The sequence below is a fragment of the Diadema antillarum genome, unplaced genomic scaffold (assembly GCF_040938485.1).
Source record: "Diadema antillarum isolate AM-2024a unplaced genomic scaffold, OU_Dant_1.0 seq00000098_RagTag, whole genome shotgun sequence".
In the NCBI taxonomy this organism is placed as follows: Eukaryota; Metazoa; Echinodermata; class Echinoidea; order Diadematoida; family Diadematidae; genus Diadema; species Diadema antillarum.
The window spans coordinates 482,987-610,041 of NW_027271187.1; the positions used below are offsets into that span (position 1 = coordinate 482,987).

Consider the following 127,055-nt stretch of genomic DNA (forward strand, 5'->3'; position numbering starts at 1 on the left):
ACACATCAGTATTTAAACAAGTTAATACATTTTCAGCGCGTACTCTCGCATATCACCGAGTACAATAGCACATTTCATTCCTTTCCAGCATTGTCAAATCAAGATATGTAACTGACTCGAGACCTCAACTCCCAATCTAAACAATTTAGGTAAAAGAAATGGCCTACAAGGAGAGAGAAAGTGAACAAGACATTTCAAAGTATTCATGTGCCTGGAAATATCCGCAGGAGAAATTAGGGGCTTTGCACGACACAATTTTGTAGAGGTGCGTCTCCTGCTGTGATTTGAATAGGTGGTATATAGACCCTACAGTTTTCTGCTTAAATTTGACGGAGAAAGCGCATATGTGTGTATTGGTGTGTTTGTTTGTTTGTGTGTGTGTGTGTGTGTGTGTGTGTGTGTGTGTGTGTGTGTGTGACGCCAATTCATGTCTAATTTGTTTTTAGGTTTTGTTATTTGTGTAATACATAATGTAATCATTAGGCCCTGTCACACCTTTCCGCTCAAGCCTTGCGTGCGACTTGCGAAGAACAATCTTTACTACCCGGAGGTCCCCGCAGATTACCTGCACATGACAGTATATGGCACGTATCTCACCCGTAGTTACCCGGAGTTGCTCACGCAAGTCCTATTCACCCGCAGCAAGTTTAGGTCCTGATACACCTTTCCGGGCAAGCTATAAGCGGGCTTGTTGTTGTGGGGGATTTTCCAGGAAGCAGGACAATTTTTGCAGGCGGACAAGGATTTGGGCAAGTTTCGCATGTGTCTTACCTGCTGGACCCGTGCCACTTACGTTCTACTGCCGTGTGACCTGCGTGTCAGGCGTATAGGTGGCGAGTGAGGGCTGACAACTCGGTGAAGGAATCCCTCTGAAGGAATGGCAGAAGTCACACAGAATGTCATTATCTTGGCCGCATACGGGGACTGCGAAGTACCTGCGTGGGAGTTGCCTGCGAGGTGTTGCCGCTAAGGGCCTCTTACTGGCGTTCTGCGAGGACCTCTGCGGGCAATCCCCGCAACTCACCCGGAAAAGTTTTGGTCATGCTCAAAATTTGGTTGCGGGTAAATCGCACCTCCGGGCAACTATGAGCGAGATACGCGCTGGATGGCGCTGGGTACTGTCAGGTGCGGACCAACTGCTGGGAGGTCCTGGTAGCAAAAGTTTTCCCCGCGAGTCAACCCGCAAGGCTTCCCCAGACACGGTGTGACAAGGCCTTGAGCATGCTCAAAACTCGTTCCGGGTGAGTCCCGGGAGTACACGCAGAACACCAGTAGGAGGACATTAGCGGCAGCACCTCGCAGGCAACTCCCACGCAGGTATTTCGCAGCTGTTACTATAACGCAGGTATTCGCAGTCCCCGTACTCGTAGCTGAAAATGGATCGGTTTCAAAGCTCTCACGCAAGTCACAAGGAATGCACGCAAGTAGCAGGTAAATAACACGCGTCTAGCAGTAAGACGCAAGTACGGAGCTCGCCAACATCCTTGTCCGCCCGCAGAAAAATTCTCCTGCGTGCTGGAAAGTCCCTACTCGCAACAAGCCCGCGTAGCTTACCCGGAAAGGTGTGACAGGGCCTTACCAGGTACGTACCAGTTTGCCTTCAGTTTTTGTTTTGTTTGTTTGTACAATTACCATTGGCGTTTTCTTTCTTTACTTCAAGAAGAAGACAGTCAAATGAAACCCAGTGGTTTCCAATGGCTATCAGCTATTTGACTTCAAATTCTGATATCAAGGTTCCATGTTCAACTGTAACACTTATAAAAGTCGTAAAACACTTGTAATTGGGATTTTGCAAGTTTTCGTGAATCCCTAATGTTCATGGGCACATGGGCACGGCCTCTTATGTGTCCTCTGAAATTCAAACAATCATATACTGAATTTTTTGCATATTTCAAGGCAGTCGTTACCGAGAGACCAGAATACTTACCGCGTCAATCTTCACTTCAAGGCCACAATTAGGCGATCGACTCCTTCGATTTTTGCGAACAGGGGCTTCAAACATGTTTTGTGAGATTGTTCATTTCAAAGACTGAGTGATTTTGAAATCGTAACATTGGGGTTCTTCGTAAAATTGATGAAGAAGACTTAGTACTGATTCACTATGATGAGTAAGGCTAACGTGCATGGTCATCATGGGTATACGTAGCTTAACGAACCGACACCCAAACGGCAAACTCATTACACGCGTCCCTACTTTTTGCAATGATAAAGTGTTCACCTTTCAACATCAGGCCTACCGTTGTGCAGTGAGGTGGTCTCATCAGCAGTTCCAAATGATGCAGCTGTCAGAACTTGAACGTGAATCAAAGAGTAGTGAAAAAAGGAAATATTTCGTACATCGAACTCTTCCTGATAACAAAAACATCCTTATTGAGTAAAATTAGGATAAACTCGTGTACAGCTAAACAGTTCAAGACTGCGTAGGGTTGGTAGTGCTTCAGGTTTTTTTTTTCTAAAATATATTTTTAGTCTTTTTCAAGCCATTTGCTTGTAACATCTGTTTTTGATAGGACGTACTCTTCATGTATTGGTAATTTTAGGAGGGGATCTAACTTAAGTATCATGACTCCTTTCTGAATATTTTAAGCAGAGTAGGGGAGATCGAGCGATGGTAGAAATTTCAGGATTGAAGTAAGCAAGCTTGATAGTTTTCGGTCCCACCCCCCCCCCCCCAAAAAAAAAAAAAAAGAAGAAGAAGAGAGTGATGTATAAAAGTAGTTGGAGTCATCTCATCCTGTCATATAGCACCAGGTCCTATCATAACAGCAAAGCTGCGCGGCAGCCGTTTAAATTATTTTGTTTGCTTCTGTGCTGAATCAAGTTCAGTGTTTTAACACTTAGATGTATCCAGATTAGAAAGTATAATGTGTTTCTAGGCAGCATAAAAAGGAGTAGCGTAATTTCGTTACGACTGATCCCAGGAAGATAAGCGAGATATTCAGATACAATCTGAACGTCCCCTTCGCACACGATTTATTGATGCTCGAACGATATACCCCCTGTTCATTTCACGCAGCGCTGCTTTCATTTTAGCTTGATAGTGTCCAAGGATTTTGGCCTGTCCACGATCGATATGGATAGGCCATTGTGAGGAGTTTGCCCATTACAAGATGTCCATTAGGTCCTTTGTTGCTGTTTTTAGTGAAAATCAATCCGGTATAAATGTAATGTGGGTACACTGGGTGTGCCTTGCGCCATCATGTGCGCTACGCGATTTCTCAAAGGTCCTGTACATGTCTACACCGGATGCTACATGACTGCCGGTCAAATTTAAACATTGATTTTGACCATGCTACCTTATCAAACTCAACCAATCGGTAACTTCTCAGTATACAGTTGTAAATGGTACTTTGAGAAGGCGGGTCTTTACAGGACCATCATTGATTAACTGTCTACATTGAATGTATCAGGAACATTAATTTACTCGGAGAATATAGCTGACATGCTTTAAAGGGCGTTTAAATTAATTCTGAGAAGTTTCCGACACTTCTCTATGCGTCTATATCTGAGTGAAACACTAACTTTCAGACTTCGTGTCCGTCTACTTTAACTATTTGCATTCTTTTTTGTTTCTCTCTTTTTTATTTTCTTGTTAAAGGACTCTCCCAGCGCTATGATATGACGTTGGGAGACCATACGATGCTACCCTTGTTTGGCATACGGAAGCAGGAGATAAAGCAGCCAATCTGAATTATTTATGTTTTTAGATTTGACTTGTATAACAAGTTCTGCTTTGATATATAATATTGTAACGTTCGGATCCGCGGCACTCATTACACCTATAGAATAAAATAGATATTGCATAGGCCTATAAGTCAAGACGCTGTAACGTTTATAGTAAGAAATGGCGCACATGCTCATTCGCTCCCTTTTGTGAAGACACAGAAAGTGAAGAATGGATATTGATAATCTCTTCTTTTTTTTTCGTTGTAAAAGTCAGAGTAGTGATCAGACAGGCCTGAGACGTGCGCAAGGGAGCAGGGTTTTCATCTCCTCTCGAGAAACCACCCTATCAATGCATAATTAATTTCACGGAGCCGTGCTTGTCTTCAGACTGAAGCAGGTGGTGGCGGACCAATACAAGCCCCGATCGATGGGTGTCAATTGGCCGTCCGTGTAATAATCTTTCGCCGCATTTTCCTCTCAAACTGTGCGCAGGACAATCGGTCGCAGACATAATTGCAGGTACTGCGACTGTTCGCATAGGTTATAATCGTGGCTCGAGGGTTTGGACGATCAATTAGAGTGTTTAATGACAAAACGCTATAAGGACTGGTCTATCAACACCCATCGGATCGCCAAACGAAGGTGCAGTTTGGGTATACTGGGACCACTTTTATACTAGCTTCTCGTGCTTAAATTTCTGCTGTAGAAAGAAATGTTTCTTTTTGGTTTCTTTCACGATCATTACTAGATCTTTTTTTTTAATTGGCAAAGGGAATCGCCATCAGCGTATTTCAAAAGAGGTAAATGAAAATGAAATTTATCTGGAGAACTGACGGGGCATTTTATAGGGTAGTTTGGATTTGTTCTTTTGTATAGAAATGAACTTCAACCAATGGATAGTGATATCCATGGTCAGGTAGAATGAATGTAAGTATAAACGTTTCTGTTATTGATACAGATGATATAATTTGCAGAGTGAAGAATGAATATTATAGTAAAAAGGGATTGTGTGTCATTAAAAAAAAAAACAGGTAGTAAAAAACGAGTGCGGTATATGGATTGTGATTCATGTTTGGTGAAAAAAAAACATCAGAGTGTAAGGATTATGAAATTGATGTACAGATGTTGTAGTTCTGTTTTGTACAATTTGTTTCCATTGATGAAGAATAGAATATTAATCAAGACGAGAATATCTGACTAGATTCTGCCGTTTTTATACGTGTGACGGGTTTAATAAGTTTTAACTCTTCTCAGATTATGTCGCTGTTGTTGCCTTTTAGTTCAAATCCGTCTTCTTGATTTAGTGCAAAGTCGCAAGCCAACCCAACGTGTCTCTGACACACAGAACAGTCACGCATGATTGTACTGCATTGTGTTAGTATTCATTTCCACTTAAAGTTCAGAAAAGTATGAAACAAACATAACTAAATTACAATGATTATTTCGTGCCTGTTCAAAACTACTGACACATTACCTTCCGTTTTAGCAACGTCGTTCAAGCTGCTCTATTCTCATTCAATTTGGATGTAAAGCCCGCCATCTTTAGATCATTCATTCATCAAGAAAAAACAAACAAACAAACTGAAAAATGAAGATGTAGTTCCAGGCAGATTATACTGGACTCTTTAATTGACAAATTTGGAATACCAGATTGCTTGGTCACGAATACGCACACACCACTCCGAACCCCATTACAATAATTAATATATGTTTATGTTCTTCACAGCATGTAAGTGTATACTATAGCAAGACCATACTCAAGAGTCAGAATGTTGGTAATGAAAAAGAATTTAGTTGTTCTCATTTCCCTATATTACCTCGTCTTTCCGGGATTTCTTCCATCAATCGTCCTTTATAGACTTTGAAAGACAGATTAGTCTCAGATTACAATGTATACATACGCACACACAAACACACATACACACATAATGATTGATTTAAACGTTTATACAGAAACACACTACAGCGTCAAAAAAAAAACACTTCATGAATCGACTAGCAATTATCCAAAGACCATTCTGAGTATTTCTCTTTCATAAGAGGCTTTAACTGATAAGCGGTGTATTTTCATACCTTCTGTATATTTCTAGAGGACTGATTTTGGGGGAAATATCTTGCATACATTGAAAATAAAAAAAAGTCTGTCAACGTTTTCTACTGCCTCCTATTTCATGATTTACTTCCATGCTTCTATTGATCGTCCATGCTTTGACTTGAAAAGACAAATCAGTCATGTTAATCTCGACCACAATGTATACCTTCTTCGAGGACAAACTCAAGCCAAGGAGCAAAGGATATTCTTATCAAGCAACACAAACAAATGACAAGAATAGTCTTGCAGACAAACACTCGCACCTCAACGAATGAAAATGTTCACACGTCTAAAATGGATAGATATGGAGAAGAGGTGGCAATTTCAGAAAGGCAAACTTATGCATGACATTTTGAATGATGCCCCTGTATAGTGCAGAGTATGTTTACATCTGCCATGAGTGTACATCAATACATTATACAAGAAATGCTCAAAGTAGAGGTTTCATTGTGCCCAAAGTAAAAACTGAAAGTGGCAGAAAGGCATTTTCTTTTGATGGTGCAATACTTTGGAACAGTCTTCTTAGTGAAGTGAGAAATGCTCAAACGAAACAAACATTATCAATTTCTAAAAAGTCGGCAATATCAAGATGCTGTAATGGTGATTAAATATATTTGGTATTTTGGTATATATATATTTTTTTCATAAGCTACCTTGTTTTGGTAAAAATATATTCTTTTGAAGATTATACCGAAACAATGCATTTTTTTTTATCCCGAGCTCCCTTATTTTTTGAGCGTTTGACCTGAAGTGTACACACATGTGATTACTATGGTATGTGGGAGTGCAGACCCACTTTTTGTAGTTGTAGAATGGTATGAGTAAGTTGTCGTGGTGACAGGTTTTGTTTTTATTTTTATTTTATTTTATTTTATTTTATTTTATTTTTTTCTTTTTCATGTAGTACCTACTGAGTTATGTATAAGTGTCATTTATTGTGATTGTTACATTGTTGCATGTATGTGTTTACAGGGCCCCCTGCAAAACAGTACTTGATTACTGATGGGGCCACCCTGTATAAATAAAACGAAATAATAACAACGATAATAATAATGATAATGACATAAATTGAAATATTTGTACAAACAAACGAATGCTATAATACTCATTTTATCTCGGTTACAAGTGACTTTAACTACAACAGCTTTGTATCAATATACCTTTTGTCAATGTATAAGCGAGTGATTCTTGCAAAACATTATATGCACAAAGACCATCAAATGATCTAATACGTAGGTGTCTGCAAGCAATTTACATAACTTTGTACATGATAGCAATGTAGTTGAATGATATTTGTAAAGAATAAGAACACCTCACGATGTATCTGAGTAGTACATTAGAATAGCACGTCGGCTCGCGATGATGCATGTATGTGTTTACAATTTCTGCTACCTATCAAAATCAATTGGTCAAGATCAATTCACTGGTGAACACAATTGAACAACTATTACCTTAAAATTCTCGGGCATTACTCAAAATTGTAGTTCCTGTAGCGCTGGTATAAGCTGAATGCAGATTTTTTTCCCATAGGCTGATAGGGTGCTCATCGTTAAGTTTTCCCAATCGCATGCAAGGACAAAAAGCCGAATAGCAAGCGATGACACACGCTAAGATCTCAGGACCTAATATCGTAACATGGCTAAGAATAAAGTAACATTTCATATCATAACATATCATATAAAGTAACATCAAAGCATAATACTGTAGTTCCATCTAAACAAACGCTTGTCATTGATATGTACATGTTGTTTGATATCAAGTGCTGAAGGTTGCACTTTCATCAGTCATATTTAATAAGGGAGAACATAACACGACTTGAGCGACCACTGCATTTTAAAGTAGAGCTAAGGGATGATTTTCTTATTTTGCGTATAAATGCAGCTATTGCGAGCACCATGCCATTTTAAAATCTTGATGACAGTTTGATATCGAGATGGCTGTGTTTTGGCGAATCAAAAACAGTGATGCATGCTTTAAGTCTTATACAGGAGGCATGGAAAGCTGCGGCTCATACCTGCTTTATTTTACTAAGATAGAAACCCGACAGATATAATAGATTACCGGGATTGCTACTGGGCTTCCTTCATCTTTCCTCGAGTATTTTCTTCTCGATTAAGATGTGCACAAGTCTAATCACATTGTACATTTGATTTGTAACTGCATCAGCTCTCTTCCTTGAAGAAAAAAATTGAATTTTTACTATGTTCGCAAGCGACAAAGATGCTGAATTACAAAGAAAAAATGAGTTGTTTCTCTCTTCTTTTTTTTTCCTATACAGTGTTACCACATCATATTAACTAGATGCATGTCTGTAAGTCGTGCCGATAGTCTTAGCCAAAACTTAGAATATGACACGAATGTCATTGTCAGTTGAATGTCTGCATAAGTGAGCTCCTTTTCTTAACGGGAAATGATTTAAAATTAGCCCAGAAAAAGAACCGGGTTAATAAAATCTAATAGAATTTAGACAAAATGGTACATAGATATGACAATTTCAGTGTGTGCGCGAGTCAAATGAAACTTAGCATCCTGTGCTGAATTGAGAATGCAAAACAGAAGATTAAGTGAGACTTTGACTTGATTTATGAAAGAATTCTTTCGTTTTCTACTCCACAACTGAGTAAACTCACAGGGCATTTTCGCAGAAAGAAACGTCTCTTATTTTTCATGGTTCTCGTCTTGTTTTTGTTAATGTATCACGCAGTATTACGCAGAGGAAGTGAATATGTTTGTCAAGAAAAAGGTAAAGAAATCATACAGTTTCCTTAATGTGTATGCATTTGCATGTGGTGGAAGTAAATAGGGAGTTTTGTGGAGGACACCTCGTGGTCACGTCTATATTGAGTTGGTGGCCATATGTAATGTGTTGCTTATAGTCGTGCATGGTAAGCATCATATAAGATGCTTTGGTTTTGGTCATTCTTGCTTCCAGTGATTGCATGGTTTCGTCTCGATCACCGCTTTCTACCCAAACAATAAGCCATTAATCTTTTTGTTTTGTTTTGTTTTTGACGGTTAAAAATATTTCTTTCTTTCTACAAGGTTTCCGGCTAGTATATGATTCCCAGTTTTAGCTCGGTTGCTGGAGGCTGCTCCAAGTCGGCCGTGCGATATCGTCTCTGCAGCCACTCCGGGGGATCCTGGACCAACTGCGTCATGAGGATCAAGATGAGATTGAAGACATACAGCACGGCACTGGCCACCACCAGCCAGTACGAGTAACCTAGCAACGAGCGGTCGGTATAGAACCCTCCCGTGGACTGGCGGTCTTCCACGCTGAGCGCCTCGTACTGGATTTCGGTCAGGTACAGCGCCGCGTAGACACTCAACGACAATACGCAGGCCAGAACTAAAGAGGGAAATAAATACCAACATCATTATTTTGTTAGAATATGAATGACAATAGTAGACTAGACAGGGACTGGCACAAGGTCATCTCAAGGTGGAAATAGACATCGGAAAATGGCTGTGAACGAGAGTTAAGAAATTGAGTTTTGTAGACTGATAGAGATCTGTACCTGTCACGAGCTACATGTACTAGAATTGGGGAACAAAAGGAGAGGAAAGTATAACATCAATACAGACACCATGCTACAACAAACATACTTATCAAACTTAATGGGATATACAGATGTCGAGGATGTCAAATTATGACCGATATTGACAATGATGTTGTTATTATTGTAATCATCATCATAATTATTCATGATAACTATATAATCACCACATGAGATGATATGTATGAAATACAGCTGTTAATGCCATTATTATGTTTCATGTTTACTGACATAGAAGTGAAGTTGGAAAATTTGCCGGAGGCAAACAATGAGTCAAAGATGGATCTCAGAGATGATCCAAGAGAGTGAGTAAAAGACGGAAAGGGGGAGGGAAAGGGAGAGTGGGAATAGGGTTGAAGAGAAAGTTACAACTTGATTCATTTTCAAAAATGGAGGTTTGACATTTAATTTGAAACTGTGTAGTTTTCGTACAAGGCATTCTTGTCAAATTTGAAAAGTAGTGTTTTATGTATCTAATTTGTTATGCTGCATTTTTTTCTTTATTGTGTGATTCTGTAATTCACCTGATTTTTTATTCTTTGCTGTAAATGCCGTTTAATTTTTACTAATAAATACTGAATTAGAAAAAAATGACTCCTATCATACATTTAACTCCAGTAACAATTTTGTTGAACTTATATTAAAGTATAAAGTCACAGAAAAAGGAAATGATGTAGGAACAACCTTGTGAAACAGTAATTGTTTAAACTACAAAACAGGAAAGACTGTATATCTACGACAGTATGATCATAATTGTATATGCCTAATCTAACTAAAGCAATGGTTGGCGAGCTACACCAACCTTGTTCAAACTCTGTCATACACATTGTACCTCGCCAGACTCCGACTTATTGCCTATATACACAGTATAGGCCCTACACTGAAATGTGAAGGAACGGAGAGAGAGAGAAAACAGACAGACAGACAAACAAACAAACAAACAAACAAACAAACAAACATTCTTACGTCCAATGCCGTTCCATAGATACAGTCCTGGTCTCCCGTGCAACGTTTCTGTCGGCACACGTGTGGTATTCAGATAGCTGAAGAAAGTGGCGACCACGGCAAAAACGACGGCGGGGATCATGAACACGAGCGTGACGACGACCAGGTCTGTGTTAAACACGTCCTCGTACTCGACGAACACTGAAGGAATAGAGACGACAAAGACATTGACTAGAACGAATATAATTCCATCCACCACATTTGATTAACATCGATTCTATTGTAGAACACGTGTATCACCATGCGTAAACCGTGATTGCAGTCGTGGTCAGGAGGTCTACATCAACCCAACCTTGTCGGGAGCACCTATATAGAACGGTTACAGTTCGTTATTCCGAAGGTTCGTTATTCCGAAGGTTAGTTATTCCGGAGGTTCGTTAATCCGAAAATATGATAAGGTTCGTTATTCCGAAGGTTCGTTAATCCGAAAATGAAACAGAGCTCGTTATTCCGAAGGTTCTTTGCGGACCCTATTTCATTGTCGGATTAACGAACTTTCGGAATAACGAACCCTATTTCATTTTCTGATTAACGAACCTTCGGAATAACGAACCATATTTCATTTTCGGATAAACGAGCCTTCGGAATAGCGAACCCTATTTCATTTTCGGATTAACGAACCTCCGGAATAACGAACCATCGGAATAACGCCACAAATGTTCGGATTAACGAACCCTTTTTCATTTTCGGATTAACGAACCTCTACAGGTATAGGGAACTTGTGTGTTTCGGATGAACGAACCTTCGGAATCACGAACAGCACCAATGTAGAACTACCATGTACATGGTTTATGCATGGACCCAAGGAGGTACTAGGCGAGCTCGCCTAGTACCTCCTTGATGGACCTAGGTCCATGGTACGTGGAAAAATCCTGAAAGGGATACTTTGGCTCTGGCTCCTCTTTACGACCGACAAGGGTTTGTGCTTGCAAGCCCTCCCCCTGATCTCCCTCTCTCCCCCACCCCTATTCCCCTCCCCATCTCCCCCTACGCTTTCTCTTTCCCAGAATGATTATGTATAAATATGTCTCCATTTCTGTCGATAACGAGTTTTCTGCCATAATGTCATAAAAGTTCATTACTAAAATAAAGAGTATTCATGACGTTAAAGAGATGGTACAGTATTGGTGGAGATGAGAATTGGGCTTTTAACATTTGCAAGATACCAAGAAAACACTCATGATATAGTACAGAGCATATCATTTTAAGAGGAATTCAGAGTTTATTTGATGAAAATCGGGTTTGGAATGACTGAAACATCCAAAAACAAAGTAAAATAAAGCGATAGTAATGAAATGTGGGTCCCACACTCTAGAATCGCTCTGTTTTGGTTATCTCAGCCAATTCAAAACCAATTTTCATCAAATAATCATTGAATTCTTCATGTAATTACATGCTCTTTCATATTTCACAAGAGGTTTCTCATCACACACACACACACACACAAAAGAAAATGTTAGAAACCTGAAATTAGGTCTCAACCAAAACTATAGTATCCCTTTAACTTCGTAACACGTCAACAGAAAGCCTCTCACAAGGATACGAGCTGGTTCTATCTTCAAGTTACGGCCCAGTCATTGCTTTTTTGAGTACTTCCTCATTTTGTTTCATGAGTAGTGCACATTCACTCATGAACGAATGTGTACTGCCATACGGTTAAAGTTCATGTGATTCCCCGATTTTCCGACGCACAGTTTTTTTTAAATTGCGCTGTAAATATGAAAGTATGTTGATTTCTCTCAATAAGTTTCTCAATCATCGTTGGCCCATTGTGAAATTACAAATTGTTGTGGTCTTCTCATCCAGCGTTGACGACACATGTTTTTCTCCAACTTCACTGATGTGCTCGACAAAATACATTAACTGCTTCATTCACTGGATCTGCAGATTACCGGTGTACAGATTAAACTAAAGACTAGAGTGACTATTAGGATGATCTTGTCTCATGTCACTCGCTGAATCCAGAGATATTATTGTGTATCATCAGGTACAAGATCGTCTGATACGTCACTGGTAGCCTCCATAGCCAGTACGAACCTCGCCTGTTATGGTGAAAATCTTTAATAAGTTCGTCGACCCGCGTTGTGAAAAGGGCGGAAGGCAGTTCAAGAGTAGAAATACAATATGGCGACACGACGGCTATACCCAAATGGCTTGGAACAAGATCATCAAAACAGTCACTTGATTTCAGCTGTGCTGATACCGGTGATACACTTTGGTTATACAAGTACCGCAATACTCTGGTTGTCAGATTTATTATAACTGCAAGGCACAGAATAAATCTGAAAGGAATCAGGATTATGATTTTATAAGAGAGAGGGGGAGGGGAAGAAAGGCAGAGTCAGAAATAACTGTACCATACAGGTACAGAGTAGTCACTCAAAGAGAAATTGTCTCGAGATTCAGGGTCTCCAGAAGAACTATATTTCTCTATTTGATGATGACGACATAATTTTAGATATTTTGAAAATGGCGTTTGCCTGTTTTTGCGTTCAAACTCTTCATAATCTATGCTAGATGATGGAAAGAGATGATGGTATCACACACACACACACACACACACACAACTATCTATAAGCTCGACGATATCCTACGAAATGAAGAATGGATTCCATCAATGCATTCAGAAATATCAATCAGAGAAAACACTGCCCTTCGAATGACCTGCGTGATTACAATGTCAGTCATTCATGATTAACTCTTGTATAGGTAAACCTGGCGTCATTATCATATTGTAAATCCATCCTCATTTATGACTTTGAAAATATCATAAAAGCAAGCTTTACCGTCAAGTTGCATGTACGCGCGAGTATTTGCGGCAAATTATATTCTGATGAATACATGCAACAACTGAAATCGTACTAGATTAGAGCAGATGCTCATGTAAAAGCACGATAATATAAAGTCAAAATTTAGAGTACAATGCACTTATACACCAAATGGCGTCTTGAAGGGATTGAAACAATAGGTGATTACAAGACAAATTACATTGTACATAGAATGGTGTCGATTGAATGTCTGGTCATGTTCAGAAGATAGCATATTGTAACATCCAATTCAGTTACTCGCTAAATAGACACGTCGTCACGAGTGTTTTGTAGCTTGAGTGAAACAACAAAGGTTATCCCTGCTACTGTTGTTGTTGTTGTTATTGTTACTGCTGCTGCTGTTTTTGTTGCTGTTGTTGTTGTTGTTGTTGCTGGTGGTGGTGGTGGTGGTGGTGGTGTTGCTGCTGTTGTTGTTGTTTGAAATCAGACAGGACCCAGACACGAATAGATCAGTCTCTCCGATTCCCGTGCAGTCTCAAAATGTCATTAACGCGGAATGTACTTGCGCGGATAGTGCAACAACGGCTTATCATTATTGCCCTTTCAAGTAAGTTCTGCGCTCTATAGTACTTAATAGAGAGAAACATGCAAACACCCGTCCCTCATCTATGTTAATCATTTCAATGAGTGACGTTTTGCATTAGATCGGAGTCAAACAGTGCATCGGAACAGTGTTTTGTCGACATTCAGAACAGCTGTTGTCTCGGCAAAGCTCATTACTACGAGATCATTTTGTTTCTTAAATAGAAAGTGTAACATACTGACATTGATGACTTTTGCGCCCCTCCAGACTGATAAACACAGCAATCACTATACATCAGTGGTTATGATGTAACACCAGGCGACTTGTTTGCAAACAATCCCAATGGCATGTGAAAATTAGATGGTGGTCCTCAGCGGCACAACACGAACAAGTCTTGTTGTTTATCATTATGATTTGAGCTTGAAAATATACTTCGTAATCGTGGCATTTGCACAGTTAATAACAAGATATAAACAGAATTTTAGCATAGCTCATTGGATGAATATAATATTGATAAATCAGTGATAAATCACGATAAACTTATCAAAATCAGGGGCATCATTAACATTTTGTGTTACTGTTGAAGGGTGATAACGGTAAAAAGAGGATGGGTCCTGATGCCCATCTAACTGCTCCTAGAGTCCGGGGAAGCATCTCCATCATATTAGAAATAGCAAGACATTAAACAGGCCTGGTAACAATTCGAGATGTATTCAAATATGGCACATATTTTGGGAAACTGCAGATTAATTATATATATATATATATATGACTACTTCATTCATTGGCTATATCAACTTTTTTTGCCTTAACACGTATTAGTATATGTAACTTTAAAATTCCACAACTTTCTCATTTGTTTCGATTTTGATGATATTCACTTGTCTGTGTACTCCATGTTATCGAACCAAACTTGAACATGGAGTGACCTCGAGTGTTAGCAATTAAATCTAAGCTGGGTCAACGAGGGAGGGCGCAGCTCACAGTCTATTGACATTATTTCCTCCATCAGTTCCAACAAAGGATCGGATGACGTGATTGGAGGGGTTCTAATCTAATGCCCTGTGATATGATAACTTCAAGAAGTGTCGTCTCTTTGTATAAAGCGAGTTTTAGATCGAACGCAAAGACGACCCTAAGATGTCGAACGACTCGAACGCATAGATGACGCTAATTGGGAAAGAATGGTGCTCCGCCATGCGCGAGGCAGCGGTTCTATTGTCCAAACCGCTAGACTGCGGCGTCTTATCGTTCGCGTCGCAAATCTAGGGCTCGCTATGGTAAATTGTGTTGTTGTTGTTGGTGGTGGTGTTATTATTTTCATTCGATGTCACTGCAGCGACCGCCAGAGAGAAAGCAAACTATACGTATACTGGTCTTTCAACTGGAATCGTTGTTAGGAAAAGGGCTTGATTTAATGACTTTGTTGATACACTTGGCTTCAGTTTCTTTGTGTTCCATACTCTTGTGCCCCTGTGATGCCCTAATCTGACTTCCACTTCCTCGAAGCGATGATGGCCATTGTTCGCTTTCTAAACCGATTACACTGTGTTATTCTTTACTATTGTGATTGGGCGGGTTATTACAGACAGGCTTGGCCAGTGCAGACTGGAGAAGTACTGTACGTTTCGACAACGTAAAATGAACAGTGCCGTAACTTTGAAGCCGAAGAAATAAAAGGGCAAGGAGAGACGATTTCTGAAAGGAAACGGCAGGCGAGGGAGGAGGATAAACTCATTTGCATACTGGCTTCCCTGGTGTCGTTTGTCATCAAAGTATCTTCACTAATCGCTGATCCAACAAGAGAACCCTTTATAGCGGTTCATCAATCCGTAGTCCCCAGCTTTCTTAAAACTTTTTTTTTTCAATGAATCCTTCTGCCATTACCAATTCCTCTCTACGTTGAAGCAAAGCTCCGCACAGGGCTGTTTCCTTTAACTCCATATCAACAAGAGAGCTTGTACGAGGCTGGTCCAACATAACAATTTAAGTTCAAGGTTCAAATAACATTCCTTTCCTGTAGTGTTTGGTTAACACTGACTTCGGCAAATAGCAGGTGCATTGAAGGAGGCGTGCATGGCATGGCATATGGTATGAAATAACAAATACATGCGCAAAATGTATTGAAGCATGCCTTAACAGGAATATCTCATCAGACAAAGTACAGTTGTTGTACTTGTATCATTATGAGATAACCAGCATCATATAAAGTGATTGAACAAGTCAGAGATTGACAAGAAGATTAACGAGTGTGATAATTCGTCTTCCGACCTACTCAGAAACACACACACACACACACACACACACACACACACACACACACACACACACTTGAATTTGGAAGTGTTCTGCGGTTTTTAGGCTGTTTATTCCATTGGTTTAGACCGGAATATAACTGTAGGCCTATATGAGCTTGCCCATATTTTGATTGATTGACTTCAAATAGAGAGTGAATGTGCATTGATTCAAGCAGGTATATTGATATGCATTAAGTAGGAATTAACAGATTATTAAGGACAAAATAATGATATATTTCAATTATGCGCATATAATACACAAACCAACTAAATAATGTAAACAATGTCCATAGGCGTTGGCGTTGACCTTAGCGTTTATATGTCATAGTCTTTGATCCAGACAGATATTTAAAGACACTGAAAGAAGCCATATAAGTAACGTCAGTGCACGATTACAATTATTAGATACAACTACACAAGTAGATTGTTGACATCGATTATGATTAGTCTTTGGAAAGAAAAAAAAAAGAATAATCGTGCATTACATTGTATCCGCAATGCTGCTGGCCAACTCGAGCGTTAACAGCCGAAGAACAACGGGCGCAGTTCCACTCAGTGCATGTGATCAGTGAAAAAACACGGGATTGTGCTTGAAGCGGCCCAAAATCATGCTAAATTGCCATGTATACGTCACATCAGGTCAACCAATTGTGGTGCCTCTTCAGCTGACAAGGTAAAAAAAGAACAAAAAGGTCCTCATATATCTTTTTGCTACAAATTATGGTGCCCGATCGGCTAACAAGCAAAAAAAAAAACAATAAAAATAAAATTGAATTGTGGTGTCCAATTGCATTATGGTTCCCAATCGCTTTGTGGTGCCCATTCGAATTGTGTTGCCCATTGTTCTCCCATATTTTGTGGTGCCTGATAAGCTGACAAGCAAAAAAAAAAGTCTAACTAACAAACCAACCAAAAAGCAGTACCACAGTACAAAAACCGCCTAGAGATTTCTTTTCTGTAGAAATTATGCCAGAACTACGCTAAAAACAGCCAAATTATGCCTGATTGCATAATGCTGGATAGATGCTGAAACGTCTAAAATTATGCCAGAAAGCATAATAACATGCCAACTGTGGCAATGTTGAGTTCCAGACGATGGCGATGTATAGTAAGGTATACCGTCTACATTGAAGTGTACTAGTATACACTTCAGTCTCATCTCATTCCTATCGAATCAACACCAAATCAACCTGTTAATCTCGGGGATCGTGTTTTTCTTTCTCCATATGTTCTCTCTTCAGAAAAGTTCATATTATATAGGCATCATATTGGCACTTCTGAATCTTACTGCATATACTAGAGAGAGAGAGAGATTATACGGAATTAAATACATCGAACAAAGCTGCACAAAATCAGAAAGTTTTACGACTCACTTTCATCAACAAATATTGTGTTGTACTTTACATTTTGACGACTCTGCAACCAATAGAAACGATGGTATACGACCAAAATAGAGTTCAACTGAAAAAGTCGATTATTGCTATTGCAACTGATTGACAAATAATTGTCTTTCATTCACGCAATTTAATACACACCTATTAGTCAGGTTTGTTTGTTTGATTGTTTGTTTGCTTGTTTTTTTCTTCTTTTTTTTTGCTTGTTTGTTTGTGTGTTGGTTGGTTGGTTTTTAGTAATCGTCATGATTAAAATCATGAGCATACATAATCCGGTGGGAATCGAACTTACGACATCATGAATGCTACAGAGAGATCGTCCTATCCACTAGACTACCGAGCTTTGGCCCGATAGCCAGTGATAGTTACCTGGACGTCAGTCAGTTGCAACAAACACAACTCGACGCAGGAATCATCAATTTGAAGAGATTGTTGTTGTTGTTTTTATACTGTACTAAACAGCAGTAATGAATGGTAAAAATAAAAAGATAGAACGCTGCATTGAACCACATGAATCTATGCTGTGAATCAAATACACCATGCTGTGAAAAAAATACACCACGAACATGAAACACACTGAACAACTTGCATGATAACATGTTGTGCATCGCATTTATTCACTATTAAAGTTTTTTATAGTAGTACTGCCAATATCATATAGTAACAAGCTGATATCAAATTGTTCATGAGTGAATCCTCAATGTATAGTACACATTGAATTATCTATACATGCAATATCGCAATACATAACGTAATATACATGTACACAAACAAGGTATTAGTTATTAATGAAATACAATTCTTCAAAGCCATATACGATTTTCTAGTATCAATTGAAAGTTTCCTAACAAACTCTGTCTATACCAACCTCTCCGAAATATAAACTGAATCATAACCCCGGGAATATAACACTGTATGAAGAACAAAGATGAATGATAATTATTAGAGGTACAAGAAGACCCTGTATAGTTCAGGCGTAAGGGAAACCACATCAGATAACAATATCCGCATCATTCTGAGAGTTGCGATTATATCACATACTAACTAAAATATTACCTCATCTCACAAAAATGTTTTCCCTAGTCGTTTTAATTTCAACAACGGCATCAATCCATCGTTTAAAGAAAAAGAGGGACAAAACATTAATGCGCAGTATAGCCCGAGTTTCGCTCTTGTGTTAATGGAGATAATATCACGACAAATCACCTGAATGAAATGGTTTATTACGTCGGATATTGATTAGTTGTTGGTTTTCTCGTTCTGGTGTACAATGTTCACATAGATTATTATCGAGACGGGTCACACAGAGGCCATAAAGAGCCCAAAAGTGTTGAAAATAGTTGCGACAACCACGACAGGAGAAAAAGATTGGACAGAAGAGAAAGATTGGACAGAAAAAAGGAAAGGAAAAAAGATTTACAAAAGATTGTAATTGAGCATTATATGTTATGAACACCGAACCGACAAAATGTGTCATGATGTAATGCAAAGACTTCGTTAGGGCAAGATTAATCTCTCGCTCAGAGAAAAAACGAAAATAAAAAGAAATGGTTAATGATCGGATGTGACCAACTTGTTATTGATAGCTGTAATTTATCAAGCATGTCGTTTCATAATAAAATCAAATGTTATTACATCTTGCCGCTTCACTGCTCTTCGCTTAATCTGTGATGAAGAAATCTTGGGCAAGCTTAATGTGAGTAATCTGGACACAATCAAGGTCCGGTTAAGAGCTGATGCAATGTAGATACATAGAGTTTAACATGAGGGAGACAACCTGTTTTTTGTTTGTTTGTTTGTTTGTTTGTTTGTTTGGGTCTTTGTTTTATTTGTCGGTCATGTCACAATCCTAGTGCACCAAAATGATAAGTTAATCTATATAGACAGCTTAAGTTATGAATATTGTTACTCCTTCCAAGCAAAGACCAAACTATACGATTTTTTAATAGGCTTTAATTCTATACCCATGCAACGCAGGGTTTAATCTTATATATAGACAAGATACGGGCGAGACATACATTTCACTACGTGTTTGGCTAAGTCGTTGCTTATGATGAATAATAATTTATCATATTTACATTGCAGTTTGTAGTACTGAAGAAGCTGTGTATAATTCATGTTCTACATAATAATACCGCGCACGAGCAGAATTTGTTTTTTTTCCTTTTCCGTCATAAACTGAATACGTATAAAATTACTAAAACACAAATAAATAATACTTCCTAAACGATAACAAACTAATCATTGCTAAGTGTGGATAACACTTAATACTTTATAAACAAAAAGGACAATTTACCGGGATTGTCAACTTTCCAAGGCAATGCAGAAAATATCCCCGTTTCCAGTTCTCTGAATACACACACACACACACACACACACACACACACACACACACACACACACACACAATATTGCATTAAGGGGATCCGATGACATTTTCGCACTAGTAGTATTCAACTTTCAACTTATGAAAGTGAAAGTTGAAAGTTGAATATTACTAGTACGAAAATGTCATCAGATCCCCTTAATGCAATATTGTATGTGTGTGTGTGTTTGTGTGTGTTTGTGTGTGAGTATTACAAATACCATCTCATTTTCCCGCCAACACGAAAGTGGTAAGTCTACATCTTCTGCAGACCTTATAGCAACACGCCTTCAAGTCCCAGATAAAGCTGGTCTGCATACAGAGATGCGTGATCGTCTCCTACCCCCATCAGCCCACTAACATTCCCACGTTGTTAACCCTACAACCGCAAAACAAACGACAGACAACATTGTATTATATTATTAACATCTATAAGCGTTGATTTAGAAACTTGACAATGAGGAACCTGTTGGTGTATCGCCACGGCTTTTCGGCAAGTGGTCAAACTTTTGATGCTGATTTCCTATCTCAAAAACTGACTCACTAATGAGAGGTCTCGTATTGACATGGCGTGGAGTTCATTTAACCCTTTGCGTGCCACATTAATTTCCATGGGCATAGATATTTGTGTGACATTTGTGTACATTTGAATCCTCGGCAAAGAAAGGGTTAAAGATTGAAACCGGCAATGCGAATCGTCAAGAGATAATTCTGTCAATACATAATGCCGGACCCGATGTCGTTTCCGACTTTCCCGTTGACGTTCACCGATCGCTTCTTGCGACTGAATATGCGAGGGTTCTCGACGAGTTGCGCCAGCAGGACGATGACGATGTTGGAGCAGAAGATGAGGAAGGTAACGACCACGAGCAGGAAGGAGAAGCCGAAGTGGGCCTCGGAGGTGCTGAAGTTAAAAGGAGGCCCGCGGTCGGACGGGTTGAGGACCTCGAACTGGATTTGGGTGAAGTAGACGACTAGGTAGAGTGTCAGGGCCACAGCGCTGCATAGCACTACAGGAGGGGTGAACAGAATGAGAGAAAGTTATCATATGATTGAAAAAAAAAAAATGTTTTCAATCAATGCCGCAAGAAATGAAAAAACAAAAACAACACATTCTTGTCCCGATACAACTTATAAAACAGCTACACTCTTTATTACAATAAACACAACACGTGCACATTCAATCACGTTATTTGGAAAAGTCATTCCATAACGCTTTATGAAACATAATAGAAATATACATTATGTTCTCCCTCGTCTAGAAACCCCAGACAATGCTAATAGATAACATTATCACAAGCACACAAAATCACTCACATGACTGATAATCCCACCTGGAATCACTTTATATAGGAGCATTTTTTTTTAACTATCTTAAACGTGGGAAGATGTTATTCTGGTAGACAAACATTTCGACGACCAACGACCGATACAGAGCCAAAAGGCCACAAGGAAGCAATACATTAATTTCTGGGATATGTCACTCGGGTGAGCATTAATTGGGCGAGGCTCGGGAGGATCGCTCTCTTTCTTTACCTCCGATGATGTTCCAAATGTAGAGTCCGACCGGGCCGTGAATCGTCTCGATGGGAATCGTCAGCATGTTGACGAGTCCGAAGATGGTGGAGACGAGGGCGAAAATCGCCGCGGGAATGAGGAAGACGATGACGGTGATGACGATCCCGGTGTTATAGACTTCGGCGTGTTCGCTGAGCACTGTTGCAGGAAGAAGGCAGAAGATAACTTTCAAAAACAATATTCTTCTCGTTTGACAATTTTAACTGTTTGTTCTTGTATTTCGGAGCTGTGGAATGGACAAAACGAATGTACAAAGGAATTTTCAATGGTGAATAAAAACAAACAAACGTAGAAGCATTTTGATTGAAATTGATGTGGCTATATAAATATTATTATATGAGGCGTAGACAATTTGCATTAACTTTCATTTACATCAATTCAATTCAATTCAATTCAATTCATGCTTTATTTCATTTTTTCGAAAAGAACATCAGCTTCTGTTAAACGAAAACAATTCATGTTAAATGTACGAAAGTATGCATATCCACGTGACGATATTACAAAATTCTGATACCTTAATAGAAAAAGATTGATTTCGAGATCAGCCCAATGACAGACTACTACTTAGAAAAAAAAAGAAAATATGCATAAATGTGTTCTTTTTGAAGAGCCATCTAAAGGCAGCTTTTGGGTAAGGATAACATTTACATCATTTTTGTAGAACTATATCTCAGGTTTTAAAACGTTATGCAGTACAGGTCATCGTTTGTTATCTGTATTATCTCATCTCACTAAAACTATATCAAAGTCGCCGTTTTCTATAATTGCATAACGATTCAAAGTATAGTATACTTATATCCTCAAAGTGACTGAGGGGATCAACAAGAGTCCAGATTTGTTCGTATCTCAAATCGATACTGATACCTTACTTTAGGTTAATCGTTTTGTACGGAATCATATATCTCGCGCCAAAATTAATACTTCATCCTGCATGATGACATATAGTTTATTCACCTTCATTCAGTTTATTCCAATCTTAATTAATGTCTCCACGTGACAGAGTTTTTTTTTTCTAAGAAACCACACGACGCGATATTAGATTTTGAGACACAGTCTACACACTGCTATATTCCTCGCCATGCACAGCAAAGCTCAAGTCAACCATGCATACAACAGAGTTTGGAGTCTTTTGTGAAATATTTGGGGGCATTCTTATTTGGAGGTCGTTACGAGTCTCTATTGACATATTGTAGACTCCTTTGTGCGCCAGCCGTTCCCATTTGTACTAACGTTCCAGTGGGGACAATAGGCGAAACGTCATGCTCTGCCAAAATCCACGCAGAAGGCATTTTGAAGTGACGCATGCACCCACACAATATTTATATAATACCACTGTGCGATATACTTTGATGTGTGCAACCCTTACATTGTTAGGGCACTCTCATAGCACCGAAGGGCTTTGGACCTCCATTAAAAAGGGGGCACGCCTTTGTTATTTCACACCTTTCCTACAAACATCATACGTTCTATTAGTTTTGAAATCAATAAATTATCCTTCTTGAAGTAACACTTTGGATTTTCATTTTGGACAGCGACGAAACTTCCTTGTTAGTTAAAATAATCGTAACATCTTGTGTTCAAAACTGCGCAACGCCCTCATAAATGTACTTTGCAGATGGTGATTCAAATAAACACAAGATATGAAAATAACTTAAATTGGGATAAGTTTAGTCAGGTTTGTTTAAAGTAGGCAAGCGCTATTCATTAGTTGTCAAATCAACACTTCAAAGTATAGACGTTTATGAGAACGTTTTATCTAGATAGCCGAGATTGGATAGATAGTGTGTGTGTGTGTGTTTGTGTGTTTGTTTGGGTTTTTTTGCAATATGGTGTTATTCCCTTACACTACAGGTGGTAAGAATCCATATTTAGTCATAGTTCTGATTAAAGTATTATATGTAAGATATATATATATATATATATATATATATATATATATATATATATATATTAGTATACAATGTCTTTATAAAAAACAAACAATCCTAGAGGCATAATTAGGTATAGCTTACTTAGTATATCATTCATTATAGGTTTGTCCATGCAGTTTGTTCTAATCCTGCTGGATTGTACAAAATAATAGTGTCATCCAAATAAATAAAAACAAAATGCACGTATGTTCCGACGTCGATCATAAACTGTTTTTGAGTGTTCATAGGACCTAAGTTTTTCGATTTACTCTGTAATGGTTATTAGATAATTCCTCAATACTACATTAGAGCCTACATAGTTATTGTCTTACCTGAGTAGCACTCATAATTCCGTCCCCCTAGCCCGTAGTTGAACCGCTTGCATCCGTAGAAGAGTCCAAAGAACGATACTCCCATGAAGGCACCAGGATCCCTGTTGTCGATGGGATTCGAACCCAGAAACCCTGTGAGTGGTTGCGAGGTGTTGAACACCGTGATGTCCCGCCTTAAGTCGGCCCGGACCCAGCTGGTCGTGCCGAGTGCAATGCCGAGGAGGATCAAACAGGCAAAGCTGCCCAGAGTGACCATAAAGTAGAGCGTCGTCCGTCGCTTAATCACGCCTTCACACATGGTTTAAATTGTATCGACACGGATTCTGGTACGAAATATTTACAATAATAATGTTAATGATACAAGTTCTCTGCGCTGTCCAGTTGTTTCTCCGTTGTTTCCTCTAACACTCCAAACTTTTATCGCTGAATACTAATTCCTGGTCATTGGGAGAATACCGCACCTCACAAGTGAATTCGTGGACTCCAAGAATATGTATTCCAATTCGTACCCATGACTCATACTGAGATATATTACCTGCTTATACTCTAACTTTTGTCTTGCATAGTCCAACAAAATCTCGCCCCGTTTCCTTTTCTTCTGTTTCTCAGCCTGATGGGGCGCCAAGACACATCATAAATGCTTATCCGTTTCTTGTCTTGCCCTGATTCCGAATATTATACTTAGTATTGCCGAAGCTCTGCCGAATTTCTGCCCAACAACACGGAGATAACCGTAAGTTTTATCATCCAGCTGAAGTTGTCGAACCCGAAGGCGTGGGAACCGGGACCGGGACAGTAGCTTTTGTAAGTTATTTTCTCGAGTTGCAAGGTTGTGCGCCATCGCCGAGCCACACTTTAAAAGAATATTCCATATACTAATGGGGGTGGTCATGTCATAGTAAAGTGACGCAGTGGTAAATTAGAAAATAACTTGTTTTGTTTTGTTGTCTTTTCAAACGTAATGGCTATCAAATAATCACGATCAATTATATGAAAAGCTCAAAATGTCTTAATGAGTAATTGAATAAAGTATAAATGTCTGTCAAAACGCATAGATCCTACATGGTCTAGATTTTTTTTATACCACCAGTAATGAGATCGACGACCTGTCGAAGATTCCACAGAATCCTATGTGACGAAGAAAATGGCGGCGTACATGCAGGTAAAATCCCTTTTGACATTCTCTTGGTTTTATAGAATGAACTGCGCATTTTCGTGGCTAATGATATCTACATACTTACAGTACTAGAAATGTCTGCGAGGCTGTGCTATGTATCTGTAAGGAAGATGATCTTTTACACACATTAAAAATGCAATTTCAGAACTTGCTTCTAACGTAGTCCCATATATTCCGATTTGTGTACTGTCCGTACTGTAATTTGAAGCGTGGAAGTATGACCCTATCTAGAGTAGAATTGTTGCTGTTTGCGGCCGTGCATCCGTTAACGGCAGAAACAACATGCTCGGTAATATACTGCTAAATACAGTGACGCACTCTATAGATGCTTTCCACATATTTACTATCACACTACCGATCTACAAAAATCAATCGTGGGCGTTGGGCGATAGTGTGGCCCAAAAGGCAAAGTGCTGAACAGTTGCTGAACAGGCTTTGATGAGAAGCACCATAGAAGAAGTAGAAGTGGGCATTAAATCTCAAAAGTGAAATTTTGTCACCTCGGGCCTATTGAAGTTAATGACAACATCTCGCATCCAAAAGTTTATTTTCTGTAGACTCTCCTTTCTTAACATGCTTAACATCACAGCTAACGAACAAGGAATAAAGGATCTAATAAACTGGATTTTTTTTTCCCCGATGTTCGTGGATTTTGAAATTTAAAAACATGTCCTCAGGATCATGTAACGTTAAAAATGGAACTCTCATGACTTGAGCCGGTGTGGGCCACAAAGCACCATTTTTTTTAATTTTTTTTTATGGAAGTGGATGTTACCATTAAAGAAAAAAAATGTGAACCAACAACACCACCAGAATTCCGATCCCTGTTTGCATGCTGTTGTTGCATGTGCGGCAGCTATTTTAATGTGCTTTCGTAATGGGACTTGGTGTTCATGCAACGTTCAAGAGCCATGCCATGTGAGGGCGTTCAGCATAATCAGAATGCAGAGCACGCGCATATTGCATAGGAATTGTACATCATGCTGTAAGTCGACTTACTGCTGCCATAAATCAGCGAACGTGGTGCAGGTTTTAGTCCTGCTCAATCTGGACCACTGCATTGGTCATTGCCTATTATTGGTCAAATTTTTTGTGATAGGCACAATACAATAGTGAGTATGAATAATCTTGTCTATGTTATATGAAATGGTTGAAACTACTTTGCCAGATTTGTTTACAGTGTGGAAAACCCCTTAAATGGTCACAAACAGGGTATGTTACTCTACAACTTTTTCAGGTATGGCAGGGCTACACACTAACCCATTTTGTCTACTGGTCCGACCTGTCTGTCAGACCAGTAGGTTCCTAATTTTTCCATTTTTTACTGGTCCATTCCTGAAAAAGTTACTGGTTCGACAGTGATTTTTTTATTGGTCAGGGACCATTAGACCAGTGCCATTATGCAGCGTTGGGTATGGTGTTAAAGGATGTCATGAAATGATAATTCTATCGATAGAAATTTAGCTTTTGAATCAAGGCAATATTACACTTTTTATGAGCACGCCATAAAGGTGTCCACATCATGTTTGCAAACAATGCCGAAAAGTTGCTTTCACATGCTGATCTCCAGCAAATGTACCATGGTTAGCTAAAACGCATAACCAGCACAGAAGCCACTCCCTCTCGTATCATCATAATTTGTGTGTGCTGTGCACGTACATACGTGCCCGCTCTACCACAGTAAATCCCAACATCACAAGCGCCGGTGCAGTCGGCATTGTGAATGAGTCGCATGCATTGTGATCACCAGCCAGCCAGCGGAGCGAGCATGCTTTGCATTTATACACTGCATGCAGTAACAATTGACTGTACTGATAGCCCTACATGTCCTTGTCCATAAATTCTTAAATTCTTTAGATTGGAAAAATGAAATAAAGAAGTTTTGTCCATTTTATCACCATTGTGCCTTGCTCCTTATGTCATTTGAAGTTTGATTGACAAAAAATTCTTCTTTTCAGCCTTTAGTTTCCCACTTTGTATTTGTTTGAATATATCAGCCGTGATATTCTGTAGATTTAAATCTGATTTCAGATTTTTTTTTTCTCAAGTCTATGCTCATTTTGCTTTTTCCATACGTCAAAGTCACCTGAAAATTTTGATTTCTGATTTTGTCAACAAACCTCAATGTTATCCCTGATAAATAGAATGCAAGGGAGCAAAAACTTATTTTTGCCATTTCATTCATGTCTCTTGTTGTGTCTTATTGGTCTTGTTATCATTGCTATCTTGAAGGGTATCTGTAAATGCATGACAGAAATGTCAATTTCTGCAATTTTTACTTTTATGCCTTGTAGGACAAAAGTGAATGTGTTCACTGAATGCGTAAAATTTCCCTTTGTATTACCTTACCAGGATGAAAGCCAGTTCAATTACCTTTGATATGGTATAATGATACATTGATTGTTATCAAAATCTTCTGTGAGAATTACTGTAGGAAGGTGAAAGAGTGTATACTTTTTTTTTTGCTGAGTGTATATGTGACCCTCCATAACAAAAGGATCTGAAAGTCGCTGACAGCTGAGCAGAGAAAATAAGTTTGAAGTCGGGTCATCAAAATCTGTCAAAACCATCAAATTTTTTGTTTTTAATATAATTTTGTATTCTGATATTTCAAATATCATCTGCAGAAATTTCAAAGCTAAATGATAAAAAGGCAAGGTAAGAAAGTAAGTATTTTCTGGGCCACTCATGATTTTCTGATTTTCAAGAGAACAGAAACGTGTCCAAAGATTTGGATTTACCGCTGCAGATAGTCTCCGCCCCTCGCAACGAGGGAGTGATTTTATTGGTCAGTGCGTGGCATCCTGGTTACTGATTGGTCGTGCGTAGATCACTGGCGCTAAGCTTGAATGAACATCGCGGAGGTTGCTAAGAGCATACCTTCTAATGTCAAGATGTGAAAACTGTGTTACCTCCCCTTGAGCACGATTGTGTCAGAAGGAAAACTTTGAAGGAGGTTTTGACCGTTTTCTCGAAACGCCGATTTCATAGACAACTTGACATGCTCTCTTAAAATCAGTCATATCTCCGCAACGCGTGCTGTTATGAGTCATGTTATTGTTTTATATCAGCTTAAGAGGAAGCAAATAATGTCATGTCATTTTAAGAAAATCGACCTCCCCTGACTTTCAGATCCTTTTGTTGTAGCGGGTCACATATAGTTTGTATCTTTGGATCACAATACATTTTCTTTATTGCAGTAATTTCCTACAATAGTCAACCTTTCCTAAGTTGACCTGGCACAAGTTTAATTAACATGAGCTACAGAGTTGGATATAAATTTTACCCCGGATGAATAAAAACGTGTTTACAATTGTGTAAGTTGAAATTCATTTTCTCTGAGTCCTTTACAGCTGTAGCTGCAGCATCTAAAGGCAAGGTTGACTACATATTTTAAGTCACTTCAGACAATCATAACAAATTTATAGAAGTACACAGTACATTCTGAAGGTTCAGCAAAAACAACAGCCGATGTCAGGGGATTGCCCAAAGCAAATTCACATTTTAGATCTGAAGGTCTTCCTCACTCGTTGATATCATACCAAAGAATTATATCTGGGATAAAACTGAATAGTTATGCATGTGACAATAACTGCTGCAGGAGTGTTTCAAATTAAGGTTTACAAAAAAAGTGTATTAAAAGCCAAAACATAGTTCTCAGAAGGGCGGGAATTCATCTTTCACCATTTTGGAAATTGCTTGCAATTTACCAAAAAGGTCTACCTTGGAAGAAAATTATGTAGCAACCAGGATCTTGCAAGCTCTGAGATTTTGACTTCCGTCAAACTTTTTGGCTAATATTCAGCAATTTCGTCAATACCCAACTGAAATTGTATTATCACAGCATTATTTGACACATTTTTTATGTGTATGTGTACATTTTGGAGCAGTAATCGACAGTTCTACTGGCATATGAGAACTTTGTATTGGCTTTAGCAGTTGGGGCATATCAAATAGCTATGCAAGATTCAATGAATGGACCAATAGCTGTATCAGCATCAAAATCAATGAAGAATTTAACTTTTGCCCAACCATGATCTCAAATAGATCTGTTTTATATACTGTGCACATGATGCACCAGGCTCCCATAGGCAATAGGTCAAATCCAGTCATGTACTAAATGTGTGAATACCATCATGACTGTGTCAGAAACAATGTGCAGAACCAATACGCGTGTTACTCTGGTGCTGCATATACATTACACTTTTGAAGGCATACCTATTCACGCACTTGTATGGTTGAGTAAAATCCCTCTCTATATTGGAATGGCTGCTACATGAAGTTTTTGATAATACTTGAGTTATTCATTTCAGAAGTGGATATTTAGTGAAGACTTGTGTGTACTATTAAAGTCAGTAGAGGACATGTCAGACAATGAAATTGTCCTCTTTAAAATTGTCCATACATGTATGATTGCAAACTTACTTATGATTTATCGCTAAATCAAATGCACCTTCAGAATTCCATAACATTCCTAGTGTTGGTTTAATATTCATACGTTTATACTGCTCTATTTATGGTTTAGAGTTAACTCTTCGTCAAAGTCACCTTGAAGGCACAGTTGGGGTTTTTCTTTCAATGAGGAATTCAAAGTTTATTTGATGAAAATTGGTTTGAAATGGCTGCAATATAAAAAAAAACAACAAATGAGCAAAACAAAGTAGTCTTCCTAAAAGGTGGGTCCCTCGTTTACTGTATATGCCATATATTTGGTGAGTCTAAATTTTTGGGAATCCGGACTTCCCGATGATATCGAGTGGTTAAATTCGCAATCGTAGAGTATTTATTGAACTCAGAAATGTATACTTGCATATCACATTCATATCAGGATTAGAGTTAATGTTTCTGTGTGTCTTTAAATTTGCGAATAGCACCTGACTTAGGAAATTTGCAAAAATTAACAGAAAAAAGCCCTCTCAAAATATTTGGCTTAGAGTACAGTATTAAGACCTCTTTACTTTTAGATATCTCAACCATTTCAAAACCAAATTTTATCAATTTCATCAATTGAATTCCTCTAAGAATTGTATGCTCTTTCACATTTCCCATTATAAGGTTTCTCATTATATCACAAAAAAAGTTGGAAACTTGAAGCGCCATCTCAACCAAAACTATATCATCCCTCTGTTTAAGTAGGTATTTACAGTACAATGTTCCAAACGCCTTATACAATACATTGTAGTTGGCACAATTGATCGTACCACCATGATGTCACAGAGTGCGCCTTGATAACATGTGTACATGTTTTTGGAAGAAGAAATGATAGCCCGAGTTCTAGGGTTTTCGTGAATATACCCTGGACTTTAAACAGTGATACTCTACTGCTCTCAATATAGGATTGGTTCCTCAAACATTAGAGAGTTCAAGATGGAGACACACTTTGGCATGTGCTGGAATTCAAAATGCAATTGTTCCTAATAAATCATCATAAAATTAGATTGTGGTTTTATGGCAGAACCAAAGGGATTGTAAATTTTACAACAGCCTTTACATGGTAATCAACATAAAAGCTACATTTTAGACAAGGAATTAAAACATGGATATGGTTGCTGATGGTGGTTTCTGTGTAAAGTCACATATTTTGTTATGGTTGTTATTTATGGGGGTTTTGTTCTTATTTTTGTTAAAGCAAGGCGACTTTCACATGGTACCGTACTCAAAACTAATTTTCTACCTCAATATTTGCCATAAAACCAGTGCTCTATTTCACTCAAAGTTGTGGATGTGAAGCAGGCGATCAGAGCTGGGTAGAATATTTTTTTTTATATATTCGCGTGAAATTCATTCTTCAAACAAAGGCTCTGTAGTTTTACGTTGGGACATTATTTTAACACAGTTTGATCAAAGAAGTGCAGTGTTTGTTCTTGGCGGGACCTCAAATTGGTTATGTTGTATGATGCTCTCTACTTTGGCATGATTGATGTACATGTCATAAAGTAACCTCAAATTTGGTTTCTGATTGTGAGTTACAACTGAAGATCCTAAATGACTGTGGGAATAACAGGCTGTTGTATGCATTCGTCATCTTGAAGTGTTTAATTTTGTCACACAGTGTTTCATATCAAACCTTTGCCAAATGCTGAGCAAGTACTGATTAAAGTGGCAATATTGTGTTCAAAATGTAGTAGGTTTTTTTTTTTTTTTTTGGGGGGGGGGATGTTTTTGTTTTTTACTAAGATGGAAAGTAGATGTAAGCTGCTATTTTTATACACATGTAGGACATGTTACCAATCATTTGACATCAAATTTGGAGGGCACAGTGTATAAGACACTGATATGATACCACGAGAATTTTTATTTAGTTTGGATTCATGTTATGTAGCCAAATCCAAGCTAACTGATCCTTTATGTGCTCACGCACTGTCAAACTTGTCAAGCTTTTTCAGCAACATTCAGTAATCCACCAAAACTTGACCTAGTTGTCAATTTTGGCACGCCCACTCAGGTGTAGCAATGTGCCTTAGTCCAACTGGAAGATCATGGTGACACATTAGTTATGTTCAGACGACAAAACCCTAACCTCGAGATTAAGCTCTTGCCCCCTAACTACGACGTGTGTCCACACGACGAATCTTAACCTCGAGGTTACGAAACCTCGAGGTCAAATTCCTGCCCCTTTGAGTGCGTTGATTTTTGTGTCCACACGGTGCTTAACTACGAGTGGGGACCCCCCGCGGCTCGTGGTTAGAGCGCTAACCATAAGATTTCATGTGGCTCTTAACATCGAGGTAACCTCGAGGTTAGCTAACTACGAGTGCATCTTCATGGTCCCTAACTACAAGCTCTAACCTCAAGGTTTCCTAACCTCGAGGGTAAGGCTTGTCGTCTGGACGTAACTATTGATTTGGGATCAAGAGGATTAGATCATCTCAATTTATTGATGATTAGTTTGACAAAAATCTGTGCCAATCAGTGAAGAAGGCACTCTCTTTGGAAGGATGAGGCTGTGGGATTTCAAGAAAAGGAATAAGAGAATGGACTGGCCTTGAGGGGAATATAACATTTATTGCCTGAACTAGCATTGTATTGCTCAAGTTGAAGACGAGGGCAATACAATTCTACTGAGGGCAATTAATGTGGTATCCCCCGAAAGTAGTCAGTCCATATCATTATTATTACCCATTACAGGCATCTTGAGCATTAATATGAATCATTACAATGTAAAGTTTTTACAACTTCCCAGTTCGCGGTATTCCATTCAGCGCCGGCTAGAGCTCTACACCACACTGCACGCTACATCCCTATGCACAGCCTAGGTAGGGCCTATGCGGCGCGCATATTTTTTTTCCAATTTCAATTTCAATTTATTTTCATACTTCTCGTATATCAATAATACATAAAAAATAACAGCACAAGTTCTTTTTTTTACCTTGTCAACAATTATACAAAAAAAAAAGAATTACATACATGATAATAACACAGTCATTATAATGATAACTGGTCGAAATCGAAGTGGGATTGTACAAAGTGAAGTATGATGGGACCTACATGAAAGCAAGCTTGTTTGGCTGTAAGCCCCGGATAATCAGTGTTTGTGAAAGAGAAACGGAGAACGGATAGAAGTTCAGACCAGATGATTTAATGATACCAAATAAGGGAAGCAGGGTATGCCTATATGATTAAGAAATTAAAGAAAAAGAACACTATAATGCAAACCATAATTGTGACCAAGCTATCATTTGTCTCCAAAATATATAGGACATGATTTACATATAAGGCCTACTTAAATATATAACAGCCAACTGACACAGGCGCAGAGATCGTCCTCTATTTTTACATGTTAACGTATGGGAATTTGCCCTTCATTGCGAAACCACTCCGCGAGAAAACTGTCATCAACAGCAAATTTTCTTCACGGGAGCTCTAGTGCCCGGATGCAATTACCTTCGTTTTTAGCATGCATATCCCATAGGCAATTGTCAAAGAGGGGAATATGAGAATTCACCCCTCTTCTCCCTGCTGTTGCATAATACGAGGGGAATACAATGTCGTAGAACCACAGCTTAGATGCCTGATATGGGTAATAATTGGTCTTATTCACATGAGTAACATTCATGAAGCTTGAAATACATGATGTATGTATATTCTACTGACAGAGATTTAAGTCAAAGCAGTGGTGGCATGTACATCTATCAATGTCCAATGAGTGCTAGAGAAGTCAGTTTCACAAAGTTCTCTTACCTATGTAAGTGAGTCTTTCCCTTGCTCCGAATCCGTAATTGAACTGCTTGTAGCCGTAGATTATCCCGAATGTCACCAACCCAGAATATCTGTCGTTGGGCGGGTCTGCGATGGTGTCGGGTGCACCTGTGACATTCCTGATAGCTTGTGCCTCAATCCAGTTTGGGGAGCAGAAGGACGCGATCAGCATACAGCTGATGCATATCGAGAAGCCCAATGTCACTCCGTACAGAACCTTAACGGAGGTCTTCATCTCGGTAGACTCGGTAGGAATGCAAGCTCTCGATTGATGGTCAGGGCTGGTGGCAGCAAATGATTACGTGGCAGAGCTACCGATTTCAGCAGCAGGGATAGGACTTATTGTGGACCATTGGAGGGATGCAGATTTATAGCAAGTTCTAAGAGAAGGGAATGTGGGGGGGGGGGTGGTGGTGCAGTGCAATGAATACGTTGATGATGTCCTCAGATGGCAACTTGTTCGAGAGTCACTCACATGAGATATTCATATCTCGCATTCCATTTTGACCGTGAGCTTCTGGATGACCAATTGTTGATGTGGTCCTGTATCTCTCCTCTCTTATCCTGGTAAATTTAGTTGAGATCTGTGGTTCACTTGTGTCCTGGAGTTTGTGGTTGGTCAGTTGCTACCACAGGTCTGCAACGTGCCCACTAAGAAATGAAGAGATACCATACAAACATTATGTAGTTCATTAACAGTGCTCACCTGAGTGATTAACATCATGGGAATGAGTGTTGATTGAAAAGAGATCAATGTCAGAATAGGATTTGTAACTTGGAACCTCCTCCTGTTGTTATTTTTTTCCCCTCTTTTTTAAATATCCGGATAAATGGAAGCACATGTACTGTAGGCCATGCTGGTGTGGCCTTCATAAAGAGTTGCAGATGAAAGGAGGCTGTAGGAGTTGGATGGTCTGGCCTATTAATCTATGTTATACAAATTGTTTCTGGAACTATGACAACTTGTAATGGCTAGAGGTCTCGTTGTGAGATGTAGTACCTGTACATGTGTATCATACATCCATACAATTTGCTGGTAAGATATATGGTGATGGGTTAATGAGACAGTAAAACAGAATCATCTAGGATTGAAGGTACATGTGATCATGTCTTAATCATGCTGATAGTGTATAATACTGCTGAGTCTCAAAAGGGCATTGATACTGTATTGATTTTCTCTTAATGTGGAAAAAAAATAGAAAGGAAAATGTTCCTATTGGACAAGAAGTCATCTACTCCAGTCACAGCTACCACAAAAAAAAAAGTATTTATATCGGATATGGAAGATATAGTTCTATAAGATATGCAGTATGCCCAGGCATATGAATCTATTGATATCACAATGTGGAATATGATGAACAACAAGATCAAAGTGCCAAACCAATCATGAAGCTGTCGGCAAGGAACCATTGTTCACTATAAACCAAACACCTGAAATATTTGTAATGAAATTGAGGTGTATGATAGCTGTGGCCCACTTGCATGAGAGTTTAGCAAATTTCCAAACAATGTTGTGTAATGAGTTCCCCCATGTACTTTGTAATTTAAAGGAAGACACTTATTTCATGTGAATGTTGTGTGGCAAATATGAGTTGGCTTATGAATAGGCATTACAGTTGATGTATCTGTCTGTATTCATGACTTAATGTCCATGTGAATCTGTCAAATTGAAACTAAAAATGACTCTATATGAGTTGTCACATCCCGATGCCCTGTCATAGACCACAATAATCATTTTCATGAGATATTATTACATGTTCCATCAGTTAAATGCAAATAAGGAAAACAACAACGAAGAATATTCTTGATGCAACACATGAATGGATAAAGTACAAAGAAAAAGGTATCAAACCATTATGGAATTGAATAAGTTATCACACAATTTTTAAAGTAGCATGGTGGCGCTTTGATGACAGAGCACACATACGAAGACAATTAATGCTAAGGTCCCAAGTTTTTCCAACATGGACATGCCATCAATATTCTTCACACATATACCCATTGCATGAATCAAGATGAAATGAAGCGGTGAACCCTGAATAGAATTCCACTCACACGAAAGCCAAGTTGGCAGAGCTGAAGAAACACATGTGATGATACAGACTTTCACAGCCCAAGAGTCGGCAATCAGCTCACATATTATAGGCCTCTCCCGCCCTTGTCATTAGTATACAGGCTTACAGTGAAGAGCAAAAATGACGGCATGCAAACAACTGTTCAATATATTCTGATGGGGATTTTTTTCCCCCTGATAAATTGTTAGGTGTGATACATATACCCTCTGGACTTTAGTCTCACAACTGTTTTAAGGATGTTTGCCAGAAAGACTTTGCCCCCCTTGTTTGATTGTCGTATGTTTAATCAGTCGTGTCAACACGGTGTGGAGGGGGCAGTAAAATATTGCTAGGTCCGCTCGGAGGAGCGAGTCTACATCATATTCCTATACCTGCAGAGCACTGTTGCCCCCCAGCCCATGTCATCTTCCATTTTGTGAGGTTACTCATTTTTCGTGCGAGTACGATTTTGCCTTTAATACAGCGATTACCGTAGTCACTACATCAACTGTTTGTAAGTGTACTGCACTTATACATGAGTTTGGTGGCGTCACTCCTCACGCTGTGCCTTGAATTGTAAGAGGGTCCAGCCTGAATGGAAGCTGTACATTTGGTCTCTCTTCCACTCCACTGCTAAGAGTCACCACTGCACTTTGCTCGAATTAATTTGGTTGAAAAAAGGGGGAAAATTCATCATACATGATTCTGATGTTTGATTGATTCAACATTGCAAGGCATACTGGTATTTACAGTAAATTTTTCGACAGTATCCTGTGTTTTGTGTTTTTTTTTTGATCACCTCAAGTTACTTCTCTTTTCGTTTTTTGTTTTTGTTTTCAAGAGTTCATAGCACAACTTCAGAGTAGCCTTACCGAGTAGACCCATCACCATGGCGACAACGGCGTCGCTGGAGCAATGGACGACGAGAGAGAAGCTTTGTCTGGCTTCGTCCGTCATGCGGAGTGGCGATCAGAACTGGGTTTCCGTCAGCCGAGCCATCAAGCCCCTCATCGATCCCAGCCGTCCGTCTGACTGGTTTTCACAAAAGGTACCCGTCCCTCTCAAAGACCAGGACCTTTTTTCTCTTTCCTTCTTTTTTTTTTTGTTGTTGGAGGGGATGGCATTCCTGTTGGAGAGGGAGGGAGAGAGAGTGTGGGAGTGTGTGTGTTATTACCTCCACCAAGGAAGGAGGTTAAGTGTTACTGTATACGCCGAATATTTCGTGAGGTTTTTATTTTCGCGAATTTTGCAAGTCAGGTGCTATTTGCGAAATTAAAGACACACGAAAATATTGACTCTGATCCCAATGTGGATCTGACGTATGCGTGTACATTATCTCCATTCAGTACAGTACTCCATGATCGCGATTTTAACCACTCGCGAAATCGTCTGTAATTCCTGATTCGCGAAAATTTAGACTCGCAAAATATATGGCGTATACAGTATTACCTCCACCAAGGAAGGAGAAGGTTAAGTGATCATTGACGTCAGTTTGTCTGTTTACAAAATATCTCCAAAACTTGTGAACGGATTTGAATGAAACTTGCAGGAAAAGTCGATAATGACACAAGTAAAAGATGATTACATTTTGGTAGTGATCCGGGAATTTTTATTCATTTTATTTTTTTTTTTTCTTTTGGCGTATAAGATCAACGACCTTGAACGTTCTAGCTGCGCATTCTTGAGGTTTACATATATGTGCACTAAAGTGCATGCGGATCAGCTGATGATGTAAACAAAAAGTTGGCGGGCTTGGCGGGGGTCTGCGCTCTCCGAGTGCTTCTCTTGTTTTTTAATGAGATCACTGATTTGACACTCACAGATCATGAAATTGTAAAGGAAGTCTAACCAGTAAGTCTCCCGCAAGATGGCATTATTTCATTTGATGTTACATTCACTGGAGACTTGGGAAGAGATCTTTTGACCAAGTAAAGAGTGAGTTGCATATGATCACTCTAATGATATTGGTCACATACTAAACAAAGTACCCAAGTCTGTGTAAAACCAGTGTGCAATCAGTTGTGAGCAGTAACCGTTTGTAGGTGTGGCCATGCAAGTAGGCAGAACAGTTGATTGCTGTATTTGTGTGTGTGTGTGTGTGTGTGTGTGTGTTTGACATTAAAAATTGATTCTTTTTTATATAAGGGGAAAAAAAGAGAAAAAAAATCATTTGGATGAACTCCTTTTTGCAACAAACCTTGTAAAGTGGTTTACAAGATGGGTTGTTGTTGTAAGTCTTTGAAATAATGTATAATAGTGTTTTCTCAAGAAATTGGAAACAGTAATGAGTTCATGCACAAAATCATGTATGGAGCTCTGCGTGTAATGGACACCATAATGGTGTCCCCAGTCATTCGACTCGAGTAGCAAATCAGTTGAAACATTTTTGTAACAACTTCATTTGGGCTGTCTGACACCTCCAGCAATCCACCACGTTTGTGGCCTAGCTGCCATGTGCGAGAATAACAGTAAGGGTTGCGGGTTTCCTATATATATATATAATGCACTGGCCAATGCGATTCAAGACCACCATTTTTGCTGGTCGCCAGTCATTCATGTTGTGAGCAAAGGAGGCGAGATGATAGCTGATAGAACCCAGCTCACAATGCAGAAGTTCACTGGCATATTGAAAGCTACATTGTTTATACATTCCTCAATCAAGTTCTACACCGTTGACCGCACAAACTGTTTGAGTAAACTTTGTTTCATGAGCTTTTACTGTAGGTTTGGGTTGTTTTGTCTTTTATATTAAAAAAAAAAACACTCTCCAAATCAAGGACACAGTCTATGTTCATTGTAACCGATACCATAAACAGAAGTCTTTTTGTCCCCGCCGAACGAGTTCGAGCAGGGGACTATGAAACGGGCTCCGTACGTGTGTGTGTGTGTCCGTCTGTCCGTGCGTCCGTGTGTGATCAAAATGTTCAAAATGCTACTCCTTCGCCATTTCTAACCCGATTTTGATTCTGTTTGCTTTATATGATAGCACTACATGGGAGCTTTGAAACTTCTATACAGAATTTCAGTTGTGACCTTTGACCTTGACCTTTGACCTATATTGTACATTTTGCTTCAAAATGCTACTCCTTCGCCATTTCCTACCCGATTTTGATTCCGTTTGCTTTATATGATGGCACTAGGTGAGGGCTTCAAAACTTCTACACAGAATTTTGACCTTTGACTTCTTTGACCTTTGACCTTGATTTTTGACCTATATTGTACATTGCCTACAAAATGCTACTCCTTTGCCATTTCAAACCCGATTTTGATTCCGTTTGCTTTATGTGATGGCACTAGGTGAGGGCTTCAAAACTTCTACACAGAATTTTGACCTTTGACTTCTTTGACCTTTGACCTTGATTTTTGACCTATATTTTACATTTTGCTACAAAATGCTACTCCTTCGCCATTTGTTACCCGATTTCAATTCCGTTTGCTTTCAGTGATGGCACTAAGTGAGGGCTTCAAAATTTCTACACAGAATTTTGACCTTTGACTTCTTTGACCTTTGACCTTGATTTTTGACCTGTATTGTACATTTTGCTACCAAATGCTACTCCTTCGCCATTTCTAACCCGATTTCGATTCCGTTTGCTTTATGTGATGGCACTAGGTGAGGGCTTCAAAACTTCTACACAGAATTTTGACCTTTGACTTCTTTGACCTTTGACCTTGATTTTTTTTACCTATATTGTACATTGGCTACAAAATGCTACTCCTTCGCCATTTCTAACCCGATTTCGATTCCGTTTGCTTTATGTGATGGCACTAGGTGAGGGCTTCAAAACTTCTACATAGAATTTTGACCCTTGACTTCTTTCACCTTTGACCTTGATCTTTTTACCTATATTGTACATTTTGCTACTAAATGCTACTTCCGGCGGGGACATATTTTACGCACCGCGTAATTTCTACTTTTCCTTGTTTCTACTGCAAAGCTTTTTGTTGACAAGTACTTCTTTCTTTCTCTTCAATGAATCAGTCAAATCATCTATTCTAGTCACCTTGTTCCTACCGGTAATTCAACTTCGTTAGGCTCAAGTATTGTTTGTGTTGATATGTCAGATCATCTATTCTAGTCACCTTGCTCCTACCGGTAATTCAACTTCGTTAGGCTCAAGTATTGTTTGTGTTGATATAAATACAAACTGCATATATCCCTCGTCAATGTCAGCAAGGGATGGAGCTGTACAAAACACTGTCAGCTGAAGTCATACAGTGCATGTCTGGGTACTGGGATTGCTGTTGTTGTTTCAGATTGAGATCCGCTTTACAAAGCCACTTTCACTTGGGCTCCCTGTGTGTGTGTTGGGGGGGGGGGGGGGGGGGAGGGGAGGACTAATTGATCAGTAGGGATCATATTTTCCATGGTGTTCAAGATGCATTTTTCCCCCTTTAGAAGATGTCTGCAGGAAGAGTAGTTCTGCATGTATGTGGAACTGTTGGCATTATAGGAAACAAAGGTATCACCACCACAACGTGTGCTTAGAACAGTGCAATTATCTATCCCTTTACAGTTGAAACTCTGGTTCTCACCAGCGTGCAAACAGTCTTGACATCTAGATGTGCCCACTTGGGACTAGGCTGTTTTGTACACCTGCTTATGTGCTTTCGTAATGTCGTCCGTAAAGAGATTTCAGCCATAACTCATACAAATGCCAATGTTGCGATTGTAAGATCCTTCCATGATCACCCAAATTTCATGTGGTTGTACATCTATAGGCAAATGTATAGTCATAGATAATTATTCCGTGGCACAATTTTTTTTTTCAGCCACCTGTAGAGGGCAGCATACCACTTTCCAGTGGTGTCATCACATGAGGATAAAGGATGAGTTTCTACAGGGTTCTCCATTTTAGGCTTCAATGTATGATGGGTGTGATACTTATTCTACTCAAAGTTGTTTGTTATATGTTGTCCATGAGTTTAAAGAGAAAGGGACAGCATTGCACCCAAGAAAAAAAAGAAGGATATTCTTGTTAACTTCTTTACCTCTTGATACAGCTAATATACAGAGAAAATATTATTGAGCAGTTGTGCTAGTAAGCTTTGGACAGGATAAAAACTGCATGATAAAGATTCAAAGTTTGAAGAGTTTTAGATGTGAAATGAATCAACAGTTAACTGCATCCCCTTTCATTGATACTAAGTGTTCTGTGTGAGGTGACAGAATGTCTAGCTATGTAAAACATCTTCTTTTATAATGTGGTGGGGCATTCAATCTGCATAATGTACAAAAGACGGTAACTCCTAAAATGCACAGTCACTTGATTGGTCTTCCAGGCATGCCAGGTGTGGATTTTCCTATAAATTGTTGTTGTTTTATCATCACCTTTGTTTGTTTACCTGTTTTCTTGCCAATTCTGTCTTCTGTGTTGTAGTTTTGTGCCATCCAGTACTCTGCCATGCTCGAAGCTGTTGATACTCCAAAGTAAGTTCGGTTTTCTAGTTGATGCTCTCTCACATTCTATCACCTTTTTTTTCTTGTCCTGTCAAGTCTTCTGTTTTTTTCTAAAGTGATAAAGCTTTTTTTTTTTACATTAACTTGTTTAAATTAGTCAGATCAGTGCTATTTCCTGTGTAATACATGTCGTGTCAAAAGATTTTAATGATTTGTATGTCTTGAATTTCTCTGAACCTACAGTATATTTACAAATATTTGCATTTTTTATTCATCATGATCGATAAGATCGTGGTTAAGAATGTTAGTAGCATGAAAGACGTCTTTGACCATACCTATATGTCCCTGTATTGTTTTTGAGCCCTTTACCTGCCAGTACATTTTCCAAGTTGGTCTAGCAAACATGAACGCATATTTTGTTTGGCATATATATGTGCTGCAAGTCATTCATGGCAATGCCCCCCGCAATGCTCTTGCCAATGCAGGAGAAAGAGAAGTGGGGAGAAGGGGGAGGTGGAGACCCCCGTCGACCTCCTGGTCCGCAAGATGACCCAGGAGCGCATCGAGGAGCTCCAGCAGCAGATCAGCGAGGAGAGGAAGAGATTCAAACAGCTGCAGGAGGAGATCAGGGCCATCCAGTCAGGCCAGATGGATGACCAATTGCCCGCCATCTGGGAAGGCATCCAACAGTAAGACACTGTCATCACGGCCTCTGATACCAGAGCATCACAGTGGAGCACTGATGATGATGATGATGATGGTGATGATGATGGTGATGATGATGGTGATGGTGATGATGGTGATGATGGTGATGATGGTGATGATGGTGATGATGATGATGATGATGATGATGGTGATGATGGTGATGATGATAATGATGATGATGATGATGATGGTGATGATGGTGATGATGGTGATGATGGTGATGATGATGATGGTGGTGGTGGTGGTAATGGTGATGGTGATCATGATGATAGTGGTGGTGATTATGTTGGTAATGGTGCTGATGAAGATGATAATGATACTGATGATGATGTACATGGTGATATGATGATGATGTTGGTGATGGTGAGATGGTAATAATGATGATGTTGGTAATAGTGGTGGTAATGGTTATGGTGATATGATGATGATGTTGGTGATGGTGAGATGGTAATAATGATGATGTTGGTAGTAGTGGTGGTAATGGTTATGGTAATATGATGATGATTATGTTGATGATAGTGGATGCAATGGTAATGATGATGATGATGTTGGTGATAGTGGTGGTAATGGTAATGGTGACGGTGGTGATGGTGATAGTAATGGTTGCAATGATAATGATGATGATGATTATGACAATAATGAAGGAGGTGGCGTTGGCATTAGAAGTGAATTATACCAGAGATGAATGTAAATACAACGAATAGCATCAATTGTAACAATAATCTAAAGTTGAAGAGGATGATTGGTGTACTACCTCATATGCAAGATGATGATCAGTAGCATGATGATAACATAAGCCCAAGACAGTCAATGTATGCATAACTTATGATGTCATGGTCACATTTTCTGGTCTCATTGTGTCTTTGTTTTTTTTGTAATTCCAGGAAGAAAAAAGAGGAACAGGAGGCAGCAGAAGCCAGGAAGCTGGCAGCAGAGACCAAGGCAACAGTAGCAGTTACCGGTGAGATGAGATGACTCTTTCACTGGTAGCAGTCCCATTCCCGTTGCATGCTTTAAAAGTGAAAGTCCACCCCATGCTCAAGTTTGCTATACTTCATGAAGTCAAAATGACAAAATCCTTGAGTGTCCACACTTTGATATTTGGAGAGCAAACCCTGCATCTCTCAGTCTACGTAACTGAACTTTTCTTTTTAAACTGTGAATGTGGGAATTTTGTTATATCCTCAAATAATATGTGGTTCAAATGTGTGCAGCTTTGCTTGTGCCTTATCTGTCTGACAAAGACGCTTCTCTGTAAATGTGTTTTGCATTCTGAAGCAGTTTAGAGGTTTTCAGTCACGTTAAAACTGGCCTCAGAGCTTTTTCATTCATAAAGCCTCGCCCTGTACTTCAGTAGCTTGAGACATCGACCCTGTGCTAAGGATTTTAAAGTGCTTCATGACATGAAACTGTATCCTTGGATGTCTGACTTCTCTCTTTCCTGTAGCCAAGCCCAAACCTGCCTTGCAGTCTCCAAACAAGCGGCGCCCACCAATCAGACCACCTAAAGTCCCTGCCAAGCAACAGGCCACACCCACGGCGACAGAAGCCGAAGAGTCTCTGGCAGAGTCCGAGGCCATCATATCAGTGGAGGTATGTTTTCCTAGCTTGTTTGTGGCAGCTTCACATGAAGCCATTGCCTAGCATAAATGATGATGATTTTGACCTCAAGAATAAGGCTCCTTTTGGTGAATCCACTCTCATAGCCAACCTGACTCGAGGTTTGTGATTCAGTTAAGTAAAGGTAAAGAGAGTTCTTTCATCTGGAAGATGTTCAAGAATCTGTGCAATAATCTCAGCATTGTCAAGCACAAACGACGACAATGTTGACCTTAAGAATATGGCTCCTTTTCTTTGAATCCACTCTCGTCCCGAACTTGACTCGAGTCTGTGATTCAGCAGAACAAATGTAATGAGAGGCTTCTCACAGCTGGAAGACTCGCAAGAATCTGTTCAGCAATCAGTCCTAACTCTGAAATGATTGATGGAAACTCTTTTTTTCTTTTCTTTTTTTGACAGAGCCCCGAGCCTGTTGGCATAGCAACCAACGATGCTGAGGAGGATGTTGGGCTCAAGGAGGGAGAGCAATCCCAGCCTGCTTTGCTGTCTTCGCTGCTCACCAGCCAGGAGGAGAAAGCCAAGGGTGCTGGGAAGGGAGACGTCCAATCAGAAGTAATGACTCATGGACGATGGGCAAAGTCATCTATCATCAGCACTTACTTAATAAGAAATTTCATCGTGATGTTATGTTGCTTTGCAGGAATACAAAATAATCAGATGAGCAGATCAGGGAAATGTGTGTATGTGTTGAGGGGGGGGGGGAAGGGAATCAGACAGACAAAAGAAGTTATGAAAAATAAAAATTTAGAGAGTAAGGCAAATTGGCAACTCGGTGTGATGTACCGTAGGTGTTGAGCAGCTCCCGCTCTCTGTTTGGTTTGTATACAAAATGTCACCAGTTATCTTTCTCCCTCTTTCCCTCTCCCACTTAAGCTAATTCAAGGTGAAGGAAAGTGAACATTCAACACATTTGTGACAAACCTGTCGTTTTAATATTTTGCCAATTATGTGAAACTGTCATCTCACAGTGTCTAGATATGCTGTAGACCTATTGGGAGAACCATGCATTATGGCAGAGGCATATCAGTCGCCATAGCGACATTTCTAGTGTTTAGTATTTTTTGGCAGTATTTAGGACTGATTTCTATCCAAAATGCTGCAGGTTTCATTAAAAATGAATTATATCTTACAACACGTATCTACTCAGGAAAAGTAAAAAATACTGTTTTTCCATCAAAAATACTTTTTTTTTTTCCAGCCGTAAGGGTACTTCAGTGCTATTTACAAGGTTGGCATCCCTTTACTTGTGTATGTGAGTGTGGCAGTATTAGTTTTGTATGCGTATTCTCTGGTATTTTGTCAAATATCTCATCGGTGACAATCTTTTCTGGCCACGTTTTACCAGGAGGCGGTGACGATAGAAGAGTTCACGCACATCTTCACCGACAGCACCAAGGCCACACCCACCAAAGAGTCTGCAGCCAATGAGAAGCACAAAACTGGTGCCGCAGTAGCCACCAAAGTCAAGGGTTAGTCATATGTTAAGTGTAATTGTGTAACTTGTTGACTGGTCTTAAAATCTGAATCTATGCTTGAGGGATCTGGGGATGGTGCTGATTAAAACCTAATTTAGTATTCATCAAAAATTCCCCAATTTCACACTCCACTGACTTATAGAATTGAGGTTCTCTGTGTTTGTTTTTTAAATGGAAATGAACATTTGACAGATAATTTGACACTATTTCTACCAATAAAGGCAAGCATGCATTGAGTGCATAAACTGTTACACTTGCACCGATACACACAAATGATGCAAGAGGTGTGGGAAGCCTATTATCATTAATATTCATAGAACAGTGTTGGAAAAGTGATTTTCTCTAAGGATTTCTGTGATTGGTGCTGAAATACCTTTAGTTAGCTAGAAACACAGCTTACCAGGGAGTTGCTAAGATGGTATATATGAGACATATGGATAGCTGCCTTGATATGTAATCTTGAGACTGTTTTTATCTACCCCCAGCAGATACTGAATTTCCAATTGACAAAGTAGAAGGTTTGAGTCTCTCTCTCTTCACTTCAGCCGCCACATATGTATACCTAAAGGCATCCTTCTGAGGCCCATCTGCGGAGAAACCATGTTTATGTCTATATGTTTGCCCGTTCTCATTTGGGTAGTCCATGCAACAGCCTTGCACAATTTCTAACACATGGGACTAACAAAATGTAGAGGGGGGGGGGGGGGCATTCATGATCTGTACCTAAAACAAACCTTGAAAAAGTATATGAGTTCTGGATGCCATTTATATTGCCAGATATTTTGTTGCTTCAACAAAATTTGATTTGTCTTGGTGTGGTCCAGGTCAAGGCACAACAAAAACAAACCTTAAAGATACAATAATGATAATAATAATAATAATGATAATGATAATGATAATAATAATAATGATAATGATAATGATAATAATAATAATAATAATAATGATAATGATAATAATAATAATGATAATGATAATGATAATAATAATAATAATAATAATAATAATAATAATAATAATAATAATAATAATGATGATAATGATAATGATAATGATAATGATAATAATAATGATAATAATAATGATAATAATAATAATAATAATAATTCGCAACATTTATATAGCGCGTTATCACATGAAATGGCTCTAAGCGCTAAGATATCAGTAGCATTGGGGGGGGGGAGGGGGGGGGGGTTGACATGGAGTGGGAAGGCTGGTCTGGCTCAGATATGTCTGAGAATCCCCGTAACGAATTGTGTACAGCTTTATCACTGATCTCCGTTTAATTACACACATGGTCAAAGAATCTTGACTGGTGTAGACAGTTACCATTTAGCGTACGCTTCGATGCACAGATTCGTAGATTGATGCTATTTGTGGTTTTCGAAAATGTACCCCAGTGGGCAGAGAATGAATCAGGCCACCCGTGAATCCCATGCTACAGGATCTTTATCCCGTTGAGGACGGACTGATTTTGCTACAACACACATTTCCCATAGACACTTGCCCAAATATACTTGGGACTCATCTTCATTCAACGCGTTAATGTACTTTAAATTTTATGGGGAAATTTTTCGTTTATTCTTTTTTTTTTTTGGCTTCCATATTGTTTACAGTGACATTGATCACATGCATTAGCAGAACAATCAAAGACTAAAAAACAAAAGAAGAGAACAGACAAAAGATTATATATCTGCAGTATGAGCTTTTACCTATATTTCAAATACATGATGAATACATAGCAAGTTATCTCACTGGACTCAAAAGGATGTCTTTAGGTATTAAAATACCTCTGTCAACAGCATTGGCATTTATCATGTGAATTTTGTTGGCAATCCTCTGCAACTTCACTCTTGCGTCACCCGTTTGTCTAACTCTACCATTCAAATCAAGAATCCTTAGATATATAATCATCTGCTGTATATCCATTGTGACAAAGTAAATTCATATTTAATCGATAGATGCAGTTATTCTGACTCTGTTTTCCTGCATTTGTTTTAATCCTGGCAATAAACAAAAATATTCACAAAAAAAAACTCACACACTTACAACTGATGTAATATGCTTTTAAAAGCTGACAAAGAGTGTAAAGTAATTGTTTGTATGCAATGCATGTCAAATGCTAAAGATTCAAACTATGCAATTTGTTTGTAGTGTCTCCCCATCCCGTCCTTTCCCTGTCCCTCCAAATCCCACCCACTCCTTTATGAATCTTTAGTGCTATTTTCGTAAATATGTCTTCTGACAATCTCTCCCTCAATCCGGAATTCACAATTCACAGTATTTATTGTTTTCTCGCCTTTACCCCCCCCCCCCCCCCAACACTCTTCCGTACCTCAAAAGCCTGCACTTTGAAGAAGAATTCAAGACTGTTTTTCAGTCTCTGATGTATTCTTTTGTGTTTTTCCCCCTGACATTTTTGTTATATTGTAAAAGTTAAAGTTCCTGCCACTTTTTCAGTATAATTGTATATACCACCCACCTCTATGGATAATAATCTCTCTCAAATGAATGATGATGAATAATGATGATATTAATGACATAAAAGAAAGGCATTTCAACAGCCACATAAGCTGTGTTTAAGTTTTCCCATGACCTGAACAAGTTGGACATCTGTAGTGTTCCTGAAAAGTCCTGGAAATATGCGATAAAGTCCATGAAAATATTGAAAGTGATAGGGCAATTTTGGAATGTAAGTCTGATATCTATGTCTCTGCCATGAAGGATTCAAGGGATTTTTATATAACTTTTAGAAATCAAGATCTTTTATCCTGTGCTTTGAAGTTATTCTGCAATTTTTTAGTTGTACAACCTCTCTTCTTCTTCTTCTTCTTCTTCTTCTTCTTCTTCTTCTTCTTCTTCTTCTTCTTCTTCTTCTTCTTCTTTTTCTTCTTTTTAGAGAAAGAATATGTAGATATATGATGGTAGCATTTATTTTGTCCAAGTACTGTAATCTAGGTTCACAGATAAGGCTTTTCACAACATCTTCAATCCATGAAAAGCACAGACTAATGATGTACATGGTAGTTTGTAGTCGTGGCAACATAACGATAATAAACATTGTCCACACCACCATTGACCATCAGGAGACATAAATGTATAGACCAGCTGGTCATTGGGTTAAGTCATTCTTCACGTGATATTGTGTGTATGTGCCAAGCCGGCGCTTGTGACTTTTGGTAGACATTTGCATGTGGAATACATGAGATCGCATGGAGCAATGCGTCGTGCTGTCTATCCATACATTTTACATACGCCTAAATGTTTTAGTACAGACACGCGCAGAAGTAGCAGGCAATATCGTCCATCTCCCTCACAGCATCACCTGTCGTTTGCAAGGCATTTCTACCGTTTCATGACAAGAGGAAGCAACTCTCTGGAATAAATTTCCTAGTAAATGAAGAAAAGTGTCATTGTTTTATGAGGAAATCTGTAGGGTTGCTTCCTCTTGATATGTCTGTATTACAGAAATTAGGGGTCATGTGACCTCAATTTTTTCACCATCATGTAGAGCATCCTTAAGATACCCTAAATCAAAAAAAAAAGTAAGAGATACTCAAAAATGAAAAGTCAACTTATTGTTGGTTTAGATTAGTCTAATTTCTTTCTTACTTCCTTTGTTCTTCTTTTGAAGGATTCATATTCTTCTTTTATTCAAAACAACTTTTTTTTTTCTCCTGCAGAATAAATCCCCCATCTCTAGAGGCCCATATTCTCACTTTCGTTTTTTCTTGAAATCTTAAACATTTTTAATGAAATGTTTTATTGTGTGTCTATCTTGTGTTCACAGTATACATTTGTATGTCGGAGCTGGTTTGAAAATGCAGTTCCCCCTTCTCGCAGACGCTGCAATAGCCATGCTCCATTGATAGAAGTAGCATCAACTAATCAGTCAGACATATAACCATGTTTGTTGTCCCCCCTCTTCTTCATCATTCTGCACTCCTCCTTGCCCCCCTATTTTCCTCCCCCCCCCCCCCCACCCTCCACGCACCCACAATCACCCCTAACCCAACCTTGTCTTGTCGACTGTTTGCTGCGTGTTCCTCCGCAATTTTCTGAATTGAGCTGGGTCTGAAGCAACGCAGATATCACCCAACATATTTATCTTTGCGCATCCATTAAATGGGAGTGCAGTGACATCACTAGTTTATTTGTGGTTTACCCCGGGAAATTACTGATGCCCCCCTAAATAAAGAGTGAAATTGACGTCTGGAAACCTTGCTGTTTTTGTACCTTCGCCACAAAGTGTTGCCAGAGGCACTATTTTGTATGAAGTTGACAAAACATTCCCACCCACCTTCATGTGTGCATGTCACACACACACACACATACCTAAGCAAAATTCAGATATAGATTTTCCTTTGTGAAAAATCCCAAAAGAATGACCCATCTCTAACCATATTCTGCTGTCCTGCTGACAAGGATGGCCTGGCGAATTCATTTTTGATTACTCTCAAGTGAGTGCTTCATTTTCTGAAAGCATTGCGTGTGTGCAGTTACTGTCAAAATAAAAAAGAAGAAAAAAGAAAAGTCAATCATTTCAGTATGAAGGCGAGTGCCCTGGAACTTTTCCATTCCTCTGGATTTGACTATATGTCTTCAGCAATTGATGGAGTGATATCCTATTCTGTGACGTGAAGTGTGACCCATAGTTCTAAGGCTTCATACGCATCTATACTGTTGTTTATAATGCCTCCTAAAAGGAGAGGTTGTTTGGCGTTCACGCAGTCACCATGCGGCAAGGTGCCTGATTCAATTGGTGTGATGTCTTGTCTGCTTCAGAGCCAGCCGGCCAATAATCTTCTCCAATCCATTCCAAGCAGCGACCAGCTCACTAATCAGTCTTCATTCCATTGCCCACACTCTGTTCTCGCAGAGAGTCCCGCCCTTTCTAAGCTTCTTCTCCCATCCCCTTCGGCAGAAAGTGGAACAGCCCAGGACAAAGATAAAGCAGATGTTGAGTTGGAGGATGCCATTATGGATGATAGGGAGGAGGCAATTGCAGAGGTTTGTGAATTCAGAGGTCTTTCTTATCTTGTACATTACATTTGCATTTATTTATCCTTCTTTTTCTTTTTCTTTTTCCATGTAGAATAACACTGTAAAGTAAAACACAGAAATAATCTGATGATATATTCAGTAATATGAAAATATAAAGCAGACATTTTTCATTTAATTACTATTCTGGAATTGTGTACAAATGCCCACTTAGGAAAAATTTACATTTTATGTCGTAAGAAAAAAAAATGGTTTCATGTATTTTTTGTAACCTATGCAATCAGTGTGATATGCATATGCAGTGTCGGAATGATTTACTGTCAGTTTGTTGATTTTGAATGATGTATCTTGTAGATTTCATATGATCTGCACTTTTACTTTATCAGGCTGGGGAGGGTTGTAATAAATGATAAACACTCAGCTTTTATCAAAAGTGCTGAGTTAGATGTAAGGTTAATTTGTAATTCTTGGTAGCTGTAAAGATTCTGAGAAACAAATTTGGTATATTCCAAAGCTGCTAGATGATGAATTGTTTGTGAATGTATCATTTTTTTTTTCCCAACAAGCATTTGAGTACAACTTTCCCTTTTCACAGCCTTGGATGTGCAATGCTTTTGAAATGCATTTGTCCCTACTTTGATAGTGTGTTCTTGTGCCTCCTAACAGTGTTCCGTGCACTTTAATGTGATTACTTACACTATCGTCTCATTCAGACTATGAGAAACTATGTGTGAGTTTCATTTCCCGGTATTTTGCTTCCCTTCGTTTAGTACAGTCTGACTGCTAACTTCTCAAAAACAGACCAGCGATATTTCCCAGGAAGCTTCCTGCTAGTGCTTGGGAAAGTTCTCACTTCCTGTGAAACTACACGTAGTGTGTGTCACATGGTCACGCATGATTAAAACTACAAGGAGTTTGTCACATGATAAGATCCACTTCTGGTACCACATCTGTGGTCATTGAAATCGATTGTTCTTGTTGTACTTACTGTATGTTTGCACACTTGATACGTGATCACATTTCCTGCGACATACAAGAAGGGCGCGCACTTTTTGCCCGTGCGGGACATGCATGTTAGGGACCGAAACTACGAGTATTTTTTGCATTGCTCATGTAGATTGTTAGTAGTGTGATTGCGTGCTCAAAACTACGGGAAGTGATGGGGAAGTGAATGATGCATAGTTTCTCATAGTCTGACCGGGGCTTATGTTGAAGTTATGTTTGCATGAAAGGAATGAATGATATGCTATTAATGCAGTGTATATAATTGCAGGAAGCACCACAATCTACTTTTGAGCTCTGAGCCAGTGATGCAACCATGATATCTTTTGTAGCATGCCATCCCTTCAAATGTAGTTGATTCTCATTATGTCATATGGAACGATACAAACCCCCCCAAAAATAAAAAATAAAAAAATAAAAAAATGAAAGACTAGTTTGACAATATTCTGCAATGTCCAGTGCAATCTTGGGGAAAATTTAGAGACTTGTTGAATGTTTGTAAGCTGCTGCACTCGCCCAGTGGATGATGCACAAGGGCAGCTCTTAATTAATCTGTGATATGATATGTCCTTATTGCACACATCTCACCGTCGCCCCCAAACGTGGTGTCTTGTTTGAAATTCTGGCGAACTGTAGGCAGAGGAAGGTGTGGAGGAAGGGGTCGTAAAAATGGAAAGTGTTGAAACGGGAGAGACGCCCGAGGGCGAGGCGCAGAGGGCTAGCGGTGACAGGACCGACTCGGAGGTCAGGGGTCAAGCTCAATATTGGCTCTTCTTCTCAGCGCATCTACTAACTACATGTACATGTATCTTACAGTCAGGTCTCATAACACTTGCTTACTAGGACACTCTATTTCATGTTCCTCAGAGATGCCAGCTGCTACTGTTTTTGCAGTATTTTGGATTGGGTTTTTTGTTTGTTTGTTTGTTGTTGTTTTTTTGGGGGGTGGCAAAAATGCTGCAACTTTCAGTGAAAACACTGTTTTTCCCAAATTGTATTACTATGCATGTCTGTTTGCAGAAATGATAAAAATACTTTTTTGGCAAAAAAAAAAAAAAAAGCATTTTCAGCCCTAAGAACACTGCAATGTTGTTTGTAAGGTTGGCATCCCTGTGCTGAAGTTGACTGAAACCACTTGAGTCAAATCAAACAAACAGAAAGGTGTAAGTGGTCCTATCAAATTTGGAATTTTGGTATTATTTATTTTTGTCATACTTGTGTGATGATATGATGTCATGTCATTGCCTCACAAATCTATTATCATGCTTGCAAACCTTCACCAAAATTTCCTCTTCAAATGGATTCGAGAATGAAAATTTGTTTAAAAGAGTTGCTTTGATGGAAGGATCATGACTTTAAAATGGTGTGTTAAAGTCACTTAATTATGAATGAAAATGATATTCATATGTCTGATTAAAGTCAGAATTATCAAATGATGACCACAGCACCCATCTAATTTTGATAGTAGTTATGTGAGTAGTATGAAAAGTCTGTGCCCAAAATCGCTTTTCATATTTCTGGAGAAAGTCTCCAATTCCGCAGCCTTCTTAAATTGTTTGATTGCACTCAATGCAGTCAGAGTCAACTTCTTGTGCATGGATAGGAGTGTCCCATTAATGTCGTTCTACTCAACAGCTTGGCAGACTTGAGGTAGACTCATACTGCTTGCCATGACTAACCTGTCACACATCCCATCCCCACATGCTTACATTTACTCTAATAGTAAGATGACAGGCATTTGGTTACACTTTGACATTCAACTGCACAGAGGCTTGATTCAGATATTGATATTAAATGTGTCATTTACCATTGGGAGCCATGATTTTAAAAATATTCAAGTAATAACATTTGATCCATCTGTGTAGGTCAGTTGTATCACAAAACATCCTACCACATAAAAATTTCGCCATAAAGCCTAAAATATAAGGTGATATCACTATTTATCTCAATAAACCGAAACTGTACACGGTTTAGTCTAGAAACAATTTTATTATAACTATTGTTCACATTTTAAATATTTAACACTACTTAAAATTGATTATACTGATTAACATTTTTACATTGGTTGTTTCTATCACTGACTCACTTTTCTGAACTATTTTGAAGGACTAAAGCCAGGTTTTTGTTTCATCTCCAGTGGTAAATAATGCCTTTTAACAGTGGCGGATCCAGAAGGGGGAGCACCGGAAGCGCGCCCGGTCTTTATTTCTTGTTAAAATAAAAGATAAAAAATGGGGGGCGTGCGCCCCCCTTTAATTTCGTAGAGGCATCTCCCTTTTATGGAATTCCTGGATCTGCCCCTGCTTTAATATGACCCCCCCCCCCCCCCTTAAAAAAAATAAATAAAATGGTTAGACACATTGACAAACCCAGTACCTGATCTGTGTATGGGTCTAAATGAACACAAGTAGCCAGTGAGCCTTTGAGTACGGACATGTTTCTGAAAATAATTTTCAGTGGGTCTTTGGATTCAAATCTGATGTAATGGTTTTCTTTGCCACTTAATGAGAGGCCAGGGTGTTCATAGCAAAGCTGCCTCTCCTGGTTTTTTGCCGATTTATTTCAATAAATATATATGGAAAGCAGGAAATCTGCCACAAATATTTACCAATTCATGCCATTTTGAAAGAATCTCTACAAGAATATTTACAGCTAAGTCTCATCCTCCCAGTCCATCTCAACCAGACATGTGGAATGCTTAAAGTCTGTCCATAATGAAAACAAAATGTATTTATGCACATTTCCATTTCCTAGTATTGGTGATAATAGAAAAAAAAAAAGATGTATCTTTTTGTGTTGATATTTATTATGCATACACATAATGCAAGGTAAACCAGGTAATTTGCTCAGGTGCACTGTGGTAAAGAGTTGCGAACACACATCTAGGTGCTTGTGATGATATATTTTGTCAACGATTCAGTCTCATATACAGGGTAATGTAGAATCAAACGAAACAGTTCATCACATTTTCAAAGTTGTTCTCAAATGGACTACTACTGTTTGTTGTGGTCGTGGTATTCTTGGGAAATGTTTGCAATACCTCTATTCATCCAAACAACAAATGGCACACCTGCAAATATTGGACTTTTTAAGAATGTGTCCATGGTGCTAGTCCAACATGATACTGTTCATATTTGTATGAATGGCGTAGTGATGAGACCTTTCTTAACTTCACTGCAACATTGAATCTTACCAGCCATGCAGAGTAGGCCCTTTCACACACAAGTTATCGGTTTGTTTCAAAGAACCGTAGTTAAAATGATATTTGCATCAATGTGGATTGGGAGCGCTAGCCATTTTTGTGTCCATGCACAAGAATTAGCAGATTTTGCCTGCCACTGAGCAAATTGATTTTTGAAAAACTATCAATTTTGTGTGTGTGTTCGAACTGGACTGATGGGAACTGTATAAAAATCTTACAGTGACAGTCATCACACTTCAGTGATGTAATAGGCTGCAGACTTCTTATCATATTTCATGCTTACCTAGGCTCTAACCCCTTGCTGTGTGTAGTGTCTGCTCTAACGGTAATGCATAGACCATTCAGACCCACAAAGCAGAATGAGGAGTGCTCTTAAATGCCCTTTGCGACTCATTCGCTTTGTTTTCAGACCAAGAGTAGATTTCAGATAGAGCACGTCCAGAGGGGAGGCCAACCTCTGTTTGCAACGGAGAAATATGCCATCGATGCAATACATTAGTGTTGCATGCTAAGCAAGGTCTTCATGCAATACTATAAAATGAGGAATATTCGTGTGCATTTTCATTTTGCTGGAGCCAAGATTCGCAAAATTAAAATGTTTGCAAAATTTCTTGTGTGCAATGCTGTATGCATTGTATGCCAGTAGCAGTTCACAAAAATTTCATGCCGAAAAAAGGCGGTCGGCTCCAATTTGCTAAGATTTCAGGCCACGAATATATCATGCTTTACAGTAGTATAGGTATCACCATAACGTGGGGAGCCAAGCAAGTGTGCACTTTTCTGCAGTGGCTCACAAAGGGCAGGGCATTAGATGACCTTTGACCTTTCACACCAAAGCGAAGCGAAGTGAAAGTGTAATGTTGCATGTTTTCGAACCGCCTCGTGAGGTAGTCGTAGACTCCAACCCCATGGTCGAGCAATTTTTTAATTCAGCCTCAAAATGTCCCACCATGTTCTGTTCACACCAAAGCACCACATTTGAGAGCACATTAAATTCTGCTTGATGTAGCTCAGTCAGAAAGGCAATGCCTTGACAGTATTCTCTCTGTGCAGTGTGTGTGTGTGTGTGTGTGTGTGGCCACTTATATTCCTTATTGTGCTGTATGTCATCACAATTAACACACAACCCACATGGCCAAAAACTATAAAAGTGGAAATTTCTGCGGTGTGGAAATTTTTGCACATTTCACAAAATATGAAACCAACGTGAAAAGAAAAGTTGTTGAATTTTGTTGTTCGTCATATGTAACATTATTTTAAAATCTTTGGTCAGATTGAATTAGGTATAGTTTAGGGGTATAACAGTAATATTATTTGTAGTTTTCTTCACGTTCGCTGGTCTTTGTTGTAGAATGAGTAAATGTGCTGTCGCAACACGGACTAGTTATCATTTACTGTAGTATGTGCTGCCAAAGCCTTTTGATGCCGTGGCATTGGTGAGCTGTGTAAAGTGCTTGCTCAAATGTGAAGATCCACGAAATTCCTCTTACCTGGCCAATCACACAAAAAAATAATTTGCACAAAATTTTCCACTTTTACAGCAATTGGCAGATGTATCGGTGTATACTGATATCTTGTATTCTCCTTCACCACCTTTCCCTGTAGGTTTTTTTTTTCTCAGAGTGCAAACATATATCACCGTGCGAATATATATGAGCTGTTACAATCACCAACAGACTTGTAGGTCATTGAAATTACTTCAGCATCAGATTTCTATAACATGTCATATCACAAGCAGTGTTATTTTGTCTATCAATGTATTGCACTGTATAGTTGCCCTCCTAATGTTGTGCTTGTACACCGTGCCCTCTTCACCCAGCTTTAATCAACAGTATGATCTGTACTTTGATAATGAGTGAAGGTTTTTTTTTTGGTTGATTCTGCTTTCTGTGTAGTGTGTATATCTATAAATCATTTTATCTTCTTATTCATGTAACGGTTACCATATCATGTTTAATCCTGTCTCATAAGGATCTTCTAAATGTTGAGTCAGCTCATTCATATTTTTATATGTGTGTATGTGTATATACCTGGTATGTAATTATAGGTCAAAATGGCAATGACCGTGTAGTTATTCTATTGAAAGAGTCAAATTGTGTGTACATAATACACATATGTTGCCATGAAAGTATGTGTGTTGAGAAATGCGTGTTTCCCATTTTAAAACAGATTGCCTCCAAACTGGAGTCGGAGGTGGAGGCTCGCAAGGGGGAGTCGGGAGGAGGGAAGCTCCTCCGCACGCCCAACGAGCCCGCCGACATCGACCCGGGCTCTCCCAGCGTCCCCGCCAAGTCGGAGAAGAAACGGGGCAGAGGGCGCCCCAGCAATGCGTCACGGAAGAGCATGAGGGCCAAGGCGGTCAAACAGGTTAGGTTTCCTCCGACCCCGAAGGTTTGACATTGGAACGTGGGGACAGATTTTGGGATGGGGAGAGTGCATAGCCCTCAGAATGCCCAAATTTGATGAAATTCATCTGCAGTCAGTTGTAGCATCATTTTCATGAAACATGCATCTCCAGGAAATGCAAATGATGCAAAAGATTCCACGGGTACAGTTTTAGTGAGTGTGATCCTATTTCTCCTCAAAGCCCCACACTATTTTGAATGCTTGGGACCGAAGTATTAACTGTTAACATATTCGATACCTCTCACTGTCAATGAAGCATCATGTATTGTGATTTGAGTGGAACTGTAGTGCAGGAGGGATATTACCTCGTATGTCTCGAAAGATGACAACAGGGAATAGTGTTTCGAATTTCAAATATCAGTAATTGATTGTCTGGTCTCATAAGTGGGCATGGTAATAGAGCATATACAGGAACCTCAATGTTACTGGCTGATTGGAACCACCGAAATTTCATCGTTTTATCAGGTATATTATTATATCAGGAATAAAAACAAGACAGTATGAGATGAATAATCAGGTATCTCACCATGTCCGACCTCTATATAAGGAGGTTCTACTAGATTGGCGGATTTTTACTTTGCTTCAGGAGTGAATATCATAATGGTCTGACAAGACATCAATCAGACATGTGTAATGTTGTTGGGTTTTTTTTTTGTGTGTGTGTGTGTGTGTGCATCAGGATGATGATGAAGACTTGGAAGTCAAGCTCCATGGCGACGACAGTCTGATGAGTCTGGATGACCTCAAGGACGAGACCAGGAGCGATGCGGCCGACTCCGAGGACCACGACAGACCGTCCGAGAGCGACGACACCTCGGTGGCCAACCTGTCGCTCCCGACGTCCATGTTCAGCGATTCCGTTCCAAACAGTCCATCCTCCATGCCCCACAGGTTGGTCAACTGTTGCTTTTTCTTTTCACATTGAGGGATGCTTTGAATTGTATTTTTGTCATCTTTAGATGGGAACAATAGGCACTTTTCGATTTGCACGTTGAGCCAGGCGTCACCGTGGGTCGACGCAATTTTTACGTACTGCGCATGAGTGAGTGTCGACCCTCGGCTCATCACCCAAATATCGAACGCGTTCACCCCGGTTATCACCGTCCACCCAATTCACTCGCGCCGCGCTCAACCCACCTTATCTATGACACTCCTCTGCGATAGACGAAAATCATGCGAAAGAGCAAGATGACTCTCGGGAAATCCGTGCTCAGTTCACCTGTTTTCCTTTTTCTTTCGAGAGAATATTGATATTCTAATTACATGAAAGCTTATGATCTTGATACGTCACAGCAGCAGCGCTGACATACAAACTACAGCCTCTGGTACCTACTTTATTTGCCCGCTTTCACTGTTTCGCACTTTGCAACTGCATACCTTAGTCCCACACATGCATTTACACGTAATGCTGTACGCAGTCACATCTCGGTGCTTGGCCTGGTGCAGTCCATTTACCTTGTAGTCTTACCATGCATCATGTTTTAAAATCCACATAATTCATCCCAGGATACTTATTCGGCATCTAGTCAAAGACAAAATGAATATTACAAGCACAGAAACAAGTCACAAATTCCGCATATATGCACCCAAGGCACAGGTCGCCTCCTGCACACGCCACGAGACGTGACGCCTGAAATCGAAATGTGTTTAATAGCAGCAGGTCAACGTACAGACGTGACGCCTTGACGTAGGCTTGGGCTCGGCGTCACAACCCTCTCGTTCACCCAATCGAAAACTACCTAATAACATCAAGGGTGTATGTCAGTTTCATCCCTGGACCTATCCACACCACTCTTCATTAGCCTACATCATATGCCTAAAGCCTCGTAACAAAGCCTCATAGTGTTGTTTAATTTCCTTGTAGCCACTTCTTTTATAGCCCTGAGTGCAGTGAATTCCTGAGCATATTATGTTTCTTTCTGAATTTCTTTCTGTAAAAGGTTATCAGTCAGGATGCATCAAAATTACATTCGTTGTAGAGTTGATAGACTCATACAAGTGTACATGCCCCATCACATCGAATCTGATCCGGGCCAGTGTGGCCTGGACCGCTTCAAATCGCTTCTAGAGCAATCACATAAAAAGCATTACGGATTCCATTCTGGTTATCATTGCACATGTGTGTTTGGTGTGAACAGCATAAGAACAGCTAGTTTCACTGGTTTTGTGCACCATTGCACTGGAATGGGGTCCATTCCGTGTCCCAGACCGTATTCAATGTGCCAACGCCTTTAAGCTTGTAATCAATGAGGTGCTCACCAACTGATCTGTGTTTTAATTGGGGGTCCCCTCCAAAGTGCAATGACATTCCATGAAACATGCCCTCTTCTGCTGTCATTTTCATTATGTAAACAAGATTATAGTCAGGTGTTTGTTTGTTGTTGTTTTTTTTTCCACTCTGTCACTCACTTTTTTTTCTCTAGCAATTGATACATATTGTGTCATGCCCAGTTCAGTGTGGTATTATATTTACCAGTGCAGCGGAGCCTCATTTTGAAGAGGTTGAATATTATACAAATGATGCACAGGATAGAGTGTTCGCCTCGTGCATGTTTCACAATTGTAAATACCCTCGAGTGTGCTACATCTCCACTAACGCCACAAAATAATCCTGTGCATCATTTGTTTTATAAAATGGGTCGAAAACTAACAGCATTTTTCACGTACCTTTGTAAGATGTCCGAAGATGTTCGTCTCAAACATTTACGCACGTCGCACTCGGAAATCCCGCATATATAAGTACTGTACGTATAAGAGTATACGTGCGCCACACATGTTATGCACACAAGATCAGAAAGGCCGGCCGGCAGCCCGAACTAGAAGTTGTTTACAGGATTGACAGCGCGTATAGTAGCGCGAGACGCACTTGTAACAACTGATTGAGTGTGCACTGCTAGTATAAACATTGTGACGTCAGGCCGTGGATGTTAGTGAGAAATTAATGCAGGCACACGTGACTCATTTCAGCGCTTCCAATTGGCTACATTCTTGAACCCATTTTATAAAGCAAACTCTTTCTCTTTTATATCAAGTGATAGTGCAGATCTCAAGTCTTCATGTTTCTCTGTTTTCTGTGCCCTGATATTGTGAGAAATCTCATATAACAAGGTAATAGTCATGGTTTTCATGTCCTCATCATTACGAAGTTCCCCCGTAATAGACAATGCATTCTTGCTAGCGACATCAGATACCAGGAATGATGAAAATTCGCTTCGTAAATTGTTGCTTTCACAGTGAGGAGGACCATGCCTACCGCCTGTGGAGGAAAGCCATCATGTTAGTGTGGAGAGCCGCCGCCAGCCACAAGTGAGTGGGACTAAAGGTCTTAAAATCTTGGGAAGAGAGGATTGCAACAGTAATTACTTTGTATTGTCATTGTAAACAATGATTTTGGCTGTAAGGTTATCTGTGATACAAGTACAAGCCATTAAGGAATCAAAAGATAACATTTCAACAAAAAACAAAACAAAACAAAAAAATTACCAAAAAAGTTATGAGCTGTAACAGCAATGAAATAAATGATTCAGGGAGACCCCTGAAGATTTCTCCAGAAGAGCTGGTTTCATTATGTTATGGCCATAGTGTTTTTGGGGTGTTTACTAGTATATAAAGGGCACACACACTGAGCTACTTGTTTTCCTGCAGTTTTCAGGTTTATTGCCAACATAATTTTTTGAAGTTGCATTACTCCAAGCTGATATTTACTTTACAAGCCCTTGTACATTCTTTTCATAGTTGTACATATGTTTTACTTAGTTTTGCTTTGACGTTATGAATTGAATTTGACCCATCATGGTTTCTTTCCATTTTCTTCCAACCTTTTTATACCTCCGCCATGAAGTGTCGCCGGAGGCATTATGTTTTCGGGTTGTCCGTCCTTCCGTCCGTTCGTCTGTCCGTTCGTCCATCTGTCCGTCTGTCCGTAATGAATTTTGTGGACAGCGTAACTAAAAAACTGTTTAAGGTATCCTAATGAAACTTGGCATGTATATGCATGAGTGGCAGAAGTTGTGCCTATTAACCTTTGGGTGCACATGCTCAAGGTTAAAGTCAAATGCTCAAAATTTCACTATTTCCTCCATAGCTATGCAATGCCTGGAGGTTTTTTCTTGAAACTTGGTGTATACATGTAATTCCAAGTAAAGATTCTCCAGAGAGAATTTCGAGTCATGAGGTCAAAGGTCAAAGGTCAGAGGCCAAGTGAAAATGTTAACATTTCACTTTTTTTCCGTAATATCTTGGAAATGGTTCAAGGTCTCTTCATGGAACATAGTGCATATGCATGTACTGACTAGCAGTGATTATCTAGGGAATGTAGAGGTCATGAGTCAAAGGTCATGGGTCAAAGGTCAAGGTCAACTCATAATTTCACTTTTTCCCTCATATTTACGCAACACTTGCCAGATATTTCTTGAAACTTGATATGTACATGTATAACCCAATAGAGATACTCTGGGAAGTTTCTTGCCCAAAGGTCAAAGATCAAAGGTCAAGTGGAAGTGCTAAATTTCATTTCTTCCTCCCTATCTCGAAAGTGACTCCAAGTATCATGAAACTTTCGTACATATCTATGAATATTCTACCTGACAGTGATTCTCTTGGGAATTTTAGGGTCATAGTGTCAAAGGTCCAGGATCAAAGGCCAAGTTAAAATGCAAAAATTGTACTATTTGATAGTGAAATTACACTTTTCTCCATACCTTTAAAGTTACTTAATGCATAGACTTATAAAAAAAAGGTCAAAAATGAAGTAAAAATCCTCAAATCCCCAAATACCTGCGCTCTTTATAGGCAGTATAGCCGTCCATCCAATTACACTGTAAACCTAGTTCAAGGAAAGTGAACATTCAACACATTTGTGACAAACCTGTCATTTTAATATTTTGCCAATTATGTGAAACTCATCACACATTGTCAAGACATTGTAGTATAGACCAATTGGGAGAACCATGCATTATGGCGGAGACATACCAGTCGCCATAGCGACATTTCTAGTTGTTGTATGAAATCATCTTATCATTAAATAGATTACAAAGAGGCTAAAAGACCCCGATTTGTTTCTGATTGACAGGTATGCCAGCGTGTTCCTGCACCCAGTGACCGATGACATCGCTCCTGGCTACTGCAGCATCGTCCACCAGCCCATGGACCTCAGCTCCATCAAGAAGAAGATCGAGAACGGCACCATCAGAACCACGGAGGCGTTCCACCGCAACATCCTCCTCATGTTCCAGAACGCCATCATGTACAACAGCTCGGACCACGATGTCTACAACATGGCTGTCAGCATGCAGAACGACGTCATCAGTAACATTGAGGTACAGTGACAGACTTGAACTTGCTACTGTAGCATTACGTTACTATCTCATACATGCATTAGGCACTGCTTTGTATCTTATTGCAGTGTCATTGCGTGATGTTTTTATGCCATTTTAGGTCAGCCGTTATGCCAGAGAGCGAGATACAAGTCAGTAGTATTGTTCATTGGAATCCTTTTTTTATGCTTGGTTTCTGGGATGTGTTGTGTTTTTCATGAAATGTGATGGTCCTTTGTTAGTTAGATCAAAGTATTTGCCAGCATCATTTGATGTAGCCCGTTGTGGATGAATTGATTGTGCTATAACACAATTATTTCCCATAGACACTTGCCCAAGTATGATAGGACCAGTCTTCAATGGGGTAAACACCCAATGAAGAATGAAAAGGTAAATATTGTCAACTTTTTTCCCCCAGGAATTCATCTCCACTCAACTGATGGTCCAGCAGCCTGATGCGTCCAAGATGCTCAGAGGTCGAGATGCCATGGCCAGGAGGTCAGAGGTTACCACAAAGGTCAGTGTGATAGCGTAAACTACTGTCAAACCAGCAAACAGCCGACGACCTTATTCGCGGCTTGAAACTTTCTCAAATTGGTGACTGGTGGTCAAGGCATCATTTAGGCAAAAACTTTCATGAGCATTTCACTTTTGCGAATCTTGGCTCCTTGCAAAATCCACGAAAGTTTCATGCTCACGAAAAATTTATGGTTTCGCAGTAACTTGAATTATAAATCATGCTTCCTTTTCTTTCTGTTTAAAACAAAGATTAGGTACTTATAATTACACCATACATTGTAACAAATCAATCTTTGAAATGTGAGCCACTGGTATTGCCTCTCTTGAGCTCAACAAGCGCTGTAAGAATAGAGAGGAATACATAATTGCCGCCAACATCAGAACAAGATTGATTGAAGTTGAAATTGTACCCTTAAAAGTTTTTTTTTTTTTTCTGGTCTGTGTACTGTAAAACGACTATTCTAATGTTTGCATGCATTTTGATTTCGCGAATTTTGCAGGAGCCAAGATTCATGAAATTAAAATGCACGCGAAGGCTCTTGTCTACACTATATGCATTGAATGCCAGAGGCACTTCACCAAAATGTCATGCCGTGAAAAAAGGCCATCGCCTCCAATTCGTGAAAATTTTAGGCCAATAAAATATCATGTTTTACAGTATGTGTGTGTGTGTGATGGTGGAGTTCCAATCCAGTGTATATTACCATTCTCTTTTATTACCTCCGCCAAGGGAGGAGGTTATGTTTTCATTACCGTTGGTTTGTTCGTTCGTTCGTTCGTTTTTTCGTGTGCAAAATAACTCAAAAAGTTCTTAACGGATTGGGATGAAACTTGCAGGAAAGGTTGAGAATGACACAAGTACCTAACGATTAACTTTTGGTGGTGATCCGAGAATTTTGGGGGAATTTATGACAGATTTTTTATATTTTGGCAGGTAGGGTCAATGAACTTGGGAGTTCGGGCTGCACGTATTTGAGGTTTGCATGCGCACACTAAAGTGCGTGCTCTAGTTTCTGCTAGGACGAGGCGCGCCGTGGTGCAGCTGAGGGTTTATGACGTAACAAAGGCTTCTATATTGGGAAATCGGGCGATTTTTCAGTGGGTGGAAATCACCGATCTCTATGGAAGGGCAAGATCATGGTGGAAAGTAGCTGCTTGGCGGAGGTCTGCGCTCTCAGAGTGCTTTTCTAGTGTTCAAAAGTGATGTCACTGTTCATGAGCATTTTGTTATTAGTAAGCTTTAGATCTGCAATGCGAATGCTATAAACAAGGCTATTAGGCAAAAAGTGGTGTTCTGCACATGCATGCGACAGCCGTTTCATTGTCCAACTCGGGAGGAGGCGTCGTCTTAACTTTCGCGTCGCAGATCTAATAGCTCGCTATTATGAGGGTCCACAACACACATATCCATACGGAAGCTTTGTTTTACTCTCCATCGAAGAATATCATCATTTTACGTCACATGTTTTCTATTTTCTTTGTTCTCCCACAAAGGAGGAGGAGGGCAAAGCGAGACGAAGCTCCACAGACCACCAGGAGACGAGTGGGAAGAAGAGGAGGACCAGAGCAGATGAATATTAGATGGCATCATTCTCTCTCTCTATCTCTGTATCTATCTATCTATCTCTCTGTATCTGTCTATATATCTATCTCTGTCTTTCTATCTATCTACCTCTCTATCTATCTATCTATCTACCCATCTATCTATTTATCTCTCTTTCTATCTATCTATCTTTCTATCTATCTGTCTGTCTGTCTGTCTATCTATCTATCTATCAATATCTGTCTCTGATTCTTGAAGCAAAGAGCTTAATGGACTTTGAAGGGGAGAGAATATTTCTCACAGAGCCGTAGAGAGCAGCTCGTCACAGTGCATGAAGCTTTAAGTGTTTTTAAAGGGAGAGATATTCCACCGAGGGTGTGGCTCACTCATCGAAATGACTTCGTCTTTGCAACATGTTGTGACAAAGAGGACTGCTCCAATTTACCAAATAGCATGTTGTGAAGGGAGACATACTGTTTGTGGCGCTATTATGGGAGTACAGTAAACTCCACTCACGTCGATCTTGACAGGACTTAGGAAAAATGCATCGACTAAGGTGATATTTAACTTCTGTTTGTACAGAGGAATAACATACCTAAGACCATCAATGTAAATTGGGACTTTTATTTCATCAACATAGTCGATTATTCAACACGTGCGCCATCAACTGACATGGAGGTAATTGTAAAATGTTCTGCACCTGTGGACTTACACCACAATTATGTGAGTGGTTGAACGCAAGATTGAGAACAATATTGATGAAGCAAAGTCAGGGCTTCCCACCTTGGAAGCGACCCACATTGCACTTGTGTCATAGGAGGCAGTATTTTTGCGAGTTGTTCATTTCGTTAGTATTGATCAACTTGCACCATTCACAAAATTAAAGGCATGGTGGAATGTACCATGTATACATTAGTGTAGTGGGAGGGGGAGGCAAGGGATATTACCAACAGCTGCTTGTCCTCACTTGGATGTGGTAAAAACTTGATAGCATACCCTTGCGATGTCCTTGACATTTCGCCAGTCTGTAGCTTTTGGCATCCGTAAAATATATGTTCAATTTCAAGCAAAACTGAAAGCTGGCTTGGTCAAGGGAAATGGAGAATCCATTAAGGATTTCCTGTAAGACAAGATGTCTTGCAGTTGCTTGTAAATAGATCATTTAAGTTATCTCATTCTTGCTTGGATGTGGGCATGGTATACAAACGTGTAAATGAAGATATTTTGCCTGTATTTCAGCACATATTCTTACCCAATACCCATTTCCCTGGATTTTGCAGGCAGTGTAGAATGTATTGCTAATACACATCCACTTGTAAGTACAGTCAACCTCACCAAAGTCATTGCTTTATCTACTCATATTCACTTGAAAATGAGACATTTGTAATAAATTATGTACAGTCATGCAATTTGTGTGTGTGTTATTCTGTTTTTGTGTTTTGTTGTCCATTGCATACCCCAATTATGAAACTTGGTTATTCTGCGATCAACAATTAGTTATCAATGAAGATACAAGAACGTGAACGCGCAGAAATTTCCTGGAATTTTAACAGAACATGACTCAATAGTACACATATAATGAATGTTGGCAGTTAAGGCCTCACACCTGTAAATCAATCTCCATAGACACACATTAGAAATAAGAATTTAAAAAGGAAAAATATGTAAAATTCACAACACATTCAGTATCTTCAGATTTGATACCTGAGTAGATACACAGATACACAACTTATCTCACTCCAGTCTTGAGATTTTCAAGGGGGGGTTATCTGCTCATACTCCACTCAGAGGTTTTACCAGTTTTACCGCTCAAAAATTTAATGTGTTTTTGGAATGCATGTGTTGATGGCATCACTTCACTCAATTGATTTTGGTTGTGACAATCGATAAGTACAGTGGAAACTAGATATAAACAGATCTGATATTACAAAATACCTGATATACCGAACTCGTTTCTATGATCCCAATGAATTTATTTCCTTTGTTTTGTACTGTTTACGGACTACTGATATAACAAAATATCTGATATAAAGAACAAATTGTCTTGGTCCCAAGGATCTCGTTATAAAGTTACCCAGTTTCCACCGCACTTGGTGAAAGTGTGAAACTTTTCATTTCCATACATCTGTGATTTTCTTCTGTCCGATTTCCCCAGCGAGAATGAAACTCAAATATATCTGTGGATTGAGTGAATGCTACAACAGAAGTACAACACATCAGTGAAATTTTGAGGAAAATCAGACAGTCCATTCAAAAGTTCTGAATTTTTAAGTTCTGGTGCTGTCATCGCTGAATGAGAAGACTACATTTTGTGACATCACATTTAGAGGACGATATAAGAAAATGATAAAATTCAACATATTTTCATTTTTCTAGCATAATAAAAAAAAGAGTACCCTTTCAGAAAGTAGGGGGAAAATGACCCTTAATACATGAATGCATAATTTTCAACAAAAAAAAAGATTAAATTTTGTCGAATTCTAATTTATATTTTCTTTAAACATGTAATTGTCTCATTTTTTCTGTGACGTCATGAACTGTAGTAGTCTTCTCATCCAGCGATAGTTGCACTCAAACTAAAAATGCATAACTTTTGGACACATTACAGCGTATCTCATTTTTGTCAATGATGCGTTCTACTAGTATCACTGCATTCACTCAATGCACATGTATATTTTAATTTGGGTTTCATTTCTTTTTAAACGTGGTGTAGAATATTGTACTGGAAGACATTGAGCATCATCAAGTTTGCACCTCCACCAATACAGGCTATCACACAAGTGAGAGAAAGAGCATGGTACACATTAACTTTATAGGAAAGTAAACATTTAATTGCCAGAACAAATCACAAGCTCTAAGAACAGCTTTTGCAGTGTATATTTATGTATACTGTACTATGCATGAATATCTCTTCGTGTACCTGGTCAAAATAAAAGACACAAATCACATTTCACATCTGATACAATCATTTTAAAGGACAAGTTCACCTTCATAAACATAAGGATTGAGAGAATGTAGCAATATTAGTAGAACACATCAGTGAAAGTTTGAGGAAAATCAGACAATCCGTTCAAAAGTTATGAATTTTTGAAGTTGTTGTGCAGTAACCGCTGGATGAGAAGACTACTGCAGTGTATGAATAACTTAGATGTCACATGCGTACAACAATATAAGGAAAATATAAAGAGAATTTCACAAAATTCCATCTTTTGAAAAAAATACACATTCCCCTGACTCGTTACCGACAAATGTTATGGGTAATATTATTCCCCCTGCCTTTAGAAAGAGTCAAGTCAAGAGCTCCTTTATTATGCGAGAAAAGTGAAAATATGTTGAATTTTCTTTTACATTTTCTTTATACTGTTGTACGCATATGACTCACAAGCTGTAGTAGTCTCCTCATCCAGCGGTTCCAACACAAAAATTTAAAAAATTCATAACTTTTGCATCGATTGTCCAATTTTCGTCAAACTTTCACTGATGTGTTCTACTATTATTGTTGCATTCTCTCAATCCTTATGTTTATGAAGGTGAACTTGTCCTTTAATAACTGGACTTTCAATGGGAAGCATCTGATACATCGGCATTAAACTGACTCGTTTTTCATTTGAATACACACAGAACAATTGGTGCATACACTTAAAAAAGAAGTTGCACATGCCTGCACCTACAATTCTCCTGTGATGTTCTCGAATACAGGCACATCAGACATGTTTGCTGGCTTGCAGGCAGCACAGAATAAGAACATATAAGTTCACATATTCACTTCTAGGGATTATGCATATAATTATCGAAGATTGGTATTTATTAGTAGAGTAGATGTGTAGTACATGGTCAAATGTGGCACATGGAAGCATTATCAACTTGCAATATGGGATTCATGCCATAAGATGTTTCCAGTAATTATACATTCTCAATTATTAAAGTTACTATGGGCTGCTATAACAAGGCTTTTAGGTCTGGCTAATTTACCTCGTTATATCCGGACCCTCGTTGCATCCATACCCTTGGAACTCATCCTAAATGAACACTGTATTCATTTCAGACCCCAATCGAACATTAGTTTCAGGGAAACAGTAATGGTCACAATGTCATTTGTCAATTGTCGATCAGTCCTTAGCTAAACCTTGTGGACTTAAGGAGAATGTTTTTCCATTTTTATGAAACCAACACAAATTTCTCCTGAGATACAGAAGGGCAAAAAAACCTTTTTGTCTTTTGTCAGTTTAGTAGTTGATGCCAAACATGACATATCAATTCAAGAAAATCGAGTGCACAGAAACTTTGCAATTTACAAGAGAAATATTCTGATCATTTTCTTTCTTTTCTTTTTTTTTTTTTCATTTTTGTCGCTGCAGTATGGACACTTGTCATAAAGATTTCCACATTTCAGGAGGGTAAGAGTAGGACAATCTTGTACTTGGTGTACAGGGAATAAGAAAGGCAAGTATCAAGATACATGTGAGGAGTTATCTAACGCCCATTGACAGGTCCTTGACAGCTTGAAAAATATTATAAAACAGTAAGCAAAATCCTATACAACATGAATTATACAAACAGAAAACATTTCTATTCACACTAACAGAATGAATGAATGAATGAACCTACCGAACACTTGAACTTACATAATACGAATGAGCCCAACTGATGACATAGATTTGAAGCACATTTGAGATGACAATTGGGCCTCCCAATCTGCCATCTTCCTCAAATACTGTTTTTTCTGTGCAACACATAAATTACTAGCTAGATGAGACATAACACTGACCTACATAGCCAACTTCTGCTCTCTACATGAAGTCATTCACAAATAAGAAACAGGTGCTACATGTTTTCCACCCTGCTCACACGCCTACCTTCAATACCAGCTGCGTCCCTCCTATCTAAATGAATCCTACATTATGGAATATACCTTGCATAGCACTCGACACATTTGTGTTAACACAAGCTCCCAACACGTCATATGAACATGCCTGGATGACCCTATATGAAGACATGGACAGAAGAATACGATGCAGAGTGTTCTGTACATGTCATAGACTCCTAGCTGATTTTGGTATCGCACTATGGCATGGTTCCAGAAAACACTACGGCATGGTTCCAGAAAACACTACGGCATATACTGGTTTGTCTTGTAGCTATATAGCTACCGTTGCATCAGCTTTTCCGAATAAGTTCTGCTAGCACATCTCTCCACAAAGTCCTTCAAATAGTCCAACAGGAACAGATGATAAACTATGAATTCAAAGACCATGACTGAACGTTTAAAGCATCCTCTGAAAACAGACATCGTGTGTAGAAACACCTACAACTCCGTATGTCAGTATGAAAACAATATGGTCCCTGTGAACAGGAAATGGTCACACTGCAACTCTTAGTGCTAACATATCCATGTAAATATGTATTAACTTAAATACTGTATAGTGGTTTTCTCGGCTAAGCAGTGTACTGTATACGCTGTTATATTCGCGTACAGATTTTTCGCGAATGAGGAGGTCACAGACATTTTTGCGAGATGCTGTTTTCGCGAATTGACACAGAGGCCTTCATAAGTGCATTATTACCATAGTGCATGGTGACATTTTCGCGTGTTGTTAAATTCGTGGCCCAACTTTGATTCGCGAAATTCGCGAAAATAACAGCTCATACAGTATATATCGGAAACTGATTATCTTTTAGAGAAGGGGAAATACATCACAAGGGAGACAGAATGTGTGTGATTTTGTGAAATACACCAAGAGTGAAATAATTGCAGGAACTTTTCTAGAACAGCTCACGACTTGGCATTTCCTACAAGAATATAACAGGCAATAGACAGTTGGTTTTAAGCACAGATATTTTTCAGACAAACAAACAGAAAACTTGTCCTCTTCTTTTACAGATGCAAGCACAATGGATGGTTAGGATGTCAAGAACTCAAGACAAGTTAAATACTGATACATGTATGGCTTGCATCATCCATTTTACACTTCCTAAAAAAATACAAACAACCTGTACATTGACTTCTACAGACAAAATGTAACAAATCAAACATGTCTGTAGGGCATCTTACAACACATGGAAATGCTCACAGGGCACGGTGGATCATCTTACACTATTCAACAAACTGTAGAATATTGTCAAAGGTTTCTGCCCCACCTCAAGTGTAATTTCTACAAATTAATAAATTTACTGTGTCCAAGGCCTTTTAAGTGATTTTGCTATGATTTTATTTTTAAGATTTCACATGTGTAGCCTAGTTTGCAGTCCTTGAATTAAACAAACACTCCTGTATCACCTAAAATCTGATTCGTGAAATCATTCACTTGGATGAATATAGTGTAAATGCAAACACAGACTTTTGGTGTGTTTGTTTGTTTGCATATTGAAAAGGTAAAATACAGACAAGGTTCTGTGCATCAATACACACATTGCCTGAAGGGCAAAAACAAGTCACATATATAATAAGCGCATAGTTCTAGCGCGCAGTATGCATACCGCATACCAGCCTGCCTGGCTGGCCGGATAATATCATACGCGATGATGGGACGTGGGATGTAATGTTTACGTGCTTGCCCACACATATGGGGGCCTCCATATGCAGTTTTTGCCCCTCAGCAAATTGAGCCATGGCTTGATGACATCATTGGAACCTCACCTACAGGTAACCAAATTATCTTGCACATGAGGTGGACATGGTAAGATACCAGCCTCTGTGTATTCATGCTGATTAAAATGTGACAATGATGCTGGACGTTGTTACAGCACAACCCATTCTACAATTGTGCATTTGCTTTATTGTTGTGATATCATAGCATAATATTTCTGATGTGTCTGACTGCCAAATAAATAAAATAAACAATAGTAATGGTAACAGGCATAACTCACAGACAGAACATCACTACCTACCGCATGAAACAACAGCTGTCGCATGAAACCTACAGCTCTCTGGCCTGCTAGCACAGATAATAGAGACAATACTGTGGCCATCAACACATTGCTTGCACAGGTGGCTGTGCCCTGTAAGCACTCCAGAGTCCCAAGATGCAAGACGCTCACGCTTCTGTCGTGGCGCCCGTGGAACCGACCGAGGCTGCTCCAGCCTATCTGCTTCGGCTCCGGGACCTTGATCTGCTCTTGGACCGCGACGGCGAACGACTGAATGTTCTGTCCATCGGAAAACACAAATGCCATATTGTAAATCATTAAAGGTTTCAACAGCGTTATATAACTGTAATGAAAAGGAGAAGCTATTGACAAAGATATTTTCCGTCAATAATTTCTGTCCACATGTCCACGCAGCAGGAGAAAAAAAAAATGTATCAAACTTTGTATCACATGAGAGCATCCGCTGTTGGAATTTTCAGATCAGTGTTTGGTATATTTGTGCTTTAAAGGGGATGGCTAGTAACCGATCAGTGGGAATCAGTGGGAATGCTGAGGTATGATTGTTCCAATCCTTGTGGGATTCATTTAAGAGTACATCATATATCTACTGTTGTGTGAAAATTATTTGCTTCAGAACGGTCTCATATTCAAGTAATGTGCAGATTAATGCCCCGTCACTGACCAGGGACGCTAACCTGGAAACATTAAACTGCACATTACTTGAATATGAGACCATTCTGAAGCAAATAATTTTCACACAACAATAGATACATAATGTACTCTTAAATGAATCCCACAAGGATTGGAACAATCATCCCCCAGCATTCCCACTGATTCCCACTGATCAGTTACTAGCCATCCCCTTTAAAAGAGCTGTAAGACACACTTTCTGGAGTGAAATGTTGCCATACATGCAAGCAATCAATGCTATTCTGAAATAAAGTCATGGAGGTTTGGAAGAATGTAGTTGGATCTATTTTGTTTTTGTTTTATAGGGGGTGGGGAGGAAGAGGGAGTGTTGTCTCCCCTCGGGGAGTAATATCCCTTTCTGGCGTCAGTTGCAGCATCAGCCAACTTTAATACCGTCTTTGCAATCAGATTATTCTGAATGTGTTCGTGACAAAGAAAAAAATTCTTTAAATACATAGTATTTCAATCGATTTGTCAAAATGTTAAAAGCCGAGACTGGTGAATGTAGCTTAGATCAGACATCATGGAATTGGGATTCTATTTCAGCTGCATATATGCATTATTATTGCACTGGTTGTGTCACCTATGGAGGCTGAGGTCTCCTTATTTTCTTCAGCCGGCCATGAACCATGGAGAAAGAGAGAAAGGAGTCACTTTGTGATAGAGGGTATAGGTGAGTCCCAATATAGCGAGGTCCTCAGGACTGCACTAGCAATCTTCTTTCGTTATATCAAAATTTTGTTATAGACGAACAGTAAAGTACATAAATATAAATAGATGATACTTTGGGGACATGAAACCTTATTTTGTTGTAACAAGAATTTCATTGATAGCCTTGTTTGTTAACGGGATTACACTGTACATGCTATCACTTTGAGTGCATTTGGACATAGCCTCCCTGATCTTCACCAAGCACGGGGGTGTCCTGCTGCTTGCGATTTTATCGGCTAATGGCGAGCTGGCAAAGAGAAAACTCACCTGCTGCGTGTCCTCATCCTGTCCCGCGACAGCGACCGAGAACGGGAACGGGATCTCGAGTAGGACTTGTGACGTCTCCTGGACATTGATGCGCACATAAAGAGAAAGAATATGCCGATTGTAGCTGGTGATAACAGCAGTCCAGCAAAAGACTTTAATAATGAAATATTATCCTCCATACCATGAGCATACAAGCAATCCCCCCCCCCCCATACTTCTCTCTGTTCATCTCTCTGAATATTGTACCACAGCTTTTCTGTAATCTTTTTTCATCGATTGCTCAGACATCAAACTGCAATTTTTCCACGGCAAAGGATCTTGAGATAACCCACTTTCAGTAAGACTGTTTCAAAGACACAAAATCAATTCTGCCTTGGAGGACGAGTACACATCCTCCTTATACCTGTAACTGAGCACTGTAGCATAGTGGATAAAACTCCTCACTTTTAATCAGAAGGTACAAGTTTGAATCCAGCCCAGGGCTTACATTCTTGGCTTTTACTCACACAGTCCCTCTTGACCCATGTGTATAAATGGATACTTAGCAATGCTAGGTAATAATACTGGCAGGGTCCTCACCGAGGAGGCTTCCCTTGATAAAGAAGACCATATTATTATTACTATCATTACTATTATCATTATTGTTATTATTATCATTATTATTATTATTGATAATATGTCTCTATCATCACAAGATATCTCTTGGAGATAATATCACATCAAGTTCCATCCTGGAACCTTAGACTTCTAGTACTTTTCTGAGGATTTGTGCCATCCCCAGCAGTGCTGCTTTTTGGAGCGTTTGCACTCAGTCAAGCACATCATCATCACCATCATCACCATCATCATCATCATCATCATCATCACCATCATCACCATCATCACCATCATCACCATCATCATCATCACCATCACCATCACCATCATCATCACCATCATCACCATCATCACCATCATCACCATCATTACCATCATCATCATCATCCATCATCCTTGTCGTGACTTATATGCAAGGCATACCATCAATGATGGAACAGTTTCCTCACCTGTCTTTGCTCCTGCTTCGGCTTCTACTCCTCCTGCTCTTCCTGCGGGGGCTGTAGCTGGGAGACCGCTTCCGGCGTGGACTGTACGAAGGGGACCGTCGACGTCGGGGGCTCCTGCTGCGGGAGCGGTAGGAGCGGGAAGACCTGTACGTGCCTCTCTCCTTGCCTCTCATCTGGCTCGGGGCTGTGATGGGTGGGACAGCAAAGGCAACATGATGAGCTCCATCCATTAGATTGTTGCACCACAAAGGGAGGACTTCTATATCTTTTCATCCAACCATCCGCTACATTGTACATGCCACACAAAATATATTCCCCCTAGAAAAACCCCTCATTAGGCAGTCTAGGCTCAAAGTGATGCTCCAGAGCTAAGGTGCTAATAGATACCCAAATTCTTGTTACGCAAAATTGCCTGTAATATTTGTCAATCATGGCAGCAGCTAAAGATGCAACAACCACTTCTTGACTGCAAGCATAAGTGGATGCAAATATTGGAATGTGCTATAATCACTAAACTCTTCATACAACAGGTCACCATTACCTGCACTTCATCAGCTTTATTCTATACTTTCATTTCGAACTTCTACAAATAAGCTAACAGTCCTCTCATATCAATACCCTGGAAGTCAAATAATGTTCAATTCTGACAAGATAAATTCAGTCAATTTCAATTTTACTAAAAATGTTGATTTCACATAAACTGTGCACGTGTAGCACCCCAACTAGAAGGACTTACTCTTCCTGTCTCCTTCAGCATACTGGATCTCCAGTTCCCTGCCGTAGAAGCGGTAGCGTTCCAGAGCATACATGGCATCCTCAGCATCCCGGATGTCGTCAAACGTGGCAATCTTTTCTGGTCAAGGAAGTCTTTTTCAATGCATACCTACGTGTTCACCTCCCAGTATTTAACAGATCTGTACCTTTGCACTACCCTCTGAGAATTAGCTTCTACATTACTGTAACACTGCTGCATTCATACCAATCAATACTGCCTGTGTGACTCTGAAATTCTTTGAGAAACTGTTCCCGTTGTAAAATAGGCTCTCAAGTCCCCGTGGAGAAATATTGTTGTTGTGTCTGATCTACTGAGGAGACAGTATATCAGACTAAATTCAATACATATTCTACCACACACAAATATAGCAGCTATCCAGATATTCAAAGTGATACATCCAATTTCAAATCAAACTTAAATACATTTACATTAACTGTGTTGCCCTTCAATGTCAAACACATGTTAGTAAAACAGACGAATATCTCTTGAAATGTAGCAAAACAGTACATGTGCAGTTCTGGGAATACCTCACAATTGTAACAAACAAATTTACTAGTCAGGTGGTTCCAGGAAGGCTTGTTTATGACTGTTTTTAATTCTTTTTTATATATATTCTTCTATATTTTTTAGTGAGTCGTTGCGATGGCATTGTGGTTTTGTAGTCGTTAGATAATAATTGAAAGGTAAGGAAACTGGATGCAGAATAGGACTTACAAATTGTATATGTACGAATTAAATTATGTATCAGCCAGCATGATCGACTATTACCTGCCAATATGTAACTACTGTAGTCATCACGTACCAAAGCACAAGGCAATTAATATTCCCAAAATTGCGTCTGTCTGTGATTACATAGTCAGAAACAGATAGAGTGAGAGTGAAAAAGGGGTTAAAAAAAAAAGAGAGAATAGATCGTGCCCTATGCACATACCTTCCCCATAGGATACTCGATCTTGGTCAGACAACTTGCAACTTCTGCTTTGGGGTGTTACTTGTGTTTCACAACAGTGCGCAAACGTACTTGCACCGTAAAACCAAACTACTGCGCCATAAATGGGTGTGTTGCCTTGATACTGAGTGAACGTAGCCCCAGACCTTCCATTTTTTTTGGTCTACCTTGATTCTCTCATTTGGATGTCATCCCCAAACACGCTAGACTCGAGCCAACAGCTGCACACACGCTTGATCTTTAGGTCTTGGCTTGCCTTGGGCTGGCTTGTGCATCAACTTGACTTGACTTGGGCCTTTAAATTCTTTATTGCTGCTTGCTTGACTTGGTTTGCCCTTGGTTTCTACAGCCAAAGCTGTCTTGGTTGTTGAACTATGCCTTGTGAAGCTTGGTAGCTCTTGGTTTAATGCAGCAAGGTAGCTTGTGCCTTGGTAACCCTTCATATCACAGATATAGAGGGTGGACAGATGAAATGGCTTGTAACTTAACATGACATCATACAACATTATAATGGGTTTGTACTGAAAGACATGAACATGCAAATTTTAAAATAGGTCAAACATGAGGAAAGATAATACTTTGAGTTACAGATAAAATGGTACACACACAAAAATAAAATCACTCCACATGTTTTGTTTTGTATTTCTACTCACCCTTTTGAATACTTGTTTGTCCTTTGGTCACCCAAACAATGTAGCTCAATATTCCACAGATTTATGCATCTTTGAATTTTGCAACTCGAACTGATAAGCTATTTTCAGTGGAAGTAGAAAAGAAATACTAATAGTTGGAGTATCCAGTTCAGCTTTAAAGTGCTGTATCATCTATTTTACAATATGCAATAAGGTATTTTCCAAGTTAATCTCTACATCTGTCCACCCCTTCTGAGCGCCTACATTTATGGCAGCATCCATAGACATGAGGGCTGCCAAGCACTCGCTCCTTACCAAGGCAGGCTTGACTTGTGTTGCCATGACAACCAAGAACTTGACTTGAACTTGTAATGGCTTGACTTGTGCTCTAACTGTGACACAGAGCAAAGACAAAAACACAAAATATGTATTAGCTTCACCCGTGCCATACTGTGCAGCCAGTCACCTCACTCTCAATTACTGTACTACTCGGTACTCACCTTCACACCAGTGTCAAGCAGGACATTCTCTGTATCAATATACTTGTCACACAACTGCTTTATAATCTGCAGTACATTTTACTGAAGAGGAACATCATCAAACTACTGATCATACAATGAAATTAGTCCGCAAAGACAATCCCATATGTCGTTAAGTATCTATTCGGGAGAGATCTTTTTTTGTAAACATGAATAAAGGAAGCAATAAGCATTGACCTATGTCATCACCAAATCCTTAAAAAGCTGATGACGAAATAGGGTACTACATTGCTGCCAAGCATCGAGTACCAATGACAGGTTAAAACTGGGGTAGGGCAGCCACAGGACCAACTTCAGGGCAAAATGGAAAGTTCAAAGTCGGTTAGTATCTCACCAAAGTTCACAACTTTGAGGAAATAAAACAAAACGTGCAATAAACACACATTTGCGAATGCAGCCTGAGGATGACCAAACATTTTTAATGACCCATAATTAGTGTATTATGCACAGATCCACATATTTATATGGAAAATGAATGTTGATGAGCTAAAGCATGGTGCCGTGTGCATTTTAAAAGCAAAGCATAAAAATGAAATGGAAGTGTAATAGTAAGAAAAGAATGTGGAGTTTTCCTATCTTATAGCAGTTGTGTAATCCCCTTAAGTTATATGACACACCCCCCCCCCAAAAAAAGAAAGAAACGGAAACAAAATTTATCAAAAAGCTATTCAACAATTACACTACATAAAGTCTTTGAGCAAGTTGTAAGTTAGTGGACCGACCTTACAAATTGACAAATTCCTCAAGTGAACAAACACAATGAAAAAGCAAATGACGAATGAAATTAGAGAAGCCAATGCAACACACAAGGAAACTTTTACTAGTAGGTGATGTACCCCCCCCCCCCCACACCCCTTTACCCAAATCTTGAACACATCAAACCAAACACTTGTGCAAGACAACTCAACTGGAAACAGAAAATAATAAGTTGTAAACAGTAAAATCTTCACATCAGACATGCAAGCTAACTGACCAACAATTTCTCAAGGCACTCATGACATGTTTGTCTCTCGTGCATATCACTGACAACTTGGAATCCAAAACTTTGAATTCACAAAAGTTGCATAAGGGCCAAGGAAACACAAGAGGTTACAATTTTGTATGTTTCAAACAGAAACCTGTATGAGTCAGTCTCAGTAAAGCAGCCAATTTGAATAAACACCTACAGAACCATTACACTACTTTGTGGCCCGTTCCCATTGTTGTGCGATCCGCTACGCACACCACAATTGGGCCATCTTAAAATAGCTGATCGTGTAAGTTTTGTTTATTTGTATCACAATTTGCACAATCAAAATCATTGTCTGCATTGTGGAGTAATCATGGTGATTGTATCAGATCTTATCAGATCTTGAGGTCGGTTGTGGCAGTTGCATTGATCGCGGACAATTTTTGAACCATTCAAAACTTTTCTACGATCAATGCTATTGCCATTCAAACTGAACTCAAGATCATACGATCAACATGATTACTCCACAATTCAGACCACAATTTGAACAGTGGTGCAGATTGTGATAGACATAAATGAAAATTCCACAATCCAACTAATCATGGCGTGCAGAGCATATCGCATGACAGTAGGACTAGGCCTTTTCCAATTTCACACAACTGCAATAAACCATGACAGACGTTTAAAAGGCTGAAAGAACCAGCATGCAGAGATATTGTAACATTTTGACATCACTCAATGCTAGCAGTTCACATAAATTCTTCATCTCTTGGCAGCAGCAATTACCATCCACTAATTTTTAGGAGCTATTGTTATACACTACGTTTTGCACGACGACTTCCATCTTGTCTCTCAATGTTCCCCTGTTTTTGTGTACATTCGTCCATTAAGTGCACCATTTTGTCATTTACTATTTCTCATTTTAATCATGGATTTGCTAATGGAGGATGCTGCACTAAAACCAGGTGTAATAACTACAAAGGGATGCGAGCATTACCAGCTCACTATCTTACAAAGGTAGGGAACCGTGCAACTACTGCTCTTTTAAAGTACCATGGAATATACTTCGGAAAGTAGCAGGCAACCTTTTATCTGACATTGTTGTACTGCCTCTGAAGGTCAAAGAGATGCTACATGTTGGAAAAGGTTTCAATACCACTGGATATTGGTACCTACACAGAGAGGCTGTTTTTGTTTTTAAATCTTCAAGAAACAGTCCCCTTCCCTCCTTCTTTTTTTTTTTTTTTTTTGGGGGGGGGGGGAGGGGGTTCTCTAACACAGCATCTCACCAAGTAGAGATATCAAGGATATTGAATATAGGCAAACCCTCGAGGCTGCCTGGTATAGTAATCCAGAGGGATGTAGACGTCACTAATGGGACCATACTTCCCGAACAGCTGGCGCAGTTCCTCTGTTCTGATTCATCAAGGCAAAGAAAAAGGGGGGAAAGATTCAAGCTCCCGCAACCATAAGCATTTATAAGCAATGGAGAGAATGGAGAGAGTATAAATGTACATGTTCATGCAATGCAAAACTTTGCCAACATTCAGTTAAAGAAGTCGGCTCTGCACACTTTTGAATGAAAGTGAAACTGTATATTTGCTCTGAATTCTGCAACATGTCAAGGAAATAATCAGACAAAGGTATGATAATGACAATACTAACAATAGATAGAAATGGTTCAAATTCATTTTTTATACATGTATTCACACAAAATCAGAAAACATTTCATGTGTCTTTAATACAAAATAAGAAATTCTATTTGCCGATAAAATGAGGAAAAAGCAACAGGGCAGAGAGGATTCATGCAAAACAAACATGATAATCATTTGAATGTAAACTAGGAGGGTCACATGAGAATCTCCAAACAGCCGTAATAATCACAAGACAATGTTGTCACTGGCATATTGCTACATTTTGGCACAAGAAATATCCCTAATTACCAGTAAAACAAGAAATGTCCCTGTGTATTCTAATTTTGCGAATTTTGCCAGAGCCAAGATTCGCGAAATTAAAATGCATGCAAAGGTTCTTGTCCACGCTATACGCACAGAACGCCAGTGGTAGTTCGCAACAATTTTATGCCACAAAAAAGGCTGTCGGCTGCAATGATTTATGAAACTGAAGAGCGATTCTCACAATCTCATGGCACATGAGAGACCATCATTACAGCACAGAAATGAGAACATTGTTAATGATAAGCAGTAAGATTTTTTTATGTGTGTGTGTGTGTGTGTGTGTGTGTGTGTGTGTGTGTGTGAGTGAGTACATGTGTGTGCACCTGAGAGGATTAAAAAAAAAAAAAGAAACAGGTGTAAGTGCACTGTATCAAAATAGAACATAATACTGAAAATGCAGAAATTTTCACAGTACATTCATTTTCACGAATTTTGTGCTGCTTTCGGCTAGTGCGAATTCGAAGACCTGTGAAAATATCTTCACAATTTTCTCTGCACATTGTGAATGGGTTGACAATTGCGCAGCGCGAATATGTTTTTGAGCCGCTCAGCACAAATGGCAATATCAAAGCAAATGAAACAAGCACTAACCTTTTGTAATACAAACACATTTTTGAAATCTAAAAGACTGTTTCTTCTGACTGTGCATTCTGGAACTGTTTGTAAACATGTTACTTGACAAGTTATTTATTAATTATTTATGGGCTGAATGTAAACTTACATTGTACACCATGTTTCTGCTAAGTCCCAACACACATGACTTCTTACATTATGTTTAGCTCACCTCGGCCTAGAAATTTTCTGGGTTTGAATTGGCAATTAAAATGTAACTGGTAAATGAATCAAATCAATCACAACACTTTAAGAGTGGTGCAAGACAGGACTGGGCCCTGATAAGATCGCATATATCTATTACCGGACGAGCAGAAAATCTTAAATAGTTTGCAAGTACATGATGCAGTCGATTAGCAGCTACACTGTGGCTGTAGCTAAATATAGCTAAACATGTGCATATCAAAGTGCACGCAAATTCTTTTTTTCTATAAAAGCCATATCTCAGCCACTTTCGTGCAGTTGCGCAATACTTACGATACTATACGTATATACATCATAACAATATTAACATGTAATAAGTACCGATAAACATTGTAAATTTACCCGTACCATCATGGGCATACAAATGCACGTATGGTACATATGCGCCGCACCAACTCTCACTATCTGAACTACCATAGGATTTTCTAGGAATAAACCAAACTATGGGGTAAGAAGGAAACAGACAGATGTTTTTGATGAGACTTGAAAAGCAAGGAGGAAAGACGTTGAGTAAATGATGTAGAAACCACTGATATTGTGAGAAAATAGAGTTGTCTAAAATGTATGAAAAATGAGGTTATTTTGATGGTGATGTTGACTAGGCTGTATACACCCACTCAGCTTGGGTCATGGATTCAGTCACAAATATGTGAGACGGGATGGCAATCATGCACTTTAGGGACCAACCAAGCATATTATCGGGAACTCAGTCCTCGTAGGCCGAGGTGTGTGAACCAACACGCACAGAGCAGATGGTAAGCTTTTGTTGCTGCATGGAACGCCAGTTGACAAGTACTTTGCTGCAGTCATTACTTGGCTGTACGTAAATCCATTCACATGATTGCATGTACAGCTAGCCATTTACAAAACAGTGACAATCGTCAAAGCTACAAATTAGTACAATCGTATCTTGTGTAATAAAGCACTATGTATAGAAATCTCCTCCTGTGCGTGCGCAAGCTCACTCTGAAAATCCCGCATCTTGTATGGCTTGTGCGCTGTCTACACTAGATGCCGCAGGACTCGCGCTTGCACGAAAGGCGCGCACTTGTACAAAAGGCACCCAAAGGCTAGTGGATGGCAGAATTCAAGAAGACAGTGAACCTGTACATTATACCTACACAGTGATGAGTTTGCTAACAAATCCAAATACCCACCTATTTGTACTGTCATGTGGAAAAGTAATTTGGAATATAACCATGCACAAGAGCAGGTTAGTTCTGATTTTATTTTTCTCTTTACGAATATATTTGTAAAATGATGTCAGACTTCAGCTTCATGGGGCTGATTTGTGCATAGAGAGGTGAGAGCTGCAGAAAAAAAGCACCCAAATATCAAGTCAGATCAGGTCAATACATGTAGGTGCAGCAACCCTGCATTGAGCGAACCTGTTGGCGCCCGTGTTTCGGTGGGTCACTGCGCACTAGTTGATTAAAACTCAGTTTTTGTCAAAAAGCACAGACAAATATTTTTTCCTTTCATCATGGAAGGTGGACATGTGTGTGTAAAAAAAGAAATCACTGTGCCAACTTGCAACAATTTTTATGTCACATGTAAAATGGATGAGAGGTGAACAGGGGACCTCATGAACATCTCGCCCTGAGGGCCTCATGAGCGTGGCCAGGGTACTCATAAGGAGGAGGGATCCTTATGAGCAGGAGCCCCCCCTCATGAGCTGGTTTCCTGACTAGCGCCTGGACGGCTCAAGTGTACTTTTGCACTTCTTCGTCAATTGCTCTCCAAACATGCACAAACTCACTCTAAATATCCAGCAACCATGAAAATTTGCATCTGAGTGACACCAAAGTCCAGAAGAAATTGAATTTTGCCATTCTGACACTTTCCAAACAGGTTTCCCAAACAGGTTTTCAGAAACCTGTTTGTAAAAGCCTTTTGAAGTTGATAAACGCAAAGCTGTTTTGAAACGGCTTTGTAGTATTGTACTGCAGTTACGAACAATGCACACCTTATATGACCTCATCTCCTCGGGTCGAATTGCTCAATGCAGCTGTGCAGTGACAGGCCAGTTATCGTGTTCGCAAAGAGTTGATAAACGCAACTATTCTAAAGGGCTTTGGAAACGGCTTTGGAAAGGGCTCTGGAAAGGGCTTTCGAAAGCCATTTCAAACAGGGGAAAGTTGATAAACGCAGCCTCATTCACAACAGGAAACTCCCGTAGCCCCCTCCAAAATCCCAAATTTTAACGTCAAAAGTGCAGAATCGGCGCGACTTTCCAAAAGGCCCAGTTTTAAGAGTACCGGGTGCTGAAAAAGCGCTAAAAATGTATTATTTTAGTTTGAAAAATATTGCAAAAAAGCTTAAGTGACCGAATACTGGGGATGTTACCCTATGCCTACAATATTCAACAATATGGTATTACAACATGTGGCTTTTCGTTGCGATTCCAAGTGTCATTTTGAACGATGGGTTGTTTACTGAATTGCAAGCATCGCAGTGCACTTGATTTCTTCACTATTCCCGCAAAAATTGCATACAAGTCTTCGGGGTGCTGTTACTGGTTACAGCGCCCCGCGCCGGGGTTAACTAGTGCCCATCAAACCCATATATGGTGCAGTGCCTTAGCTTATAGAGTCTAGAACTCCAGATCTAGATAAAGATATAGGCCTAATCAAATCCACATGTACCACAGAGTAGAGGCCCCTAAAGTGCATTATTGCCCTCATTTATTCATGGTCATCTCAATGTGTGTGTATCGTGCATGCTTTGTTCATAAAGAAAAACGGGTTACTACCCAGTGTATAACTGAACCAGCGACCCCAACCCGTATAGTATAGAGAGGTGCCCGCACCTCGCCAGGGGCCCGAATACCGCCATCCGGGGCCTGAATACCGCCACCCGCGGGCCCCTTCCTGACCTTAGCGCACAGCTATTCCGCATCGTTCGCGTTTGAGGACGATTGATAGCTGCAAATTTCCGGTATCGAACAGTGAACTTGTAGTTCCATTGGAATCTTCAGCATTTTTTCTGTATGTGAGTGGGATTTCATAGAATTTCAGTGACGAAATGTTGATTTACATATGCATAAACATTAACTATGGCGAGGTGCGGGTCACCCAAGTAAATTGGTAATCATGTAAAAATGCACACCTACCGTTCGCTTCGCCGTTTGTCGATCAAATTTTGTGCAGCTATTGGAGATGCTAAATTGAACCATATCAGAGAGTTTTCATGGAATTAGAAAGCCGAAAAGGTAAGAAAAATGAGAAATCGGAGTTGAAAAGTACGTCGGTCGCGAACATAGTCTCCGACGTATTGTGCACCGATTTCGCAGAGAACGATGTCAACTATTATAATCGATTCTGGTAGTCTCTAATTAGCCGCTTACTACAATATTGAACTTGACTTGTGCAATACGTGTAGCTCCTACTTTCTTTTTCATATTTTTTTTCTTATTGTTAGCTCACCTGAGTTGAAGGCTCAAGTGAGCTATTGTGATAGTTCTTTGTTTTCATTGCTACTATCATGATTATCACTATTCAATAATATTATTGATACAGATTATTCATACCAGGATTTAGACATCGATCCTTTCTTTAAAAATTGTGGCAAGTATTGATTTCATCATGACAAAGTTGATAATAATAATTTGAGTAGTGTTGAAGGGAATAGAATGAGGTTGAAGGAAAAGTGGAAGAAAAAGGTTAGGCTATTTAGGAGGGAGAGAGAAAGAGAGAGAAAAGATGAGAAGGAAGTTATATTCAAAGGGGATTTGTTTCTAGTAATCTACATAATTAATCTATAGGCCTAATTTAATAAATTAAAGAGAAAAGTATTACAAAAAGTGTATGTTTACATTGTGGACTTCTCAAGTGCTCATTTTACCTAAAAAGAAACAGAATATTGAAATTAAAATGGTAATATGTTTTTAATTGATAAGTTCATCTTAGGGATAGTAGAAAGTAATTGTTTTCATGATAGTATTTATTTTTCCATTTCATTTTTTAAATTATGTATATAAAAACTGCAACCCCAGTATTTGCTTTTGTTTTGTAGTAAAAATCCATTTTATTGTGCAATATTCATGATGGATAATTCCCATTTAATTTGTCATATATCTTTTACTGTTTTGTACGTGATCCGTCCATCATTTAGTCAGCAAAAAATGTTGACAGATATACAGTCACATGCAGGAGGAAATTAACTAAAACGATAAAAAACAGACGCATCAAGATCACTTTCTTTCTTCCACATTTTACTGTCGAGCCGACGTAATTATTGTGGTCAAACACCAAACAAGCGGCTGTATCACAGACTACAACGATCGATTATCGTCGTTATATCGCTCTTCCACATAATCGATCATTCATCATGCTACACTGACACAGCCGTCGATCGGCGTACTTTTGAGTCAAAATTAGCTACTTTTCTTCTGTAATTGACTATGAAATTTCATGAAACCGTCAGATAAGGTCCATCTTGACATTTCTGATAGCCACAAGAAGTTTTCATTGACAAATTAAGGAAGGAAATGGTAGGTGTGCATGGTGTGCATTTGTACATGATTACCAGATACTAACAACATGCTACAGCGCCCCTGCCATCCGCGCCGGGGTTACCCAGTGCAGTGATTCTCTGCATACACAATACACATATGACGCCGCACGGATACACATGGAGATAATCAGCAGTCACATTCAACAAGCCAGAACACAAGGCCTACACCAATCCAAAATTATTTTCAATTACACAGGTAAACGATGACTATAAATCGTGAGATTAACACAAATAAACTCTCAGATCTAAATGTGATAGAAGTATTTTACGCACCTCACGCCATCCGGCAAATTCCGGATGTAAAGCGACGTATTTGGGGGGCGACTGCCGTATCGAGAAGACATCTTGGATTTTCGCGCGTGGAGCAAGCATGCACAGGTACGCATACACACATGCACCAGCAATGAACGCAGCAAGCGAAGGCGTACGCGTACGCACGTGTTCGCTACCCTAAGTACCCACACATACGAAGTACGAGTTCAGCTCGCCGCAAACAGGGACCTTCTCCTTGCCGCAAACCACGTCCGAGATCGTGTGGCCGCAAGTGGCTAGCTGGCAGCAGTGGCTGGCAGTAACTCGCCACTACTCGCACACACACAGTCCAAAGAGTACGCAACGGGGCACCGGGGGCGTTTTTTTAGACGGCACAGATTGGGGCATGGCGCGTATTAAACCTATGGTAAACACGTTGGGTTAGGGTTACGGGTTAGGGTTTGATGGTTAGGGTTAGTTAGGGCTAGGGTTAGGGTTGGGCTCCCCAATCTGTGCCGTCTAAAAAAACACGCCACCGGGGCATATTCAGTTACAGATTGAGCGTAACTTGCGATCAATCGCGAAGTTGATCGCAACTTATGTTCAATCTTTTTATGAAACAGCTAAGCCCCTGGGGCCCGTTGCATAAAAGTTACAATTATGGTAACTTTGCCATCCAATGGTAACTACAACGGTAACAATACTCAACAGCCAATCAAAATCAATTCCATGGAAGTTACCATTGGATGGCAAAGTTACCGTAATTGTATAACTTTTATGCATTGGGCCCCAGATCTCATGGGCGTCACCAGGGGGGGTGCGTTGGGTGCGAACGCACCCCCCTTCAGATCCTTTAAAAAAAAAAAATCAGTCTGCGAACGACCTCAACGCCGGACGCTAAATAATTATTCTTTTCTATTTTTTTTTTATATTTGACACCAGTGACACACACACACACACACACACACACAAAGAAAATCGTCGGCAAAAACAATTCGCATCCCTGGTTCTGGCAGCACTGATTTTATACATATCTATTAGTATTCTACAGTGTTTACTATTTATCGACCGTAGTGTACATCCGTGCGATACGGAGCACTTATACACGTTTGCACGTACGTGTGCTACTTACAAGTATGTAGGGTCTATGTATACGTTACTTCTGACCAATCCATATTGCCAGCCCAAGAACGAGCCTTAGCCTCATTAAAAAAAAAAAATGAAAAAAAAATGGAGGGGTAAGCATATCATTTTGCCCATCACCCCCTCCATAATTCCAGAGACGAGAAGATTTTCTTCTTTTTTTTTTGACAGAAAAACAAAATGTTACCCCCCAAAAAATATTGGAGGGGCAAGCATATTTTAATTTTGCCCCCCCATAATTAATAATTCCCGTAATGAGAGAAGATTTTCTTGCTTTTGAAAGAAAACAAAAATGTTGCCCCCATAAAAATATTGGAAGGCAAGCGCACCATTTGCCCCACCCCACATAATCATAATTCCCGCGATGAAAAGATTTTCTTGCTTTTTTGTTAGAATTTAAGAAATCTGTCCAATTATTTCACCCCAAAGCAGTGGCGTAACTACGGAGGGGGGGGGGGGGTGCGCCCCCTCCCAATCCGCTGGTAAAAAAAAAAACAAACTACCGAAATAGTAGTTTAAGTGTTAGTAAACTGCTTTTTGAATGAAAGGGTGATCAAGAAATAAGATATTTTTTCTTTGATTTCTTTTAACCATAATTAAATAGGTATATAGTGTGAAACATTGTTCAAAAAACCCGAACCCGACAAAAGATTGTGATTTAGCGTGATTCCTGGTTGGCATTCTGCATATTATAAGCAGGATGTGCGCAGTGTACTCAGTACATCCGAACGAAGAGTCGCTACAATGTTGCGCAATGTGATGTATAGAATGTACACCTTTGTACCTCACGCTTCGTTACATCAAAGCTAGATCATTGATTTTGCAGTGTTGCTTTACATACTAAATATCTTGCATTGCCAATAAAAAGACTTGACCTGGGCTAATTCCTAACTTTTCCATGTATATAATACACACACACACAAACAAACACGAACAATTAGTTTAGGGAATGCTCTAAAGTGCAGATTTTGGACATCCTTTCCACGACGCCACCTCGCTGGTCATAGCTCCCCCAGTCATGAACATAAACCCACACCCTTGACTACAGTGGCGGATCCAGGGGGAGGGCGCACCGGGCATTTCCCCCCCCCCCCCCTTTAATTTCCAAAGCGAAAAAAAAAATATAGCTACAAACGGCAGTTTGGGGACTGTAAAATGTCAAAGTTTTCAAGCTCGCTCGCTCCGTTCGCTCGCATTTAATGTTTATGCCATTCTTCTGATGTTGCTGCCAGTAATTGCCTGCAGTTGCGCCCGGTGCGCCTTCCAAAGCGAAAAAATATGGCTAAGAACGGCAGTTTTTGGACTGTAAAATGTAAAATTTTCAAGCTCGCTCTCTTCGCTCGCTCGCATTTAATCGTTATGTAATTCACCTGATGTTGCTGCCAGTAATTGCCAGCAGTTCCGCCCGGTGCCCCTCCCCCCTTAATTTCCAAGACGAAAAAATATGGCTAAGAACAGCAGTTTTTGGACTGTAAAATGTAAAATTTTCAAGCTCGCTCGTTCCGCTCGCTCGAATGTAATCATTATGCTCTCCTGATATTGCTGCCATTATTTGCCAGCAGTTGCGCCCGATGCGCCCCCTTAAATTCTAAAGCGAAGAAATATAGCTACAAACGGCAGTTTGTTTGTTTTTTACTGTAAAATGTCAAAATTTTCAAGCTCGCTCGCTCGCTCACATTTAATTGTTACGCAATTCTCCTGATGTTGCTGCCAGTAATTGCCAGCAGTTAGGCCCGGTGCGCCCCCCCCCCCTCCTTTATTTCCAAAGCGAAAAAATATGGCTACAAATGGCAGTTTTGGGACTGTAAAATGTCAAAATTTTCAAGCTCGCTTTCTTCGCTCGCTCGCATTTAATTGTTATGCCATTCACCTGATGTTGCTGCCAGTAAAAATTGCCAGCAGTTGCGCCCGGTGCGCCCCCCTTAATTTGCAAAGCAAAAAAAATATGGCTATACAAACGGCAGTTTTTGGACTGTAAAATGTCAAAATTTTCAAGCTCGCATTTAATTGTTATGCAATTCTCCTGATGTTGCTGCCAGTAATTACCGGCAGTTGCGCCGGTTGCGCCCCCCCCCCCACCCCTCCTTTATTTCCAAAGCGAAAAAATATGGCTCCAAATGGCAGTTTTTGGACCGCAGTGTAAAATGTCAAAATTTCCAAGCTCGCTCTCTTTGCTCGCTCGCATTTAATCATTATGCCATTCTCCTGATGTTGCTGCCAGTAATTGCCAGCAGTTGCGCCCGGTACGCCCCCCCCCCCCCCTCAATTTACAAAGCACAAAAATATGGCTACAAACGGCAGTTTTTGGACTGTAAAATGTCAAAATTTTCAAGCTCACTCGTTCCGCTCGCTCGCATGTAGTCGTTATGCCATTCTCCTCAGTGATATCGTTGCCAGTAATTTGTCGTTTCACACCGTCATTCCATAATCCATTTATAGGGGGTACAACCCCCTCCGGCACTTCCACACCCTCCCCCACCCTCCCCCACCCTTGCTCGCTCCCTCGCATACTAACCCCCCTCCCCTCCCCCCCCCCCCCCAAGATGAAATCCTAGCTACGCCGGTGCCCTTTCCCCGCTTGGTTTCCCTAAAAAAAAACACAGTAAAAGTCTAGGGATTGAGAGCTTCCTATATTCCAAATGTCTGTCCAAAAAATCTCGTAAACATTTTAGTGTCAAAACGCACCCCCCTTGAAAAAATGCTGGTGACGCCCCTGGATCTTGAGATTAAGCGTGGCCCAATCAAGATGATTGTAGAAAATTTTGGACGGCTCAAAATCTTTGCGATTCTAGGGCATATAGGGTGCCTATAGGCCTAATGATCAATCGTGATCATTGATTGTACTGGATCGTAACAAAACACAACAGATCCCATCTACAGTAATCGTGGTGATCGGGATCAACCTTGTTTTCATTTCCCTTTCGCTTATTTTAGACATTTTGTTGCACAACCCTTACGTTTACTATAAAGATCCTATTCCTATAGGGATGGGATCACATTATTGGCATTTACTATAGAAACAACCCCTCCCCTCCTTTCCAAATGGGTAGGCCCTATAACTTTTTAACGACATTATAGGGCCTAATTATTGAAGACTTTCACATCAGTGGCTCGGGCGAAATGAATACGTAATTCCACGAGGACTTGAGCTCTCGGTATCAGGCGTATTTGATTAGGCCTATCCGTGGGGCTGACGTGTTATGATAATGATTGACATGTATAGAACTATAAATATACACATAATAATAAAGTCTATTATCAAAACATTTTTACCTCTGAAGTTTGAATTTGAAAAAAAAAATGCGTTTTCCCCCTTTGATCATAAAATTGTCGTGGAAAATTCAATCGGGATGTAGACATAGGCGGAAAAGTAAAACGAAAACAAAGAGAGAACAAAACGAACTTTTGATGGGAAAAACTCTTCCTGATATCAATTAAGTTGCTTTGTATAACAACGGAAAAACAAAATTAATGGAAATATAGGCATATCAGTGAAAATTTGGGGGAATCGGACACATACAAAAGAAAAAGAGGAGTTGTGAGAGTTTATAGAATTCCGTGTGACATAGATACAAACAGTGTGTGTTCGGCAGCTCTCAACTCGTTTTGTGCATTCTACACTTTCATTAGTTCTCATTTTCTCAAGAGCATTTGGGCACAGCTGTGTGCTATAAGGAGAACAGCAAAACGTCCTATACCGGGGAAAAGACTATAGTCATGAGTGAAAATAATATTCTGTAGGCAGAAAAAGAAAAAAAAAGATAATGAATGAATATACATTCATTATTATGCCCATCATACAGAACCTGTGCATGCGTCGCATGATTATAACGTACTGTTCTATTTATGGCTATATGGGTGACTCTCCATTTTATAAATACTATAGTATGGTGGGCTGTTTTCTTTCACAAAACTCACTGATAAAGTGCTATTTTATCTTTTGCCCTCTTATAGAATTGGATTGATTTGAATTGGATGCGTGCTTCTAAGTTTCATTGTCCATTAGGCCTAGTGTGCTCTTATTTTCTGTTAAAAAACAACAGCAAGAAATCATTTCATGTTTTTCTTTGAGATGCCATGAATAAGATAATGAATGATAATAATATGTCATCCATGAAAGTGGCGTATACGGTGGGTCGAAACATGGGGGGAACCATAAAGTAATTTTGACGGTCTGTATGCTTGTGCGTGTGTGCGTGAGCAATAATGGGACTATATACATTACGGAATGTGATACATTGAACAACGCAGTCATTGAGGAACATTGTAAGTTTTCCATACATGGATTATGGAATGACGGTGTGAAACGATCGACAAATTATATACTGTGCAGCAACATAAGGTGAATGGCATAACAATAAAATGCGAGCGAGCGAAGCGAGCGAGCTTGAAAATTTAGATATTCTACAGTTCCAAAACTGGAGTTTTAATTGTAGCTATACTAGTAATATATTTCGCTTTGGAAATAAATGGGGGCGCATCGGGCGCAACTGCTGGCAATTATTGGCAGCAACATCAGGAGAATGGCATAACGATTCAATGCGAGCGAGCGAAGCGAGCAAGCTTGAAAATTTTGACATTCTACAGTCCCAAAACTGGGGTTTGTAACTATATCTTTCACTTTGGAAATTAATGGGGCGGCGCATCGGGCGCAACTGCTGGCAATTACTGGCAGCAACATTAGGAGAATGGCATAACGATTCAATGCGAGCGAGCTTGAGAATTTTGACATTTTACAGTCAAAAAACTCCCGTTTGTAGCTATATCTTTCGCTTTGGAAATTAAGGGGGGGGGCATCGGGCCCAACTGCTGGCAATTACTGGCATGCAGCAACGTTAGGAGAGTGGCATAACGATTCAATGCGAGCGAGCGAAGCGAGCGAGCTTGAAAATGTTGACATGTTACAGTCCCCAAACTCCCGTTTGTAACTATACCTTTCGCTTTGGAAATTAAGGGGGGGGGGGGGGGGGCATCGTGCGCAACTGCTGGCAATTACTGGCAGCAACATTAGGAGAGTGGCATAACGATTCAATGCGAGCGAGCGAAGCGAGCGAGCTTGAAAATTTTGACATTTTACAGTCCCCAAACTCCCGTTTGTAGCTATATTTATCTTCCGCTTTGGAAATTAAGGGGTGGGGGCATCGGGTGCAACTACTGGCAATTACTGTCAGCAACATTAAGAGCATGGCATAACGATTCAATGCGAGCGAGCTTGAAAATTTTGAAATTCTAGAGTCCAACAACTGCCGTCGTAGCTATGTTTTTCGCTTTAGAAATTAAGGGGGAGGCGCACCGGGCTCAACTGCTGGATGCGAGCGAGCGAAGCGAGCGAGCTTGAAAATTTTGACATTTTACAGTCCAAAAGCTGCCGTTTGTAGCCATATTTTTTCCCTTTTATTCATATATTTTTATATGCATATTTATTTTATTTTCTTTGTTTATTCATTTATTTTTGTTATTATTATTTTATTTTATTTTCTTTCTTTCTTTTTTTTTGGGGGGGGGGGGTTTAGGGGGGCAAAAATGCGTTTTGCCCCCCCACTTTTTGGATTGGCCGCCCCCCTGCCCCCCCCCCCCCCCCCCCCCCCCACTTCCGGCGCCTATGCCCTCCAGATCTCGGCCGTTGACCGCGCGATCGCGACGAAAATCGGCATGCACGCTGCATGCGATGTATCTTTAAGTATTTTTTATGTTATATTTTTATCATATAAACTATTTATGTATTGTATTCTTTTTAATATCTTGTGCGGCACGCCCTATTTCCTTGTTTTTCGACTTTTTGTTGTTATTGTTGTAATTGTTTCTTTGTTTCAGTATAGTTGTATTTCTCCACTTGCATAAAAAAAAGATAAGTATGACAATATCAAACATAAAGATATATAGGCCCTATTATTCACAAGTCATGAAAAAATAAACAAGAGTTCACATTACAAATATATAATCATGTGAAATAAGTGTTTTTTTTTTTTTTGTTGTTGTTGTTTAATAAGATTTGTTGCTTGAGCTTATTATAATGCCGGTATAAGTTTGTACTAATGGGTTTGTTTTAAATCTAATATCAAATATAAAATAGTTGTTCAATAATTATTCCTGGGAGATACCCAGAATCTGCTCGCACAAAGGTTTCTCTTTTTCGACTCACGGCGTTGTTCTTCCTTACCTGGCATATTGTCATAGCAAGTGACAATAAAGTTAAGACTCATAAGAAAATGGTAAGATCACCAATTCAGAATAAACTTCATGACAGCCAAGTAAATTCCTACAATTATAGAGTTGCTATACCATTAGCGTCTAAGGTATGAATTAGTATCATTTAGCAGTTTGATTTTTATGTTTAAACTCAAATCCTGCCACAATGATCTTGCCAATATTAAGACATTCATGTAACACGCGTCGCCCGAAACCTCCTCCACGGCGATCTTTTTATAAGAATGAATGTTTATTAACTGTGCTTCCTGAACTATACTTGTATTAAAGTGTGGAACCAAATTGATGATAATTAAGATCAACATTCTGTTAGGTTCAAGGTTTGGAAATCTTGTATTTGCTCCGCATATTGGCAGTACTAGAAATGGTAATGATAATGTCACAATAGAGGAATGCATTAAATGCCAATTGAATTGATTTCAATTAAAAATCCGATTTTCGGGAGCCTCTGCCTTCGTCAGGGATGAAAGTGATTATGAATTCTTTATTCTGAAAATTCATAAGCACTTAGGATTTTGAATTAAAATCAATTCATAAGCACTTTCATCCCTGAATCGAACTATACTAGGGGGAGGCCCCAAAAACTTCGGATTTTTAATTAAAATCAAGGCAATTGGCATTTAGTGCATTCGAGTCCTATAATGTAACATTAGTAGAGTATAGCCCTATTTAACAATATTTGAAGTATAGGGACCTAGTTATAAGCCAGTCTCAGACATTGATTTTAATAATTATGTATTGGCGAACCTATACATGTAGTCTTGTGTATTCTGTGTGGTGTGGATGTGTGTTCACGTGTGTGTGTGTTTGTATTTGTGTGTTTATGGTCTTTATTGTAGTTAATATTAATGATAAAAGCTTTTGTCATTTGGGGCCTATGTTTTATTGTATTTTGTATAGGGCCCCACTCACATTAATTATCAAGGGACCCTAAAAATCACACTGAGCTTACGTAATTCGTGTATTTTCATGTTGCGTTAATGTATATTATCCCAGATATACGTTTGGTTTTGGTTTGAAATAAATTTGAGTGGGTTATCATACTGAACTGAATTAGGAAAGAAAAGGGTTAACTTGCTTGTATTTTCGTAAGTGGATTTGTAGTCTTTTACGTTCTTACCATGTGAATCATCTACTAAGTAAATGAAACTCATACTTTTTTTTTGCATTGCTACAGGATTTGTCTTATTACGTATATTTTATACATTTGTTAATATTATGTATGCAATTCTTGTTTGCCTTTGACCAGTGAATACTAAAATAGAAATAAAAGCAAACAAAACCCGTAGATGTCCCTTTAGATGACTGTGTAGAGAGGAGCGTATTCCTATTCGTACATTAACGCTAGAGGGCTCACTCATCCAAGTCGAGTAGAGCTTGTCTGAAGCAAGTCTGAAGTCGATCGAGCACTGCACTCGCCTTTGACAGCCTGCTTCTACTTGGGACACTGCCACGGCTAACCAGGCCAAAAGAGTTAATCAAAGATCCTACAATATACAATACATAATAAATTCTAATGTAGTACTAGTGTAGGCTCTTTGGTTACAGCTGTTCGTACCAGGGAGTAGGAAGAGACTCTTTGGGGGTGTTGTTCGTGACGCTAAAACACGCGTTATGAACAAACTACTTTGTTACTTTGTTACTTACTTTATGATTACAATCAAAGACCCTATACTGAGTAGTGGGATCTTTGATATCGATAACAATGCCCAATGAAAGGAATCGATCAAACTACAGTATGAGAACACGCCCATTGTAAACTTTCGCTTGTGACCTACTTCTTTCTCGACATCGCCAATATTTCTGTTACCAAGCAACCTACGCCCCTCCTACCGTTCGTAGCTAGCGAGCTGCGCATCCACGAGCTCTATCTGCGCCAATCAAGATCACAGAAGACCGACAACCAGCAAGTGAACAAGTATCCAGGCAACAACCAACCAGGGCCGTATTTCTTAAAAAGTTGATAGGATAACAACTCTTGCTGGAAAGTCAATTGTCATGGTAACGACAAGAATGCAGATTCCCGATTGGCTGTTGCTATGGGAAGTTTGCCATTCCAGCAAGAGTTGACATCCTATCAACTTTTTATGAAATGGGGCCCAGATTGATTCGTGATTTGGGGGGGGGGGGGGGGGAGGGGGGGGGGGGGGCGGGGGGAGTGAAACCGTTCCAACATACGAGTATAGGTGCATGGTCCCGGTGTTTTAGTAAAACGAGGATTCCTGTCCTTTTGTTGTACCGATAGATCGAAAGATATGTATAGGTATTAGGTAGGGCCTATAGATCGGAAGAAAGAAAGAAAATATAGGTGAAACACGAATAATAGCTTGTCTTGAAACGAATTTGCGGAGATTAAAAGCATCCCATCCAAATATGTGTTAAAATTTTCAATATAGGCCTACATTGTAAATTATATATAGACCCTATGTTGTCCATTTACGCACTTTGCACTCGTTGAATACCAGAGAACAAATTTTACGCATATTTTTACACGACAGTAGATAACCTTGAACCTTGATATCGGTTCCCTTCAATATTTCAGAACATTCTATTTCGAATGTTGCAAAACGTATAGTGGTATTCCCCATGTGTTGTGAAAAGTCTCGCGAGCAAACGATCGTACGTGACGAAAGGAATATCCCCACACAGACCACAGTGCGCATGACTGCAATTCTGAGGGAAACCACAAGCTGGGATATCCCGACACGGCCGTATTGCTCTATTTTTAACTAGCCCGAGAAACTCTCGTGTTTTGTCAAAGTTGCACTGCGCTTGTGAAAGAAGCAATAATTGCATTGTATTTAGTAATAGCGACATAGATGTATCACTTGAAAGGTATTCCGTCCATATCTGCGGTTCATATATTTCTTCTTTTTTATTTTTGTTTAGGGGCGATGGGGGATTTATGTATGTGTGAACTGTGATGTACAAATTTTGCCTAATTTTTGGCCTTGTCTCCTTAGGGCAATTATACCCCCTGGGCAATTACCCCAGACCCTTCCCCTGATCGAATCCCGAACCTAAACCTAACCCTAAACCTAATTTTTACTCTATTATCTTATCACACTAACCAGTAGGCTCCGTATAGCCCGGGGGTGGGGGGGGGGGGGATAATTGCCCTGATATGCTTTATTAATCTCTTTCTTTAATACTTGCACAGTGGTTTAAGAAAAAACACACAACCTTATAGAACCCCTTTATTCGATTGTGGTCAAAAGTCCCTGGAATTGTAAATGTGACACTGTGATTTCACCCCCCCCCCCCCCAAGAAAACTGACCCAACAAGGAGAGAGAATTTCATTATCTTCATGGAGTCTTCATTTTCGAAAAATTGGCTCGACTGCTCAATTTGCTAAAATTAATAAAAGCACACACAAAACCAAAAATACTGTTTGTGCACTACTGTTTTCTGGAGTGGTTGGTGGCACAGATAAAACCCAAGAAATTGAGAATGGATACTCTTGATTGTAGGCTCAGTGTTGAAGGTTTGAAATCGCAACTACTAAGGTACCTAGAGACACACTTTGAAGAGCTGAGATATGACGCAACGTACCGAACCGAAGCTCGCTCACAAAACGCCCGTATCTTACGCGCATGCGCACAAGTTGTTTACTACATTCACAGGGAGTCATGTCAGTTCAAGTCTTTCCATGGCCCTCGCAACAAGCGTCTTAATTTGCATAACGGGGGTTTGGTCTTATTAATTATTCAAAGTTTAAAAACCGCAGGCCAGGCAACCACGTTGGTGCACGGTGAGATCAGCGGTGGGACGATGTGGACGCTTGTACCGTGTATAGGGTTTACATTTTTATGTGTTAGTGTTTACTCTGAGATAGATCTATCATTGTGGTATGTCAAGATTTTATCCCATTGATTTATTGCTCGATTTGATTCTGAATAAATTTTAAATGATGTCATGCCCAATTGTAAGGTTATAATTTTGTCTAAATATTCTATGATATTTTGTCCCTCCCTATTATCCCCTATTTTATTATAGTGGACGCACCCGAAGCCAGGCAGGTCGATTTCGAAACGATCGTTGTGCATGCATAATTTGCTGCGTGAATCCATGCTCATGCTGCTAGCTGAGATAAAGAGCCTAGGAAGCTAACTTTGCTCAGCTAGCTATCAGCTGGCCGTGTGTGAAAATGGCGAGCTCCAGCGATCAGCTGTTTTTGTGCAGGATGCTGGGTGTACAGATCCCAACTGTCTTTCTAGCTGTAATTTTTCAGCTCTTCGAGCTATCTCAGGTAAGTTTATCAGTTTGAGATTGCTACAGTATATTAACTTTCTTGTAGTGTACACTCAGGAGATTTCTATGGGAATATACTTGGGATTTTCAAACTTCGAGAGGCCTTGTCAAGCCCTTGTACAACTGTACCCACGCTCTGTCTTCACAGCTGGGACTAGGATCAATTTCGGACCGTCTGTTTGGCGTTTGTTCTGAAGATAGCGAGATGTGTCGGCTGAATTTCCTCTTCTCTCTTTTCGCGCATGTTGTCCATGTCATTGCAATCTAACTTATTGTACAGAATGATTGCTTTAGATCATAATTTTGTGAAATAAGTCACGAACACGAAGGGACATCGACCGGAGCTGCGGAGGGAATAGCAGAGCCAAGAGGATCCATGCAACTTGCAAGAAGGCTGAAGCGGCACTTCAAGGCAGTGATGATTGTACTATTGTGGCCTGAAACTTCAACCTCACTGACACTGTACGGTAGTTACTGTACCTGGCTGAACTGAACCAGTGCGATGCACCCACTGCTTGATGAGCACTTCGTCTCTTGGTCAATTTGACACTGATGATTCATTTGTAATGTGTGAACTACACTTGTCACTGACATAGAACGGTTCTAAATGCCTGTCTTAAAACATAGAATTAAGAAAATAGTATTGCATGTGATCAGTCAGTGTCGCAACTTACAGTTACACTTGTGTACAGCGACAGGGCTGTGTATAGTTAGATTCCAGCTAGATTCTTCTCTCTCTCAAGGGTTTAGATGCTATAGAGTTTTACTTTACCTTTGTGCTCTGTGAAATTGTGACCATAACTGCAGCCTAGGTCTGAACTCTGTTTCATTTGTTGCCTTTGTCTTTAATAAAGTGTACATGTATGTATTCAATTTTTACATGGCATATCAAGGGGTAATCTATTCTACTATTTCTAGGATGAAACGGCTGTAGACGGTATACAATCTGGGCCCCATTAGGATGACAACTCTTGCTGGAATGACAACTTCCCACAGCAAACAACCAATCAGGAAGCTGTATTCTTGTCGTTACCATGACAATTGTCATTCCAGCGAAGAGTTGTCATCAAATCAACTCTTTATGAAATAGGGCCCAGGATTTCCATATTCAACATTTAAAGAAAATCTGACTTTCTGAATTCAAACATCCAGAAATATTAAACCTCTAATGTAGATCTACTACAATGTAGAAGTGTATGTCATGTGGGGGTGGGGAGTGATGATGGTTTGGGGGTGATTGTCTTGTATTTTGACAGATGTGCATGTCAATGTTCATACTCATACTAGTCATAGTAGAAACTTGTGTTAAGCAAATGTAACAGTTGCATACCACAAGCACGCGAACATCCCATAGTGGCCGTGACTACTAAACTACATGTAGATAATCTAGTCATGTACTGTGTAAGCCGTTATTCTTGTGTACATATACTTTCATGAATGAGGAGGTCAGAGACATTTTTACAAGATGTTCTTGCAATTTTGACATTTAGGTTATGTCAAATGCATGTCAATTTGAGATATTTTTGTGTGCTTTCAATTCATGGTCCAACAGTGATTTGCAAAATTTGTGAAAATAAAACCCTTGCAAAAATAACAGCTTATACAGTATGTACTAGTAGTATAGAAGTAATGGTGCAGTCATCATTTTGTACAGGCATACTTTCAGAGACAAATAATTTTTGTAGACATGAAATTGCAAATCTTTCCCTGTAGTACCATACCACATAAAATGAAATTGAACTACAAGTTGCATTGTAAGAAGTCTATATCAAGTCAATGAAATGCACTGATTTTCATGTGTTTTCATAAAACTGTTATACCTATACTATTATGTCACAATATCTTTGCCTTTCAAATTAATTCATTGACCTGCTCACAAACCTTCACTTATAAAACAACAACAATAAAACATCGATATAGAAAGGTCTCCACAGCAAGTACACATAGATGGTGAGTTGTTAGGTACTGTTGGACAAAGTAGTGCAATGATCACATGGGATGGGAAATGTGTTGTAATTGCTGAGTTAAAAACAAATTCTGACATGATTTTTCATAATGATTATTGTGTAAACCAGTAGGACAGTAGAAAAGCTATGAGTAAATGTTTCATCCAAAGTATGTTTATGGTTGTGAACAATAGCATTGTTCTGTGAAGACAGGTGAAATTGAACTGTATCTTTGTCTTATTCTATATTGTGTTATAGTGAGAATTGAGGCATTTTTGTATTTGAAGAGTTTTGAAGGGGATTTTGTTTTGAGTCACACAATGTAAGTTTCAACTTAGTCTTTGACCTTTCCACCCCAATTCTGTTACGTATAAATTACTCATTTAATGTTCTCAAGCTCTAGCTGAAGATTTTGTTCTAATGTTTGTATCAAAGTTCATTCCTTGTAAATGACTGGTTCAAAACCAAAGAACCATAAAGTTCATAATCTATCTTCTATTGGCCCTGAGCAGGCCATGGACTCTGGCCACAATGCACAAAGGAGTTTGCACTTGTGATGTACACTTCCCACAACTACATTTACACATGGTATCAAGGTTTTTCCCACCATGCAACATGCTAAGATATCACATTATTGACAGTTCTGTAGATATGAGACATTCCATTCAAAATAACTATAAGCCCATTTATTGGGGATATAACCAGCTTCCATATTCAGCAAAATGAAAATTGCAGCAGCATGTAAGGGAGAGAAATGGTGATGCATTTGATTCAAAAGAGGGTTTCTGTGTAGGGAGACAGCTTCAAAATGTAAAGATAAAGATTTGAAATAGTATAATATCATGCATCTTTCACATACTGTTCCTACTCCCCATAATTTCAAAATATACTGTGCTACATGTATTAACATTGACCAAATAGGTAGGCCCTATTTCATGAAATGGACAGATGACATAGCACAGGCGTATGTCTTGACATGGATATGCCCTGAGTTCAGAACCAAGATACTTTTAAGTGTGCATCAGAATTGTTCATATAGTGAGTCAGTGAAAATTTGTGCCCAAATCATACTTGAGGTAGCATATCGCACACATGTAGGTCTACTGTATAGATTATTTCTTATATTAATTAACTAGTCTGTGGCTGGGAAACCTTTGTGACCTTAGAAAATGAAAAACAGGTAGAGAGTAAGTTTATGAAATCAATACATTACAGAGGGGAAAGAATGGGCAGGTCCAGTTCATGCACCAAGGTTCAAATGTACATCCACAAGAACAGCATTTGTGCAGCAGTTTGTCAAACTGTTGTTCTGTATGTGTTCGAAGTATGGTGTATATATCCAGCCCAATATCACATTCATGTACTTTCAAGAGTTTACAATGTAGTTTCCTTTAGTAAAGGTTTATTTTTGTAATCAATTTGACCCAGACCTTAGTCCCTCTATTTTTTGAAAGAAAGGTTAACTGTACTCAGCTCGTTAGCACTAGAAATCAGATCAGTTACAATTACCTCTTTCATTCTTTTCTCTTCGTGAAGCAATTCCATACCGCTCCAAATTCATTCATTGTTTGCTAGAGTGGTGTTTTTATTACTTTCTTTTGTTCTGTATGAATGATTCATGCTGTTCTGTAGAGTAGATTGTATGTGTGTTTTTGTGGGTTTTTTTTGGGGGGGGGGGTAGGGAGGAAGGCATTTCGTGTTTTGTTTTGTTTTTGGATTTTTTATTATTTGTAGTGTTGTACATTGTATGTATTGCGACTACATAAGTATATGTAGTCCTACAATGTGCATCTCAGCCTTGCTGACTGCAGGTCTTTTAATCATGATTGAATATTAGTAAATTCAAACTCAATCTCAAACATATTGATTATGATGTACAATGTAGCTGATATCAGGAAAAAGAAAAAAGATGTTCTTTCTGTATATAGTTACACTGTAGGTGTCAGTGAGTCATCCAGTAGGGCACCTTATTCAAAGGTCAGAATTTGCAAAGGGGATTTAGATGGTGTCTATGGATTACAGTAAATGCAGACTTTAGCTGTGTAAAAGCATGTGACATGTCGCATACACCGACAGACGTCCAATCATCAACACAGGCACATCGATGTACAATGTACACGTGTATGACCGTTTCCCACATCTATGTATATAGAGTAATGGTTTGAAATTTAAACTGAGGTTTGTTTTACTCTGTGAATATGGGCCGGTAAAATCTGCCCAACTGTGTGATGGTGATGACACTTATCAGAGTAGCATTCGTTGTCTGGTTTAATCAAGTAATTTCACAAATTCCATTCCTCACTCCATGACCTTGCTCAAAGTAGGCCTATATCATGGGTGTCGTACTCCTTGATTTTCCAAGAAGATGGGGAAGTATGATCTTTTCAAAAGACTAAACAAACTTACCCAACTACATTTTACTTTGTCATGTTACTTGTGTATGTACTTGTGAGCTGAATCAAGTGGAGATATCATTGCCTTTTGAGCTACATTGCATATATTATGAGAATATATGCATATTTTCAATTTCACCATGCCATTCCGTTAAATGATATGATATGATATGATGTATATTTAATGTTCTGTGATTCCCTCATAGCACATTTGATGGACTGCAAGGTGGCATTTATACCAATTGTTTGTATCTTTAAATGAGAATTGACCTGTACTGTATATATTATGTTGTCATGAAAATGCCCTCCTCCCCCCCCAAAAAAAAACAAACAAAAAAAAACACAAAAAACCAACAACACAAAAACAGGTGCAATGACAGCTTCGTGTCTGAGAGTCTACTCGAGGTTTATTTTGAATGGTATGGCAGCATGTGTAAAATACTTTCCAGGTAACTGGTCACATTTGCCAGTAGTAAGCAGGTGCAAAGTTCAAGTGCCCTCTAACTGTCACACTGCTAGATGTGCCAGATAGTGACTACCACCTCCCAATGTTTGATTGGATTCTTTTCTAATTTCAACATTTCATGCTGGAAACCAGTCACTGAGAGTGGTTTATGAAGTGGACGTAATTTGCGAACTTAGGGAATCATAGCAGTAGTAGTACATACATATACAGTAGGGCCTATGTATCTTTCAGTTCTAACAACATTGGATAGTTTCTTTCATTTTTTTGAGTGTGGTTTTTGTTTTTAGACTAAGTGTTTTAAACAAATGTTGATGAAGGGATGGTACAATGTACTTTGAATTACATGTGGAATAGGCTGATTTGACAGTTCTATGTTTTTGATATCAAGTACAGCATACTGTGTCAAATAAACAGTCATGTTCTGTATGCATGTTAGGTCGGAAGAAATTTCCTGTGAGCAAAGTTCTCTGCTTACACTCGGTTGAAAGATCAAATGCTAGATCTAGGAAAATATGATAACCATCTAATCCCCCTTCTAAAATATCCTGTGTATTGTGTGTGTCATCTTTTGCCCAATGAAGATACAATTTGTAGTTGTGTGTATGTTAATGTTAGTGCATGATTTGGATACAAATTGTAGTTTGCATCCTGATGGAATTCGGAAAACCTACATGTATATTACATTCCAAAGAAAAGAGCTAATGTTTGTTCAACAACAACATCAACAACAAAAAACAGCAACAACCAAATTCTGTAGTTTTATGATACTGTGCTGCTGGCCTTTTCTGTGTATGATGTACACTTACAGTATGAAAAGTAGTGAGCAGGGCAAATCAAATGGACAACTGGAATGCTTGTATGGAGAGGGGGCTGGGACATCAAAACTCCCATTCCCACCACGTGCAGAACAGTCGCTTGTTCTGGCCTTTGATGCCAATGGGCAAAGGTGTCCACGTGAGAATGCACAAAGATGTACATCCCAGTTCTCTCATGTTGCTGGATTATACATGGGAGATACATTTTGTTCAGGACTGCTTGTCGAAGCCAGGCAGTGTGGAGACTCTCCACGTGCAGGATTGCATCATTATCACTAAGCATGTTGTAATGCTACACAAGCAGGTTTGTGGTTAAAGTGTCAACTTTCTTTCGTTATATCACCTTCTGTCTGAACAATATTTGCCTCTACACAGGATACAGCATGCAGCAGTAGTGTTTATGCCCTGTAGAAAACAGGACCTTTAACGGTCAGTGACTTTTGTCGTTCAAATAATAAGACTCTAAGAAAAAGAACAACAAAAACCCCTCAATAACAGGTTACTGAATTCCCTCTCTACTAAGCCACACCCCCAAGTTGGGAGGCTTGGCCTCATTAGCATACAATTGAGCCCAGCTGTTGCTTGTGAGTGTGCGCAGTAATATCGAATGAACCATGCAAATAGTATGCAGACTTTGTCCAATCAAGTGTGTGCATTGGTGCTTGACAGTCATTGGCTACGTGGGTTCAGTCATACATTAGCCAGGCATTGAGGAGATAGGTACATGAAGAGGGGGACCCTGGGAGCTGATGGTCACATGGAGCTTTCTTGCGAACCTACAGAGGAGTCAGAGGTCAATGCTGTGACCGACATAGGCCTAGCTCCAGGAGTTTGAAGGCCTCTTCGATGAATCTTACAAGATTATTCTAAGAAAATGTTGTTGACTGCATGATGTATCAGTTGTTCCCAGTATGACAAATGCATAATAGCCTATGACAACTAGGGGTATAGCGGCAGTGCAAGTATAGAACGTAGCTGAACATAGCGATGTTCCCTTTTGACAAGCATGGCATGATTGCCTAGTCCTATTGTAGTCAGAAGTCAGCCATATCTTATGAATGAGAAATCCAAAAGACTTTTTTTCACTCTTGCAAGAATAGAGTCCCTCACTGTCACCAAATCACAACAGAATAAATCAGATTTAACCAGATAAGTAACATGACATCAGCTGTAATGAGCCAACATAGGAAGCTCCTCAGTGCTTCTTGTTCAAAGATTTGTGCTGTTTCTGTTTTCTATAAATGCAGCCCCTACAGACAACTTTTTAGAATATTTGCTGTGATCTAGGCCTATAGGAATCATAACAAGGCATAGGCCTACTTGGAGGCCATCATGCTGTTTTGATAGTTGTTAGCCTTTGATAGTAGACTACTTCATCTTCCTTTGAGTTTGATTTGAACTCTTAGGGCCCCCTGTGAGTATCAGAAATGTTTCTCAATGAACAACAAGATAGCACATAATGTTGTGATACAAACCATTCTGTATGTGAAGTACATATTTACCGATATCAAATAAACAGCTATCATGTATTCAAGGATTTTAGGTAGTGAGCTGTCATGACTGCTTCTGATTTTACACAGAGAGCAAGATTCCCTAGAGATGCTTAGTGTCTTTTGTGACATGCATTTCAATAGCACCCCCAGATTTTGAATAATTCTGTGTCATTTGAATATAACTGTCAAAAGGACAACAACTTGTCTACAAATAAGCTGCACCCAGGAAAGGTCCTTGTCAAGGCCCATTCAGTATTAGGTGGGGGAACTTGCAACAAGATTATGTAAGACCCTTTGGTACGAATCCATTGAGCCAATAAAAGGGGAACGAAGAGAAAGACGGTTACTCCCTAAACACTGGACCCTGTTGCCCTAAGTAGACTTCATGGACAGATCAATAACAGGGTAGCTCCTTTGTGTGAGGACAAGAGCTCGTAGTGGGTGTGCGACCCTGAATCCTGGCAGCTATGGCTTCCTGTCCACTATGTATGGCCCAGATGCTATCTCTCCAAAGCTTGCATGGGGGCCCCTGGCAGGGTTAGCTTTCTCAACTTGTGTGCAAACTGTGCTCACCAGTATGCTCTGTACATTGTGCATTTATCCACTGGAGCATACTCATGCATTGTTTTTCCCAATTTGTGACCTCCCAAAGAAAATAATGAACCATGTTGTGTAACAGTATTGAATTGATTGTGCTTCTTGTAATTCTGAAACTGATTTTTTTTTTTTTTCATATTCAGTTGTGGTCATTTCATATATAATATGCCAGTGCTGTTCAACTCCTAATGCAGTGTAAAATTGGTCCTTTTCTCATGACTACTGTATCATGTACAGTGAGCAGTAGGAAAAAAATATGGTAGTAAAAAATACAGGGTTTGTTTTTACCACACACTTTCTGTAATAGCACTGTACTGTATTGCAGAAGCATGATGTTTAACACTCAATACATGTAGGCCTACATTGTATAACCACCTTCTCTCCGCCTGAACTCTGTGATATAGTGTCATATTGAATATGGTAGGCCTATTTTACTGAGCAATGTGACTTGTTACTGTACGAGCTGAAATTTTCGCGAATTTCGTGAATCGCCTTTGAAACGCAAAAATAACAACACGCGAAAATAACAACGTGCGAATAAGTAAGTTCAGTTAGACCCTCGCAACCGCGAAATTAACAACACACAAAAATGTCCTCCAAGTAGCAATTCGCGAAAATATCTGTACGCGAAAATTTCAGCTCGTACAGTATGTAAAGTTGATGTGTTTATATTCAACTTCTGAGAGTGTCTTCCTTTGATGATATTGTACTTGCCTGTATAGTTTGAGATGCATACAACTTTACTTTAGAATCTAGAGTGGTGAAAAAACAAAATGAAACAAAACACACTATAAACCAAGCCATGTTACACGACACAGAAAATTTGGGAAAAAAAGTATCAAAAAGTAATTAGAGAATAGGCAAAATACATGCTGATCAGTGCAGACAAAGAGAATAGGCAGAATACATGCTGATCAGTGCAGATAAATGCATGGCCTTGTCCATCAGGTCTGGCTGATAATAAACATATGTACAAAGTGTAGAATGTGACCACTGAGCAATTGGCACGTGCTCGTGAAGGCTAGCCCAAGTCACACAAGTGCTCCAAACCATGTTGTGGAACCAGTGGATTTGAAGAGTGTGGTATTGAAAGGAGGTCAGATTGAACTAATCTCATAGTGAATTACTTTGCAAACAGAAGAGAGAAATGTGTCTAGTGGAAAAAGAAAATTTCTTCAAAGAAGTTTTCAGTGTCTGGCCTTTCACCCAACAAAGACTTTTCTGGATTTTTTTTAATGGTTGTCATTCCCTTTCCTAAATGTAGTCCGTCACAACTTTTTAACCTCTAATCAACCTACCAGAACCAATAGCCTTTTTGAGGTTGCAAAGATACATTTTGTTTTTAATCATGTTTGCAGCTATAGGCAGTTCATTTGGATTTTGGGTAGCCTTCTTGACAGGTGCAAACAGCAAACAATATTCCATGCAAAGTATGAGTTGCCCACTTTGATTTGATTAGAAAGCAATTATTAATGGCCTTACAAGTTGTAAATGTGTGGTTTTTAGATTGGGATTACAGAAAGTTGTTTTTTGTTCAATATCATTTAAGCTGATTAGTTTCACAATGTAGGCCTATAGTGTACAATGTAGATGCTTTTAGTTGATAGGTCCTGTATAGGTTGAGGGGCCTACAGCAAAGTCAGTTTTCTTATTTAATGAAGTGGCATGCATCTTGCCAAATTCAAGGACTGAGTAATGAACCACAAAGGTTCCTTAACTGTGAATGTAATTTATGGTTGCCCTGTCCCCCTTTTATTGCACCTCCTCTTCCAGTTTCCATGCTGACTGGTGAAATATAGGGCCTACAGAGGAAGCAGGGCAGTTCTGGGCCCCGTTGCATAAAAGTTGCAATTATACTATAGTAACTTTGCCATCCAATGGTAACTTCCATGGAATTCTTGATTTTGATTGGCTGTTGAGTATTGTTGCCATGGTACACTGTAGTTACCATTGGATGGCAAAGTTACCATAATTGTAACTTTTATGCAATGGGCCCCAGAAGTACTAGTATTTCATGTTCTTATGATGATGTGGCTTCACAATAGAACAACAGTGAACAGTACAAGAGAAGTGGACAAAATACATTATTTCAACCTGAAAAATGCGCAAAGATGTTTTCTCTTGAATGTGGGTAATTTCAGAGAGTATCAAGAAAACCATCTGTAAAGAAAGTGATACAAAGTCCAAAAAGGTGTAGACAGTGCTGAAAGTCCAAAAAGCTTAAGACAGTGCTAGAGTAGAAGTTTATTACAGAGCATTAGTCAAATTAATGATGTGCTTGCTCGAATTTGAAATCTGATCAGTCTAAGATACATACATGTATGTTTATGAAGTTTGGAAGATTTTGGGGGATTTGGATTGCGCTGCTGATCGGGCAATTTAGTGACATTTTTTTACCACCATTCAAGCAAAAATCTCAGGATTTGACTCATGATGTAAGTCTCCAGATTTTCCAGTAATTGGTGTCATTATGAATCCCTAATTTGATGACTAAAAGCATTCTGTGAATGGCATTTTGCAGGTACAGGAATAGTTTATTGTACACTAACGGTGCCCTATTTTTCTGTAGGAGGAAAAAACAATCAATCGAACAGGTACAGTAGGTCAGTGTGATCCAAGTGTAGTGGTTTCCTGCCATTTGTTAACATCCTCTTTTTTTCACCACCATTGTTTGTGTTCTTTCTTCGTGAAAGTCACACCAAGAAGACACAGTAGGGGTTACCAACCTTTTATAAGTATAGGACATGTCATATGCATGAATTCTAGACTGTTCAATCACGTAATCCATCAAAATTCATCCCCCAAACAGGCGTGTCTTCATCAGCCCGAAGTTCAAACTAGCGGGACATTTTGCGGTCTTAGAAAATAGCCCGATACAGCGAATGTGCGTCTTCATCAGCTCGAACAGCCTGCTTCGGGAAATTAGTCCGAAAATTGACGCATGCGCACTTTGCAATATTACTCTGCCTGGCTCGCGGTTCGAAAGTGGATTTCCCCGCTCAAAATCTCCTATATCACCGTATGTACGATTCTACAACCAGGGAGTTGAGCAGTACAGCAAATTCTCTCCACAGGGATATTAATAACGCTGCTCTTTCTTCTGTCCAGTGAGGCATCCTATATGAAATTAACGAATTGCAATGTTTAAACAAATCCAAAATGCACACAATCTGCAAGAATCTTCAGCTAAGGTATAGATGTGAGTAGTGAGTTTCAACCCTTCTGCAATTTCCCTTTCCTGATCATACCAGTCTGTGGTGATAGGATTGAAGATTGAAAAAGAACATAAAAATGAGTAGATTGCACAAGGCTGTTAACCACAATTTATCTCTGGTTTTATGGGTTTACTGTTGTTGTTGTTTTTTTTTTTTATGAAGAACGATGTGGTACAGTACATTGTAGATACTGGTGGTCGGCAGAAGCCTGGCCTGACAGCCACAGAAGCCATAATGATTTCTCAAATGCAAGGCATATCCATGAACTCTATGGAGATGTGTATGTGCCATGTGACTGTTCGGTACATGTAGCTTGTGATGGTAGTCAGAATGAAGCTCATGATGTTGTGCTGAACTTCCTTTATAGATTGTTGTAGGAAGACCAAAAGTTCTAAAGTTATCCTGATATTGAGATGTTCAAGATAAGAAAGAAAGTCACTACTTATCAGTAGGTGTTGGCAAATGTTAATGCTACTGTATAAAGCTGTTATATTTGCATACAGATATTTTCGCAAATGACGAGGCCACGGACATTTTCTTGAGATGTTGTTTTCGTGAATTGATACCGAAGCTATCGCAAGTGCACTATTACTTTAGCGTATGGTGACATTTTCGCATGTTGTTGAATTCGTGACCCAATAGTGATTCATGAAATTTGCGAAAATCAAACCCTGTGAAAATACCAGCTTATACCGTATTACATTCAATTGTGCCAGTTTATTTTTTTATTTTATTAGATGCTAAACTGAAGGGAATGTGTTGAAATACATGGAGTAAAAATGTGTTTTCTGTATTTTGCTCTTTCTGTCCTCTGCAGGCAAGGGAGTTTTGTCAGGCAGAAGGCTACTGGTGCGACACTGGCCACTGCTGTGGAAGCGGAGAGTGCTGTACATATTACTATGAACTATGGTGTAAGTTTTCTCATCTTCTCCACCTAAATCCCACTTTGGTTTCAGCAGGGCTTTTCAGAAGTGGTGGCCTGCGGCCACTAGAATTGGTGTTGGGCCACCCAATTAATCTATTGGTGGCCTGATCAGGCAGCTAAGATTGAAATGGATTGTTACTTTTGCTGTTATTTCTGGCCACTACATAGCATTTTGGGCCAGCAAAATGTCAGATTTAAGGATTTTAGTGGCCTGGCCCTGTTTAATCAAAAGATGGGGGATGGGGGGATGGGGGGAGTGGGGAAGGAAGGGTAGAATACATCAGCCTTTCATGCTTAACCCGTCGAGGATGGACTGATTTTGCTTCAATACGCATTTCCCATAGACCCCTGCCCGAGTATACTCGGGACTCGTCATCAACGGGTTAAAAAAGATGCTGCAGCATTACTGGTGTATAGACAGGCCCACTCATATGTTTTTGTGTTGGCATAAATGCAAGTTATTATGGCCCTGTTAAAAGAGTACATGCCACACAGTCCTCAGGAGCTCACTCGGATAGTTTTGTGAGTTCAGAAAGTGAAATGAGACTCGCTATGCTATCCTCAAAAAATATTCCAATATCATATGTTATACCTCAAAACATGCTACATATTATCACAACCATATGAAATTGATAATTTAGAAAGTTCTGTTGCTGTAGTATAATAGAAGAAAATCTCCTGTAGACACGGGGTAATGGACTGGTTTCTGTGCATAAGTTATCACTGTTACAATATCAATGGAGTTTGGAGTCTTCTAGCTCCGAACACTTGACAATATGATGGAAATATGGTTATTTGATCAATTATTACAATGTCATTAGATGTGGAGTGATGATATATGTGAATGTTGTCAAATCATTCATCTGCATTATAAAGGTGTAGTCTCTAAAGATGAAATATATATTGCAGTCAAAGCTGTTAGCAAATTGTGTTAAATCTTTTTGTTCTGCTTACATGTACGTGTATAGAAATGTACAATGTATGGTCAGAATGAAAGACTTGGAAGACATGATGGGGATACCCAAGATGATTGCAACCCTTCGAAGTTCATGCCTGCACCCACTGACACACACACACACACACACACACATATACACACACACACTCACTCCTGATCTACAATGTAGACAGAATACAATGTTCCATGCCAAGGAAAATGCCATTATGATGTCACATTATGCTTCTTTTTTTTTTTTAATAGACAGTACATACATGGCAACTGAAAATATGTCTTGTCTAAAATTAGGCAGTTGTGTCATGACTGCATACTGTGTTCCCCATTGTCATATAAATTTGTAGCACTTGTCTTTTTCTCCTGTAATACCACTACCAGATGTTCTTGGTTTTGTTGTATGATTGATAGTGACAATTTGTGTGGGGTAGATATCAAATATTCGTCATTACAACATTTCTTCTGACAATCAATTGAAATGTTTAAATCAGAATTGAAATGCTTACGCATGCATTGTCCTTCAGCATCTGCTGTGAGCTAAAGATGTGTAATCGATGATAGCATACACTGTACATAGTCCTTCATGCAAAGCTGCTACTTGGGCTCATTATGTAGCCACACCTTCATTAGAGCATTGACGTAGCAGTGTCAGCGTAAGGGTACCAAAGGGGGAACTAGCAAATGGCTTGAGATCACCACTGGTTAAAGGAAGGATGACATCTGAGACTGAGCATAAACCTGTTCTGTTGCTCGAACAGTCATGCTGCAAATAGTCTAATCGTGTTTGAAATATATTTGAAGGCAAACTTCTCTGTAACTCTGCAACAGTTGATTTTGAATAGTCCATGATATGCTGCAGTGAACAAATTCAATATATCATACACTACACTTGAAAGTCTCTTACTTTTAAAAGCCAAAGTTGTATTTTGTGATGCCATGTAGCGGAATAACATTTTATTCTTGATAAACTTGACAAGCACGAAATGTGAGTTATTAAATGATATGAACTTCTTTTAAAGTTGCCCCCCCCCCCAAAAAAAAAAAAAGACAATGTGTGATGTTAACCTTAGTGCATAGCCTACAAATTACCCAGTAGTGTGACATGCTTATCTGGATTTCATGGCGAATCGAGAACGTCCCAGGGATGCATTGTTGATGGACACTTCCTCTTGAAAGCATTGTTTGTTAATGCACGGAGGATCTTGCTTCCCCAAGACTTCGTTTCTCTACTTCCTCACCTTCAGGCGACAGCAGGGTGAGGCGGTGCACTTGGCACAAGAAGACTGTCGAATGTGAACGTGTGGTCTCACACCACCACAGCAGAGTACTGACTTGTATCAGCCTCCCACGATACACAACCATAAGTGTAGCAACAAAAATTGGAATAAACTATTTGTGATATTGAAGTACATGACTTGTACAAATGTTGCGAAGTAAAATCACATTCAGGGAAACTGAAATAAGAGCTGAGGTATTAATGTCAAAGCATTTTCTACCAAAAGTTGCAGAAGATAATTTTTATTATTATTATTATTTTTTTTTTGGAAGCACAGGAATGAACAAAGCCATTTTGTCATATGTTTGCAGGTGAGGAAACAATAGAATCTCTTCCTCTTTATTCTTTTATTAGTTGCATTCATGGAAAAAAACACTCTTTCATATCTATACTCCAAATTGATCAAATAGATAATGGATGACACATGAGCCCATTCTGAAGGAGAACGCAGCCTTTATGACTATGAGTGGATTGTTGTGAAAAGTTCCATGTTATTCGAGACTGCATGAGTGCAGTAGCATCCCTTTTATTCTCCAGATGGGGAGGAAACTTTAGCCTGTCACCCAATCCACAAAGAAAAACTGGGATAATATGCCATAGGTCTGATCATAAATCAGGAGCGTAGTTTAAAAATATCTCGGAGATCATAAGGGCATAGGCGAACTCCACTCACCTAACATGTTTGTTTCATCCTACAAGCTGGTTGCTAGCAGTATTGTAGGACTTCAGGAGGATCGAAGGTCAACACGGTGTCATTTTTTTCTCTCCTTTCTCTCTCCCTCTCTCATTTTGTTCCTTTTCTGTCCCTCATTTTCTCTTCCCCTCTGGACTCCTTTGAAAGCTAGTCTACCTCAAGGACATCCTGTGCTTTGTACAAAACAAAATGTATGTTTATGCATTTATGACTTTTTTAATGAGGCTTTGTTTTGGGGATAACAGACGAAATACGATTGTACATACATTTGTAGCTCCCTCTGAAATTTGTGCCTAGTTACAGTGATTTTTTTTTTCTCTCTCTCTCTCTTTAAAGTAGGCCTACATAATCCCTCCAGATATGCTTTGCAGTCAGTCCTGTTATTTGGTATAGGAGAATATTTTTTTTTAAATAATTTTTTTAACTTTGTTGACTGATAAATTTATAGTATAACAATCTTCAAATGCATTTAAAGGAAGCTAGCATGCACCTGTACACTGTACACGAGTTTTGAGACTTTATACAGTGTATAAGCTGTACATGCTGACCCTATCAAGGGAAGTTCTATTGCCTTGCCAAACTGCTTACTAAATGGTGTCTGTATACTTGAGATAATGAGAGAGATTGTAGTTCTTTACAGATTTTTACTGTAACGTTTGAAGTATTTTGTGTTTGTTTTCAGCAGTATTTTTATACTCAGTGATACAAGATTTCTTTATTAAATTAGAGACACTGGATACTGGTACTTCATGGTAGTATTTAAATGGGACCACATGCCTGTATGGAAAGATGTACACCCTGTTTGTATCTGCAGAGAATGTCTATACAAGATGCTTCACAATAATGGCAAGTGAAGTGCAGAGTACTTGATGTAAAATACAAATTTTTATGTCTCAATTTTAGCTGCCCTCAAGTGGCCTAATTTGGATAATGCTTGGACATGTTCAGTGCAAGATATAGAAAATAGAATGTCACACTAACACTTTGAGCATAGATGGCTCTCTACGCTGTCCAGGCATTCTCTGCACTTGGCCTTAACATCCCAGCATATGGCAGTGTGTTGGAATAACAAACATGTTATCCACTTACATACAGCCTTGATGGAACAACCCAGTACCGGTACAGGATCTGCCATTAGAGCCTGTTATACTCTTTAGCATGGGTACAATGTGTACCAAGAGAGGTAAAATGTTGTGCCAAGGACTACTGACTGTATCTGCAGGGTTCAAACAGGAAGGCTAGAGCAGGAATAGGCCCAGATGTTGGTTGAATGTTTGTTGGCTGTTGCACATTGGCAAACATGTGATGTTTAGTTTCTCATATTTTTCAGACATAAATACATGTAAGTAGCATCCCAGGTACTCTTCTAGCTGTTCTACTTCATATTCAAAGATTGAGGGGGAAATGGTGAGGGGGGGGGGGAGGGGGAGGATTTACATACAAAATGGTAGCAGAGATTCCCTGATAATTTTTTTTTTTAAATTCTTAATTCTTAATTCTTTCTTAATTCTTTTTTTTTTCTGTGAAATTGTCTAGTGTATGATGGTGATATATCCTTTGAATAGGAAAAATCATATAGAGTAAAGCTTTCTTGTTCCGATGTTTAAATTTCAGCTTCATACAGGGATCTCATGAAGTCATTAATGTCTTTAACATAAACATGTACACAGTTGTAGGTACAAGTAAGCCTACTCCATAGACCAATAATGTATTTAATCCAACTTGTGCTGTAGACAAAAGTAAGGAACAATTGAGAAGCTGTTGGCATAGGCCTCTATGTTTGTAGGCCCATTGGCCGCCAATGTACAATTCTATTGTTCAGAGGTTTTGTGGATTCTTATTGTAAAAGAAATTGTTGACACGCTTTCATCGTGCATACCCCCATGCTTACTGCGTGCAGGGAAAAGGGTGATCGCCAGTTCTAGGATTTTACCCACATGGGAAGGAGAGGGTCATGGCCAAACAGGCTGCCATAGCTCAGCCATTGTTGTTTGATGCAATGCAAGGTGACAAGGAGATGGCATTCACCTCCCCCTCTTCCTGCCTTTTAAATTCTTGTAGTCTCCCTGCTGCAGTCTCCCTATCTCTGCCTCACACAGCTGAAGTTCTGTGTTTCTCTGTCATGAAACAAATATTGCATGCTTTGTTTACTCTGATGTGAAGCATGTGCATCACAAAATTCTCGGAAAAGCCTGCAGGCCTACAGCCAATCAGGTGTTAACTGGCAGCGAAGGTCACTCTGCCAGGAGAAGCGAGGGACAAGGCCATAGCAATGTTGCTTATGACCATCTGCTTTGATAGGGGCATGAGTAACTATCACAGGTGATTTGATAGCGAATCTAAGGAGTAGTAGATAGAGGCAATCCTTTGTTTGTGGTTAGAAAGAACACACAGTGAGGAGAAGCCCCTGGAGTAAACCTGCTGAAAGTGGTTTCCTGGTTCAGAGACTGCTAGTCTTTAAGTGCAGACTCTATTGTAATCCTGGAACCATGTATACCTTCAAGTTCTGTAGATATTTAAAGTGAGTATTAAGAAGTATGCAGGACACATACAGTATACTACCCCCATTTATACTGAATAACATTCATTTTCTCAGTTCTGTTTGACCATATCCTTTCATGTAGGATGTTTTCTTGTCACTGAAAATGGCTATAGGCCTACATTTTTCGTAGTCATGTCACTGGTGACAATTTGGTTGTAGCCATCATTTAGTATTTCAACTGCATTGGAGACTGTATACTAGTGTTGAATCATTAATGTGTACTGAACATCTCCATGAGGGGTGACTCACAAAATTTGTCATGTCGTAGTATTAAATGTGGAGACTGTCCCCTGTTATTCATCATGACTCGGTGTTTCCTCTGTATAAAGATCAGTACATTGTACATGTTGGTGACCTACATGTATCATGCAGAAGAGATCTTGTGTTTCTTCTCAAAGATTTCATTGCTCAGACTCGTAGGGTCAGGATTTGTAGTTTTCTTATCAGCATCTTTACTTCATCACAAGCAAATGAACATAAAAATGCTATCTTGATTCTATTCACAAATGTATTAATTTTCTTACATAAAAGGCACTGCCTTGTGTAATATACAATGTACATATGTAGGCCTATTGGGCATACATGTGTACAAATTGTACATATACAGTAGGGTCCTACCAAGAGAAAACAGATTTTTTTCTATCACAGAAACTACTATTAAAGTTGTGATTTTGTGCTTCTGAATCAACTCTAACACTATCAGTGGGCTAACATGGCATAGTTTCCAGTATGCCATACTTAGCTCCAAAGTTGAGTTTGATGTGGGCCTACATGCTGTGAATTGCTCATCCATACTTTTGTTGATGTAATTAAAGTAAGATGAACTTTGATTGTACAATGTATGTGTACATTGTACTGCTCCCTTACAATCCCATGATTAAATTGCACCGATATATATGCTTTGCAAGTAGGTGATAAAGATGAGACTGATGTCTGATGTGTATTGGGCATGTTCAATGGAATTGCTAATAGGAGCAAAGTTTGTTTGCCAGGTGTGTTGATTTCTATTTAAGAGCTTGGTAGACATACACATGGAAAAACTTAGCTCTATTTATAAACATGACGAAGGAAAACACATCAATGTCAGAGACTCCAACTCTCCCGTTTTCGACGGGAGATCTCCCGCCGAAAACCCATTTTTGCAAAATCTCCCGTTCTCCCGTTTGAGATTTAATTTCTCCCGCCCTGGCTCTTTGTCTTCCGTTGGAAAAGATTTCTCACTTATTTCTATCGTGTGTTGAAAAAAATAAGCCTTAGATAGCACAAGAGAGCATCTAGAACCCTAGGAACTTCGCGCTTCGAACACATCAAGTTGGAGTCTCCCGTTTGCTAGGGGTTTCAGGCGGGAGAATCTCCAGATCAGAAGGTGCTTTGGGTTGGAGTCTCTGCAATGTATACAAAGTATTCATTAAGGAGTAGGTATACAACTGTACCTGGCTGATATTATTTGTAGATGATAATGGTATGATGCCAAAGGTTGGGAGTTAACTGCAAACTTCATCACCTTATGAGGGTGAGATGGCCTATTTATATCCTCTCAGTTGTTGTTGTTTTTTTTTTGGAATGTGTAAATCCATCTTTTCTTTGTTGTTATATGTTTCTGCAGGGTTCTGGCTCGTGTGGTTCCTGATTGTGTTCATCATTGGATTTTGTGTGTGGCAGAGGAAACGCTTTCACCCATGGAGAGACAACCGCTGCGAGCGCACCTGTTCTATCCAGGACATGTTTCTCGGAAGAGGCTTCAATTTCTCGGACATCACACCGAGTAAGTGATGCGATAAGCTTGCAGCCCAGCGTAGCAAATGGTATTGATGGGACAGAGAGAAATGTGAAACATGATTCCCTGATTCAATCAACTGTGTTTACCTAAAGTACACATGTCATGTGATTCCCATTGATGAAAATACAACATGCATAATAGTGACATGTTAGAAGAGATAAGAGTTTAATTCTTAATAGTGGTACTGCTTCATGCAGTGCAACTTCAATTTGTATGATGCATGAATGCCAAGACACTGTCTACTCACTGATTTTAAATATCTGTTAAATGTTCCAGCCAGTCCTTACTTCCCTCCCCTTGTTTATCAAAAGTTGATAGAAAAAAAAAACACGCAAACCCACAAACAAACAAACAAACAAACAAACAAATGACTCAAGGCTACAATATGGAGAGAACGGCAGTAGTGTATGAGATGCATATACAACAAAGATATATATTTCAAGGCATGATTATTTCACACAGTTTCCTTGTGTAAAAAGTTGTGGTGATTAATTTTATGTTTCAAGAGTACAAACTTGGAGCCAACAGTTGTTTCAAAGATGTAACAATTGAACAGCAAAATGAGTATGTTGGAAAAGGGATGCATAACACATAGAGGGGAAAACCTGTAGATATTCATAAGTGAAGCTGCTATGTTATTTGGGTATAGAATACTGGAGTAGACTTGGAAAGCATTTGTTGAATGATGCATGTGAAAAAAGAAGAGAACAAGTAAATAATGATTGGTTGTAATTGTGATTGATTTGCAGTACCACCGTGCAAGCTCCCGTCATACTCTGAAATTGGAGAGACTGTGTCGTACGACACACCGCCACCTCCATACAATGTGGAGTCTGCCCAGCCGGCCTGCTTGGGCGAGGGGCCCAGCACAAGTCTTCCAACAGGGGAGTGCCACCGATGTCCCCCACTCCACCGTGGCCTACAAGCAATAACTCAGTAAGTACCTTTGGAAAGCACAGCACACGGTGTGTGACCCGCGAGGGAACTAGGACCAAGTGAAGACAAACTTATCGTATAATCAAAGTGTTCTGCTAATGGGAATTGGGAGGTTGGTGAGGACGTGACTGATATATTTTCACAAGGTACTAGCCCTAATGAACAATCTTACCTGATGCTCACTAGCGTCTGCACATGGCCATGAATTCGGGGGGGGGGGGGGGGGGGGGGGGAACACTTTGGTGACAGAATCTGTATCACTTAGCTCCTTACTAATCAAGCATGCTCTATATTCTATGAAACCTGCAGGATTATGTTATGTGTGGAATAGAGCAGAAATCCTGCACAATGTCTCCATGTGTACACGAGTGTTGTGAATCGTTATGACTTCCACGACCAGTTGTTTACAATGACACCTGTTTCCTCCTTCAAAGAGCAGTCCGATAGTTTGTGACGCTTCCTAGGTCTTTCCCCACTCTTTGCAGCAGTTTCAGTGGGTAGTTACACTCGGAAGACTAGCTGTTAGATAATGCTAACACATTTTGGCAAGGTTTTTTTTTTTTGGGGGGGGGGGGGGGATGGCAATAGGGAGGAGATTTTGTCAGCTGATAGCGAGTTATCTATGTTGGTTTTTCTGTGACCTATGTTTAGTGTTCAGTAAACGGCTACAGAGGTATTGGCACAGGCTCTTGAAAATCAGAATAGTGCGGTGACCCAACTGCTGGCTGCCTCACCTGTTGCCATTGCTCAGGCCTGTCATTGTGGCAACCTGTTGCTAATCTTTTGCCTCCTTTTCTGTGACGGGGTATCTCATTGGGTAACTATAGCATGTCTGGATTTAGTGCACGGATTCCAGGAAGAAAAAAGTGCAATGGCATGATGCAAAGTGATTTGTAATCATCTTCAGCTGATTTTACCATGTGTGTGCACTCTACTTCCTTATCAAGTGCAGTTTAAACATGTGCAGTTCTTTCCCTTTTGGGGGTAAAGCTGGGAAAGTAATTTGCTTAATGATTAGTCAAGTCAATGTTTGTGTTACTTGAAGTGTCAAATTTCGTGATATAGTAGCTTTTTACAATGAGGATGTTTTGAAATGTACTTCTGGTAATCTTAACAGGAGGATAGTGCACTAACTGTTATTGTTTGCTGCCCATAGATATGAAACAATGAAGATGACCCCTTTTTCTTTGTGGTTTTAACATAATTCTCTTATTGTACTTATTTGCTTGATACAGACATGGCTCATCCCTCAGCAGTTTGAACAGTACTCCAAGCCCATCAGATGCACCTCCCAGCTACTCCCAAATCATCACAAGTGGTGCCCAGTTCTTCACCTCGATGCCCAGCACACGAATCTTGTCACAACACAGACCTTCAATGGGGACGCAGTTCCCGGAGCAGGGCCAGTCGCAGCTTGTTCAGCAACAAAATCAGAACAATAGTGGGAGCAGCACCACCCTCAGCTCTTCTCCCTCGACACCAGGGAGGCCGCTGGGCTCCGTGTCCCAGCTTACGGGGATGGTGGCTACATGTGCTTGCGGCTCTCCCCTCAGATCACCAGTTATCACACCTCACGCACGGATGCTACCCCCCACTGTTCCCCCATCGCCGAAGACAACAGTGGTGAGCATGGCACAAAGACCGCAGCGCTTTCTGAGCCCCCAAGGTTCTCCCCAGCGATTCACAACGTCAGTCGTCAGTTTGCCTCAGTCTGCACCGTGTTCAAATCAGAGTGCACAGAGTACGCCAAACTCTCAGGTGGGATGTTCGCCGGCCTCCTCCAGTCCAAGAACGCCAACACTTCCAGGAACTGCGGTCAGGACGAGTTCCTCTTCAAGAGGAAGTCCCGGAACTGACTCAAATAATACCCAAACAGTTGTCGACATGAGGACTTCCAGAAGGGGGCTTGGCTTTATGTCAAGGTTTCATCTGAGATGAAGCAATTGTTGGCAGGGCTGATGGTATAACTAACGCAGGATCTTGATTATGGTAGCAGTCCAGGGATCGCAAAGCGTTTTCTGCCGCTACGTGCTGTAGGCGCTTGTATGTCGCTTTGCAGACTTCAAAGTGACAGCAAGGAAGTGATTCATCTTGTCACATATACATGTACATGATGATTGATGATGGGAGTGAGGAGTTCCATGGAGAAAAGAAAACTGGGGTGCATGTCCTTGCTTTTCGTTTCATGCCTTTGATAAGCAATGTCCTATCTGTGCTCTGTTGTACATGCTTTCATGCCTGCATGTCCCCTGAAAAAAGAAAAAAAAGATTGAAAAAAGGAGACATGAGATTGGGAATATTTATTTTTCTTAGCAACTGCACCAATGCAAGGCACCCGTTTCGGTGCACCAGATATACTTAATTTCAAACGTGAGGCTGACTTAAATCTTATTGGCATTTTAGTCTAGCATGCCATGCTGATGAAGATGATTCAACACAGCTGTAAACACCAGTGAAATGTTCATCAGTGTTAGCATGCAGGTAGTTCCCAATTATATGCTCGCTGAAAGTACACTGTAGATATCAACAATATGATGGTATGAAAGCGAGTTTCACCTCCTGTGCAACAAGGTGAAGGTATAGACAACTACAACACAGCCCACCTATGGTTAGGCAGAGGTTAGTTGCCAGGAGAGCTGTATTGACATTGTATGGAAATCAGCAGAGCTCTGTTGTAACACAGTTCTATGCACAGTATATTTCATCGTAGGCTTTAGTCATTCTGTGAGCAGCAGGCCTGTAGAATTCGTTCTGGTTCAGTCTCGTTGAGCCACAGCAGAATTTGTGCCTTCGATTAGACATACCTGTTACGTCAATTGGATCATATTTGGTCTTCATGTACTGTGTATCAATGTGCGTTTCATTACCTCATTTGTAAGCATTCAAGTTAATGTTCTCAGGCTGTATCACATTACTAGATTAATTGAGGTTTGATTTGCTGGATCACAGGCCTTAGAATATGATTTACCAATCAGTATTTCACTTCTTTCTTTACAAATGTCAATCAAGTGTTCATTCACCAACTTGCTTGTTTTAGATCTGCTCCTGAGAAAGTAACTTATTTTTAACTTCCCCTCCATGATCTGATAAAGCTTTGTGCTTTCTGCACGAAAATGAGGTATACACTTGGAATTCTGGATCCATTACAGTGTGATTTTATCGGTGTAACCCAATAGATTGGGATTTCATGTACCGGACAATGCCAATTGTATTTCAATTCTCATTTAGAGCCACTAGGAAGATAGCTGGTGTTGACTCTACTTGTCATAGACTGTTGGACAAGAAAAAGAAAAAGAAAAATTGAACTGAAATTCTCAGTTTTCACAAACTATACCTACAAAGATTGACTTGAAGAAAGATTCTGTTCCTATATTGTCCGCAGAAGCTGATGAATATACGCAGAGCACATAACCTTGATGTGTAAAGCACTTTTCAAGTTTGGGTCATGTTCATCTTGTGTCTGGATTGAAGCTCCAAATGATTTTGAGGATTTGTCTTTCAAAGATCTACAGTGAACACACTTGGGCAAAAACAACTGAAGTAACAGAGTACAAGCATGTAATGAGGTGACTGTTGAGTGTCAAATTGCTCACCAGATAGCAAATTATGAAAGTGTCAGCACAAGAGCAGTAAATGTCAGGGGAAAACAGGATGCATGCATTCATGCTACAGTGCTTTTACACTCTGTAGAAATGTGTCCTTTCTGAGAGGAATACAGCAACAGGTTCAATGCATGTTCATTGATGTCACCTCTCTCTCTAGCTCTGAATCTCCTACAATCTAGTGTTGTAGATCATGTGCCTTTGCATTCTGGGACATGTTTACTCACATTGCATTCATGGCAGCATTCTCAAGATTCCATGTTGTGTGCAGGGGCTGTTGGCACCACATGTTTCCTCATGCTTGATATTCAGGCATATTAATTACCAGGTAAAAGTTTTGAACTCCTATGATAAGTTTCAAGTGCTGGATGCTCTGTTGTACATGTACCTGGTATTTGAGCTACTTGAAATGGGCAAGCATGTACACTATGTACCAACTAGAATCTGGCTAGCCTTGCCACCTTGCCCAAAATGTGTTAAGCATTTTACCTTGTCTGTGATTCTGTGTTGTGTTGGCTGATTATGTTTGCGTTATCAAAGCATAATGCTATGCTTTCAGAAAATAACTGACCTTGCTGCAGAATAAAAGTAGTCACTATACAATTCTGTAAAGTACCTGTTTAAGAAAATATAAAACACCTTTTTCAAGGGGAATGTCAATGTTACTCTAGGGTTAACTTTGATTTCATGTGTGTAACTCGAGTAGAAAACATGTAACCTCTGTATCATGCTATTCACATTGTGTGGTGAACCATAGCATGGACTTGAATATTGCCAACATTTAATGTAGTACATTACTACCTGACTTGTTATGCTTAGATATATTGAGGCTGAAACTAAAGTTTATAAGCACAAGCCAGAACAGTGCAGATAGGCCTAAGAAATTTTTGCATAGTTGAATATCCCTGCTAAATTAGCAGGGACCTATTTTTGCTGCATGTCATATATCATATGGCAACTTGATACATGTTGATAAGTATTGAAGATAAATTTCTCAAGAATGGAAGGGTGCTAGGCATAGTGTTTTGAAGAAGTAAAAAGCATTACCTGTTTTGTGTTGATTTGTATTGATTACTCTATGACGGCTCTCTGATTTTTGCACCAACAGGTTTGGTCAGGATCAGGGCTTGACAAAAGTCTTTTAACGTCACTGTTCCCAGGGTGCTGGGGCATTTTTTTTTTTTTTTTTTTTTTTTTTGTATTTAAATCTGTCCTGTCAAAGAAACAGTTACCACTCTTGCAAAGCTTTTGTATATGTTTGAAATGTTTTTAGTCTATGATGTAGACTGTAATTCATTGTACATGTGATGCTTTTTAGTTTAGAAGCAAGTACATACTTCGAGCTCTTAGGGTCTTTGTGATAGCCTAGCAGTCCACTGTAATAACTCCAAGTCCGTTTTGGATTCATGCATGTAACATGGATTGAAGACGTGATATACATCTTCATTGATCGCATGTATCGTAATTGTTGTGAAATAATTACTTTCACTATTTTGAAAACCAAAGAAAACAAAAAAGTCAATAAAAATTGTCAAAAGGTACAAAGTGGTAGTTTATCTCATCCTTCAATGTCGTATGCAAGAAATTAATATGCATAAAATGTCTGTGTGTGTGTGTGTGTGTGCGTGTGTGAGTGTGTGCGTGTGTGTGTGTGTGTGAAAGGGATGAATCGCGTTCCTTCACAACTTGAATAAATTATAAGACAAAAAATTTTGAGGGTGTACTAATTGTCCTCTATAGATGACATGTAAATACAGTCTTTAATGATCAATCAATGTGACACTGTTTTGACAGTAATGAGGCCACTGAGTTCAATTTATTCACAGGCAGTTGCTCTTGGGATGTTTGTGCGTGTGTGTTTGAGTTTGTGCCAACAAGTCACTGAAAATGTGTGAAACTATGAAAATGTGAACTTCCATTACTCAGTGACTTGCCCTAGATCCAATTTGGAATAAACTGTTACCATTCATTCTGTTCGGTTGTACTGAAGGTTAAACTAAAGCTTCCTTGAACATGGTGTAAAAATATACTCAAATGACCACACACATCTAACCACGAGGAAAGTTAAAGTAATTTTTAAACACTACAAGACACACTTCATTTTGCTCATTTTATTGCATGATTTAATGTCACTTGCATTCATGTACATTTCAAGATTACTTCATCCACAGACACACTGAGAAAATTAGTACTGGTATATGACCCTTTATCACCAAACTGACTAAAAGTAAAATGATAAGGTTTTAAACTTCAGGCCAAATCCTGAAAAAGATAATTGCCTTTAAAATGATGTACAATTCATCATGACTGATGTTCTTAACAAATCAAAATTAATGTTAGAAACACAAACAGGAAAGAATACTAGTTTTATGGATTTATTTCAGTATACTGAGACACCGATTAGTATGGAACAAAGCCAGTCCGTTATATGGGTCGAAATTTCCAAAGTTACAGTACTTAAAGTACAGTCCATGGATCATTTAAATTTTGACTGGATTAACACACTGTTGAATGAAAAGAACACAATGCCACAGTTCAAGTCAAAGTAGAACCATTGGTAGTTACCTAAGAAGAGCTGCCAAACCTCCCTGGGTGCATTGAGCACTCTCCTAGAGTAAACCGAACTGTACCGAACCCATGCCAGAGGAGCGCTTGAAAGCTCCTAAAGTGTACCGTACGGAACCGAACTGAGCCAGAAGTGGACCATTTCCCAATGTGCTCCAAAAGGGTACCAAAAGGGTACCAAAAGTTTGCATGTAAAGAATGCGCGCAAGACGCACATGCGTCATACTGTAATGCAAGAGTTCATTCTCTTTGTTCAGGACATCTGTTGGTAGTATAAGGGTGCCAGGTGAATGACCCTGTTGCTACAAAATGTGTGACCCCCTCTAAAAATAATTCCTGAGGTACGCTTTCTCCACAGAGCGCTTGAACGCTCCAAATCTGGCACAGAACGGTATGGTTCGCTTTGGTTCAGTTCACTTTGGTTTGCTTTTGAGCACTCGAACTCACCCCTTAATTCTACAGGAGGTTTCCTGAATAATAAAAAATACCTGTTCATCTCTTAAAGTGAAAACTAAGTTTTGGTAAGTGCTTGAGAACCCGTCTAGCACCATTTCATTTTTTCTTGCAATATATCGAAAGAGTCCACTAAGAAACTTACCTGGCTGACGCGGTTTGCAGGAATGATGAGTGGGTTTGGAGTATTTTGAGAAAAATAATAATAGTAGGAAAACCGACTTTTATTCCAGAAGGCTCCAGACTAACTCGGTCTCGGGAAAAATTTGACCCTACTTCAGACAATTCACACGCAGTTCGTGATCGCCACATTCTACTGGCCACTGCATAATACCAAATGAGGCCTAACTGAATGGACAGGAAAGTGCGTGCTAACGTAATCCTGTACAAACAAAACAAAAATGACAGCGCGCGGTCCTCAGTTGCTAAGACGCGCGGTCTTTGGAGTTTTTGTTGTTGTTTATCAAGCGCCTTTGATTGTTTTAGAGGTGCTTGATCGGCGCACACTAATTTTGCATGCGCGCAAAAGAGGTTTTTGATGCGCGCGTTGCAACAACTCGGACCATTAATGCGAGTAGCCAGAACACGAAGCGCTAGTTTATACAGGCCGCTCCCATAGGACAACACTGTGCAATCAGAGGGACAACCATTACAACTCATCCCGCCGTCAAAGCGAAGCCGAGTTATCCCCGAGTCCGAGTTCAGCCTGACCCCGTTCGGGTAAGTACTGAGACTGAAACTTTTTGGTTAATATTTTGCATTTTCGTTGTTACCCATCGAATATCTTGTCATAACATCCTTATCCTGCACATTTCCTAAGCATACGTTCACACTTGGGAGCGAAATTTGACAACTTTTGCAGGCGTACCAGAACTTTGTTTGGGCTTTAACAAAATCATGAATATAAATTCTCCCCAATTTTGAAATTATCATTATGTTTTTTTAGCCTACTGAGATGCATGTAACACACCGGCAATCTCCCCGATTGCTCTTTTAACAGAGTCTCCCTGGTTTTGTTGTATTCATGTTGGCAGCCATGCCCTGGGGTTGAAGAGGGTCATTTTTGCTTATCTAAGAATTTACTTCATCAGACTGGGTTATAAAAAAAACCTCAAACAAAGTGTGATGTGTCGTTTGTTGCTCATGAATGTGACAGTGTTGTGTTCGTTTTCAAATCACAATGAGAATTGCACATAATTCTGTTGTTAAAGGACAAGTCCACCTTCATATACATAAGGATTGAGAGAATGCAGCAATATTAGTAGAACACATCAGTGAAAGTTTGAGGAAAATTGGACAATCCGTTCAAAAATTACGAATATTTTAAGTATCTGCGCAGTCACTGCTGGAAGAGAAGACTACTACAGTGTATGATGTCACATGCGTACAACTATATAAGGAAAATAAAAAGAGAATTTCACAAAACTTTACTTTTTGAATAAAATGCAAATTTCTTCGACTTGTTACTGACGTATGTTAAGGGTAATATTATTCCCTCTGCCTTCTGAAAGAGAGAAGTCGAGTGTTCTTTTGTTATGGGAGAAAAATAGAAATATGTTGAATTTTCTTTATTCTTTCTTTATATCGTTGTACTCATGTGACATCACAAGCTATAGTAGTCTTTTCATCAAGCCGTGACTGAGCAGAAACTTCAAAAATTCATAACTTTTTAACGGATTGTCCGATTTTGCTCAAACTCTCACTGATGTGTTCTACTAATATTGCTGCATTCACTCAACCCACATGTCTATGAAGGTGAACTTGTCCTTTAAGGTTCCACTCAGAAATATTTCACAGAACTGGGACAGTTTTTACATAGGATAATTTACAATTCACACACAAATGTACGATCACATTGCAAAATCAACATTTACCACATTTCTTTGTGGACCTTGATGAGAGGTTCACTGCACTGCATTTTCTCTATAAACTCATTCTGTGCCCGTGACTTTGGACAGTGCATACAACCCTACAGGTTTTCCTGTGCCAACAGGCACTCGAAGCACACAAAGGATTACATAGAGCCTTAACTTATTATGCACCCACCAAGGCTGGTTTGTTTGTTTTTTTTCAACAGATTTCAGTAATCTATCCAAAAACTCAAAGGCATACTTTACCATTTGCAGATGAAATAAAAACCCAGCATTAGTGCTTCAAAATAGTATAGTTCTAAAATGTGAGTTTTAGGGATAGAAACGACCAATGCAAAAATTTGAACCAGAAAAATTGATGTTAGGTATTTTTGAATATACAAAATGTGAACAATATTAATAATAGAAATATTTCCAGACTAAACTGTCTACAGTTATGGTTTAATGAGAAAAACAGTGATATCTCCTTATCTTTTCAGCTTTATTGCAAAAAGAAAAAATTATACGGTAGGATGTTTTGTGATACAACTGACCTACACATAGGCATCAAAAGTGATATCTTCAACATTTTTAAATCACTGCTCCCAAATGTAAACAGGTCCTTTAACCTAGTTGTAGAATAGTATTAGCCTACTCCAGTGTAGCAACAAACCTCAGTCCTAAAAGGAAGTGCTAGGTGAAACAGTATGGAGTAGGAAGATCAAGTACTGAGCAAGCTCTATTCATTGACAATTAGTTTCCAAGACATCTGTGCAAATCAGCAAAGAAAATCCTCCAGCTCGTGTGCCACTACATTAAAAAAAAAAAGTACAGTACCCTTTAATTGCAATACCAAAGGTTTATACAATATCCTGCTCTGCCACGACTTTGATGACAAAATCCCCTGGTATTCATCAAAAAGATTTGACATTCGGCACATTCATTGCAATTATCCCTTATATCACAAGAATAAGCACACATCATCAATACACTTTTATTAGCGTTCCTTCACCATTGCAATACAGAAATCATCCTGATGACTGCAGTAATTATGAAATAGATCATTCTCACACGTCATTCTCAACAAACAATCGATATACAACTTATTTTACATTCTTGTGCGAAAGACAGAACACAATGCATCCTTTGTAAATCTGTGTGGGCCAGCACAGAACCAGACTTAGCTGAAAGTGCCCTTTGACTTTCAAGATATGGGTAACAGAGGATATCCTATATACACTCAGCAGAAAAAAAAGTAAACACTTTTTCCAGTTCATATTTTTCGTAGAATATTTTTATAAAAATCATTGTCGTATACCATTTCACAGGTTATTTAATCAGCCTGGTAGGTTTATACAAAGGGGAATTTTATACATGAGTGAACACATTCATTTTTCCCTCCAAGGCAGAAAAGTAAAAATTACAGAAATTGACATAATGAAATTAATATGTAAATGCCCTTCAAGATAACAATGATAACAAAATATCAATTTAATGCAATGAGAGACACGAATGAAATAGCAGAAATAAGTTTTCATTCCCTCATTTCTCTTTATATTCTCACACAAAACATAGTGGGGAAACTGAAGGGGGAACATGGGAATTTTCTGTCAACGCAAAGTTTAAATGACATAGGGAGTAAACCGCAAAGGTGATAAAATGGACAAAAAGTCGGTTGAAAATGATAAGGGCGTTAAGTTGCCACTGAACCCATAGTGTTCATGACCACGTAACGCCCTTCTCATTCTCAACAGACGAAAATTTCTTTATTTCCCTTTTTAATTAAGGAATTTAAAAAATTCATGAGACAAATTCAAGAACCAAATATCATTTCAGATTTTCTTTATTTGGAATAACATTTCAAATTTCTACCATCTTTGTTACCATTACTTATTCTCTTATGTCTCTTGAATATGGATTGACAGAAGATTCTTCATTTTCCTCCATTATTTTTCTGCCTTTATCTTTGGAGGGTAAAGAGACATTATAGAGATCATAGATTGATTCTTGTAAATTAATTTGCATTTCTTATTGTGTTGAATCTGTCCTCTGTTTCATTGTTATATGGAAGAGCACATAAACTTGAATAATATCTTGTCCATTTTTGCAAATTTTACTTTTGTTCCTTGGAAGAGAAAAAACGAATGTGTTCACTCATGCATAAAGTTTCAATTTTTATTGGCCTACTAGGTTGATAGCCAATTGAATTACCTTTAGCACGGTATATAAAACATTAACATTAGCCAAATAATCTATGAGACAGATGAAGTTGAAAAAGTGTTTCCTTTCTTTCTTTTGCTGAGCGTATATATCATATTTACATAGGGTTCCTGGGAACTAGTCACTGCCCAGTCCTGCAGATATCAGCAAACTTTGAAGGTTTTTACTTTCACAAATTTTGCGCGTTGGGTGCTGTTTGTGAATTGAACAACATAAAATTATCAACTCTGTTCTCGACACGAAAGTGACGTGCATGCGTACAATTTTCAGTTCATGACCATGCTCCACGATCACAAATTTAACAAGCCATGAAATTGTTGGGAAGTCACGATTCGCAAAAAACAGACTCACTAAATATAGGGCATGTACAGTATTACATACCCTACTGCTGCCCTTTGATTCAGACATTTATATTGGTCTTGGTACATGGGACACACTCTTCCTAATCATAAATGAGAAGAATAATGACAATTGGTAGAACAATCACCTCACATAAGTATTACACAACTGAGCAGAGCTCCAGAACAAATCAACAAATTACTTTAAGATTTATACACATTACATGAACTCAGAAAGACCTTCGATGAATATGAATATGAAT

General features: G+C 39.4%; 5 protein-coding genes across 5 annotated transcripts; 2 read left to right on the top strand and 3 right to left on the bottom strand.

Moving 5' to 3' along the window:
• Window positions 1–4,730: 4,730 nt before the first annotated feature.
• Window positions 4,731–35,111, bottom strand: LOC139726791 (clarin-2-like). The gene is made up of 4 exons (XM_071637782.1): window positions 34,979–35,111; window positions 32,906–33,574; window positions 10,282–10,461; window positions 4,731–9,107 (listed from the first exon to the last, which is right to left on the bottom strand). Exons 2-4 carry the CDS (start codon window positions 33,156–33,158, stop codon window positions 8,809–8,811), a joined length of 732 nt encoding a protein of 243 aa, XP_071493883.1. The 5' UTR covers window positions 33,159–33,574; window positions 34,979–35,111; the 3' UTR covers window positions 4,731–8,808.
• On the bottom strand, window positions 19,888–24,354 carry LOC139726770 (clarin-2-like). The gene is made up of 3 exons (XM_071637761.1): window positions 23,548–24,354; window positions 21,264–21,443; window positions 19,888–20,737 (listed from the first exon to the last, which is right to left on the bottom strand). Exons 1-3 carry the CDS (start codon window positions 23,843–23,845, stop codon window positions 20,442–20,444), a joined length of 774 nt encoding a protein of 257 aa, XP_071493862.1. The 5' UTR covers window positions 23,846–24,354; the 3' UTR covers window positions 19,888–20,441.
• A 755-nt stretch (window positions 35,112–35,866) lies between the features above and the next one.
• On the top strand, window positions 35,867–63,204 carry LOC139726748 (bromodomain-containing protein 8-like). Its single transcript, XM_071637742.1, has 15 exons — window positions 35,867–36,025; window positions 40,359–40,408; window positions 40,864–41,067; window positions 41,968–42,044; window positions 42,531–42,676; window positions 43,103–43,255; window positions 44,049–44,172; window positions 44,667–44,696; window positions 49,058–49,188; window positions 55,553–55,750; window positions 56,469–56,680; window positions 59,024–59,095; window positions 60,861–61,107; window positions 61,523–61,621; window positions 63,118–63,204. The coding sequence occupies exons 1-15, from the start codon at window positions 35,867–35,869 to the stop codon at window positions 63,202–63,204; spliced, it is 1,989 nt and encodes a 662-aa protein (XP_071493843.1).
• Window positions 63,205–70,134: 6,930 nt separating this feature from the next.
• LOC139726771 (serine/arginine-rich splicing factor 12-like) lies at window positions 70,135–84,232 on the bottom strand. Its single transcript, XM_071637762.1, has 6 exons — window positions 84,154–84,232; window positions 77,903–78,007; window positions 73,484–73,587; window positions 72,748–72,931; window positions 71,702–71,779; window positions 70,135–70,312 (listed from the first exon to the last, which is right to left on the bottom strand). The coding sequence occupies exons 1-6, from the start codon at window positions 84,222–84,224 to the stop codon at window positions 70,249–70,251; spliced, it is 606 nt and encodes a 201-aa protein (XP_071493863.1). The 5' UTR covers window positions 84,225–84,232; the 3' UTR covers window positions 70,135–70,248.
• Window positions 84,233–95,594: 11,362 nt separating this feature from the next.
• On the top strand, window positions 95,595–120,544 carry LOC139726793 (uncharacterized). The gene is made up of 5 exons (XM_071637785.1): window positions 95,595–95,732; window positions 107,477–107,570; window positions 114,655–114,813; window positions 115,578–115,764; window positions 117,000–120,544. The coding sequence occupies exons 1-5, from the start codon at window positions 95,631–95,633 to the stop codon at window positions 117,700–117,702; spliced, it is 1,245 nt and encodes a 414-aa protein (XP_071493886.1). The 5' UTR covers window positions 95,595–95,630; the 3' UTR covers window positions 117,703–120,544.
• Window positions 120,545–127,055: the final 6,511 nt, after the last annotated feature.

Bases quoted from the DNA above. Each gene is read 5' to 3' on its own strand.
- LOC139726793 (XM_071637785.1), top strand. From the start codon at position 95,631: ATGGCGAGCTCCAGCGATCAGCTGTTTTTGTGCAGGATGCTGGGTGTA. The intron at 95,733-107,476 runs GTAAGTTTATCA...TGTCCTCTGCAG, and splicing joins AGCTCTTCGAGCTATCTCAG to GCAAGGGAGTTTTGTCAGGC. The intron at 107,571-114,654 runs GTAAGTTTTCTC...ATGTTTCTGCAG, and splicing joins ATATTACTATGAACTATGGT to GGTTCTGGCTCGTGTGGTTC.
- LOC139726771 (XM_071637762.1), bottom strand. From the start codon at position 84,224: ATGTCTTCTCGATACGGCAGTCGCCCCCCAAATACGTCGCTTTACATC. The intron at 73,588-77,902 runs ATATCCTTGATA...AAAGATTGCCAC, and splicing joins CGAGGGTTTGCCTATATTCA to GTTTGACGACATCCGGGATG. The intron at 70,313-71,701 runs GTGAGTTTTCTC...TCCGATGGACAG, and splicing joins AGGATGAGGACACGCAGCAG to AACATTCAGTCGTTCGCCGT.
- LOC139726791 (XM_071637782.1), bottom strand. From the start codon at position 33,158: ATGAAGACCTCCGTTAAGGTTCTGTACGGAGTGACATTGGGCTTCTCG. The intron at 10,462-32,905 runs GTAAGAGAACTT...CTATTCCTTCAG, and splicing joins GGAAAGACTCACTTACATAG to TGTTCGTCGAGTACGAGGAC. The intron at 9,108-10,281 runs GTAAGAATGTTT...TTCCCTCTTTAG, and splicing joins TCTATGGAACGGCATTGGAC to TTCTGGCCTGCGTATTGTCG.
- LOC139726748 (XM_071637742.1), top strand. From the start codon at position 35,867: ATGGCGACAACGGCGTCGCTGGAGCAATGGACGACGAGAGAGAAGCTT. The intron at 44,697-49,057 runs GTTTGAGTCTCT...CTGTTCTCGCAG, and splicing joins TCCAATTGACAAAGTAGAAG to AGAGTCCCGCCCTTTCTAAG. The intron at 61,108-61,522 runs GTACAGTGACAG...TTTTTCCCCCAG, and splicing joins ACGTCATCAGTAACATTGAG to GAATTCATCTCCACTCAACT.
- LOC139726770 (XM_071637761.1), bottom strand. From the start codon at position 23,845: ATGTGTGAAGGCGTGATTAAGCGACGGACGACGCTCTACTTTATGGTC. The intron at 21,444-23,547 runs GTAAGACAATAA...TTCCTGCAACAG, and splicing joins GAATTATGAGTGCTACTCAG to TGCTCAGCGAACACGCCGAA. The intron at 20,738-21,263 runs GTAAAGAAAGAG...CCCCTCCTGTAG, and splicing joins CATTTGGAACATCATCGGAG to TGCTATGCAGCGCTGTGGCC.